A 144179-nucleotide genomic window follows, 5' to 3' on the forward strand; every position below is an offset into this window, starting at 1 on the left:
TTGCAGAAGGCCAGAAACCTAATTGTGGCTTTATTATGTGGAGCTTATTATTTGTTTCCCTGTCCCACAAGCTTTGCCAGTAGTTTCGCAGTTTCCTGCGCAAGAAGGGCCTCAGATCTGTGACAGGGACTGCAGCGGTAGGATTTACAGAATACGATGCAATTGATGCGGCCATCTGGTCCGCCAGAACATTGCCTTCGATGCCCCTATGACCCGGCACCCAGCATATGATGATATGCTGGTTACATATATACGCTTTACATAAGACGGAATATAGTTCATTGATTACTGGATTTTTGTGCTTACAAAATGACATCAAAGCCTTCACAGCACTTAGGGAGTCCGTATATATAACAGATTTTTTGATTTTTGTTTTCCTTATATGCTTTACAGCCGACAGTAGTGCGTAGGCCTCAGCCGTGAAAATGCTTGTTTCCGGATGCAGTGCATCGGATTCCGAGAAGGATGGGCCGACGGCTGCATAGGACACCCCCTCGCGTGACTTCGATGCGTCTGTGTAGAACTCCGTGCAGGAGTACTTGTACTTGAGTTCCAGGAAATGCATTCGAATTTCGATATCTGGGGCTTCCTTTGTAACTTGCAGGAAAGATATATCACACTGTACTAGCTGCCACTCCCAAGGAGGTAGCAGCTTGGCTGGATGCATTAGGCGAAACTCGAGGAGTGGAACATGCATTTCATCACTAAGCTCCCTCACACGCAGCGAGAAAGGCTGTTTTACAGAGGGTCGATTGCGAAAGAGTGTAGCATATGTCATGTCATTAATGATATTAAAACAGGGATGTTGTGGATTTGAGTGGACTTTCAGAAAATATGTTTGGCTGATGTATGTTCTTTGAAGATGAAGTGACCACTCATTTGATTCTACATATAAACTTTGTATGGGACTCGTTCTGAAAGCGCCAATGGCCAGTCTAATTCCTAAATGGTGAACCGGATCCAGCATCTTTAGCGCGCTCGGGGATGCAGAATGATAAATCACGGCACCGCAGTCCAATCGTGATCGAATGAGGCTTTTGTGAAGATTCATCAAACATTTTCTGTCGCTGCCCCATGCTGTATGGGATAAAATTTTCAGTAAGTTCATTGTTTTTAAGCATTTCACCTGGAGATATTTTATGTGTGGAATAAATGTTAGTTTAGAGTCAAGGAAAATACCTAAGAACTTGTGCTCTTTGTTCACAGGGATTTGCTGGCCATACATTTGGATATTGGGATCTGCAAAGAGGCCTCTCTTTCTTGTGAAAAGCACACAGGAACTTTTGTTCGGGTTCACTTTAAATCCGTTTTCGTCTGCCCATTTAGATACTTTGTTCAAGCCCTGTTGTACTTGCCTCTCACACACTGCAAGGTTGCAGGATTTGAAGCCTATTTGTACATCATCTACGTAAACAGAATAAAAAATGGCTGGCGGTAAAGAAGCACGAAGGCTGTTCATTTTCACGATAAAGAGTGTGCAGCTAAGCACACCTCCTTGAGGTACACCATTTTCTTGTATGAAAGGTCGCGACAGTACATTGCCAAGTTTCACGTGGAAGATACGTTTGGACAGATAGCTTTCTATTATGTTTAGCATATTTCCACGGATGCCCATCCCCGACAAGTCTCGCAAGATCCCGTATCGCCACGTCGTGTCGCACGTCTTCTCCATATCGAGGAATATCGATAAGAAGAACTGTTTATGTACAAATGCATCGCGGATATTTCCTTCAATGCGTACAAGATGATCTGTTGTGGACCGCCCTTCTCTAAAGCCGCACTGATAGGGATCAAGCATATTGTTCAGTTCAAGGAAGTGTATTAGTCTACGATTAATCATTTTTTCGAATAGCTTACAAAGACAACTTGTTAGAGCTATCGGGCGATAACTTGCTGCCAAGGAAGGATCTTTACCCAGCTTCAAGACGGGAATAACAACAGCTTCCTTCCATGAGGATGGGAGGTATCCGGCAGCCCAGATAGAGTTGAAAAGTGCCAGAAGTGTCATTTGTGTGTCTTCGTGCAAGTTCTTAATCATGTCGTATATGATTCTGTCAGCTCCCGGTGCAGAGCTTCTACATGTGCTCAATGCAGCTTTAACGGCAATATTAAAAGGACGGTTATATGGTTCATCTGGACGGCATTTGCGATCAAGTGTCTTAAGTTCAGCTAATTGTTTATATTTGAGGAATGATTTTGTGTAATGTATGGAGCTTGATACTTGTTCGAAGTGTTCGCCCAGAGCGTTCGCCTGGTCCTCCAAGGTAGTCCCTTGGTCGTCCACTAACGGCAGAGGGTGGATTTGTTGCCCCTTTATCTTCCGTACACCATTCCATACTTTGGACTCTTGGGTGTAGGAAGTGATGCCCGAGAGAAACCTCTCCCAGCTAGCCCTCCTTGCCTGTCTCCGTATGCGCCTTCCTTGTGACTTTGCGACCTTAAATTCTATGAGGTTTTCTGCTGTCGGGGAGCGACGCAGCAAACCCCACGCTTTGTTTTGTTTCTTTCGTGCCAGTCTGCACTGTTCATTCCACCAGGGTACCCGTCTTTTACAAGAGAGACCTTGTGTTTGGGGAATGAACTTTTCAGCTGCGTCGAATATAAAAGAAGTAAAATATGCTACAGCATTGTCTATGTTAAAATCAGTGATAAAATCTCGTGATAGGTAAGTTGCTTCCTTAAAATCATTCCATTTGGCGGAGGCTAGTTTCCATCGGGGTGTATGTAGGGGACGTTCATATTGAGGCATTGATTTTAACATTACAGGGAAGTGGTCACTTCCATATGGATTTTTTATTACATGCCATTGCAAGTCCGGGTATATTGAAGCCGAGCCAATAGACAGGTCTATTGATGAATATGAATTATTGTAGATATTATAATAAGTTGGCTCCTTCTTGTTGAAGAGGCATGAACCGGAGTTCACCAGAAAGTTTTCAATGAAACGACCTCTCGCGTCACATCGCGAGTCCCCCCACATGGTGTGGTGTGCATTAAAATCACCTGCGAGTATGTAAGGGTGCGGAAGCTGGTCAATTAGTTTATAAAAATCACTTTTTTCCAGATGAAAGTTAGGGGGTATGTATATGCAACATACAGTGATCAATTTATTAAAAAGAATTGCCCGAATTGACACTGGCTCAAGGGGCGTCTGAAGGGCGACCTGGTGACAAGCTACGGACTTGTCTACAACTATTGCTACACCGCCAGACGAGGTATTCGCCTCGTTGCGGTCTTTACGGTAGATGGCGTATTGACAAAGAAAGTTTGTTTGTGTGCATTTAAGATGTGTCTCCTGAACACACAGCACCTTTGGGTTATGTTCGTGTAAGAGTTATTTAATGTCATCGAGGTTGTGGATAAGACCTCTAACGTTCCAGTGTATTATTTGTGTAGCCATATTGTTCGTGTTTTTATGCTGTGTGTCAAGAGGAGTCAAGTTAGAGAAATGTCTTACGGAGCCTTTTCAGGCCCCGTGATTATGGTACGGGTTTTGTCTTTTTTGGATCGGTCGCGAGACTCGCGCCGCTCCCGAGGCGCTGGATGCGCCTTCTGGCTCGGGGTAGTGTCCATCGACTCTTGGGAGCCGCTAGACTTCCGCTCACACAAGCGGGGTGTTTTCACGTTAGGCCTTGCCTCGAAAAGCATGGCCTTGGAGGTCACCAACCCAGAGGTCGATGGACCCTCCTTCAGAGATGGCGCAGCAGAGCCGGCTGCTGTCGCCTGGGGGGCTGGTGGTTCTGCCGCGGCCACATTCTTTGAGGTCCGGGCCGAAGCCGGAGTCAGTTGCGGCGTTGCCCCCTTACGCGCCGCAGCAGCATACCCTGCGGTATGAAGAAAGGAAATGCGCTTTCGCGCTTCCTGGAAGGAAATGTTCTCTTTTACTTTTAGGGTAATTATTTCTTTTTCTTTCTGCCATGTAGGGCACGCTCTAGAGAAAGCTGCATGTCCACCGCCACAGTTGGGACAGTGGAGTGCGTCATTACAATTATCTGAAGGGTGATCCTGGACACCGCACTTTGCGCAGGTTTGTCGGCCCCGGCAACTTTGTGAGCCGTGGCCATATCTCTGACACTTGAAACATCTCCGAGGGTTCGGGATGTATGGTCGGACTCGAACTTTAGTATAGCCTGTTTCTAATGTTTCTGGCAGCACACTGGAAGCAAAGGTAACGATCAGATGTTTAGTTGGAATTTCTTTGTTTTCCCGTTTGATTATAATTCTCTTTACCATGGTGACGTTCTGTTCCTTCCAACCTTCTAGAAGTTCTTCCTCGCTCAGATACAGCAGGTCGTCGTCGGAAATTACTCCTTTGCTTGTATTCATGGATCGATGTGGAGTCACTGTTACCTTTACATTACCGAAGGAGACCAGATTTGGGAGCTTGTCATGCAGTTGTTTATCACGGACCTCAAGCAGGAGGTCACCGCTAGCCATTTTTGTGACTTTGTAGCCTGGGCCAACTGAGTCAGTGAGACATTTCGCAACCGTGAACGGCGAAATCATTCTAACTGTCTTTTCAGGATTTTCACTGTGAATAACGTGAAACCGTGCGAACGTTTGCTTAGGTTGACAAGAAAACAGCAACTTTTCTTCGGTGCGTCCTCTTTTGTTAAGAGGCCGATCAGACAGACGGGGGAAGGATGATAAATCCATACATCTTTATTTTATTTCGGCAGCCATGCCAGCCACCCACCATCGAGCCCAACATGGGGACGCTACAAGACCCGAAGGAAACGCAGACGCCAGCTGTACACAGCCGCTATAACCTAATATAATAGACCCAAGGTTGGATAAACTACACCAGGTTAACCCTCGCCACCTGGAAGTCTGGAAGTAAGAAGAAGCGAAGAGAAGACAGGAAAGATTGAAAGTGAGAGAGAAAGACGAAGATTGGAGAGAAGGACAGGAAAAGGTGACTGCCGATTTCCTCCAGGTGGGTCAGCCTGGAGGTGCCGTCTATGTGAAGCTGAGGCCAAAGAGGTGAGTTGCCTCCGCCGGGGGGCCTTAAAGGTCCAAACACCCAGCATCGGCTCAACCGCCAGGATCCCCTTTTCCCCAGACACGGCTAAGCCGCGCACGGCTACACGCGGGAGGGTCCAACCCTCGTGTGCTCGGGTACGTGGTGTCGCAACACACCAAACGTCTGCTGACGCAGACGCCCCTGCGGGGATTGATTGTGCACCTTTTTTTTTAGTCATAATGGTAAGCTTCCAGTCAGGATCTGGCAATGTCTGCCGAATGCGCCCCAACCCAACGTTATTCTTCTGTAAATTTATTTCTCATGATGAGGTTCCTCTGTGAGTAATTGACCTATGTAAACGTACTCGTTAACAGACTGTAGAGACTTACTGGCAATCCTGAACTCTTGTTCTCTTGCCCGGATGTTGATCATTATCTTTGTCGTCTGCATATTAATCTTCAACCCCGTTCCTTTACTACTCTCTCTAATAAGGTCCTCAATAATTTGTTGTAACTCGTCCCCAGTGCTGATAATCCATCTTCTCCTGCCGCTTTATCCCTTTTCATGTCTTGTAAGGCCCTTCTAACTTTATCGTTATGTATAGAATTGATTATAACCTGTTCATTACTACTTCGAATGGAGGTATCGTGGCTGCTTTGGGTGCTGTACAGGTCAGTATAGAATTAATCCGCTGCCTCAACTATACCTCCGAGATTGCTGATGTTATTACCCCGGTTATCTTTCAGTGCATACATCTTGGTTTGTCCGATGCCAAGTTTCCTTCTCACTTATTTCAGGCTGCGTTCATTTTTTAGTGCTTCCACAGACTTTCTTACGTTATAATTTGAAGTACTCCTTATTTTCTCCTTCTTGATTAGTTTTGAGAGTTCTGCAAAATTCTATCTTATCTTTTGAATTGAACAATCTTATTCTTTGTCATTTCTTTATTAGGCCATTTCTTACTTCAGAGAGCTTACGTATTATTTGCCTTGATGCCTCCCTTCACCTCCCAATTCAATTGCTACTTCGGAAGCCAGCCTAGTTAAGGTTTCATTCATTACCTCTATGTCATCTTCATCTCGCTGTTCTACGGCTGAATATTTGTTTGCAAGTACCAACCTGAGTTGGTCTGCTTTCACCTTTACTGGGTCTAGCTTGGCCTCTACCGGGTCCACAAATGTTTGGTCATTTCAAAGCACCGTCAATCCATCAGGCTTCTTGCGAACCGTGATGTCACTCATCTGTTCTTTTACAGGGTAAACATTAGTTTTCATCTGATTAGACAGGTTCTGTGGAGCAGTTGTCGCTACTACTGCCGTCAGGAACATACGTACATGCTCTAGTCTGGCCCGGATGTTGTCGGCGTCTTCATTGAAGGCGGGCACCAGGCGCCGCCACAGCGCCCAGGGGCGGCACGGCGCAGGCCGCACGTGCCTGAGCCAGCTGGTCGCAAAGCTCATCAGCGCGGCCGCACTGCCTCGCCGCCACGACACGCATATCTGAGCGCTCCGGCATCATCTCTATCAGAAGGCCGAGAATCTGCGAGTGGTGACTGTTCGTAACCTTGCGACTGGAGCCTTAAAGGACATTAGTGACCTATTTTTTTAACATGAACCGCTCGGCGAGAAAACGCCATCAGCCCGCCGCGCAAGTCACCACGCTCAGAGTAAGTTACCTTCCCAACATCGGCAACCCTCATCCGAGTTCCGTGGCCACCTACAGCAACCTGCGTCTCCCTCCCACGAGGATCACGTTCAACATCTGCCAATATTCGGTCGTCATCTCCGGAAAACAGTGAACCATCCGAGCTCGGTGATCGCCCCGATGACAATGTAAAGTTCCCGGACGGAAACCCAACAAGAGGCATCTTTGCATCAACTGTGCCTCTTCATTAACCGGTTAATGTTAAGGCACACAAATACCGAGAAAAAAGATGTTTATTGTCTTTCTATATACTCAAGGCACATCAATAAGCATAGTCAATAAAAAGAAATAAATATTTTGCCGAAAAATTTTCAGCAATAGAGAGAGAGCCCCACGTTGGGAAATGGAAGTGGGCTTCACACCATGACACTTAAGGCTTCGTTTTTAATTTGTGTAGACGGCTCTAATTTTAGTTGAACCATAGGCGTACATTTCATTTCCTCTACATCACATGTGCGACACCACTGCACTTGGATATGTTGCATCGGCATGTATCCTCTGACCTTGCTTTCACAAGAGAGTGTCGCTTGCCAAACTTGTTCCCTCTCCTCTTAACCAACAAATCACGCTTAATGCCGGCCATTGAGTTTTGGGCGAAGAGACTTAGCCAGAAACTTTGTACTCAATACTAAATCTCGACAAGAAACAAATTCTTGTTTTTTGGCATGTTGCTTGTAGGTAACACTCATCAACAAAGCGTTAAAGGGTTAATACCAAGCTGATCGGCTGCCAGCCACAAAGACAAAGAATATTGACACAACGGACGTCTAAATGATCTTAATTCTTGACCGAATGGTATCAGTAGACATTTAAGAAAGACAACTGACCAAAATTTGCCATCCAAATTTGCGTGCCAGGATAGGAAAACCTCACCTTCTGCCGAAAGAGAAGCAGGAGCGAAGCGGCCGCCGATCAAAGCAGTTGGGCGAGTGCTCGCGTGACACCAGGGGTACAGCCTTCTTATATTACTGCTTCTAAAAGCGCTACGCGGCCTTGTACCGTAATGCGTTTTATGAAGGCGGAAAATTTTTATACGCAACGTAAGTGGCGCATTTTTCATTCCTCGTTGATGGAGGTAGCATATTTCGCCTAAGAAAGCGTTTTACAAGGCCAACTCACTCAGAGTTCACATTACAAATATTAACCTGATATAGGAAAGACCCCAGGTATCACTGAGAAACGTGGCTTCCATGTAGATGCTCGGCCTAAATACTACTCTAGCGCCGCGATACCCAGATATTTTCTAGGTTGCCCTTGCGGCCATCTGCCAAACTTCACCGCATCGCACCAGCACTGCACAATGGGCAACATTCTAAAAATGGTATTTCAGGATTCCGACCGAAATTTCAGCAATTTCAGCCAGCAACATCGAAAAGGTACGCTATTCTAATGACATGCGTACTTACAGTAAACATCTTTAAATTTCCCCTGATTTATCAGCAGGAGGAAATAATAATAATGAGCAATAATAATTATAATAATGAGCAATATTCTCCTACAACGGCGTGAAGGCGTTGTGACTTTGTGACGTAAACACGCATGTTGTTGAAAGGTCGTGCTCTTTCGACCTTGCTAACTCAGGGACGATGAAATTCGTACGGCACCCGGAAAAATAATTTTCTGGAATTGCTGCCGATGAAGTTACACTAGTGCACTTCGGTGAATTTCGACAGCTAGAGTCGTTCCAGCAATGACATTCCTTTGCAGTCACTCTAGCGTGCTCATGCAGTTGTCATTCAATCATGATTATGCCGCCATTGTCAGGCCACTATCGTGAACGCGACGTCGTCAGAAAGTCGTGATGCATCTTTGCTCATACCGTCATGGTCGCCGTTCCCATGAAACACTCATGAGGTATTCACCGTAACACAGTCGCCGTGTTGCCGCTCTTATCGTTCTACCGCCGTCACTTCGCGGCCTTGGCAAGCCAGTACCATTCTGAAGTGGTCGGATACTGGAGACACAGTATGTAGCATATAGCGCAAATGACGGAAGTCTCTGAATGGGCTCTACAGATTTTAAATAAACGTGATTTCAGTAATACGGTATTTCACTACATTGCTTGGATGCTAAGCGCCTTAGCATGATCCGTCATGGGGAGGTGAGATTTGCTGTAATTTTTTCTGTGCTTTCACCACTTAGCGCACTAGACATCTTGGTATGGTAGGGAGCATGTTTACTGAAGCACGTTTCTTTCAAAGCGAGCAAAATTTTGTAAATTAGGGCGTGGAAATAAGACAATAATTTAGGAATGCCTGGAAACGACTTTCAAATATTAGGATAAAGATATGTATTTCTGGAACTTGGTTGCCGAAATGAAGCATATTATAGAAATAACTAAAATTTGTGTAAGCTGGGCTGCACAATAAACATGTTCGTGGCGCAGAACTTGTAGATATCTACACCGTCTGTTAATTTTCGAAGCATGTTCGATCAGCAAAAAAAATGGTTGTACAGAAACGCAGCTTGCCTGCAGCTAGGTGTGGCTTGCAAACACTTATACCGAATACATGTAGAACAAATATCTTTGGCCGTAAGCAGGTGTATAAAGAACAAAGCTGCTGCCTAATGTGTCATACACAAATTTATTCTTAAGTACGACATAAGAACGTGCGCGGTAGAAAGCGCGTAATAAAATATTGAGTGATTTTTGGGAAGGCACAAGGCAGAACGTGTCCCACGTATTTATGGAATAAAGCAACAGGAAGCACGAGCGATCCCCAGGATCAATCACTAAGTGGCTACGTCGGAGTGGAGAAACTGACACACCTGGGGATCGTGGGTCAATTGTAGTTTGCCAGGATGGTGTCGGTTTTGGGGAAAGCCGGATAGATTCTGTCAAGCGAGAGGCTCTTCGCGTTCGTTGAGTAGGTTGGCGAAGTGTTCGGGCAGCGCTTGTTTACCTTAGCGGGTCCCTCATAAGGCGGTTCTAGAGCTGACGGGATCGCGTCATTTTCCACGAAGAAGTGCGTGTAGTCATGAAGAGCACAATTTCTAAAGGGCTATAGTATTGCTAGGGGAGCTCAGCTGGAAAGATGGCGCACATATATTACGAGTTTCACCGAAAACAAGGCATCCGGCTGCAAAACTCTCCCGACCAGCTTCTGCAATGCTGATGCCGCACTAATATCAGAAGCGTCGACCGTGAGTGACATAAGGGCGTCGCATTGAGGATTAGCAAGCAGGGTTGCGTTGGCGAGAGCATCATTGATGGAAGTTAAGACTGTGTCGGCGTCGTCTGCAGCGCTTGATGTCAATGGACCGGACAGCAGGGCATGCAGCGGGTGCAACATAGTAGCGCAGTGGGCAACAAAGAGGCCGCAGGTGGCGAGGCCGATAAATGCCCGCAGTTTCGTCGCCGTCCAGGGGACGTGGAAACTGCACGATGACTTCAGCAAGAGACGCAGGGAGGGAGATCTCACGGCAATCTACGGGGTGACCAAGAAATTCCGATGCGTCAATGCCAAACTTGCCGCCCCCCTTCTTGGGTCCGTACACCACAAACCGTATTTCTAGTGCCACCCGAAAACTTGACCTAGATTAACGTCGCGGACCTGTGCTGAGCTGCTAATCTTGAAGCTATCGTTGATTTAAGTGAAAGAATCAGTCAAACATGGATGGACGTGGTCGACGTAACACTGAAACATTTGAGTGGTTCTAGCTGTCTTCGTTCTCTGAGGTATTTATTTTTGTCGCTAGTGAGCATAGACAGTTCAGGTAATCGCAGGCATTCATACATGCCAGGTGTTATAATGGCGATCGTCGGTTGGTCGGAGTGTTCTACTGGTAAGCGCTTGTGGTGTCGCCTTCTCGTCTCGTGTCTCGCCTACGTTTCGCGCTCTTAACACCAGGATGGAAAACCAACAAGCCTAAGCTGCTGTTCAAGCTAGTTCTACAGGTATTTGGTGATAAATTTTCCCTGAATCAATTTTGCTTTGGATGGTAAGGAATACGATAGCGGTCTGGTAGCATTACCTTGTTAAGAACGCTTGAAACATCGCACGACCTTTAGCCACCTGTGGGTTTGAATCCGTGTGAAGCGGTGATGACCGGAGTCAAGATGAGGGGTGGACCTATCTAAGCTCAAGAACGTGCTCGAGTTCTCCCCACGCGACCTTGCAGCGGGCAGGAGCGAGACGGATGCTATGACCATCACGTTATGATGCTGTGACATTGTGACGCACAGGCGCTTCAACAAAACAGGCTAGAAAGAGGTCAAAGAATTTTTCGAGACATTTCAATTACGGTAGCAAGACTTTTCCTTCAGTTTGTCGAAGAGGTAATGGCGTTAAGTGCGATGTTACACCTTGAACCCATGGTCGTATCTGGAAGTCCAGGAGACGGCTACGTATGAGATGAAATGTAAGCTTGAAGTGCCAAAGGAAGTCAGCATGGATGACTAGCACGTGCACGGTGGGAACTAGGAAGATCCAGTGGAATGTCTTCCGCAAGTCACTGTCAAGCACGACATACTTCTGACAATTCGCCTGTGTGGGCACACCATTCACTACAGTGAAAATGGCGTGATGGGGCGGCGTCGGCACTTCTCCTGCGTAGGAGCGAAAAGAAACGCATGAGCACCTGTGTTGATATGACATCGCACATTGGTGATGCAGAGGGTGACGTGGAACAATTAAAACGGCCGTTGCATAGAAGGCGGCGTGAGATGCTGATGAGTCGGATAGGGTCGGTCATTGAAGTTGCAAGTGTTGCGCAATTCCTGACGAAATTCGGCGACTTGAGATGCCAGCACTTTGACTGTTTCGCAAAGGGAATCTGCTTCAGAAAGTGTAGAGTTACAGACAGCATTTATGACTGCCGGAGCGACGTCCATCAAATCGCCGGCCAGTTCGGCGAGTTCCGACAAGGGCTTATGTTTAGCTGTGACCAGAGCCATGCGTGCGTTGCCTGGGAGACGTTGGAGAAACAACTCATGTTAAATGGTGGCGTACAAGACATCAGGTTGGTCACTAATGAGGTGTTGCACCTGATGTGGAAACTGAGTTGGACGTCGGTCACAGAGCTCTTTGTTGTCCAGGAGCTGCTGAATACGCCGGTGCGCAGTCGGGACCAGACGGCGAGGAAGACCTTCTTTGATTGTCGTACTTCGCGTTTCCGGATCTGGCTGGATGAGGATCTCGCGTATCTCGGCCATAGCATGTAGCGGCAAAGGTTCAGGCAGTACTTCATATTTGCGAAACTTCGACGTGACGCGATAAATGCGAAACTAGTTCTTAGCTTGTATGAACGATGCCGTCGGATCGGCGAGCCATAGCTGGAGTAGTGTAATGGTCGCTGTAGCCACTAATAATTATAAAAGGTACCTGGCCGCTCGCAGAGGTAGTATCTGCGGAATAGAGGGCGTCTGGAGTCGGTTTTATCCATTGAAGGTCGCGTTCGTAGTCCGAGTCACCAGAAACTGTGGGACCACCACGCACAGTTGAGAGCACAGATGTTTTATTTGTACGTCCCTTCACTTCGTTTCGTTTCGTTTCCCAAACACTGGCGCACACCCACTCAAGAAGCATGCGGTTTTCGGTATGGTTAGAATTTAAGCAAAAGTAGATTTTAACAGTGGCGGGTAGGACTAAAAACTGTAATTTAGAAGTGCAATAAAAATATTGTTAAGAACTTAGACAAAATAGGGTAATATAAAGAAATGAAATAATATAAATAATTGATGATTTTAGAAATTGAGCAAGGCAATCTGATCGTCTCTCTAATAAAATTTTAAACTGCAAGAAAAACATCCCTGTGGCTGGATCCCAGTGAAGTCGGTCAAAAAGATAGAATGGTTGGTGAGGTGAGCGATAGCCCAAGTTTGATAAATGAGCTTTCTAAGAGTTTTCGTTGTCTTAGAAAGCGGCGGCACGAGAGAAAGTAACGTTTCAAAGATTCAGGTGCCCTGCAAAAAGAACATAGAGGGGACATAGAGAGACCAGACCTATGTAACTAAAAATTTAAAGACGGGATACGGTATGTCAACTTTCTATAAGAAACTTCCAATTGCATTTATGGACACCAGTTATTATTCCATGGCAAGCCAAGGTGGTGGATTTCAGAAGACAGTGTTTGCTTGGATATTGCAGAGTTTTGCGATATAGAGAAATTTCTGTACCTAGCCGCGGTGACATAAGCTGATGTTGGCAAAACAGATACAATAGGGCCATTGAGGGATGCTCGTGCGAGCCAATCAGCCATTTCATTCAAGTGTAGCCTACAATGTCCCGGTACCCAAATCCTACATACGTTCCGTAAGTACGGAGGTACTATCGAACGAACTGTTCATTGAATTTAAATGAACAGCCTCAAATGTTCATTGAATTTAAAGCTACGGTAAATGCTTTTCATACAGATAGCGAGTCGGTCACAATAAGAGCTAATGGGTCATTTTAGGGGAGTTTTCGTAGTGCTAATATATTTGATAATAATTCTGCATGAAATATGGGTGTGAAGTCGGGAAGGCGAAGGGAGTAAAATCATTGAAGAGATTCAGAGGAGATCCTTACTCCTGTCTTCTCATTGCACACAGTAGCGTCAGTAGCTTTTACATTGTCAGTGGCTAGCTGGTGTAGATGGCCGTGTAAGGTATTAATTAAATGTCTGCTTAGGAATAGTTAAGCACGTTTTGGAAATATTTCCTCGAACTCATTTTAGGTCTGGTAAGGAATCATTTGACTGGCAAACTTGGCATATGGACCCATCCAATTTTCGTAACTGTGCTTGCACCAATATTATCTGATGACTCTAATCTCAACCACGGTACTTGAAAAAGCTCAGACGGTTCAGTGATAAATGCGTATTGTTTACGTTTTCCTAATTTTTTAAAAAGTCATAAATCTTTAGAAATGTCTGAATCATAAGCATGTGGAATCTGCAATCTAGGGGGGGGGGTGTATATGAGGTTCCCGATATAAAACAGTGTTGGAAACAAATCTAGGTAGCCCGAGGCCTACTTGTAGAGCGTCCCGTTCTAAGAGTATGAGAGGTTTAATTTTGTAGGCGGGAGCACCGGTAAGTGTTACACAGCCCAAATCTACTATAGGCCGAACGTACATCTTATATATCATCAGTAAGGTATCCCTGCGTAGTCCAGAGTGACGGCGGCTGAGCTCTTTACTTAAACTACATAGTTTTTTCACCTCTTCCTCATCTCTTAAGCCGCACCTTACTACTCGCCAATCTCTCAAACCAGAGACGCACCAGAATAAGAAAAGTTCGCCGCAAGGCAATTTTTCTTCGTCATTCTGTCGTTTTATGCTGTAATTCAATGGTCACTGTACCGCTGCTGTTACGACATAGTCTTCATCCGAATGTCAACACACGGTCGCGGTCAAACGTCTGGTGGCATACCTTCGTCGTCATGTCATTGTGGTCGTACCATTGTCGTGACTCAAGCTTCGTCACCTGACTCTCGCCATTCTGTCGGCATCATACAGACTTCGTGATTGCAGTCATCGTCGCGTCATTGCTGCCATACACTCGTCGTCATCCCATTATGCTCACACCGTTATCATGTCTCTGTTTTCATTGCATTGTCGTCATGCATTCGTTGTCGTACCGTCGACGTGATGCAACCGCATTCGTTCCATCGTCGTAATTCTGACTTCGAGATCCAACTGTCGTCATGCCGTCGTTTCACGAGCGCTTCATTTAGATGACGTCGTCCTATTGTCGTCGTGCCGTCGTTGCCATACCGAATTAGTCAATACATCAATGTCATTTGTTCTTCCCCATTGTATTGTGATCAGGCTATTTTCATTTAATGGCGATTACGCCACCGTTGTTGTCGTCGTTGCGTCGTTATGAAACAGTCTGTATCATGCATCTGTTTTTATACCGTCGTCATCATGCCACCATGGTTGCATCATTGTTGTCTTACACTCGTCGTCATCCCATTGTTCTCATGTCTTCATCGTCTATATTAAAACATCGCAATATCTTCAGACTAGGCATGTCATTATCGTCGTGCCACTGTCACCATACTGCATTTTTCGTATGGTTCGTTTTCATCATTCTATTAGTGTCAGTGCGTCGGCCTCATACCGTCGCTGTCGTGCCGCCTTGCCCATGAACGACCTCGACAAGCGAGTGTCAAACCAAAGTGAGCCGATCCCAGAGTACGTGGCATAAAGAGGAAAGGGAAGTCCAAGAATGACCACTAGAATTTTTATTAGGCGCAACTTAACATATACGGTGTGTCTACACTGCTGAAATACTAATCATATTTTCATTGACGGCCATCATGAGATGCGTTCTACCATAGTTTGTTTAGTTGATTTAGCCACTTTGCATGCGCCACTTGGTGTCTTCGCGTTCTTGGGCAATCGTACAGAATGGGCTTGTGAACTCGCACGTAAAGGTGGCGCGTATAATGTCAGCTTACAGATACCTCTAAAGCACACCTTTATGTTTATTGAATGGCGAATCACGAAGTTCTTTATTTACTTTACTTTCTTTGATTTGCCCATTCGGTATGTGCTGATGGGGTGTGCCTATTCTTGGTTAATCAGAATGGGTATGCATCACTGGCGGGGAAGAGGTAGAACATCCCTACATGTTGCTTAATAGGTGTCTTATATTTCTGCCCATACAAATGCCATCACCATTTTCCCTCAACATGCATCACACATCGCGTTTGTTGTGACTCCGCTTAATATGCCTGTCATCTTGGGGCTTCATTTGATTTTGATATTGCATTTCGATACAGAATGTGAACGATACCGTGTCTAAAAAAGAATTGCATAACGGTAATGTGTTCACCTTCGTTATGAATAAGCAAAAACAATTCATGAATATGAATTGTTTTTGAATTCATGAATTCATTTCTAGCGTTTGAGAACACTGGCAGTCCTCACTATGACATGCTCATGTTGGAGGGTCTATGCTGGTGTGTCTATCATACAGTCAAGAGATCCAGACTGGAGAAGAGCAATAGATTGGGCGAGTTGGTAGGTTTCCTTAATGGTAAAGCAGCGCTAGCGACACAGGACACAGAAAAATAGAATGGGACACCCACCTGACTTACAAATACGTTTGTTGAAAAAACGCGATTGATGTTTGGAGCCTTACATCAAGCGTGCGAGCTTGGTCTATGACAATAAAAGCACTTGTCAGTCCCAAAACTTTGCCTTGTGGTCGCGCGTGAGATGAACACACTTGTTCACCCCGGTCCAACAACCAATTTCCTTCGAAGATAAGATTACTGGAAGCTTACTAACACAGCCACTACCTTTTCTCATTACGTGAACCGCTTCCGCCCGTTCTCTTGTACTGCTATCGATGTGGACAAACAGGATTTTTGTGTCGTCAAAGAACGGTTTAAAGTTGAATTCCAAACATTGCTTTGCAAGGTTTGTAGATTGCTTCTCTAAAAAATTCTGGCGCTCCGATAGCCTCACATTAATGCACTGGCCTGTCTGTGCAATATACGTAAGGCCGCAGAACAAAGTGATTTCGCAGACAGCAGCAATCTTGCATGGGACAGGCTTTTTCCGTGGCTTATTTAACAGCCTGTGTTCTTTCCTATTTCTTCTTTCTTTCTTTGCACAGCTGCTCCCACCTTACGAACTTTATTAGGAGCTGAGAACAAAACTTTTGCACTATACCTGGCATGTACATTTTTAAATCTGTATGAGAGAAAATGACCACCTGTGCTGGCAATACCCGCCTAGGAACGAGAATCCCCTATTGAACTGCAGATCACGCCACTCAAAACTTGTAAAAAATGGCATAGTTGCAGGGTGCATGAGTACGACAGCTAAGAAATCCTCTTGTCTTAAGATAAGCACTAGTCCCGAGGCACAGGTAAATCATTACAGGGCGGCTGGCTTGTGGCATGACCTGCAGTGAACTACTAAACTGATGTGTCAGTAAAAGAAACGAGAAATTGAGGAGCTCCTATGGTGCAGCGTTGTGTGACGGTGTCTACAGCGGCCGAATAAGTAGGCTGAGCGAGCTGCGTACGCAACAATAGGTCGAACATTGGTTATTTCGCGATTGCAACCGTTGGCCGAAGTCAGTTATCGTCGATGCACGTAGAAATTACGCACTATCGTGGAAGGCGAGCGCCCGTAGAGAGTTGTTGTGGCCATGTACCGTGAAATTCCAGTACAATAGTAACTGGAAGACCACACGTAAAATAAAGAAAGAAGTAGAGGATGAAGGACGGGTGGACTGACGCACGAAAGTGGTTTTGAGCGTAGGGAGCGGGCGTAATAATGAATGAATTTTATGCGCGTCATTTTTGAATGGGGTGGTGACAGGCGCAACCAAGGTCGTTTCCCTTAGCCTTCGGCCACATGTTCTTTCGAACCATAATGTCCGTGGTTCGTGGACAACAAGCAATGGAGTCTCAAAATATTTTGCGCACTTATGTTAACACACTAGTATAACAAATTAAGAAAGAGTAAACATGTCTCTTGCAATTTGTGCGAAGAAAACCTTGCATAAATTGCTTCAGTTAGATGCTATGCAAAGAGAGCCATAATTCAGGGAAAGCTATTTCATTTGCACTTCGTGTAAATTTTTTACACACCCTGCCTAACTGCAAACACAAATTTGCATGACCTCTTGCAACGTAAATGTTTGAATGGTCTGTGTACCAGTGGCACGTTTCGAGAATCGTGAAAGAAGCATTTTAAGCAGAGGAGCGTGACACACATACCGAGCGACGCACGTTTTACGCTCAGCACCTCCGGCTAACAAGATAACAGACCACCTACCGCGCGACCTACGCGACTGTCGAATACTCCCACTGAGATTATCCGGCGAGAACAATTTTGTAAATGTGATTTGTCCTGTATTACGCTTTTGTGTATTCCCTCTTCATGTTGCAGCTGTGTGGGTGCCCCCCCCCCCCCCCCCGCACCGCATTACGCATACTTGGCGAGACATCAATACTAAATCCAGATGACAAGGTGAGGTCCACATGATATACCTAGACTTAAATGCGATGGCATTATCAGGAGTGAATTGCTCTGCAGGAACTCCCCGCGTTAAAAGCCACATTATTACCTATGTGCACGACACATTCCGCGCACTAATGTAGCGAACGCCGATCAAGTCTTTACGTTTGTTTACACAACCTAGGAGATTGATCCTGTTGTAATGGGGTGTACTGAACAGTTCAGATGGTAGCGTCTGTTCGTAACCGAGAAGGCAGGTGACGCAGAGCTGGCTGACCTTGTTCTTGTGCTCTTCTTCTTCATTACAATTAGTCCCGGTGCAAAAGCGGAGCCATCCTGGCGACTTACGACGTGGAGACGAGCGGGTCATAGAATTGTTTCAGGTGGCAAACGCGAACAACATCCCGTCCATGGCGGCGCTTCTCGGATGTCGGTGTAAGCGGCTTTATGACATAGTTCACCGGAGAGGTGCGTTCGACGATGCGGTATGGTCCATCATACTCCGAGAGAAGTTTTGTAGAAAGTCCAGGCGTGGTAGAAGGCTCGGACAACAAGACAAGTGTGCCGGAAGCGAAGCTCGGATTCGTAGCGTCACCATCACCATTGGCTTTTTGTCGCTGTTGGTCGGCGGAGGTGAACTTTCGGGCTAATTGACGGCATTCCTCGGGGTATCGGGCGATGGCTGAAACGGGAGCACACTCTGACGCGTCTGGTCTATAAGGCAAACCGTAATGATGATATGGAAAGAATCGCGACCGTAGAGAAGAAAGTATGGAGAAAATCCTGTAGTACTTTGTGTAGCCGTATTATATGCGTACGTGACAATTGGAAGGATGATGTCCCAGTTTGTATGCTCCGATCACACGTACATGGCGAGCATATCACCAAGAGTGCGACTGCGACGCTCCGTAAGCCCGTTAGTTTGAGGATGGTACGCCGCGGTGGTCCTGTGAACTATGCGGCATTGAGAAAAGCAGAGATTCAACCACCTGCGACAGAAGCACACGACCTCTGTCACTCAGCAGCTCCCGAGGTTGGCCATAACGAAGAATGAAACGATGGAGCAGAAACGATGCAACGTCAATGGCGGTCGCGGCAGATAGAGCAGCGGTTTCAGCATAGCGTGTGTGATCAACGGCGACAATAATCTATCGTTTCCCAGCGGAGGTTAGCTATAGCGGCCCATACATGTGAATTCCCACACGGTAAAAGGCACGCGCAGGGCACGGAAGCGGCTGTAATAAACCGTGGGCGGGATGAGGCGGAGATTTGCGGCGTTGGCATTGCGGGCACGAGTGGACAAATTTTTTGACAAAAGTAAGCATTCCTCGCCAGCAGTAACGTTGCCGCAGGTGCTCATACGTCTTTAAAACGCTTGCGTGTGCACATTGTGGGTCAATATGGAAAGACGCGCACATGTCGGAACGCAAATTCCTAGGGATAACCAGGAGCCACTTGCGACCATTGGGCTTGTAGTTGCGTCGATACAAGAGGTTATCCCGGGGTGCTATGCAGGATGCGCCGAGTTTCTCGTTCACCCGAGTTTTACCCGAGTTTGCTCGACGGCAGTCAGTGAACGGAGATAGCGCGGAACGCGCAAAAGCTACAGGCAAAAAATTATGTAGACAAAAAACCGCGTATGACAACATGAGCGCACCATGCGCGGCACGCTGCTTCCACGTTTCAAGCGCAGAAGGCTGCACAACGAAACGCGCCAGCGCCGCGTATTGTTATCAACGGATTATCGCAACTTAGCAATACTGTGACTGTCCCGCTGTCTGTCTGCACACTTGCCGTGAGCCGCTTGCCACGCCTTTCCCGGGCGCGTCAAGGGCGTGCCTCCTCTTTCGGCAACTATCTTCCTATCCTCCATCGAATGCGAACAGGGTACATGCGGCGCATTCTTGCACCTACGCTTTCGCTCAAATGAATACGCTAAAATACAGCAAATAAAATAACGAACATTTTTATTTCTTTAAGTGTCTGTTTTTCGTTTTGAATGCTAGAAATTTGTGATGACAAACGAAGATCGAGCAAATTATTAAATTTTGCACTTCTTGCCGCGAGTGGCGACAGTGAGGAGAAAGCTTAGAAACGGATACATTGAAGCGGGTCGCACGCACGAGGCAGTTCATACGGTGAGAAGTCGCCTAGGGGCGCTACAGTGCTATTCTCAATAATGTCAGTGATCACCACTCTTTCTCTATTAGGGGAATAGAAACGCAGCGCCGTGGTACGGCTGTTCATCGCAGGCGCCTTAAGGCCTGCACTTTACCAACTAAAAACGAGACACTAGTCATAAATACGGGAGCAACGGCTGTCGATGCAAAATGGCGGTCCGTAGTGCCCGTAGTGACGCAGTTTAGCGAAAATGTACCAGTTTATCTTTGTGCGCGAAGCCTCGGCGATGCATTGCGAAGAAGTGCGTGCTTCCCATCGACACACTTCATCGCTTGTCATCGCTTGCCCAGTGAAAGTGCCTCTGAGCGCATGTACGCAGTATTTGAGTGTTTTGTGCGCACCAAGGTGCTTGCGGATTACTTATGCTGGAGCCAGCAGCGATCGCCGAACGATATCGTAACGACACCGCAGCAATCGCATTCTCGCAGGTGAGGGCTCTTGTGTGCGGTTATGAAATGAGACTTTCAACTGAGGAAGGCGTTGGAACTGTTGAGTGCGCAGTGCTTGTGATGAAGAAATGCCATTGCACTGGGTCTAGAAGAGCGAGCGATTCTCGGACGCTGATCGTGTTTACGACGTTGTGGCTCCGATACATCACCGATGACAGAGCAGCCATCTCAAACGACTGCTGCGATACGCACTCCTCAGCATCGTCGTCACCCTCGGCACATCGACGCCTTGCAAGCAGCTACAGTGACGTGCCGATAATTATTTACTGTGCGCTACGTCGCCACAATGCCGTGCAAAACCGTGCTGTGGGGCCCTCTCCAGCCCGAGAAGATATATGCATAAGCCAGCGACAGTCAACGCTTTGTTTTTGATAGTAGTGCGCAGTACATCACCGATGACAGTGCGTTGTGCGTGTTTTATGTCGGTAGTGAATATTGTTGATGCCTCTCAGCTCGGCACCGCGTCGCTGTTGCCGAAAGATGAGTTGGGCGTGGCGCAACCGTGGTGGGTGCGCGCACAAGAGTTACGTGCCTCGCGCGGGGCGTGACCTCTGGCTTTGATTGACAGGCGAACTCGTGCTAAACTCGTACATCGCGAAACCCCCTCCGAGTTCAACTCGTGAACATGGCGGCGGCAGCAGCAGCCTGTGTTATTGTAGCCAGCGGCAACAAGCGTCAGTATGACCGTCTGGACCCGTTCGCGTACATGACCGTCGTGGAGTTTCAGCGTCATTTTGGCCTGTCGAAGACATCAGTGTGCTGGCTGTGTGACGAGCTAGGCGAAGACTCTCGTCTGTGGAGACAGCGTGGCGGGCTTCATTCGCTCACCGTTGAAGAGCAAGTCCTCTGCGCCCTCCGTTTCTACGGGACTGGGAGTTTTCAGGGAAGCGTCGGCGCCGAGCGTTACATTGGACGTCATCAAACTACTGTGAGCCTCTGTGTCAGCGATGTCTGATGCGCTTATTGATGCGGCAGTGTGGAAGCGGTGGCTGGCTTTCCCGAAGACTGCGGCTGAGCGGGCATTTATAAAAGAACCCTTCTTACTTCGCGGAAACATTACGAACGTAGTCGGGTATGTCGACGGAACGTACGTAGGAATTAAGGTGCCTTCAATGTCAGCGTTACTGTGATTAGCATTGAAGCAATGTCTAGACGCACCATATTGACAAATTTGTCACTTCTGTGTAGCCGACTTAAATTTTCTGTTACCGACGTCACACATGCGGCAGCCTATGATACTGACTTTTTCGCTGGTTGCTGACTTTTTACCGATTGTTCTACTTGTCTATCAGGGTGCTTTCCATATGGCTCACTTTTTGGGGAAGGAGGTTAATGAAGTATAAATAGATAAATGGATATCACAAATTGTGTGAAGTACCCTGTGAATGCTAATCTCACAAAGAACTTGGGGTTTTTTATGAGATTACTTAGTACGTAGCACAAGTTACTTAGTATTCATAATGCTGAATTTTGGTCATGCGTCATGTATCGGCCGCACTATGAAACAGCAAGGCATTGCACAATTCGTTGCAGTGCGAGATGCGGATGTCGCGCCAAGCCTGTTGTGCCTATGCATTTATGGCAAAATGAAAATGCATTGAGAATCTTAGTGTGCTGGCTTGCATGAAGAAAATACTTCAGAGTGTTTGCTGTGTTCACTGTTGGTGCATGTGCCAGTGGGTCAGTGTATTTTCTTTTTTTTGGGGGGGGGGGGGGTCAGTGTTATTCCGTATGGACAAATTGTATATTTTCGTCTCATAATGGGGCTCTAATTCTTCAGCAGTAGAACCATGCAGATCCAATGCTCTGCAGAACTCAGTGTGCATGAAGATGTCGTGAACCACCAAAGCAAAATTACATATCGGGAGAAATGTGGTGCAGATGCCAATGAAAAGTGGGTCTTTAACCCACCATGATAAAAATAAAGTTTGCAGAGCGAATAGACCTTTTGTACAGCTTTAGAGCAATGATTACACAAACTGTGACATGCTCAAACGTGTAAAAGCTTGCCGCAATGCCAAAGTAGGATGAGCGACATGCAGCGTATATTGGCATTGAACATGTCTCGTAACCGTTATTTTTATTGTAAGCCTCAAGCCTCGCTATCACGCCTTTCCCTCCGGCACTCCTTTTACTGAAACGCAGCACTGCCTTTCTATTGGTGTCATGATGATGATGGTAACGGCAGCAGTAAGACTGGTTAATGCTTGCCCCTTTGATTCTTGCGAGTTTAGTGGTACAGAATATGGCACGTGCATACACCTGTGCAGCAAAATTTTATGCTTTTTGTGATTTTTTGGAGAGCTAATTCGTGTTGGGGCATTTCAAAGATGTGCGCCATTGTGGCTTAATAACTAGATCATTGGTGAGGTTGAAGACTCGTTGTATCGGTATAGAAGCTTGAAGCTGAATTGCACAACAATTCGACGGGACACAAAGAAGAGAAATACAGACAGCAGAACGCTCTGCTGTGTGTGTTACTCTTCTTTGTGTGCCGTCGAATTGTTGCGCGATCCAACTTCAAATAGAGCATTGGGCCTCTTTGGTGCAGGACCGAGGAAGTGTGAGCTATTCAACACCATGCCAGTGCCTTGCCACACAATTATGGAAGTCTGAAGGTTTGCAAACAAAGCTTTGCTTTCAAATCCACCTGCTCATGTAATACAAGCACTAATTGATAGAACCAACATACAAAAATAATGGTGAAATGAATGGCCTTTGTAAATTTGTATGTTGACACTAATGACATAATAGGTGCTACAGCGAACTCGACAATTGTACTGGACAGAGCACTTTGTTTCCTATGTGAAGCACATGCTTTCATTACATGCTGTGCAGATAACCAAGCTCAGTTTGTTTTAATGAGGTACACAACATTCACTGTAATGTGTTTTTGATTCTAAAGTGCCAAACACCACCTCTTTTTCAAGGATGTCATGGGAATATTTGGCGAGAACTGTTTACAGCCCCTCATAATGGAAGTGTGGCAAGCCAGCTTTACTTGGGTGCCTTTATAGATTTCTGTTCCTGATCATTGTGTGCTATCAAGTTGCTAAAGTCTATGCAACCAGTGCAAGGCATTACGTGATTCTATAGTCGGATACAACTTTAGGAGGCCGCAGAATCTGCACTCCAACGGCAGGTGAACACAAGCCTGCACCAATGGGCACACACTCTACACTGACGTCGTGCTGCTGGACGCACTAATACCCGCTCATTGGAGAGGGACTATTTCTTTAGACGTGGAGGCTATCGGCTGCTGCGCTTTGGTCACCTGGGTGGGGCCTCTCCTGTCTTGTGAAGTTGTATCCGACTAGAGGATGCCACTTTTCATACAAGACAAAAGGACAAAGTGTACAATTATTTGGCCTATGAAATGGATACATCACAAGTGAGCTATGCATGGGCTTAAGCTGTGTGAGAATTATTACATGCAAATATATGACATTGTTAAAGAATATGTGGTATCGAACATGCATGTAATGGCACGTTTAAATCGGGGAGTGTTGCATTCATGTGCAAAGTCTATAGGTGATAGCATTATTAAGGTCATGCCGTTTCCTGTCGTTTCATTGCGAAATACACACACCGTTCATCTTGTGGCTAATCAACACCCACTGTATTCTTGCACATAGAAAGAACAAATAGCACAATGACGTATATGCTGCATTTGTCTTTTTCATTTACACGGTCCAGGTTCTTATGTGTTTGCCCATTTTGAAGAGACATTAAGTGCATGTTACAAGTGTCCCAATATGCACAGCACAATGTTTACTGCAATAATTTTATTCATGTTTTTGAATAATAAACAAAATAATAAACTGAATGCTCCTTTATAAGGTGTGTTCTGGGGGCTTGACTGGAAAGCAGTGAGTCCACTGATCCTACTGTTGCAGAGCAGCCCTCTGGACCTTGCCACACTCTCAAGAGCATGTGCCTGGCGCTCACCTACTGCCACCAGGCGGTTGAGTGCCTCCAGCAGCAGAATGTTTTGCTGCAAAAAAAGTGGATTGTTGGAATGAATCAACCGCATATAAACCATTATTTACAAATAAAATTGCTCATTGCACTATCGGTACTAACTGCCCTTAACTGTGGAGACCTTTAGTGTATGCATAATAAAACAATTTGTCGGGACAACATTGCTTTATTTTTCATAACGGGTTGTTTTTTTCAGAGCCAATTGTAATGTTTATTAGTGTGCCAACAGCTGAGGTGTCCTCGAACCTTCACGAGTCTCTACTGTCAGCACCACAAACCTATTTTTGTTCGCTGCAAAATTAATGGCGCTCCCTACAATCCCGTCTTATGCGAGCTGATTGCATCCTATGCATACAAACATCATATTTTTGTCCCATTACGCAATTTTCTACCATCCTCGGCTGCAGTTGTCTCTCCTTGACATCCATTCTGTCACGCTTATGTAATCACCTGTTATAAATTGGCAACAAGTGATTGAAGACGTGCATGGCCTGCCCACCGATTCCATTTATTTTTCTTAATCTCAACTAGCATATCAGTTGCCACGGTTTACTACGCCACTGTCTTCCTGCCTTAATGCTATCTCCAACAATTTTTCTTACTTCGCTTTCTGCACAGTCCTCGACTTCTCAAGTTTCTTTGTTAACCTCCAGGTTTATGTCCCATATTGCATAACCGGTAGAATGCAACGATTCTAAACATTTTTCAAGGATATCGGTAACATGGCGATCACGATTCGGGAATGCCTCCCATGTGCTGTTCAACCCATGAAATTTTTGTATAAGTTTCCTGCTTTATATCAGTACCTGCTATTGATATTTTACCTGGATAAAGATACTCTTCCACAGATTCTGCGGGCTGAATGTCACTGATGAATTTCTGTTATATCACCAAGTTAGTGAAGGTTACCTTTATCTTTTCCATATTTTCGCGGGCCCACGTGTATGTAAAAGCACAAACACTCATTGGCTCTCAATGCCTTTTTTAAACTGCTGGACATTTAGTTCGTTACTACGAAAGTGACTTAATCCGTGCACTATTATTATGCTAAATATGAAACAGTAGAAATATACTTATCTGCAGTTTGTCGATGCCTCCGTCACTGTGTTGGTTGCGAGATCCATCGTCGGCACCACCTCCTTGTCGCATCGTAGCTATATCGGCTGTCTTCCTTTTGCACACACTATGCAATATTCGTGACGCTCGCAGTCACGCAGAGTGGAGGAACTCAGCGCACTCACAGAAGCAGCACCGGATAAGTTGTTTGTTCAGGATTGTGCCGTGAACAGTAGGTACGCGTTGCGATCTGTAAAATCGCCTAAGCTATTCGCAGTCTTTCGGGGTGCACGGAAAGATTGCTCACGGAGGAACAGAACTATCCAAGAAATAGTGGTCATGTCGAGCCTGATCACTACGTCGCGCACTGCAAGCTCGTTGTACGAGTTTGTTTACACTGGGCCTCTTCGATCTTTAGCCGCCATGCTCGCCCGATGAATGTATGTGATGACGCCACCACAGCGTTCCCTCGTGGTATAATGCGAACCGTACTAAATTACAAATTAGTCGAATACACATTCAGTGTACATCTTGTAAGCTTTAAAATGCTTTTAAACCACGTCAAACTAACTAATAATATTGTATTAAATGCATTTGTTTTATAACTCGCTTGTGCGTGTAATACACTCGGTGGAACGACAAACAAGTGAAAGAAGGCGCGACCATGCACCGACGGTATGATCACGTGAGCCCCAGTTTGTCGACCGCCCAGAAGGCAACGCCCAAGGAATGATAGCCACCCAGAGTGAATCTAGATAAACCAATGAAACTGGAGGCTTGTCGAAAGATAAACTGTATCTCGGTACCATTTGTGCTTTCATCTTGGGGTGTCGCCAGAGCTGGTGAAGATCCCGAGTTTCGCCAAACTCGGCGCATCCTGCATAGCACCCCCGGACAGCAAAATGGACAGCCTGGCGACACAGGGAGCAGGAGATGGGAGATGCAGGCGACCCAGAAATGAGATCCAAAAGAGAGGCCACCCAAGGATCCTTGTGCTGTTCTGATGCGAAGGTGTCGATGTCGACCGAGGTTATTGCCTTAATGGTGGAGAGGGAGGCCATGTCGGCTGGCAGCGGAGAGCGGGACAGAGCGTCAGCGTGAGTGTGCTTGAGACGTGAGCGGTATATGACGTGTTTGTCGTATTCTTGAATGCGCAGAGCCCAGCGGGCAAGGCGTTCAGACGGGTCTTTTAAAGAGGATAACCAACAACGGGCGTGATGGTCAGTAACCACATTGAAAGGCCTGCCGTATAAATAAAGCCGGAACTTCTAGAGCGCCCAAACGATGGCCAGGCATTCGTTTTCTGTGACGCTGTAATTGCGTTCTGCTTTGGTCAGCGCATGACTGGCTTAAGCAACGACGTACTCGGAGTAGTCAGGCTTGCGCTGCGCAAGGACAGCGCCAAGGCCAATACCACTGGCATCGGTATGCACTTCAGTTGGGGCTGTGGGGTCGTAGTGTCGCAGTATAGGCGGAGACGTCAGGAGACGGCGTAAGGTCACGAACGTGGTGTCGCATGCAGGAGACAAGGAGGCTAGGTCGTTGGCGCCTCTTAAGAGTTTTGTCAGAGGTGATATAGTCGAGACAAAATATCGAGCAAAGCGGCTGAAGTAAGAACAGGGGCCGATGAAGGCGCGGAGTTCTTCGAGTGTCTTAGGTTTCGGAAACTCTGATACAGCGCGGGGTTTTGATGGGTCGGGGCAAATGCCGTCTTGTGATACGACGTGACCTAGAATCACGAGCTTGCGCGCGGCGAACTGGCACTTTTTCAGGTTCAGTTGCAGGCCTGCGTTGGTCAAGGACGTCAACACTTCCCTAAGGCGAAGAAGATGCGTGCAGAAATCAGTGGTTAACACAACGATGTTGTCGAGTTAGCACAAACACGTGCTCCATTTTAGGCCGCGCAAGATATTGTCCATCATTCGTTATAACGTAGCAGGCGCATCGCACAGGCGAAATTGCATCACATTAAATTCGTATAAACCATCTGGAGTAATGACTGCAGATTTTGGGCGATCAACCGCTGACATCGGGACCTGCCAGTAGCCCGAGCGTAAATCCAACGAAGAGAAGAATTTAGCGCCCTGTAAGCTGTCCAGAGCGTCATCAATGCGCGGTAGAGGGTAGACGTCTTTTCGCGTTATCTCATTAAGACGGCGATAATTGACGCAGAACCCAATGGAACCATCTTTTTTTGTGTTGAGAACCACCGGTGATGCCCACGGGCTATTGGAAGGTCGAATGACGCCGCGCTGAAGCATGTCGTCCACGTGCTCACTGATCACCTGACGCTCCTTGGCGGATACGCGGTACGAGGGCTGCCGCAATGGCGCGTTGGAGCCAGAGTCGATGCGGTGGCTGACGGTTGACGTGCGACCCAGAGTAGGCTGAGTGACATCAAAAGAAGAACGGAACTGGGCAGGCAGGTGAAGAAGCTGGGATCGCTACTCGGAACTAAGGTCATCGGCAATGAAAGGTGTGAATAAGTCAGGTGATGGCGGAGCAGAAGTAAAAAGTGCACAGAAGTCAGTGAGCTTTGCATACGAAGCATCCGGCACGTCGGTTATAAACATGTCATCAAGAGGCTCAACATGGCCAAGTGCTTCGCCGCAAAGAGCCGTCAGGGCTGTAGGAAGCGGATTGCAGACAACAATGGCGCTGAAATGACAGGCTGAAACGACAAGAGGCTGAAATGACAAGCGTAGTGAAAGGGAGGGGAACGTCTTTGCGGGTTATGAAGAGTTCTGAAGGAGTGAAGAGTACAGCGCCTTTAGAGAGAGCACCACAGAAGACGGGAACAACGGCAGACGAGTGCGGCGGTATGGTGATGTCTTCCCGAAGGACTAGCTTAGCGGGAAGAAAAGCGGCGCCGATGAGGGGCTCGTCACACAGAGGCGATAATTCGACTTCAGCACGTGCACAGTTGTTGACGGCGCTATTTCGCGAAAGAAAGTCCCACCCAAGTATCAGGTTGTGAGAACAGGACTGCAGAACCACAAACTCCACAATATAGAGAAGGCCCTGAATAACATCTCTTGCTGTGCCTGCTGCTGAAGGTTGAATTGGCTGGGCGCTTGCTGTGCGAAGAGAGAACCCAGAAATTGGCGTCCTAACTTTTCGTAAAACGCGAGAGAGGCGTTCGTTTATGACAGACACGGCTGTTCCAGTATCAATTAGCGCAACGGTAGGGACGCCGTCAACAGTAAGGTTGACAAAGTTCGAAGGCGACAATGGAGGCTTTGTATAGATCGATAGCGACGCAGTTCCTCCCTCCTGAACTCTGGCGCTTAGCTTTCCTCTTGCGAGGGTGAAGGACGCCGACGCATAGGGGACAACGAGCGGCGACGCGGGGAAGGTGAACGACGTGTAGGGGACCGGGCGCTCGGTTGGTGGCCTGTTCGACTGCCGACTAAAATAAGTGTCATGGAAAGGCTGAACGTCGGCGTAGGGAGGCGACTGCACAAACCCATCAGAGTGCAGCATGCGGCGGCGGCAAAATCGTGCAACATGGCCGGGAATACCGCAGGCATAACATATGGGCCTGTTGTCTTGCGTGCGCCCAGGATTAGCAAAGGTAGGAGCAGGTCGATGAACGGGATGATGAACGGGTGGTAGCGGCCGAGCATGTAGCTCAACGAGTGGTTGACGAGAAGGCTGCGCGGCGACGGGTGCGTAAGTAAGTGGCGCGGCGGCAGTTTACTGCTGATGCTGCATTGGTAGAGCCTCAGCAACTTGGTCTTCAATAACCCGCCGGAGCGTAGGGGCGAGCTGTGTAGGAGGCTGTTGTGGCAGCGGCTGCTCATGGGGTAGCGGAGCGACGGGTAGTAGAGAAAGCTGGCGTGCAACATCGTCCCGCACGAAAGCTTGGATTTGTGTGACCAAGGGGGAGCGATCAGAGAAGGCTGTCATGGAAGAAAGGGCCTCGTGAGCCACTGAGGGGCGCCTGGTCAACTCACGTTGCCTCCTTAACTCGTCGTAGCTTTGGCACAAGTTTATGAGCTCTGCTACGGTGCGCGGACTCTTGGCTATCAACATTTGCAAAATTTCATCGGCGATGCCCTTCAATATACGCTTAAATTTGTCATTTTCGGGCATAGAAGCATCCCCACGTTTGCAAAGGTCGAGAACTTCTTCGATATAACAGGTGAATGTTTCACCGGGTTGTTGCGCTCGCTCTTTTAACCGCTGCTTGGCGCGTAACTTGTGGACGGCGGGGCGACCAAAAGCTGCAGCGAAACTAGTCTTGAACGCGGACCAGGACTGAAAGTCGGCTTCATGATTTTTAAACAACAGATGAGCCACTCCCACAAGGTAGAAGATGACCTCATTTAACTTGGGGGTATCGTCCCATCAATTGTGCAAGCTCACCCTTTCGTAGGTAGACTACAGGTCATTGACCTCGTGTTCATCTGTACCGTTGGATACCGCTGGATGGCGTTGCGTGACAGCGCCAGAGCAGGCAATGGAGGGTGGCGGCGACGTCGGCTGGGGAGAGTCAGGCATGACGGGAGGCAGTCCGAGACCGGAGTTCCAGGTTGTAGAGTTCTTGAATACGCCGCACCTTCAACCACTTGTAATGTGGTGTACTGAACAGTTCAGATGGTAGCGTCTGTTCGTAACCGAGAAGGCAGGTGACGCAAAGCAGGACTGGTTGCACTGCAGGCATGCAACAGACGATCTGACTGACCTTGTTCTTGTGCTCTTCTTCTTCGTTAGACTGTGTACTATTACACAAGCCTACAAATGGAGCGTGAATGAAGAAAACCTGATGAAGTAGCTTGACCAAGTCCACGGTTCCTGCTGTACTGACAGTTTTTTCGGGGACATCGGGAACGCTGTCGTGCATGCCATTGTATATGTTCTTGAGGGGGCGTGTTCACTCATGTATGTCCATGTGTCAGGCGTTTTACAGTCCACACATACTTGCATTTTCGCGCATTTCATGAGGCTCGGCAAGCTTCAAGCGAAGCTTTTCAATTAGGAATTCCTATAGCAATTGCAATAACTTTATTGAACCACACACGACATCCATGATTCTTAGGAATATCATTTATTCGCAGTGAAGTTGCTAGATTTCTTTGAAATAGGTTGGCTAAGTTGTTTGCGCATATAGGAATACGCTCACTGTACGCAAACTTTGAATAATATAGTCATTTATAAGGCATATTGCGCACATGGTTCTTTTGGATAGTTATGTTGTGTCCTCTGCATTGGTAGAATCGTGCCACAAGGACAAGTTTACGTCTGGTATTTCCGTGCACGCCACCACTTTGGTTTTGCTGTAAATAAAATAAATACAGGTAAGTAACACGAAGCTCGATAATTATTTACCAATTTATGGATTTTATGACTGCGGTTGTAGGAGCACCCCAGCCGAATGCGCTTGTATTCGATATGAAGCAGGCGACTGTCAAAACAGAGTGAAGTTATCTCATGGATATCTTCTAACAAAAATAACATTATTTTTGGCAAGAAAGACCACAATTAGCTTTTTCCTCAGCTGGATGTGTGACTAAGAACAAAGCATGGCAGGTTTGATATTGTTAAGGAAAGCTTTTTGTAGTCGAGAGAATTGGGAAAATTGTGAGTACAATAAAGCGTACCTTTAAATTGAACATGTCCTAATGATTTTATATCATTTATTTATTCTTGCGCCTGCGGTAATGTGTTGTTAATCTCTATCACCGCGTGAATCTAGCATAAACATTTTTGAAGCACTCAACTTCTACGCCAACGAAGTTCGTAGTCATCAAAAGATGCTTGTCAAAGCCGAAGTTACGAAATTGAGTTGGTAGCTCAAAATAGAGATTGAGTAAAGAAATTACAATTTAAAAAAATGTGGATCTCATGTATGCAATAAATTACATGTAATACATAAACAAGATAAGTTTTCAGGTATTCAGTTACGAGTATTGGTTCAAAGGATAGCGAAACGTGGTCGGCGGTGACCCAGGATTCCATTGTGGGGCGAGAACATGAAATTTGGGCGAATCGGACACAATATTGACTGACGTGGGACAATGAATTCGCACAAGGAATACTTAGTCAATGCAGACGTTGTCCCCAAATAGACCTAGACTATCACCTATTTGTTGACTTGTCCTTTCGTTTGCATATACTATGAAGAGGGTGGTCAAAAAGTCACGTTAGCTATATTTTACATTGTGTCCCGGGTGTGCGTCAACAACAAAAAAAGATTTGCGCGCAAGTGGCCACGGACACTAATGACAACATTGTGTGGAAAATAGACATCTTGTGTAACACTACTTCGGCGCGAAGGGGCATCAACATATCTGGGCGAGATAGCCGACGAGCTTCCCGTGAAACTATGCGAAAAAGTGCCAGTGCATACTTGTACGTGCACCTCACGCAAAATCCGGGTTTGTCTTGGGCGACCGCACATCTGACTTTTAATAAACCGTTACACTCTCTTTATTACTTAAATGCACGCATGTCTTCAATTTACAGTGTCATTATTGGGCATAATCTGTTAGCTGAACCTGACGCAAATGAATGGCAAGACTATCGGCGGGCTTTCGTTACTCACTTGCTGTCCGGGCGAAGGAAGACATCACGTTGAATACACGGCAAATCTTTGATGTTCTGGCAGAAGACTGAGGCCAATGCGACATTCCGAATCGACTGTAGTTGTTCTACTCCCGTGGTACACACATAGAAACAGAGAAAAATGCAACACCAAAAGGTTAAGCGCTTTACATGTAGTGAAAATGCCAGCAATTGTAAAGAGCTAATACAGGGTGTCCCAACTAATTTTCTGGTGCCCAGTAGGATGATGCTTCTAAGCGCTTGTTGTTGGTAATCGTGGAACAAATCGTGTGATGTTTCATTCATTTCATTATAATCAACAGCGAAGACTACGTTACTTTCGCAAGTATTACGACGAGCGAAAGAAAAGAAATCCACAACTTACGCGAAGATTGAGACGCTGGACACGAAGGTTCCCTGTCAAACATTTTACGTCTTAGCTATTCCTCCTTTTGTTCTGACTTGTCCAGTATAGTATACCACCTTCGCAGTATAGACTAATAACTAGGTCACACTCTTGTTCAGACATGGTTAGAGTTTTCTCAATGATGCTAACACGCATATATAGTGACCCAGCAAAGTCGTTTAGACATGATCGAAAGCGCCTCTGTAAGGTGCATGTCCCACCTTCAGAATAAATTATTTCTTACAAGATGAAGATTTCTTCCATTGCGAATCAGTATTCGAGCTTCCAACAAACCCTGCTGAACTGTGACCAATGTGAGGTCATACTTGATACTCGATGCGGTTTTTATTAGTAGGAATTTTGTATGTTCCATAGTGGCAACACCTTTTTTCTATAGTGCGCTGGAGTATATTTCCATGAAACAACGCATGCATGAAATGTAAATTCGTGTTAGGTAGCCTAAAGGCGTTTTGAATTAGGATGTAAGTATTTGCCACAGAGCAATTACACTTTTCCTTCCGATTTGCTTTCACAGATAAGCCATTCGTGTGTACTTTGAAGAAAAAGATTTTTGCGGTGGGTGCTTCCGGCACTGCGTAATAATTTTCAAGAGATCTTTTTCTAGGCTTACGCGATCAGGTGAACGGTATGTGTACGTTAAAACAAACGCCTCAATGAAGCTTTTGAAAATATTCCTTTCAGCTTCATCACCGAAGAACCATGCAGAGAACATCACAGGCAGCAATACGCATTAAATTTACATTTTATGTAAATAACCATTTATCGTGCGGTCGCCTTTCAGCAATCCATTCGCACCGTTAGAGACAACACAGATGTCCCCAATCAACTTATATGTGTAGCCGCCAGTGGAATCGCTAAAGATGTGCTGGTTAACGGATCTGTTCTGTCCTGAATTGCACAATGAGAGAACAAACGCTATCAAAATATCCTCAGTGCTCGAAATATGCATCTTGAAACTCATCACTCCTTAATAAGACGGATAGCTCAATAGAAGCGCTTGCATTGACAATAATCTCCTACGTTCTGTGCCCAACTTTCTGTTGTTAATACGCACCCTGACTTCCCAATTGTGTGCCTAGAATTCAGAAAAATTCATCTTTCTCGCATACCCTGCGTTCTATTAACTTGTGACACCTCTATGACATGTAATAAAAGAAGCACATATTCACTACTAAATCAACGAACAAGAGAAAAGAAAATTGTTGCGGCAATGCAATGCAACATGCGTCTTTCAAAGGGCGGAAATGTATTGAAATGAAAGGCTATAATCTTTGCAAAGCACAACATGTAATGAAAGCTTTGGTACTATTTTAAAGAACATCCTTTGGTTGAAGTACCCATTCTTGTGAGCATATCATCTGTCAAAGTAATTTACGAAATTTAAATGCACAAAAATTTCATCCGATAATATTGTCACTAAGACCACGGTCATTATACCAAAACTCATTTCTCGTTTTCTTAGAGATACATAACATTTGCACCTTTGCCTCAAGACTACTGGATGCTTGCCTCGAGACTACTGGATGCTTACCTCATCTCCAGTAGAAAGCCAAGCAACTTAAAGGGAATTGTCCTAGTTACTATAGGCTGCCTTGGTCGTGATAGAATTATAGGAACTGTATCCTTTCGAAGCCGAACAGATTTATGCATATCACTTGTATTGATGAGATTATATTCAGACTGAATTTCTTATTGGTGATCTATCCGGCAGGCATGTGTGAATGACCATCTCTAAATTATAGCCACCCGTATCACGTTTGCCCTACGTGCACACAACACGGTCATATATTTCTTTCCTACCTCCCGGTTTTTTTCATGCGTCCTCCACTTCTTCCTAATAGGATTTTCCCGTTTCAAATTGTCTATCTACGCAGAGTGTATTGCAAAAAGGGTACCAGAGTACTTGCAGTATGGCAAAACTTTTTGATTTTTACTCTAAATTTCTTTGCGGTAAAACTGCATAAAATTCCATGTGCAAAAATTTCTTGACATGTATCTTTTGTATGTCCTAAATCCAACTGCTTTAACTGAGTGTCGCTTACACACACAAGCTGAAAATAGGAGTGCACTGCTTCAATTTGACCCAAAGGCCTCAAACTTACCTTCTGTAAAAGAGCCCGACTGGTTGCCATGCTCGTAGTAAAATCTGTCCCCAAATTTCAGCCCGTGAAATACTCTAGCGATGAACCAGGCGAAAGTTTCGCCAACCTGTGCTCCTTCAATTGGCTTTTCGCAAAGGCCCCCAGAATATAAGTCAATGTCAGCGACATTTCTGTTATTACGGAAATGAAAAAAAAGCAACAACAAAACGGGAATAAACGTCTGAGACAATTCTTTCGAGACGGTGAGCAACATACAAGTACAAGTGTGTAGCGAGGTTTATCACAGTCTCCAAGCGACAGCCAGGAACAGAGCGGCAGCAACGTTATCTCTGCTTGACGGGCGAACTGAGTGCGCGACACGTGATGGTGACGCAACTTTTTAGTGCCGTTCGTCTTCCTTACAGGTGTTTTGTTTTCTTATAATCGGCGAGTACGTTCACTCGAGAATTCTGCGATAGGTTTTGCCCGTTCAGGTGATTTGCGTCTGATGCACGCGCCAAGGAATTATTTTATAGGTAATGCACCTTGCCAGCGGCGGCGGTACATTTGCTGAAAAATGCTTCATAATAATGAAACGTGTTAACGTAAGGTAGAAGAAGAGGAAGTCGGACTGCCGATTACGTTGTCGAACACCAGTATTAAACTTTATTGTCACACGGCTGGTCTGGCCGCCTCCCTTCTGTGCCCAATCTAGGGAGAAGACCATACGATAGATCTTTTTTTGTTATTCTGCCGCGGTTTTTCTTTTTAAGAAAGAAAGAACATCTTAGAATTAAGGTTTAGCCAATTTGGTCTAAATTTTTAATCCTGAATGTTCTTTCTCTAGAATCCTCCCCTCTTGAAAACTAACCCACGGATGTAGCTCAGTCGTGAAGGAATTTATAGTTCTTTCAGGGAGCTTTTCTCAAGTTTTTCTTATCTTAACTTTTCTTCATTCTCTACCGACAATTTAACCAAATTCATTATCAACAGCAATCTTCTAATGCAATCCAATTCTTGGCCAATCTCCTGTAGTGGATTTGCGCCGCCACTGAAGGCGAACCTAACCAAACCAAGCTCTACTGCGAGCATCTCCGGCAATGTCCTATACCTTGAGCTATCATCCTTTCATCCTGTATATAAACGCAAACCATCGACGCAATAAGCATAAGGAACACATTTTCGGAAAAAACCTTGAGTCGTTCCTTTATTTTTGTATGCTCTCTTGAAGAGTTCCAGTCCACTTTTGTGTAACGTTTTAATTTTGTGTTGAATACAACGGAATCATGCAGCGTTTCTTGGGCCTACATCTCAAATTCTAGCGTCTTGTAAATAGAGAGTTTATTCTTGCGGCTATATTTCGTTGCTGCTTGCCTGCAGCATGATGCAGGACAGATGAGCCACACGAGAGACATAAGACGCTTCACTCAATCTCCCTGAATGCCGCACAGCTGACTGCACAACCACCCAGGGAGGCGCGCTGGCCGCGCGCATATATGCGCGTAGTGGGCAGTGCGCATGCGCGTGTACAGAAATGGCATGCTAAGTACGCGAGACATCCATGAGGTGGCATGGGTGCCTAATAAGCCACTAAATTAAACATTGCGACATTCCTTTACCTTGTCGCCCGAGGCAGCAAGCGAGGGCAGGCGAGGAGGTCAGGTTGCACTCTAGCCGTTTCCACATGCGCGAGAAAGAACGCGCGCTGCCAGCGGCGCTATTTTTTTTTGCATTGACTTGCGCCTGTGCCTTGACCGCTGTTCTCGATGGCGGCATGCAGTCCTGCTGTCGCAGCGATCCCCGTGATCATTGTTTTTGCAATCGCAGCGATCACCGCCATCGGACTGAGCAAACTCCACCGTCGAGCGGCGAAGTGGGCACATGTGGCCAGAAAGAGATTGCTGCAGACTATCGCTTTCCTTTTCCTTTTACCGCGCGCGCCGCTAGAGCCACCGGAAAATAGGGAGGGTCAATTAATTCCTTTTCACTCGATTAACGATTAAGCATTCATCGTTTAACCTTTATTCGATTAATCCCTTTGGATGGAAGGTTTTTCATCAATTAAGTCATTAATTGAAATTCTTGTCGTGTGCCTTAAAAAGCTTGCAACATAGTTATCTACATTTCTAGAAACCTATTTTAACGTTTGAGGGGTAGAGCCAAGTTAGAAATACAAGTGTTTGAAGTTTCATAAAGAATACTCTTCCATTTGTTAAAGACTAAATGGTGTTGGCCCTCGTCGCCTTTGAAAATATAAACAATATATATTATATAATGGCAATTTAGGAAGAATTAACCAACATACATTGCACCGCTCAATCCCGGTAATGTACAGTTAAATAATAAAAATGGCAAGAGTGAAAGGTGAAGTCCAACTGAAGTATGCAAGAAATTGCAATATGCACAGGGTGAAGAAAAACTGGTTTAGAATTTCAAGCCACATGCTCTTTCCTTCAGTACGAAGTAATGCCAATTGTCTGGGTTGTTTGGGCGAAACACACACCTTCATTGAATAGCCACACCATCAGCAAATGAGAACGGACGCTCGGAAGCCATATATTTCCTGCAATCGCCATGAACTCCATCGCTATGTGGAATACATGCTCCAAACCAGCTCGAATTCTGTGTCATGTCTTTAGTGTACTAGGAGTGAAACGCCGACCAACGCCTACCAACGACTGGGTTGCTATAGTATGCCTTAAATTGCGAGTACTCGAAGCCTCTGGTTTCGGGCTGCGGAGTGGCGTGCGGAGGAAGAGAGGGGAAGCACTCAGCATCACTCGGGACTCGCGAAAACAGCCGATAGTCACTCTACAGCCACACAATCGGTGCTCGTGCTCCGCCATTTTCATGACACTCCTGTCAAGCTCTAGAAAACGATTAATCGAACATGTATGATCGACTAAATCGAATATAAATGAAAGGTGGACATCGATAAAGAATGTTCGTTTTGCGGGATAGTTTTAATCTATTCATCGATTAATCATGCGTCGATATTACCAACCCCATGGCGCTCTTTGGCCAAACCTGGCCCTTGCGCCATAAAACACCACACATCATCATATTACCAACCCCAGTGGAAAAATGTTCAGAGTACCTCAAAGATACGCGGTATGCTGGCAACGTTGGGCGGTGGCAGCCAATTCCTCGCAGATTGCCTGCGCGCTGCAGGGGTGCACTGGGTAACAGATTGAGTTTTGCGCGCCTTGATGTCGTGTTCCGTCCAGCCATAGTGAACAAGAAGATATTGTAGTGGTACGGACGGTTTTCTCATGGATGCCACGAGATGGCGCCACTGCAGCTATTAGTACTGCGTTGGCGCGGCGGCCCACGGTTTCTGGCGTTTTTCCGCACGCAAATATTGGAGATTTCGAAATGATGGCTGCGGTTATCTAAACACACTGATCTTACACGTGTGATTGCTTATTATTTGCTGATTTTTCATAAATTCAGATCTCTTTACGAACTGATCATATTATACTATCTGGATAATAAAGGGGCCCTAAAATTGAAAATAATTTGTGATGCGTTTGTGGTAATATATTCACAATATATAAGAAAGGCACTCGTAGTACGTGAAGACGCTTGGGAAGCCACGCAAAGCGAAGAACGGAAGCACAGGTGGCGCCACCGCTTACCAGTTTTTGGAAAAGGTAGCCATGACGTCGCAAATTTTTATGGCGTCTGCTCGCGCTTAGTCAATATTTTATCGATATGGATGACGACAACATCTGGTAAAACAGCGAAAAATTTAGCAAGTTTCAAGAACCTTTAGGCGACGTTCGCACTTGGCCTCGAAGGATGAAGAAGTGACGAAAGCTGGCACAAATATGCTACCCGCAGGGCCTGAGCGAGCGGGCGGGAAACCAGGCGCCGACGCATATCGGTTTTGAGCCGATTTTTTCGCCGGGGTGAAAGCACACTTCCCTTCACCCAAAGCGAGACTAGAACGTAAGCACCCAGCCGTAAATTAAAGATGCATGTCAAAGTGTCAGCAGCGATGTTTATCGGCGCAGTCAAAAATTATCGCGTGCCATGCATTGAAACTATCAGCCTCAACAAGGACACGTTCTGCAAGAGCGACACATCGATGAATGTTAGCGAGGATATGTATATTAGAAGGAGATTGTGCAGCACGGGCTGGCGTGTCTTAACTTCTCAAGCTTTGTTTGCAGAGCGGGGCGGACTCACCATCAACGCTTCCTGGGCGTCCGTTTCTTCAGTTGCCCTTGTGACCGTCGAGAAAACCACACTGGCTAAAAAGTATTAAAACTGTACTTCTTCCTCTTCCACGATTAGATTTGAAGAGGGGAGCAGACGGCGAAGAGCCGCAAAATCGCTGCCTTTGATGGCAAATAGATGAATGAATTAATATACTGCTGTGCGCATAGTGCATAGATCTGGCGAAATCGGCAGTGGCGTTAGCAAAACATATGTGAGCACCTCAGACGAACGCAAAGGAGAATTTCCGCTCACATTGGTCTTCTCTTTTTTCCCGTCGCGAGTTTGAACGATGCCTATGAGAGAAACGACCTAAATGCAAAACAAACTTCCTGCTCTGTAACGTCACATTTACGGAGCCCGCTCTCGTTTGAGTAGCGAATTGTTGTTGTAGCCTGTGACACCTGTGGTTCCTACCCGCGATGGGGGATTGGCCAAGAAATGGGTGGTTTATTCCAAATTATTATGGAGCATAAATTTCCTAATATCTATGGGAATAGCACTGAATAGTGTAGAATTACCTGTTAAAATAAAATCAGGAAAGTCACATAGAATGAGTAGGGTTTCAGAAATGAAACTTTGATCTTTATTTTGCTTTCTTCCAATAATAAACTTAATATTGCAACATAAGCTATTGCAAAGCTTGGAAAAGAGAATGTTTCGGTGCGAATTTATTTTGTTTTTCGTTGGTGTCCGCTTAACGTAAGACTTCGAGTAACCGGCCACGTCCGAATGATTGTTCGCCAATAGATCATTTTTCTATTTTGTACCCAAATATCGTGACTACCAAAAAGCAAACTGTCTGATTATTTCTCTCGGCAGAGATCAACATATCTGTATTGTGTGCTAATGCTTTCATGCTAGTTGTTCAGTTAATTTATATGTTCATGCTCTTTGCGACTTAGGGTGCAGAAATTCATCGAAATCAACGGGTGTCTGAAGTTTGCATTTATTGCTGGAGCAGTTCTTTTATGAGTGAGACCATTCCAAAACGTAGCTGCATAATTTTTAATTCTGATGGTGACCCTTCGTACGACGACATTTCTGGGCAGCGAGCAAATCAGGCTATATGACAAGTGCCCCTGGCAAGAAAGTTGTGAAGCTCTCTATGGTCCCGTGGTAGTGACCATAGAGAACACAGTAGCAATGCTGTGAAAGAGGAAACTAAATTTTATTGGGCGAACCTGTGCCCACAAAAACAGGCTACGCTCAAAGAACGGCGACAGCGGCGAACACAGTCGGCGATCGTCTACACATGATCAGCGGGTGAAGCGCATCGGCTTTTATACAACAGTCGTCGAATGTTCCAGAGTAATCGCTGCGACCCGCGTGTCTTCCACAAAGTTCTATACTATTTGCGTCGCGCATACGTGCAATCAAATTACATAAACTTCGGTGACAGACGGCGGATGGAACCATCGATAACGCTCCAGAAACTTCCGGTACATGCAGACGCGTCCTGCGCTGTGCGATCGATAACATTTGTAAGGCGGTGACAAGCGGTCAACCGGAAAAGTTAAACAAGTTCACCTGTCGATACTCCCATCTTAAAAAGCATCGACCCGATGCTGCAAATAAACGAAAGTAATCAACAAAAAACACCCGTAGCAAATAGAAAAAAAATAACGAAGTTCGCCAGCGTGCGTAAAAGGGCTTAAGAAGCACCACACCGACCACTTCAGATCGTGCGCGCCGCCACTGTTAATGCGCAATGCTGTCTGGCGTGACCTCATAGTCCAGTTCGCCAATACGTCGGATCATATTCTAGGGTCCGTAATAGCGTCGCAATAGTTTCTCACTGAGTCCTCGTCGGCGTATCAGCGTCCAAACCTATACACGGTCGCCGGGCTAGTACTCGACGTAGCGTCGTCGGAGGTTGTAGTGGCGGCTGTCAGTACGCTGCTGGTTCTTGATTTGTGTTGCTCCTTGCACCGCCGTGTTGTAAGCAAAGGTTACGTACGGCAGGACCGCGTCCCACGTCTTATGCTCGACGTCTACGTACATTGCTAGCGTGTCGGCGAGGGTCTTGTTCAGGCGCTCCGTGAGACCATTCGTCTGCGGGTGGTAGGCAGTTGTCCTCCTGTGGCTTGTCTGGCTGTATTGCAGAATGGCTTGGGTGAGTTCTGCTGTAAAAGCCGTTGCTCTGTCGGTGATGATGACTTCTGGGGCACCATGTCGCAGTATGATGTTCTCGGTGAAAAATTTCGACAATTCTGCTACGATGCCTTTCGGTAGAAATTTAGTTTCAGCGCAGCGGGTGAGGTAATCCGTCGCCACAACGCTCCACTTATTTCCGGATGTAGAAGTCGGAAACAGTCCAAACAAATCCATCCCGATCTGCTGAAATGGTCGGCAAGGAGCTTCGATCGGCTGTAGTAATCCTGCTGGCCTTGTCGGGGGCGTCTTGCGTCGCTGACAGTCTCGGCATGTCTTGACGTAACGGGCGACGTCGGTGGTCAGACGCGGCCAGTAATACCCTTCCTGAATCCTCGACAGCGTCCGGGAGAATCCAACGTGTCCAGCGGTTGGATCATCATGTAGGGTGTTCAGTACTTCTGGACGCAGCGCTAACGGATCAACAAGAAGGTAGTTGGTCACGCGGTGATGAGAACGTCTTCACGAGCAGGTTGCTTCGTAGCGTGAATGAAGACAATCCGCGCATAAATGCCCTAGGGACAACGTCGGTGTTCCCTTCCAAATACATGACGAGGCCTTTTAGCTCCGCGTGTGCACGTTGTTGTTTAGCGAAGTCTTCCACGCTCATTATTCCTGGGAAGGCGTCGTCGTCCTCGTCGTCTTGGTGCAGCGGATCGATGGGCGCACGTGATAAGCAGTCGGCGTCAAAGTGTTTTCGTCCGGACTTGTAGATTACCGTGACGTCATGTCCTCTCAGTCTGAGGCTCCACCGCGCCAGCCGTCCTGAAGGGGCCCTTAAGTTAGCTAGCCCATCGAACGCGCGAGGGTCGCTGACTATTTTGGATGGCTTGCCATATAGGTAAAGGTGTAATTTTTTTGTGGCTCAAATGATGTCTAGGCATTTCTTTTCAGTCATAGAATATTTGCCTTCCGCTTTTGACAGCACCCGGCTAGTGTAAGCTATCACCCGTTCAAGTCCGTCTTTCCTCTGGACTAGGGCGGCATCAAGGCCAAGGCTACTGACGTCAGTGTGAATTTCGGTATCGGCGCCCTCGTCGAAGTGTGCAAGTACCAGTGTCAACTGCATCTATGGTTCGAGTTGTAGAAATGCGTCGACCTGCGGCGTTTTCCGCTTTAACTCGACATCACATTTGGTTAAATGTGTTAGCCGCTCCGCGATGCGGGAAAAGTTCTTGACAAAGCGGCTACTGTAGGCACACATGCCAAGGAATCTTGTCGATGGGGTGCGGGAGCGCTGCGATGGCAGCTGTTTTCTGTGGGTCGTGGCGGACTCCAGATTTGCTGGTGACGTGGCCTAAGAACAGAAGCTCATCGTAAGCGAAGCGGCACTTTTCCAGCTTCAGAGCAAGCCCTGATGACTTGATGGCTTTAGCACTGTTGTGAGCCAGCTAAGGTGATCATCGATATTTCCGGCGAAGACGACGATGTCGTCCAAGTAAACAATACAGGTATGCCACTTCAGTCCTGCTAAAACCGTGTCCATCACGTGCTGGAATGTTGTACGCGCCAAGCCCAGTTCAAATGGCACAAGCTTGAACTCATAGAGGCCGTCTGGCGTGATGAAGGCAGTCTTTTGGCGATCCCTTTCCTCAACTTCTATTTGCCAGTGGCCGGACTTGAGGTCAATCGACGAGAAGTATTTAGCGTTGCAGAGCCGATCCAATGCGTCGTCTATCCATGGCAGGGGTATACGTCCTTCTTCGTGATCTTGTTCAGTCGACGATAACCGACACAGAAATGTAGAGTTCCGTCCTTTTTCTTCACTAAGACAACAGGAGACGCCCACAGGCTTTTCGACAGCTGGAGGATATCGTCGCGCAGCATTTCGTCGACTTGTTGTCTTATAGCTTCACGTTGTCGCGTAGATACTCGATAAGGGCTCTGCCGCAGAACTCCAGCATACTGTTCGGTTATTATGCGGTGCTTTGCGACTGGTGTTTGTCGAATCCTCAATGACGCCGAAAAGCACTCTTTTTATCGTCGAAGCAGACTTCTGAGCTGTTGCTCCTTAATCACGGGGAGACTTGGATTTAGGTCGAAGTCTGGCTCGGGAACTACGGCCGCCGGGGTAGATGCGACAGAATCCGAGATGGCAAACGCATTGCTGGTTTCCAGAATTATCGCGATGTATGGAATCATCGTGCCCTAGTTGATGTGCTTGAACTCCTGGCTGTAGTTTGTCAGCAACAATTTCGTGTTTCCTCCGTGCAGTCGAGCGACGCCTCTTGCGACGCAAATTTCATGGTCGAGTAGTATTAGTTGGTCGCGTTCGATGACGCCTTCTACGTCAGCAGGTGTTTCGGTGCCGACCGAAATACCAATGCCGCAGCGAGGCGGAATGCTCACTTGAACTTCGAGCACACTCAAGCTGTGGTGACCTCGAGGGCTCTTTGGCGGTATCGCTTGATCTTCCGACAGCGTTACTGTCTTCGACTACAGGTCGATGATTGCGCCGTGTTGGTTCACGAATTCCATGTCGAGAATGACGGCTGATGAAAACTGTTGGAGGGCAGCGAAGGTGGCAGGGTAAGCCCGGTCATGAATGGTAATTCTTGCCGTGCAGACTCCAGTCGGCGTTATGAGGTGTCCTCCTGCGGTCCGAATTTGTGCAGTCTTGTGCGGTCCCATGCAGTCTTAACTTTAACTGGGCGGTGATGGGCCCACTCATGACGAAGTAATCGGCTCCCTTGTCTACTAAGGCGGTGACTGCGTGGCCGTCGAGAAGCATGTCGAGATCGGTGGTTCTTTGTCTTGAGTTATAGTTTCGCCTTGGCGTCGGATCATGGCTGCGTTGCGTGGACCTGCGGCTGGTACGTGGCGTCGTCAGGTTGTCTTTCGTCGGCGTATTCTTTGCTTCCAGACTTCGTCGGGACGGCGGCGTGTCGTTGTTATGTCGTCGAGGTAGCCTTTTCGTTGTCTTCGTAGGCGGCGGAGGATCTTCGTCAGTTCGACGAACCGTAACCGCACCTCCATCGGTTGCTGCTCTTAGTTTTCTGGATAAGGGCTCACGGACCGGACCCGGGCAGGGCCAGTGTATGGACGGTGCTGTGGCCACAGGTAGTGGCCTGGTGACGGCAAACGGGACGGTCATTGACGGCTCCACAGAGCAGCGGCGAGGTAGTCGGCGATGTCACGAGGGCGTTCACCTTCCTGAGGGCGCTGCTAGGGAACTCCAAGCGATCGCTGGACCGCTTCTTTGACGTTTTCGGCGATTGAGGCCAATTGAGGCTGCGATGAAGGGCAGAGCTTTTGAAGCTCCTCTAGTACGACCGCCCTGATGGTGTCGCGCAGGTCGTCGGTGGCCAGTGATTGAACACCGGCGTAGTTTGTTGAGTTGGTGCGGCGGTCAAATTGCCGGTTCCGCATTTCCAGTGTCTTCTCGATGCTCGTGGCCTCGCGAAGAAACTCGTCGACGGTCTTCGGTGGGCTTCTTACCACTCCGGCGAAAAGTTCCTCTTTCACGCCACGCATGAGCAGACGGTCTGTCTCCTCTTCAGACATTTCCAGGTCGACGTGGCGCAATAGATGGGTCATCTCCTCCGTGAAGATCGCGATCGTCTCAATGGACAACTGCGCTCAGGTTTCTAGTAGAGCTTGGGCTTGCTCTTTTAGCACGACGCTTGTAGATGTCGGCAGGAAGCCGCTGCGGAACAGCTCCCACGTCGGTAAGGTGACTTTTCGATTCTCGAACTACGTCCTGGCGGCGTTTTCCAATCCGAAAAAGACGTGGCGTTGCTTGTCGTGGCTGTTCCAGTTGCTAAACGTGGCGACCCTCTCGAACGTCTCAAGCCAGCTTTGCGGGTCTTCGAATGTTGAATTGCGAAAAGTCGGAGGCTTCCTGGGCTGCTGTAGCACGATGGGGGACACCGGAGCTGCTATTGAGGATGACTTGGCGACGATATTACTGGTGGTCTCATGCGAAAGTCCGTGCTGGGGGTGCAGTCCTTGCAGCCTGCTGCTACCTCGCTGGTTCTTGGCGATGTTGGTGTTGTCTTCCGCGTTCAGGCTTCGAGCACGGCTTTGTGGGGGAGTCCAGTACATGAACGAAAAACAGCTGCACCAGATGTCACGTGGTAGTGACCGTTAAGAACACAGTATCCATACTGTGAAAGACGACACTAACTTTTATGGGGCGAACTTGTGCCCACAAAAGCAGGCTACGCCTAAAGAACGGCGACAGCGGCGATCGTCTAAATCTGATGAGCGGGTGAAGCACGTCGGCTTTTATACAAAAGTCGTCGAATGTTCCAGAGTAATCACTGGGACGCACGTGTCTTCCACAAAGTGCTACACTATTCGCGTCGCGCATACATGTATTCAATTTACACAAGGTTCGGTGTCAGACAGCGGATGGAACCATCGATAACACTCCAGAAACTTCCGGTACATGCATACGCGTCCTGCGCTGTGCGATCGATAACATTTGTTAGGCGGTGAGAAGTGGTCGCCCGATAAAGAAGTACACGTGTAAATATTGATTGTTGAATTATGGGGTTTTACGTGCTAAAACCACTTTCTGATTATGAGGCACACCGTAGTGGAGGACTCCGGAAATTTTGACCACCTGGGGTTCCATAACGTGCATCTAAATCTAAGTACACCGGTGTTTTCGCCCCAATCGAAACGCGGCCGCCGTGGCCGGGATTCGATCCCGCGACCTCGTGCTCAGCAGCCCAACACCATAGCCACTGAGCAACCACGGCGGGTATTGATTGTTGTTCACGCTGGAAAATCCATAGCACAATATTTACAATATTTCCCGCCTTCGTCTCTGAGAGACTTACACGTCCACGTTTTTGACGTAATACAGGCTTCGAAGGTCAGCTATAAGGAAAGTTTATTTTGACTAAACAGGTAATAAATGAGCAGCAGTATATAGTAGTGAGGCAATCTTGATAAAGCTACAGGGCTATTATTTGCCTAATTTTCCTATCATAAACGTTTAAATAGCACCTAGGCCGACCAGCCGCGTACCTTGTGGTGAGTTGCTACGAAGAATGTACGAATGCCCTAGTACGACGCCTCAGAGATTTTTGAGCGTACCGCGGGTAACCTCGGGTTGTGCCCAATCTCGGAGGTCCAACCGAGGAATCAGGCGTTTTGAGTAGTGCGTCACTTCTGTCAGTGGGTAATGACGGCGTTTCTTTATTCAGCTTTGGTATCAAGAACGCCTACTTTTCCTACACTTTTGTGATGTATCAACCAGCATATAAAAGTAAAATATTGCGTGTAATTTCTTTTTATCTATGCTATATGAAACTGCGCTTTTTACGTGGTTCTAAATTTTGTTATAGTGGGCCTTTACCTGTGTGGTGGGCGGCTGTCACTTGTTGCTGGCCTTGTAAACCTTTCCTTATACAAGAAATTAGCTCTTATATGACTTTCTAAGGTAACAAGACGGTCGATAAAAATATTGGTATTATATTGCAGAGAGCTACGACACGACATCTGAATTATCTCGCAAAACGTTTCACGTGGTTTCCTCATTAGGGGCTCAGCAGAGCGACAACTGACGCTGTGAGAAAACCCTAGGCAACGTTATCGTACGCTGTGTACGTACCCATAGAGATGTTTGAAAATCTCTGTGACGTTCGATTCAGCCATCAAACCTGTTAAGTCTTCGAAAGTCGTCACGGTAATGTTCCGGCAGTGTTGCAAGTAGTCAACGTAGGGACGGATGCCATGGTCCCGGCCCCTCTGAATGTCGATGGCGAAAAGGTCGGAACCGTACGGCATGTGCGGCTGGCGGAATACGTTTCGTGTGACACTGTGGTCACCATACCTGCGAAGAGGAAAGTGCAGTTAGGTAAACAAACATATACAACTTCAAGTGATTACTTCACCGTAGAGTACGAAAGGAATACGTTTACCGTGACGGGCCTCTAAATTCAACTGAGCGTAAAAAAATATTCTGGCACTAATGACCTTTGAAATATGCGTGAATTATATATAAAAGGAAACTTTTTAACGCAACCCCGAACCGTGCATCCCGATCCACGCACGCCCTCCGCGTGGCGCACAGCCTTTGCTGAACTATTTGAACTTCTCAAAATAAAATTCGTAATCAATTCGTAAAGTACGACTTAGAACCTACAGACATAATAGAGTCGGATTGTTTTTTTAGTACACGAGAGAACATATTTCATTAAGCGAGAACTCAAACACACACCCTCTTTTTCAGCTGACGTTTGAGGTCTATCCCAGGAGCGGTGCGCCACACTCGGTTCCTTGCAATACCATCCAGATGGCGCTCGCCTCCGCGCATTCAAGGATCCCCGAAGAAGTCCAGGGTCTTTGAATGCTATCGCGTTCCACTCCTAAAGGGCAAGCTTAAGCGTCCTCCAAATTTTCAAGAGAAGAAAGAAGCGTAAGAAGGTCGAAAGGGGGGATAGCGGGGTACTGCTTATAGTGTAACAAATGTTTATCTTTCTTTATGCATCCACAGATGGCGCAGGTTAGCTCCTCGTAATCACGCCTCGATATGCCGTGCATTTAGTGGAACAATAAATATATAACGAACGATGGCGAACAAATCCTTAGCTCTCGTAAGAGGAACAGACTGGTTGCGAACGATGGAGCACTGCTCCTGGAGTGAACAAGAAAATGGAAAATAACAGATTTTCGGTGAAGTAAATAGGCTTCCATCAGCTTCGGACCTTCAGACAGCAAATTTCCAGACACCAGACCTAAAACATTAGGACTCAGTACCCTAACGGTGCAAAAGTGTGAATAAATCTAGAAGGAACAACGACGCTCTGCAAAGACGGAAGGCAGGCGTAAAGAGAACTTTCTCCTTGTTCGTTTTAGTGCTCAAATAGCACATTTTCTCAGAAGTAAATAGGGTTGAAGCAGCAGTCAGCTTGCGACCTTCCCGCAGTAAATTTTTGAACACCACACATAAACCATTAGGACTCCGTACCAGAACTGCACAAAAGTACGATTAAACCTGCAAGGAGAAACGGCGGTCTGCAAAGAAGAATGCAGGCGTAAAGAAAACATTCCTCTTGTTCGTCTTACGGTTGAAGTAACAGAATTTTGGTGAACTAAATAGGGTTGTAGCAGCCTTCACCTTGCGACGTTAAAGCAGCAAATTTCGAAACACCCGAGCTAAACCATTAAGACTTCGTACACCAACGGTACAAAAGTATGAATAAACCTGAAATGAACAACGACGGTCTGGAAAGAAACGCCGGCGCAAATGAACCTTCATCTTGTTCATGTGGAAGTTGGCCATTGTGCAAGATCGTTAGAGTGGCCTAAGCAAACAGAAATGTCAAAGAGAAAATCGTTCGACCACTTTAACTTTATTAGGCTGCTCTTGTTACGCAACCATGTTGACGCGTTCGCTGCCGATCGCAGGCGATTGCAGCAGGATAAGCCACGCAAACCAACAAGGCCGTTTGCACGCTAAGCTGTGGCAACGTCTAGCATTGCGTTAAACCTCGGCAGATGACGATGAACAGCACGCGGGGTCTGACACAGAAACAGCTGCTTTAAGATGCGAGCTCAACAGTGGCGCGATTAGGAACGCCGCCTGCGTCATTGCAGCACTCGTATCTCGAAGGTGCTCGAAATGAGACCGAACAGAAACCGTTCAGTTCTCACAGTTGGAAGTTTATGGCGCCATCCACTCGGGTCACTGCCTTCACCGCAACGTGGCGCGCATGTCTGTCTGCTCAGCAGGAACACCTAAATCCCTTGATAATTTGAAAGTAGCGACACCCTTTGAACTCTGCCGCCGCCGCGTGACCTCCTCGCCTCCTCCTCGCCCCTTGCGCGTTCCCCCGCGGCAACCAGTTTTGCCCCTGTTTTCCTGTACGACGATTGGTCTCCCAGCCATTCCCTTTGGAAACGCACGGATCTTGATTTTTGCTTGTGTTTTCTTTTTCATTCGCGCCATTTTCCTCCTGAGCACGGCTGGCTCGGCGCTTTAGCTCGGCGTAGCGAACGTTGTACGGTGTGTTTTCTGCTCTATGTGCTAGCGCCATGCCAGGCTGTTGCGCGTACAACTGCAGTAAGAAGCTTGAAGATGGTTATGCCGTTTTTATGATACCACAAGGAAAGGGTGACGTCTTGCGCAGGAAGCAGTGGCTGCCTGACATTGGCCGAAAGAACTTTGTTCCGACAAAGAACAACGTTGTTTGCGAGCTGAGGCGTCTTTCTTATAGCTCGTAGCAAAGCATCCCGTAATGCTGCACTTCTTTTCATTCTTACGGCCTGCTCACCAGCGTTTTTGTTGCGGTTGCCCTCAGTATGCTTAATATTCCGGAGCGGCTCCATCACCTCGCACGTCGCTAACTTGTTTTACAGTCGGACGTGCAGCAATATAGATTCTGCTTTGCGCCCTGCAAAAATTATTGGCAAGTATACCCGTGGTATTGCAGGTGATGAGCGTTAGCTAGTCAAGATTGAGTTTTGTTAAGTTTTAAGGCGAAAGCGTTTAGGTCTCTATGTTTCAAGGTCGCGTTGTAAACTGGAAATATCACGTGACCCAAGGACGGCCAAGGTGACCCAAAGCATGTCCACTCCTGCATAAGAGAATGATTACCCAAGTTAATGAATCATTAGTGATCGTCATAAGGTGGATTAGGTAGGATTAAGGTCGATTAGAGTGTATTAAAGAAGATTCAGTGGGTTAGAGTGCATTAAGAACGATTAAGATGTATGAATAAAGATTAATGTGGGTGGAGGAGGATTAAGGCTGATTATGGTGGATTAAGGTGAAGGGTTGATGAAAGGGTATTAAGACCAATTAGGGTGGATTGGGGTGCATGAACAAGGACTAGGGTGGATTAAGGTGGATAAAGGGAGATTAATGTGGATTAAGGTGAATTAGCGTTGATAAAGGAGGATTAAGACCGATTATGATGGATTAGGGTCTATAAAAATGGATTAGGAACCACGGAGCTGGATTAGGTTTGATAGGTGTGTATTAGGGTGTATTGAGGTACATTGGGACTATTAAGCGGGATTAAGTTGAATTAACGTGCACGAATAAGGATTAAGGTGCATGAAGGAGAATTTAGGCGGATTATGATAGATTATGGTTGATAAAGGAGTTAGCCCACATAGGGTAGGCTAAGGTGCATTAAGGGCGATGTAGGTTGATTAGGTTGTATTAAGCTGGATTAAGGTGGATGAAGGAGCATTAAGGTGGATTAGGGTGGACTAAGGTGAAATGGGTTTATTGAGCAGTAGGACCGATTAGTCTACTATAATCCTCCTAATGCACATTAATCCACCGAACCCACATTCATCGACCTTAATCCTCCTTCATTCACTTTCATCCACCATAATTCACGAAAGTCTTCCTTAATGCACCCTAATCCACCTTAATCTACTTTAACCCTCCTTAATGCACCTTAATCCTCCTTAATCAACTCTAATGCTACCTCATTCACTTTATTCCAACCTAATCCACCATAATCGCCCTTAATTCACCTACAAAGATCACATTTCTCACATCAAAAAGAAAATAGCATACGGTATTCGCGTTCTAATTAAAACTCGTCCCTTCTTCACACATAACACATTAATCTCGCTATACAACTCATTCATTCACTCTCATATTAACTACGGCATACTATGCTGGGGTAACACTTATAACACCCATTTGGCATCTCTCCAGGTAATCCAGAATCAATCCATAAGAATAATCACAAGGAGTTCACGCTTTGCTATTGGAAAATCCCTTTTACATGAAAACAACATCCTAACCATTTCAGAACTCACCAAATATAATCTAGGAATTTTATTCTACAAATATATGACTAAGGAACTACCATCAATCTGCTTCTCACCTTGTGACCTAATAGGTCATAGTCACACTAGATTTGCACTCAATAATAATTTTCTTCTACCTAAAGTGCGAACTAACTATGGTAAACAGACTGCGGAATTTTCCGAAATATCGCTTTGGAATACTCTACCACCTATCATCAAAAATGCAAAAAATTTATACCAATTTAAAAGAGAACTAAAATCATTCATAATAAATACTTACTGGAACTCTCCTTGTTTTTTTTTCGTTTTGTTTTTTTAGTTTTTATTATTATTTTTTAATTTTATTCCGTTTTTTTTATACCGTCTTGCTGTTAACAAGTGTTCTTATTACTCATATGCTATAAACATGTTTTGATATTACTCTTCGCTCTCATCTGTACTACTGTTGCTTTAAACATTGTATAACATCATAAGTGTCTTTAGAAGGAGGTCCCGATACAGTCTTTGACTATGGGACCTCCTTATGTATACTACGCACATGCAATTATCTGTATTTTTACTAATAAATAAATAAATTATGAAATTATGAAATTAAATTAAATCCACCCGAATCCACATTCCTTTACCTTAGTCCACCCTAATCCACCCTAAACCCCCTTCATTCACTTTAATTCACCCTAGCCCACCCCATAATCCTCCTTAATGCAGCTTAATCCTTCTTAACCCAACTTTGTCCTTCTTCATGCAGTTTAATCTACCCTAATCCCCTGTAATCGTCGTTAATGCACCTCAATGCACCTTCATCCACCCTAATCCACCTTCATCGACCTTAATCCTACCTAGTTCTCCTTTATGCGCCTTAATCCACCTTCATTGACCCTAATGCACCTTCAACGACCTTAATCCACCTTAATCCTCCTTAATACACCCGAATAATTCTTAATCAAATCACTAATCAATCATTACTTTGCTAATCATGAATCGCCTCTTATACGCGGCTGCACATGCTTCAGTTCGCTTCCCGCCTTCCTTCGGTCACGTGATACTTTCTGTACCTCACAACGGGACCTTGCAACAGAGGTCTAAGGCTTTCGCTTAATAAGCCACACACAAAGGGATGTGTCACAAGCAATACCAGATGAGACGCACGAAGTAAAGCACCTGATCATGTGGCAGAAAAATTGTCTGGAGTATAGAACTCGCTTCAAAGCTCCCTTTACATCGGTATACCCCGTTAATACGGCTTTAAGAAAAAACCACCCTCCTCATAAACGTTGCCTCCAGCATTACCGATGCTGTTATTAGCATTTCTCAAAATTTTCAACCCCACTGGGGTGCGCAAGTGGCCCAAAATAACACGCCTCCATAGAATCCTGCGGCCCGCCCGCGGGAGCCCAGGAGGAAATGCGCGCCGTGCGGAGCCGGTGGGCAAGGAGAATCGAGGAGGAAAGCGCCGTGAGGAGGAGAGTGTCCCTACTTTCAAATTATTGAGGGGTTTTAGGAACACCAATGTTTGCGCGGTCAACGCTCGCGCCAGCATTTGGAGGAGGCGGAACGCTGCACCGGATTCGCTGCGACGTCGGTGGGGGAGGAGCGTGCCGGGTTGCCGCTCTTGTAGCGGAACGAGTTGCGCATCTCGTGTCTCTGCAGGCCTCCAGGAAACGTGCACGCGCGGCGGTTGCTCAAGCATTTCGACAACGGCGCCTCCGGCTCAATTATTCGAAAATTCTTTATCCGAATAAAAAAGATACGCGCTGCATTATAAGTGTGTCGGCAGAAGTTCTTAGTTGACCAGGCGTTATCGATACCGTAGTGGTACATAGAGGACGCCGTTCGCGCTCTCTGGACAAGCTTTCTGACTGTACATCTAATGAATACTCCGTCCACTTTTCTATAACTGTTCCCAATGGAAGAAGTAGTTACCTGTCAAACTGCGGCATCGGTTGCTTCAGGGATCCTCGAAGTACTTCGTCGTGAATGCCTGCACTATTGTTGTGTGGTACGAAATAGGCAGTTGAGAGATTAGCAGGTTCAAGCCACTCATCTTCTTTTCCTACCCTGCAAGAGCATAAGGTTTTGCGTTGTTTCCATGGCTTCATTGTCAGAAAACATACAAGTAGAGAATGTAGACGCCAAAGTAATAATATAATTAGATTATCAATATCTAATGCATATCCATATCACACAAGTCGTAACACTTTAGTGCGTGAGCTGTATATTTTGTTGAAAAAGTTAACTATATTTTTCTTTAGGTCAGATATGCCTGAACAAATGTGACCCTTAGAAACGCTTGGTTGCAATTTTATGAGCGAATGTTGTCCCGTATCATATATGATACAACACGCCGTTACCGGTATATGTTATGGCCATGTAGGAAGGTACTTAAATTACACTAATTGTGAAAAATAATACGAGTCATTTAGAATACTTGAGAAATTGGTTTAAAACATAGAGTGCATATATCGCAGTTATAGGTACTAAAGTTTATTTAAAATTTAAAAACGCTTCAATATCTACATGAAATACTTCAGAGACCTCAGCATTAGGTGAAATTTGGATCTTCATAATTTTTATGAGCTCGATGGAAGCCGATTGTAAACAATAGTCATTTTCTTACAATAATTATTTATTGGAGCTAACATTATTATATCTTAAACGTGACCGGTATCGCGCTAACTTCATTGTATTCAGTGCTAGAATTTCTTTAGTTTGTGAGCTCCTCCTAACCAATAATTGTTCTAAGAAAGAGAATAGAATATAGAAACAATGTATTTTGCCATCAATTATGTCCTTTCGCTATTCAACAAACACCCGCTGGCCTTGAACAAACAACCCGGAGCTACATGCTGTATAATATATAATACAGAAGTAAATGCTTGCTTCATAGAGCCATTATAATGCCCTGACTGCTCAAAACAACAGAGTACCATTCTAAGTAGATATCAAACACCTTGGTATTTCTTTTGCGCCAATCTTAAGAGCAACAATCGTGAGAATAACGTGTTTGTTTGCGAACTTCTTGCACTTGTCTCTCGAGTTGTAACCATGCATTTAAAAAAAAATACTAGAATGTCCTTGGAAAACCTTCCAGATTTTTAGTCCAAAAGCATGATACGAATATGAGGCGTGCCTTAATGGGGCAACTCCGAATTAATTTTGCCCTCGGTTCTTTACCGTGCGCCCAATGCCCCCGGGCGTTTTGCATTTCGCCGACATGGAAATGTGGCCGCCGCGGCTTGGATTCCATGCAGTGCCCTCAGGCGTAGCGGCTCAACCAATGGCAAAGCCGCTACACCACGACAGCGGGTCAGAAGTTGTGTGTTCTTCGGGCTACTGCCGCTATGTATTTCATTGTCAAAGATAGGGTACGGTCTGTGCAAATACGTACGATATTCTTTATTCTTATTTTGTTGTCCTAGAACAATCGGGCATATCATCTCGTGCACCACGTGGTAAATGTTTATTACCACAAGATCCGTCTATTCATTTCTTACCTGATCTTTGTTTTTGAAATTATTAACCCTCTCCTGCGGCGCTATTGGTGGTCGTTCCCCCGGTTGGTGTGTTTGTGTGTGCGTGTTTGTGTAAGAATGCGTTCGCCTTCGATTTTGTGCAGGCAGCTGAATATACATCATAAGCGAGCACGACAACTCTCAAATACATCTTTTTATCTGGCGGAAAATGACAGGTGGTGCATGCAGAGTCGACTGTTTTGCATGAACGGCCTCTCATTCGGAAATCGTCCGGCTCTGTCGCCAATGCGTACGCGCAGCACAGTATGTAATAGTGTACACCGCTTCCGGGGCAATGCCGTTCCCGCAGCGCCATCCAGAAGGCACAAAGTGTTCATTTCTGAAATTAATTATTTTTACTGGATAATAATGCTATACCACAACGTCGTGTCGGTGAAGAGTACAAAAGCTGTCAAAGGGGAGACCAAGCTCTTTATTGGGCGAACGTCAGCCCAGAAAAAAACAATTAGTGGTCACAGGACAAGAATAGCGGCGAGCACGATAGTCGAAATCTTATCTGAGGGACAGGTGTGTCGGCTATTTGTACATGACTCATCGTGCAGTCCACCCTTACCACTGGTCCTCGTGCACGTTGTAGAATGTATACACCACTATTTGCGTCGCGCACGTACACTGATTATAGTTAACACTGATTCGCCTTAGGACCGACGACTACGTTCGAGATATGTCGGATACATTGAAGGCGCATCCTGCGGCTAGCGATAACATTGCAAAAGTGTTTAGCAAGTGAAACACGGTCAGTGGAAAATGAACATAAACAGTTGGCGCGTGGGAGTATATACAAAAACACCCATTCATGTCGTTACGTTTTACTCAGCGCAGCCCCGGCAATTGTGGTTAGCATCTTCGACAACGACGACGCACTTCGCTTTCTTTTTTTTGCAAACATCATAGGAAAACGAAACGTTATTGGTAGGCTTCTTTCTGTCCTGCTAGAATAAGCTTCATTGCAGATGTGTTTGTCGCACTCACACCCCCCTCTGGGTCCCGCGAATCCTTACCTTCGCTAGAATTTCCAGAACGACATCGCCTCAAACTTGATGTAGGTGGCCGGATGCCAGCATTTTAAATATAAAGCTTATGTAGAAATTTTTTTTCCCAAGTCCATCAAACGCTGTGGTCGTTCAGTGTGTGGGAAGTATGCGCTGAGGCGCCAAAGGACTGTCGCCAAACTGAATGTTTTTGGCATTGTCATTACAAAAGCATTTTGCACCTATTTAATCCTTCTTAGTATAAACTTTAGGCCTCTGGGTGGGCTAAAATAAGGATAGACTTAGGGAGGTCCCGACAATTTCTTTGTTTTAGGCAAATAGTTTTTGTCAGGTGCGCAAATGTACCGGAAGAAAGTAATGAACGTTTGTTTTCTGAGACGCAGGGCGGATATTGGAAAAAAATAATTATTCGTTATATGTGGAGAAGAGAATTTGTGCGACTAGCATATATGTCATGTTTTAAGACCGATCACTGCAAAAATGAAAGCATTATACACTGCCAAATATTTTTAGGACAACATTAGGCTATTGTAACTGTGGGAACAAGGAAACGTAGATTATGCCTCCCACAGTTACGCTTTTATTTTTTTAAAATGCCAGGCTTTGCTTTCTGAGCAAGCGGCTCCCTCTAACCCCAAGATCAATAGTTTGTCAGGCCGTTATCTCTTGAACGACGAAGCTGAAACGTCTCCTGGCAGGTCTTTGTAGATATTCTCGCACAGTAACCTAGTAAACGCGCAGCTGCGTTACTAGCTATTTCGCAATAAGAATTCGAAAGCAAGACCATTGCCAAGTAGCTGCAGTTGGTGAATCTTGAGGGCGCGTAAAACATAATGTCAGCCAATTTTTAAAAAAGAATGTTGCACAATGACCTGGCAGAACTGATACATGTTTTCCTTTCAAAACATGTTGCACTATTTTATATTATGGGGCCAAATCTAGCCCATTTTTGGAACCGTCAATTGTCATGTCTATAATCTGTGCAGTTCTTGTTAATAAAATCTAAATTACATTCATACTGTTTTTCTGAGCTAGCTGGTTTTCAGGTTGTAAAGGAAAGTTTATCGGATTGTGTCTTTCTTGCCTACTCTGAGCCACGAAATGAGTTGAAGTTAGGTTCTCAGGCTTCTTGTATCGATATTTTTGCTACGGCAGGTCAAGGTAGCAAGCATGCGAGAGCGCACACAGGGATCAGCTTAAGGCTGGTGCGGGTAACCTACTTCTTGCCCTACTTTGCAACTACACTGGTTATCTGACTTGCTGCCCTTTTATATGATTGACGCACTAGCATCGTAGGAATCCGCGATGACGTCAATGCATAGAGGAGTAACTCAATTTTTATAATTGGTAGAAAAAGTCTACCCCACAATGAAAGCAGGACCATTTTTCTCACTTACGCTTTTGATTCATATAGAAGAAATAAAACTAACACAAAGTGCATAATTCGCGCTATTGAGTCGCAAAATCTTAGTCTAAACATGTGCCCGGTACACAGAACACAATCTCCTACACCCTAAAAGTTGTATCGGAAATGTCTATCAGCCTATTTTATTGTGTTAAAATACAAAAAAAGGTCTTAGTTATCCTAGCTTTCTAGATTCCTCAGAAACTGCTACTTGGTGGCGCATAGTACTCAAGGCGGCGTAGAGGTCACGCAATGAATGTCTCTCTCCCTAGAAGACTATGCGGCTGCACGAAATAACATTTTTCTGTTACCATTTAAGAGACTGATAGGAAAAGAGAGAGAGTTTACTTTACCTCCAGAAGTTCTCGTCTACTTGGGAGTGGCCGAATCGAAACGCGGCTGCCATGAACTCGTTCGTAATACCGGGGTCGACACTGTCGTTGTAGTCGGTGTAGTTGTTTTCTTTCGGGTTGAGTTGAAACTCACTCATCTTGCTCGTGCCCAGCATCAATGGAAGCCATTCCTTGAACACGATGTGTTGATAAATTCCTTCGCAGATCCTCCTGTATTGAGCGATCAATAAAACCGTGTAATTATTCCTGTTTTCTAGGAACCATCGGCGCGAGTTTACAGCCACACTAGAATAACATGAACCGTACAACGTGTATGCAGCATTAAGGTGCACTTGAAGCAGCGTTTGTGTAGCGTTTGTTCATTGTTAGATGAAGATTTGTTACATATATGCGGCTTGGTTATCAAGACAAAATTATAGTGACATTTCACGCAGCGGCCGCGGTTTACGTGCAAGCTTATGGGTGGTGTTCCCGAGTTTCTGAGCTATGCTGTCGTGCGCGACGCACCCGAACTGTCGCAAGCCGCCTAGGCCGTTCTTCAAGAGTCTCCTGGGCAAATCTAGCTCGTGTCTCTTTGCCCGCCTCGTCCATGTCGGGACCGGCCCTTCCCGACGATTTCGGGGTCGGTCGAGTCGAGCTCTGGCTGCCACCGCTTGCGTTGCTGCTCCGTTATTCTTGCCCGGTTCTCGGCCTCTCGATCCCCAGAGCAATCCAGCACATCTATAGCACCCACAGAGCCCGTATCAACTACCTGAGGAAGTGAGCCCTGGTGGCGGTGGCAACAATCTTATTTCATCAGCGGAAAGGATTTGGTTGACTTTAGTGGGCTTCCAGGGTGCGTGAGGTGGCCGTCCTATCAGTTCCTCTAGTGCCACCTGTTATGGTCGCGAGGCCCTGTCTGTCGGCGACTTCCAAAGCCCAGCTGACGGCCTGCAGTTGACCCGCCGGGTCCGAGCTGGGCACCGCATCTTCTCACTCTTCCTCGTTACAGAGTTGCCATCCTCTTTATGGTTCTGCATTGTTGCATTCGAACAAAATGTGCTTTAAATCTGCCTTTGTCACCACGTAGAGCTTATATTCGGGGGTGTAGACTCCTCGGTATACCTTGTAGTATATATAGTGATTGGGGAAGGTGTTTGTAGCTTCTGCCATGCCACTTGTTGAGGCTTATCAAGGATTTTGTCCGGCGCCTGAAGCGTCCTTCAGTGGTTTCTATAATATAATAATTTCGTGATAGCGGGTCAAGATCTCTCTGGTCGACCTCAGGACCGACTCGCCCTCTGGTTGTTTGACAAATCTTCGGGCTAAGGTGTGGGCCGCCTCATTCCCAGCATGCGACTGGTGGGCCGGAACCACGGTGCCGGAACCCATATGGTTCTAATGGGTCTGGCGCTGAAATTTTGTGGTTGTAGGATTTGTTTGGCGGGTGTGTGGACCCTCCCTTTTGCAAAGTTTCGAACGGATGTCTTAGAATCGCTAAAAATCGTATTGGCTTCAATTCTAATAAGGGCTACGGCAATGACGTCTTCCTCCACCGCGTATGCCTTTTTGTTGTGTACAGAGGCGGCGGGGATTGCTTTTAGGTCCGTGCCCACGCGACGCCTATCGAGAGTTGTCGTGATCACGGAAGTCTACAACGTGTGTATCGACTGTGTCCTTATGGTTTTAATATTTCCGTCGAAGGCTTTGGCTCTCGTCTTCCTCCTTTCTGAATGGTGTTCGGGGTGCATGTTTTTCGGTATTGGATCTATTCTCAGACGCTAATGTATGTCTGTAGGCATATTGCACGGCAACGGCCGTATGCATTCTTGCCTAAGATCCTACTAAAGTTTCTCTCTTCCCGCTCCTGTAGCACACAGTGCACCAAGCTGGCGTAAACCGGTTGCTTGGTAGAGAAACTTCTATTTAGCTGCAGCCGTGATCGCTTCTCTTCCATCAGAAATAGGACGCCATAGACGTTTGCACTTGGAGATTAGATTTATGTAATGAAGACATACATCGACAGCTATTTAAAGTGGGTCTGACGTATGAACTCGACATAGCCGATAGTGCATAACAGCGCTCGTACGTCAGGATCTTTAGGTTACAGAGGGGTGGGCGCCTTAACTCGGCAGAACCGAAAGTGCACATCCTCTTTCCTGCGTCCGGAAACACCGACAGATGTCGGGAGCAAGATTTTAATCCTTCGGTTGCTCCTCCCGAATCCCCTAACGGCAAATCAGGACACCCGAGTGACCTGATTGGGTACATTGGGCTGTCATTCACTGGTCGCTATTTCCCTCACTTTCTCCCTGTGTTCCTCGGAACATGCAGAGAGATAGAGGGAGAGAAAGGAAACGTCAAACAAGAAATAATCAAATAACGCCAAAACCGTCTTGCTCTGCGGCATGCATGGGAAAACCTCCCGTCGTTTTCACGAACACTTGCGGTAAAAGGAACATCTGTATTGCCTCGTCCTCGCGACTTCGTTAAATATCGCGAACTGCATGCCGCAAAGGGCATCCCTGTCGAAGCGCACCCACCGATGCGCAATGCCGTCTTGTGCGTGGTTCGTTTGCGGCGGGCCTATAAAACTGTCAGTACAGAGAAGGATTGCGTATCCGGTGCCAGCCCATCTTTCAAGAGACTGCGCATCGGGTTACAAGAACCCCCTGGCTTTGAAATTGCCTCTTTGTCCCCGAGGCCTGCACGTTGACGCCCTAATGACGCTTTGCCCGTGGTCCGTCCCAGACAGGGCGCGAGAGGGCAGCCGTTCACGCCTCCGTCCGCGCTTCTGGGCCAAGGAGCTCCCAGCGTCACCCACTTTCCTTCGTCTCCAGACCGCACGTGCGACATTTTACGATGTGCCGGGGTGGCGACGAGGATTCTGTGGCGCCGAAGAGCGCCTCCTCTCCCACTAACAAAGCCCTCCGCTGGTATCCCTCTGCGATGCCCGAAAACGGCGATCATCCACAATTCTGGCGCGAATTTACTTTTCAGCACTCAGGCCGTTCGTCAACATCCTTTACAATCCTCCGCCTACCCTTCTCCTCCGCGGCGCTCCGCCTCCTTCCTGCTCCAAGTCGCGGGCCCCTTCCTACCTTCCCTAGCATGTGCTCCTCCTCTCCGTCTCCAGGAGCCGTACTCCTCCAGCGCCCTCTTCCGTCTCCCAGCTCGGCGGCGTCTTACCTAGCCTGTCAAATTCGCAGACGCGGAATGTACGCTTGCTCATTAAAACAGCATAATAATACCTCACAAGTACTACAAAAGGGCGTTATAGGTAGTGCAACAAAGCACGGGTTTCTGTTTAATATCTGTCGCATGTTTATTATTATTGCTTCGCTATAGCTCCTCCAATTTTCCCTTGGGAGAACTCCCACTGTTCACTTGGGCAGGTAAAATTTCAGTTTAATAAATTGACATGCACTTAAAAATTTAGGGAGTAGCCTCGATGGTATGTAGGGGCCCGAAGGAGTATTATTTCACGTACCCGGCCTGGATTTTATATTTTTCAACAAGAGAACAGAAAACTGGGACGTAACTTTTTTGAAAAAGAAGGAACTTAGATTATTGTGTTTTAGGAGTGGAAATCACGATGTCACAATGAGGCACGTTGTAGCGGGTATGAGTTTTCTGCGTTGATGAGAACTCGGCAATTTCTTGTGCTCAAGAATCGGTGCATGGTTTCATAGATCACATTTGAACGGAGGATGAGGCCAAGTGCACAGTTAGCTGACCTTGGGGAGGAAGGTTTTTTCTTATGTGCGCTCATTCGCAGACATCACCCGCCATAGTTGCTGGGTGGATTGCAGGTTATGGTGCTTTTAGAATGGCGTCGCTTGTTTCATACACGACCACGGTGCTTGACTTCTGGTGAGCCGGAATGAAAGAGCGATACTTTTGTCCGTGTTGTGAAATTGCAGCGAAAATAGATTGCAAGTTCGCCGCTACAGTGTTCGTCATAGCCAATATGTTGCGGTTGGATTTTAAACTTATAACTCACTCACTCACTGACTCGCTCGCTCAGTCAGTCGGTCGGTCGGTCAATACATTGACTGATCGGTGAATCGATGGATCGTAACGTCCATGAATAAATACATAACGACGCTGATCCAAAGAAGGCAGGCAGGTGCGTTTTGGTGGCGGCGCACTTGTTACATACTTCGACGTATCCATTTTGAGTTGAGCTTGTAGATTATATACAATATAGCGTTAGGTTTGTAACTTTCACACACTGGTGGTACTTCGATATAAGGGACATCTTGCTGTCATCTACTGTGTTATAACAAGGTTTTGTTGGAGACAAGTCTCATACACTCTCTGCTTTGTCGCTTGTCATGTAACTGCATGCGTGTGAATACAATAAATAAAAAGCTACCAAGAGTATTTCATAATATGCCACGTCAAGGTGGTGAATTTAACAAAATTTTGTTTTCGACCGCAGTTTAATGGCAAAATTAAACAGAAGGGGACGAGGAATCCATGCGGCGCTGCACAACTGGAAAGAAATAACAAATAAATTACGTAGTTTACCTTGCGGTTTGGAAGATCGTCTCATCGTCCCAGTGAGGATTAATTTTAGAAAGGTTCCTCGCGATTCTGTTGTGCTGCCTCAGCCACAGTATTTGCATCGATAGTAAGCCGATGTGCTGGCCTGCTCGTAGGTCACCTGAAAAGAACACTCATGGCCACTTCAATAACCACCTAATGCCGTATAGAAGAAATGCTCTCAAATAGATTGTGCTTTGCAGCAGTAAGAGCAAAAGTGTGTAGGAGGAAGCAAAATGAATACGGAACTCACTGAGCTGTGCTACTTTCATGAGTGGGCCTCTATAGAACCTGTTTTCTGAAAACTGCTTGCAGACAACGTTACAGCCATGGTCTAAACTAGGCTATAAAAAGGTGAGGTTATCGGGCACGTCATCCCTCCTCACCGAATGACTGAAGCTAGGCATCACAGAGTTTTCTCTGGGATTTGGAGGGAGACAATACGGGAAAGCTACGACCGGTTGAACTATGGACTCCGAGAAAGAGGTGCAAAAATAAGGCTACGCTTTGTTTGGTACGAACTGCGAAATGCGCAACACGCCCTCCATGTCCGACATGCTTGTAATCTTACTGAATGACTCCAACGAACCGCTGCAAAAGCCATTTAGTAACATCATTCTGTTTTGCAGTTTCTGCTGTCAGTTGTTTTGGGGCATTGTAGTTTCTCAACGAAACTCCGTTCTTCATGCTCAATTGCTTAAATAAAACGAAAATCTAACACTCTTGGTGCTGCTTAGAAATACGTTCTGTGAAATTATTGACGAAAAAAAAGTTTTTGCCTTACGTTATAAAGTAAGACAGATTTGTTGTTGTAAATTTGCCTACATAAGTAAGATATGTTTAAGGCTCAAAACAAGAATATTAAGTAGCAGTAGGGGTTTGCTCCTACTAAGTTGTAGGACTTCATTACCCTCTCATATGCTCTAGCATACAAAGGAATGGGGAAAGGTTTCAGTTAATATTATTTTCTATTATTATGTGCCAAAGGCAACCTAAGGCGTAGGTGCATAAATTATTTGCAATTTCTTAATATCCATAGCTTCCACAGCTGCAGTGGTCAGAAAGAGCTTCTTAGAAGTTTACCTATGTCATTGCGAACCTGTTAAGGGTTATCTTTCCTCAGGATCGCGTCCACGTGTTAACACATACTATCATCATCGCGATTGCCTCCAGTATCGTCGTCTTGTTCCACAGTTGGCTCGTTGGCGCCCTTCGGCGTTACCACGCGATCGCGCTCGTGCCAGTGCTCCCGCGGTCGTCGTCATTGAATAATTAAGAAGCACAAAGACGTAACCAATTTTACAGCGAATATGTTAAGGGCTTGTTCCCCCAGGATCGTGACCGTGTGTAGACACAAAACTCCCCATACGTGGGCCGATCTCGAGCATAGTGCAATGCCGGACCGATCCGACCCGGAAGTTAAGCAGGCGTTAAGCACTCCCCATACATGGGCCGATCTCGAAAATAGTGCAATACCCGGCTGAGCCGCCGTGGAAGTGAAGAAGGCGTTAGATACTCCCCATACGTGGGCCAATTTCGAAAATAGTGCAATGCCCGGCTGATCCGCGGCGGAGGTTAAGCAGGCGTTAGACACTTCCCATACGTGGGCCGATCTCGAACATAGTACAATACCCGGCTGATCCGCGGCGGAGTGAAGCAGGCGTTAGGCAGTCCCCATACGTGGGCCGATCTCGAACATAGTGCAATACCCGTCTGATCCGCGGCGGAGTGAAGCAGGCGTTAGGCAGTCCCCATACGTGGGCCGATCTCGAACATAGTGCAATACCCGGCTGATCCGCGGCGGAGGTGAAGCAGCCGTTAGGCACTCCCCATACGTGGGCCAATCTCGGAAATAGTGCAATACCCGGCTGACCCGCGGTGGAAGTGGAGCAGGCGTTAGGCACTCCCCATACGTGGGCCAATCTCGAACATAATGCAATACCCTGCTGACCCGCGGCGGAGGTGAAGCAGGCGTTAGACACTCCCCATACGTGGGCCGATCTCGAAAATAGTGCAGTACCCGGCTGATCGGCGGCGGAGGTGAAGCAGGCGTTAGACACTCCCCATGCGTGGGCCGATCTCGAAAATAGTGCAGTACCCGGCTGATCGGCGGCGGAGGTGAAGCAGGCGTTAGACACTCCCCGTACGTGGGCCGATCTCGAAAATAGTGCAGTACCCGGCTGATCGGCGGCGGAGGTGAAGCAGGCGTTAGACACTCCCCATGCGTGGGCCGATCTGGAACATAGTGCAATACCCGGCTGATCCGTGGCTGAGGTGAACCAGGCGTTAAGCACTCCCCATACGGGGGCCGACCCGCCGCGGAGCCGCAGTTCGCTATTAAGGGGCCCACATACACAACTTCACTGGTCATCCTTTTTCACAGAGTGGAAGGGCACTGAGTTCCATTTTTAACGAAGTGTCTAAATACGTAATAATAGAGGCCGTCGATTCCCACAAAAGGCAGTGTTACTTTTTTCACATTAACTTCAGCCTTCATCCCCTGATTTATAATCCAAATATTTGCGATCATGGTTAGCACTGCTTTGCAGTTAAGCTTCAAGCGCTGAAGCAAGCTTGTAAATTTCGTTGACATTCGCAAGCTCGCGTAGAACCACATTCCTATCTTAACACCTTGAGAATTACAAGCTCAGTATAATTCATTATGTTGACATTGCTTTTAAAGGGACCCTAAACGACCTCTGACATTTGTTCAAGACATTTAAAAAAGGTGAGTCACATTATCATACGCTGATGATGATAAAGGCAAAAGCCTGCGTTCTCACGATACATTTATTAGATTACTTGACATTTTCATTCCAACGCGTTGTTACTTCATATTACTTGTTGGTAATAGGAAGTAGCAACATAGGGTCCATCGGGGCTGTGCGTCGCAGGAGCACGGAGCACGACAGTTATCCCCCGAACGTCATGAGTTCAAGTCGCTAAATAACTGTACCTTAATTAAATGTACCTTGATTATCTACTTCCTAAATAAAACAGAAGGCCTCTTGTTCGACTCTCACCAAGGGTATTGGGTTCCGGTGCCTTAACTAATTATATCCTAATAAATAGTCCCTTAATTAGCTTCGCCTTAGCACCAAACGTTTTGGGTTCGGGTGCCTTAAAGAACTCTATCCAAATTAACACTTCCTTAAATTACCTTTGCCTTAATTAGCAACAAAGGCGGTTGGTTTGACTTTCGAACGTTTTGATGTCCAGTGGAGACCAACTAGGAGATATGGCCTGTTTGCCGACACCTCCAAGTGTCAGTTCGACTCCAGCCAATGGTCGTGGGTAGGATTGCCCTAAGTAACTCTAATTTATTGAACTGTATCTTAATTAACTTTGCCCTAATTACAGCCAATGGTCGTGGGTAGGATTGCCCTAAGTAACTCTAATTTATTGAACTATATCTTAATTAACTTTGCCCTAATTACTACCACCGGTCGTGGGTTTGACCCCTACCAAAGTTAGTCGGTTCAACTACTTTTATTAACTCTGTCTAAATTAACTGTCACTCATTTGTGTTGGCCTTAACACCAATAGTCGTGTGTTCGCCTCTGACCAGAGGTAGAGAGATCGAACTTTGATTTTGATGCCATAACGCCGGACGGTGAAATTTTTGTACCATGAGCCAAGGCTTTCCGTCTTAACTCGCGCCTCGCATAAAGAGTGCCGGAACGATGATCTTTGTGTCGCTGGGAGGCCACAACTACAAGAACAATCCCGCGCTCCTATCCTGGCCTTCCCTGTGTCCGTCTGTGCATGGCGACGTCAACAGGGCGTTCTAGGTGAAGTCAATGGCGCTAACACTGTCGATTGGATAACCTATGAGAACGTACAGCTTTCTGTCTGTTTGCGCGCCTCAATGCAGTTGATGCCAGTCGCACGCCTGCTCTCCCTAGTGGTGACGCTTGCTTGTTCGTGCCCATGCTGCGTGCTTCGGTTTACGGTTCGCCGTTACCAATTGCGTGTGCTTCGGGTACACATTTGCAAAAGTCAAGAATATTAAAGATATACTGCAAGTCATGCCCCGCACCGGCTTGATGCTTCAGCTTTCGTTTATGTCTTCTTTTTTCTTCTCGGAGGCGCTGGTGATGCACCACCAGCAAACGGCAACAGCACGTATTTGTAGAACATAAGTGTACGGTATAATGTTGCGAGTCCGGCAAATCTCTGGAGGGTCACACGGCTTTCGTTTGCTTGCCTTCCCTATTTTATATTTGCGCGGTCAGTTGTCGCCCTTCTAAACGGGCTGTGACCAAATATCTTTCACAACATAGGGTCCATCGCGGTTATGTGTCGCAGGAGCACGGAGCACAGCAGCCGGTAGCCGAAATACGCGCCGCCGTGACAACCGGGTGTTGACGGTGTTTTAAAACAAAAAAAGAAACGCGAGGGTGACATTGGTAATGACGTTGATTACACGTGCTATTTAGTGGAGTATAGAGGAGTACATGGTGTGGTGAAGAGACCACTCAAAGGGAGAGACGCGAAGGATAAGGAAAAATAAACCGAGGTCACAATTTCGATCATCGAATGCCTGTAACTCTGCTTATAAGACATAATTTTCAAACATTCTTGCAGCTACATATTCGCAGTAGACATGTAAGCAAGTTCGCCTATAAATTAAATTGTTATCCTTGGTGTTGGGATATTTAAAAAACAAAGAAACGCGTTTTTTCTGTTAACACATATATGGCTCCTCAGTTCATCCCATCCAGTTTTCGTGGCGGCTATTGCAAATGTTATGCACTGTCTCTCCTTCCTACTTTTTATCCTTACGTTCCTACTTCACCTTCCCCAGCTGAAGTGGGGACAATCGTGCGCCAACATTGTTAATATCCCCGCATTCTCTATGTCTATCTGCCTGTCTTTCTTTTGCAGGTCGCTTCCCGTTTCTCCTCCTGCTGTTTTCCTGTCAGAAGTTAGTCACTCGAAAGAAGCGAGTCACCGTTGCGCTGCCTACATGCCACTGGCCCTAATTGCTGTCATCGTGCTTCTGCCGTCGCTGTCGTAGATGTCACCGATATTGTCATGGCGTCCACGTGGCAGGCTTTCTTCACATTATCCTATCGGTGAAGCCATCGGTGCTTTGGGTGGCACTTTGCACTTTACTTTTATTGACGGTTAAACAATATAGATTTTATCCTATTGCATGCAAAAATTATTGCAGAACTGCAACACTGAAGAAATCTGTATTCAAAGAGCTTCCAACAGTATGCAGAGATATGTTATGGCAATTAATACGTTACGAGTGCCCTGACGTCAGTTGTCTATTTTGCTGTGAAGATGTTGGCGGGCAGGTTGGTTGGTAATCATATTGCAAAGGCAGCGCACATGTGCACACGTGTACAAACACCCAAAGAGAGATACACGAGTGGCGTAACACGATTTTGGAAGAGTCACCTCCCGCCAACGGAGCCCCGATACTTGACCTGGGGTCTTCGATGACTTACCGGTCCAGGCGCACATCCTATTCTGCTCCAATATACTGCAGTTGTCGACATAAGGAAACGGACTGTCCGGTGGAAATTCGGCGCCATCCACTACTTGGCTTATAAGTTGACCTGTGGTAAATATGCGAATAACCACGCTCGACCATTACAACATTTCTTCTTACGCAGCCAAATGAAAAACGTTTGTGTTCTTGTGTTATGCCCGAAGTCTTGCACTTACCTTCATTGAAAGTTCGAACTGTCGCATGTATATCATATTTAATGCCGTAGACATGGGACAGGTCTAGATAGGAAGTGCGCGAGTTCACTTGGTCTCGGTAACCTGCCAGGAGACAATTGAGATGGAAAGTGGCTTAGCGGATTTCAAGCCCTATTTTCACTTAAAACCACGCTTCGTCGCAAATTGCTCTCCCGCTTAAACATAACCTGCCTACAGGGATAAGTAATTGTGTGATGCCCCCCCCCCCCAAACAAGAGAAGAACTGTACGAAAAGAAAAGAATCCGAGGACACCTAAGCACTGCTTACGAGTTGTGAATGCAAAATTATTAATGTCCAATTGAACGCCGCTAAATGGTACTTCGGTTTATAATCTCCTCGAGGGCAAGCGAGCGCCTTGAGACGCTTGCGCAGGCTTAGCCGAATGAGTAATACACTCTGCTATTGAGCATCGGGTCGTAGGTTCGATCCTCTCTACCGCCAACATTGCCCCTTTTTCTAAAATGCCGATTAAGAACTTTACAAATCCCTAAATAGAACTTCTTTTCAAACACCGATTTTGTTATTTTTAAATCGTTTGCTAGAGAACATGACCCTCATTAACTGTGCTGTTTCACTTTGAGTCAGAAATTGAACGCGAGCTGTCGAAAGATGTCTACGCGTGTTCGTGCTCCAATCGCAAAGGCTGGGACAAGGAAGAAGCTGTATTCTAAGACCTCAGGGTCGACAGCGCTGCTTGCAGGAACGAATTGTAACACACCCTATGCAGATCGTGCAGACCCTGCTGGATACTGCCATTGTTTTCTTACCCGTAGCAGTCGTGGTAGGGCGCGTAGACTAGGGCCTGCTGATGCGGCGTTTGTGCGGCGAAGCACTGTGGCACCTGTATCACGATAACAGAGCCTCTGCTGGCGCTATCGGAAAGCACTAATCACACTGAAGTACCCCAAGAAACACAGAACCACGTCACAAAGGCTTTAAACGGCTACAAACGGCTATAGACGTCTTGGTCTTGATAGAACTGAAAATAGAATTTCTTCTAAATATAACCGAAGAGCTTTAGATATAGTAGTATATAAACTATAGGCGGTAACAACTCGCTACTGGTGTCAGGCGGCTTCGTTATGGTAGATGCATTCAGAACTTCAAACCCAAGAACTCTTTCAGTTGCCTTTCTAAAACATGCCGGGGACCGTCGGAATTATCGAACAAAAAGCGCTATGAAAAAAAGGACCTGATAAAAAGTAACATAATAAACTTGCTTCAATGCCGAATAATTTCGCTCCATAAATTTAGCAATGAAGAAAGAGTTATCGTTTTACACTCAGGGTGCGCAGACGATTCCTCGGAGCCGTTCTTCCATGCTCGCGCAAGAGGGGCTGACAGCCTGATTGAAACGCCAGTGTCACAGTTATCGTAGGGTGGTGAATCACTATGTCATCGTATAGGTGTCACGAAGAGTGTGACAGGGCTAGCCATCGCGCGGCCATCACTTCGCCGTTAGTCAGGTAGACAGGTTCCACATTTGTCCGGCATCTTGCTCCGTAGAGGAAAGAGTGAGATGCAGGAAGCTTGCAAAAAAAAACAAAAAAAACTGGTGGCTGGTGCATGTTATGTCGTAGGCGTGGAGTCACTTACGTGCGTAAATCATGATAGTTGTGTTCCGTTCTCAGCTGTGTTCTACATTTATAGCATAACAAATGGTGTCATTCATCGGCGCTGACGCTATTTGTAGTGTGTTTTGCATTTCTTTGTGAGATCGGCTGCATTGCGCATTTTCGCCGACGGCTTACTACCAGAATGGAGGGATCTGCTATCGCCGCCTTCGTTGTTCGGAATTCGTCTTGGTACGTCGCGCGTTCGGATAACATCATAAAACAACCGATGGGAGTTCGCTCAAACAGGAGGCACTGGCCGTAATCATGAACGAGACTGAACTTGCTCTATTCTGTGTCCTTTCGTTCTTGCACGGGTTAGAGCTTTCCTTGGGTGCGAGTGTCTGTGTGTGTGGGACTGTACCGCTTGTAGAGTGCCCGATTCAGGGCGAGACAAAGGGGTTATTGCAAAGCGTACTTGTTTCATACAATGCCAAATGTAATCGACTACTGGTGTAAGATGATGACGGTGATGATGCTGGATATTTTTTCCAAATAAGCTGCAAGACTTGTAGCCAAGTAGGGGCTTCAGCTGGGAGTGCAGTCACGACTGCTTGCAGTTTATTGTTGAACGCTTGTGGTTCAGATCATCGCCAACCGTAATGCTGGCTTTCAGCTGACTTGATGCTCTCTTCTTGTTCATCCTTCTTGTTTCGTAGTGCTAGCCGGATGACAGGACCTCATCATCATATTCAGTGTAAGCCAATGTACTGTACTCACTCTTGTACTCAATGCGCTTCGTATGTGGATTAAAACAAAGAATCCTTTCGCGGTAAAATAGCGAGTTGGTCTCTTACAAACATGCGTTTTTTGTGGGATGATCCTTAGTAAGCTGCCACTATATTCGCCGTATCTCAGAACCAGTACACACAGTTTACTTCTACTGCTATTTAGTTTCCCTAAGCCTTACAAAACTTAATAACTGCAGGTATTCAGTACTGTGTAAAAACTCAGAATTTACCTCTGCTGTGTTATCATTTACCAGTATTCCACTCATAAGTAAAATTTACCACAACAGTGTATGCCGCATCTTGCTTCTGCACACATATGTTCAAGCCAGTATGCAAAGTGTTCGGAATTCTAAAGTTTTCCTTGAGTGATTTAGTTTCTTTACAGCACTTTACTGTGCATCAACAGGAAAGAGTCTAATCTCAGTTTGTGTGTGTGTGTGTGTTGCAGAAGGTACGGATTGTGCCTGCAATTGATAAAACATGGGCCAAAACTTCCATGCAAGAACGAACTTCAATTTGGCTCCAGCACCATTGGCACTTGGCCGGCACCTGGCGAATGATCCACCTCAGGGAGCGTGTTTCTTTAACCTTTTTCGGAGGGGATCGTGCACTGATATGTGGATGCACATGCGTCTGAGATAGAGATCGTGTTGTCACACGCACGTCTAGGACAGGCATGATACTGCAGGTTTGACCAGCATGGAGAGGTCATTTGTAATATTTTGTCATTGCTCCAATATTACCTGTGCGGTTTCTTAGTCATCTATTTCAGTAATATCAGCCAGTGCTGTTATCACAATTGAGCAACTTATTTGCCTTGGCCCTCGATTAGCCCGCCAAGTTTGACCTTTGGCTATGTGTGCAAACCTTCAGATTGCACCATTATTTGAAGACAGTTTTTTGCGTGAAGTGGCGTCCCAATTGCAAAATCAATGTAGATACTCAGAATTACCCGAGCATATAGATGCACTGATGAATTTGGAACCTCTGCAAATCCCTTTGCTCTTTCTGGCACGACCAGCATGTTAACACTTTCATGAGAGGGTGCAATGTTCTTGTTTGATCACATGAGATACTTTCAATTTTGTATAACGTATCATTCAATGTGAAACGTTACTCGTCTGAGGTATTGCACTACGCCATTTAGGGTCAACTGAACATCATCAGCAAACGTGATTGACGCAGCCCGAGAAGCGTTGCTTTTTGGTACTTTATTACTAGTTCTTTGTATGTTACCTGCTTACGCTGTACTGCATGTCATGTTTAGGTCAGAAAAAATTGGAACAGCTAGATACTGCAAGTTGTCGAACTTTCTTTTGTTTAACAAGAAAAAAGACGATCTAACTTTTTAATTGAGATAGCACATTATTTATCTGCAGAACGGCTAACTGTCTTGAACTGATTAAATTTGTAGCGAGATCCTCAAACACTGGTTTGACAAGGTAATTAGTGACTATTTAGCCGCTGAACACCATAGATTATTTTGGACGCCGATTTCTGTCCGACTCTGCTCTGCATTTTATTAACTATATGCGCGTAAAAATGCTAATCATTTTAAACATGTAGCATACATTTTAAACATGTAAACATACATGCGTATCTTAATACCCCAGTACGTGAAGAAAAAGGACGGCTTAAATATCTTTTTAAGGTGAGTCAGAGTACTTGCCTGGCAGATATTGCTACTTGAAATTGCAAATCACGCATTCTCCTTTCACCTTTAAAACTGATGGCAGCGCTAAAAGGGACGAACACACGGAGAAAAGACAACATGACGACGAGGGAACGCCTCGTCGTCGTGTTGTCTTTTCTCCGTAAGCTCGTCCCTTTTAGCGCTGCCATCAATTTTAAAGAATGCATCACCAACTAGCCCAGCACAATGTTTTATTGAATCCTTTCCTCTGTTGCTTTTTTATAAACTTCCGTGGTGGTTTTGCTTGCCTGTCTTTAGAAGAACCACGCTTCACCGTGTCGACGAGCTTCGCCCAGCGCATGCGCACCTAGCAAGCTTCGGGAGCTGTTATAAGGGGGCATTTTGCTCCTTGGCGATCATTTGGCAGCGGTGGCAGCTCGTGGGAACACGTACTAATCGAGAAATCCTGCTTGTTACAGCTTCCATGCATTGCTGATGCAAGCCATCGTCCGTGCCTTTTGACCTGGTTCTGTACCCTGCGGGAAGCGCTGCAAAGAGCGCCCCGCCGGAAGCCCCGATGCGCTGACCATCTCGCTTCACCATGTCGACGAGCTTCGCCCTGCGCATGCGCACCTAGCAAGCTTCGGGAGCTGTTATAAGGGGGCGTTTTGCTCCTTGGCGATCATTTGGTAGCGGTGGCAGCTCGTGGGAACACGTACTAATCGAGGAATCCTGCTTGTTACAGGTTGGTGTTCAAATCATTTCTTACTATTGCGTTAAGAGTCAATTTACAACGTTGCTGCTGCCGCTGCCATAGTGTTGCCATAGTGTTGCCCTGTAGTCCTGTTGGCTGTTCGTTGGCAAGGTTTGCCTTGTTTCGTGCTCGCTTCATTGTTTGTGTTTGCATTACCTGATAGTGCTGAATAGAGCTTAGTGCAATTATGCCGCAGAAGTGTTCGACATGTTCGAGAAATCTCGAAAATGACGAACATTTAACTTGCAATCGATGCAGCAAGAAGTATCACATCGGTAAATGCTCTGGTGTCTACAAAAAGAATTTGAAAAAAATGGATAAGGATGAAGTCAAGGCTTGGGAATGCGACACGTGCAAAAGAGAACAAAAATGATGACACTGATTCTGATAGCAGTGGCACGGAAACGCCCCCGCTAAAGAAATTAACTGAGTCGGGAGGGCAGGGCTCTTTGTCTATGCTGATCGACGGCCTAAATAAGAAGCTAGTGGAAGTCTTGTGTACGCTTGAAAACCTTGAAAAAAAGGTAGACAAGCAATGCGCCACAACTGCGACTATTGAAAAGTCAACGGAATTTTTGGCAGCCAAGTTTGAAGAGCTCGTGAAAAAGGTCGAGAATCAGCAGAGACTAATTGTTCAATTGCAGAAAACCACAGAAGAACTGGAGAAAAATTTAAAAAACAAAGAAAATGACATCTCAAAGCTTAGATAATGTCTTGAAAGTGCTGAGCAGTACTCAAGAAGGAAAAATGTCGAAATACACGGCGTTCCACACGCAGAACGTCAGGATCTGTACTAGGTCTTGGTGGATCTTAGCGGCAAGCTTGATGTCCCCTTGCCTGAAAAGCGCTCTTTGGAAGGGGTACACAGATTGAAGGCACAGGACAAAATCGCTCCTATAATCGTCAAGTTTACAGAACAAGCAACCCGAGACTTGTGGCTGTCAAAGAAAAACGTCCTCCGAAAAAACAAAGTTTTCATCCATGAAAACTTAACGAAAACCCAGAAAGAACTTTTTTGGAAATGCAGAAAACTTGCCAAAGAGCTCGACTATAAGTTTGTGTGGCCACAAAACGGCAAGATTCTAGTTCGAAAGGCGGAAGGCGCGAGTGTGATAAGCATTACCACTGGGAATGATCTTGCAAAAATGTCCTAGATGGCCTCGTTCAGTTCTTTTCATGATTGGGACCTTCACGTTACAAATACCCTAGCTGACAACAAAATAAAACGAGAACTTCGCTTAGTACACATAAATGTGCGCAGCATAAAGAAAAATTGGGATCAATTATGCGCATACTTACACACGAGACTCTTTAACATCTATGTAATTGTGATTACCGAGATTAACCTGAATGCAAGTGAACAAGGTAGACACACGCTCAGGGGTTACTCACAGATTGCTTTATGCCGAGAAAATCGAAGAGGAGGAGGAGTTCTTGTATTTGTGAAAGATAAGTGGGTTTTTAATAGGCTCGAAGTAGCTTTTCATTATGCAGAAGTTGTTATTGTCACCCTAAGTAAAGCAGATGTGACCTACACCGTATGTGCGATATACAGGCCTCCCAACATGAACACAGATTTATTTCTAGAGGAGCTAAACTCTCTGTTGAAGAAATATATGAATGAGAAGCAGCTTATACTGGCAGGAGATTTGAATATCGACATAATGCAAGTGTCTAGGAAAGCGGTGACAGATTATCTTGATTTACTAGCAGAATATGGACTGGTCAATGTAATTAATGAATACACTAGAGAGGAATATTTGGGTTCAAGAGTAACGAAAACCTGCATTGATCATATTGTCGTTCGGCTCGGACACCAGCGCTACGCAAGCGGCGTAATTAAAGTCAAACTAGCAGATCATTACTTCATATCACTTGTAGTCATGTCTGACAATGACGCAGAGCATTGCGAAGTAAGAACAAAAAAACTAATTATAGACAACGCAAAAGTTGACATGTACATAAAGGGCACAGATTGGATTTCGCTTTTACATTTAGACCAAGCCAGTTTATACGCTAAATTTGTTGAAACTTTCAGGATAATATACGTAAAGTCTTCTAAAATCATACCAATCAAGCAAAGAAATCCTAATAGAAAATGGATTACGAGTGATATTATTCAGTTATGCTTTCAAAAAGACAAAGCATGGCAAAGGTGCAGAAAAGAACCAGGCAGCGAACAACACAGAGTGGAATTTCGAACTTTACGAAACGCGGTGACAGCTAAGTTACGCCTGGAAAAAAGAAAATATTTGATGCGCCGATTTTCGGAATGCAAAAAGGACGTGAAAAAGACTAGGACTGCGGCAAACGATTTAATGGGCAGATCCAAACGAGCTAGCGTCGATGATATGGTAAAAACAAATTTCCCAAATGAAAACATACAGATGCTAAGCAATAGATTTAATGAAACCTTTATTTCTGCAGCAGAGAAGCTGAAAAAAAACGGAGAGTGACCAACTTTAGAATACGAGCCGAAACGCACATGCGCGCATTCAGCTTATCTTCCAGCGATGACCGAAGTTGATCTTTGGACGATAATTCAAGGCATGGCAAAGTTCAAACCACCGGGGTTTGATAAAATCCGCCCTCGAGATTTGTACTTCAACTTTCACAGACTAAAGCAAGTACTTTTAAAGATTCTAAACGGAATTTTCGGAACTGGCATGATACCCAAAGAACTAAAAATTTCAATCGTAAGACCTGTTTACAAAAACGGAAAGAGAAGTGATTGCGCAAATTACAGACCGATAGCAATATTGTTCACAATAGAGCATATAATGGAAAAATATGTGGTCTCTGTAATGCAGTCATTCTGTGAAAAGTATTCTCTGAATAACATGGCACAGTTTGGTTTCACAAAGAATAAAAACACAATCTGCTTGAAGAATTCTCTGACTATATTAGTACATCAATAGAAAATAATAATGTAGTGTTAGCCCTATTTTTAGACCTATCAAAGGCTTTTGACACAGTAGTACATAAGATATTACTCAACAAGCTAAATAATCTAGGATTCAGAGGTCACTTCTATAATTTCTTTCTAAATTATTTTACTGATCGACTACAATGCGTTAAACTAGATGATAGCTACAGCAATTTCAAATTAATAACGTGTGGTGTGCCCCAAGGAAGCACGCTAGGGCCAATACTCTTTAATATATGTCTCAGATCTCGGCCTCCTACCACTGAAATCAAAACTTTTTCAGTACGCTGATGACACTGCGGTAGCGCTACAAATGAGTGACTATAACTCGGAATGTCAAATCTTCCAAAGAGACACATCAGTATTCGTAGAATGGCTGGCACATAATTCAATTTTTATAAATCATCAAAAAACTAAACTAATCTGCTTCAGAAATCCACATAAGGGGCTTTCATTTAACATGAATGTATATTTGCACGCTCCACATTGCAACGCATGTATTTGTCAACCATTACAGTTTGAGCGTGTGGTCAAGTATTTAGGAATTTTTTTTTGATCAGCATCTAACCTGGAATAACCAGGTCATACACGTTTGTTGAAAGCTAAGAGCTGTCGCGGCCATAATGTATAGTCTGCGCGGGAAAACGCCTATTAACCTAAGAGTTACTATATACAAGGCATTAGCAGAATCACTAATTACATATGGTATAACGTTATATAGTACATGTTCTGACTATAAAAAGCAAGCGATTGATCGCGTAGTCAGGCGAATTGTCAACAGCATAACTTATGGAACCGGACAAGAACAATCAAAGAGAAAAGAAAAGTATAACATTCTAGGAATACTTCCAGTACAGGAGCTATTTAAGTATGTGGTTGTAACACGCTATTATTCAAATTCTTTTAAAGCATTGGTAAAAAAAGTTGTTGCGTTAAGAAAAACAGAAAGGTATTTTAAGCCAAGGGTGTTAACAAACTATGGAAAGAAAACAAGAAAGTATTATGTCCCTGATACTTTTAATGAACTTGATGCAACACTGTATGATATCAATTCAAAAGGTAAAATGATGAAAAATGTGAGGAAGTGGTATTCAACTGTTTATTGTAATATGTGATTTTTTATTGGGATTCTTACGTGGCTGGAAAACGTAGTATTTATTCTTTGTGTGTTAGAATATTTTATTTTGAAGTTGTATAATTTTGAACGGTAATTGTATGTTTAATATCTCTATTGAAAGCTGTACCACCTGCTGCTTGGTCTTCTAACAAGCACGATGTGCTTAGATTGACCAGCAAACAAAATCTGTCAAAAAATCTATTTGAAATAAAGTCTGATTCTGATTCTGACTTGCGACCGCAAGCTTTTGTGGGCAGTCAGTGCTCTCTTACGAAAGATGACCTGCTCTGTTTGACTACGCCAACGGTAGATGTCTTGCAGCATTTTAGCCGATAATCGTGCTTCATGCACTGCGCTGTACTGCGTAAAGAACTCATCTGTACAATGCATTTAAAAACATAACAACATATTAGATTCAGGTTTCACAACCAGTAACTTGAAATATGCAAAGAATGCACTCATGGGTGGTATGGCCCAGAAAAATAATCATAATTTCTGCGTAATGCTATGCAAGCATATGACGATACTAAGGTAAGTTACAATTTACTTTGAAATCAAGCATGGGCATCAGACAAACATTTTCATATTGGCAGATAGAGTGGTGCGAAGAGTATTAACAATCCTTTATTTTTAAGAATTCATTGTAGCACAGCATTTTGTAGTGTACATCGGTGTCACGCTAACCTACCGCCTGTACCTGAAATCACGATGTCTTATGTGCCCGAACCGCAGCATCACTGACAAAATGTTTTCCATGCTAGAAACTTTTTCAGTTCGCAGGAGAACCAGCAGCGTAACATTTTGACAACAATGATGTGTTTCATACAGAGGTGTCATCTTGTTCAGTTAATGGAGGCACATTGGCATAACGTCGGTATAAAATGAACACTTCTTTTGGACAATAATTGTGATAGGCAGCAATAAATTTACAGGTACAAGCAAACAGCACTAGTCGACCGACCAGGCTATGCTACACTATTGCCATGGTTCGCCACTGGAAAACTACCGGTGCATAACTCTATCCATCAATATTATTTTTCTTTGAATGTCTGTGCATGGCTCAAAATAAATTGAAACTGTGGACACACCTCGCGTTACTGTAACCGTTGCCACAGAAATTTGAAAGTATGTCTAATAAAAATCTTCCCTCGTTCTTTTCCAGATGTCCATTAGCCAATTTTTCGTGTAACGTTAGAAGGGATGTAATCCTACAGTTCTCGGCTACAAAGTGTATTTATCCAGTCTGTCACTAGATTTCTGAATTATCAATTCAAGAGATCGATTAGGCGTAAAACAGCTACTTCCGTGTTTCCTGAAAAGGCGGGCCCGCATCCGCGCCAAGTCCACTTCGTTGGTCCGGATGCAGAAACAAGGTGCTACTGCGCGCGCGGCCCCCACTGCAGCTTAACGGCGCAGGCAGCCGAAAGATGCGGTCGAGGCTCAGCGACCGCGTTGACAAAAGTTGGCAGTTTCGCCCCAAGCGCGAATACCTGACCGTGACAGCAAGGATTTAGGGCTGCGCTTGATCTCATCGCATTGCGTTATAACTATGCGTGGGCCTGAACGAGGCGAGCACAATATACGCGGGTGCGAAAATATTTCTGGCGCCCTTAAATGCTTTACCACGCCGTGTAGGGTTCGTAATGGCATCGCACAGGCACCACTACGCTGCCCGTGGAGAGCCGGGCCAGTAAAATTACATCACTTTCAGGTTTGAGCACTGATATCGTTTCGTACTTGTAATTTTTATTCGCCTGAGGAGAATAAAGATAAAGGCAACTGACTAAGAATGTTATCTTTCAATACTTTTGTGTGCGGGCTACTATTGCGAAAATTCTGAGGGATAACTTACTCAAGAACGTAAGACCTGGCCAGGATAAGCGGCGCCGTACACGGTCGTAAGTAAGCGAAATGCCGAGGTGGCCTGCAGTAGGGGCGTTATGTAAGTGCTCAAGAAGTGCTGCCGAGAGATTGCAGAATGAGTGACAATTCTGGTCCTTTAGAGCATAACCTGCTACGGTAGAGAGCGTCGCCGTGGATCACGAACTTGTGCTGCGTGGGCTCTGAATGTCCAGAATTGAGACGATCGATAAGAACAGGTAAGCAGTCATCATGCTGTTGTGCAGTACGGATGTTACGCAGATCAGAAATGACCAGGACTCAGTAGTCGGTTTCATGCGCCTAATATTCAGGGCGGGCAACAGGATGACTGGACAGGTAGCCAGCGTCATTGCGCAAATGGCTTAACTTGTATAAAACAGCAAATGAATAATAATGGAGCCGTAGCGCCGATCTACGCAATCTTCCAGTGGGGTCCTTAAATGAGGAGAGCCACCAGAAGGTGTGATAGGTAACGAAGAAAAATGTGCGCCCGTACAAGTAGGGACAGGATATGGCAACTGCCCAAACTAACGCCAGGCACTTCCGTTCGTTCAATGAAAAATTCCTCTGTGCGGGTAACAGGAGGCGTCTGGCGTATGCAATTACGCGCTCTATATTAGGCTGCCATTGAACAAGTACAGCCTCAATTCCACGACCCCTGTCATCCGTGTGAAGTAAAATGGTGGCAGATGGATCATAGTGGGCCAGCAATGGTGGAGCCGTGAGCGAGCATACGAGGGCGGAGAAGGCTTTTGTTTGGCTTTTGTGGAAGAAACATCCTTCTTAAGTAAGTCGTTGATCGGGTGAGCGATTTCGACGAAATTCACGATAAAACGGGGAACATACGTGCATAGCCCAAGGAAGTTTGTTATGTCTGCGGCAGAAGACGGAACAGGAAAGTTCTGGACAGCGCGAACCTTATCAGGGTCGTGTTGAACGCCAGCGGCACTGAAGAAATGGCCAAGAACGGTAATTTGGCGACGTCCAAAGTGACACTTGCGTGAATTCAATTTCATGCTGGCGCGTCGGAAAACATCAAGACTAGCCGCCGATAGATGCGTTATGCGTCTCGCGAAAGTTGGTGAAATGACTATGACGTCGTCTAGATAACACAGACATGTCGCCTATTTTTATCCGCGAAGTACGGACTCCATCATTCTTTCGAAGGTATCTGGGGCATTAAAAAGGCCGAATGGCGCAACCTTGAATTGGTAGAGACCGTCAGGTTTTATGAGGGCAGTTTCCTCACGGTGCATGTCTTCTGCTGAGATTTGCCAATAGCCTGATCGGGGCTGTATGGTTGAATAGTACTCGGCTCCGTGCAAGCAGTCCAAGGCGTCATCAATACGCGGCAAGGGGTAGACATTCTTGCGTATGATTTTCTTGAGGTGTCCGTATTCCAATTAAAAGCGCCAAATGCCGTCCTTCTTCTTGACAAGGACAACAGTGCACACCCAGGGGCTGCAAGATGGGTCGATAACGCCTTCAGTCAACAGCTTATCAACTTCTCGTTGTATCACTTGTCGTTCAAATGTGAAACACGGTACGGCCGGCGGCATATTGGATTGGCGTCTCCAGTGTGAATACGATGAGCGACCACCGATGTGGGGGCTAAAGGGCGGCCGTCAAGGTAAAAAAAAATGTCGCGGTAAGTTCCCAAGACGCGGCGGAGGTCGGCAGCTTGTGCCGGAAGCAGGTGCGATCGTCTTGCTAAGTTCGCCTGTGATAGTCGGTGAATCGGAGGTTCTTGTAGAGGGTGACAGATTATGGGCGTCAAAAGCCGATATCTCGCACTCACTTACAGGGACGATATCGCCCATACAGATGCCTCTGGGTAGAATCTGAGTAGAACAGTTCAAATTAAGGAGAGGGACCGAATTCTGATTGCCTGTAACAGTGAGCACGGTATGGGGAACGGCAAAATTTCTTTCAAGCAGTGTGCCAGCGCTGGGACATAATACATAAGCGCCGTCATGAACAGATACGAACGAAAGTAGAGTGACGTACGTAGTGGCTTGAGGCTATAGGCGGATGTATTCGGGAGAGCATAACTATGGTTGTGTGACTGGTGAACTATAGCAGCCGCGGGGCAGTTCAAGCTGACTGACACTAGCCGTGCAACCAAAGAGGGCTGAATGGGACGATAAGAACGTAAGGGCGTTGTTCCAAAACGGCAAAAAACAGTCTTTAGGCGCTCCCCGACGCCAATGCAGGCGGTGCACATGCCGAGCATGGTAGGCGTCACTCGGTCGGTGACGCGGAGGGTGTGTAATGCAGCGTGTGTGAGAACTTTGTTCAGGCGTCGGAGCAATCGGGCGCTAATCACGGATACTTGCTCGCCAGTGTCAATGAATGGTGTGACACTGACGCCATCGACTGAAACGTCTATCAAGTTCTGTTTGGTCAGCAAAGTTATCAGGACTAGCGATTGAGTCGTCAATGCAGCGTCAACTCCAACAGCTGCATCGTTTGGTATTCCGGAGATGGGCGTCGTGATTGCATTGAGGACGGTGGGCGACGAGCTTCCGGCTATAGGGACGATGATCAACGAGCGGGTCGCGAACAGGATTGGTGGCGTCCGAATGACGACGTGGGACTGGTCGGAAAAGAAGGAGCGTCATTGTTTCGCTGTTTCAGTGCCAATGGAGGCTGGGAAGGACGCTCGCTCGGTTCCAGGTGATAATAGCTGGTGAATAGTGGTCGCAGAGGGGAGGAGACGGTTGTTGCGAAATGCCGGCAGGCAAAACAGATTGGCCAATCGTCTGCTCTGCGCCACTCGGCTGGATTTCAGTAGCGTGCGGGATATCGCGGACCACTCGGTGGACCTGGAGAATGAGGCAGCAGTGACGAGGGAACGGCACGTAAAGAAGGAACTCCAAGATTAGCCAGTTCATCACGGAATATTGCCTGCACAAATGGGGCTGTAGGCAAGTTTGGCTCACCGGGGCGGGAAAAAAGGCTGCAGGTACCATGACTTCAAGTTTTCGCCGCACTATCTGCGTCAGGTCATCTGATGATGGTGGCCGCGGCACTCCTAGCCTGTCGTCGTAAGACGATGCCGCAGCTGTGTTCGGCAGACGGGCGAACGGCACTGCATTGCAGCGGCTCTTGGCCTGCTCAAAGTGTTTGCACTCTTTTAGGATGTGCTGTAGTCTTTCACAATTTGTACACATAAGTGGGTTGAAAGCATCATCAGCGATACGCTTCAGTGCATGTGCAACCTTGTCTGACTCAGCCAAATCGTTTTCGGCCTTACGGCACAGAGCCAGCACGTCCTGGATGTAAGAGACGTATGAGTCTGTGGACTTATGGGCGCGAGTCACTAGTACTTTCTTAGCGGTGCTCCTTCGCCCGGTTGGACGGCCGGACAAGTATCTCAGCTTCTGTTTATATGAGTAAGTCGCTAAGCTGTTCCCTGTGGTTGTCATACCACTCATTCGCCGTGCCTTGTAGGTCCAGGTTAGCCAGTTTAATCGTCGGATCACATTTCTTGTGGGCGCTCACACGCTCATACAATCCAGTCTTCGTTGTCGAGGTGGTCGGTGCCGCAAAGCGTTCCTGGATCCCGCGGCTGAGTCAACACAACCGTCGGTTCGGTAGGTGTTGATGTGGGCCGCGCCCTGTCAGGTCCTGTTTCGTGCGCCATGTTGCCAAGTCCTAGGTGACAACCACTGCGGAGCTCCGTTGTTGTTTCTCGTGGGTACGCCGCGCCTCTCGCCAATTTGTCACATTGCAGAAGTCACGTATAAAGATGCATTTAGGATGTTTACAGAAGAGGCACTTATGCATAAAAAGATGACTGCCGAGAGCGATTCCACCTCTACACGCCAAATCGGCTTCTTATAACTGGCGCCCGACTTATTTGCGCCATATATATATATATATATATATATATATATATATATATATATATATATATATATATATATATATATATATATATATATATGATGTCACAGTCGGTAATGTGGAAAGAAGACGACGCTGATGGTGGTCTTGGAGACGCTGCTTCGATTTCTCGCCGAACGATACGGACGACGTTCTCGGAGGAGGTGGGCTCACGCGGTGGACAAATGTCTTCGCACGTCGACGAAGCTGCGGTATTAGGTAGGCGCGTAAACTGTTGAACTATGCGGCGACTCTTCGCGTCTTCAAAGCGGCGACATTCGTTAATGATCTCAGTGACCGTTGTGATGTTCTTATAAACAAGCAGGTTAAACGCGTCGTCCGCGATGCCCTTTAAGACGTGGCTGACCTTGTCTGCCTCTGCCATATTGTTATCTACTTTGCGGCAAAGAGCGAGGACGTCCTGGATATAGGCCACGTACGATTCAGTGGACGTCTGTACACGGGTCCCAAGGTCCTTCTTTGCAGCACGTTGGCGGCCGACGGGTTTGCCGAACAAATCCCTAAGCTTCTGTTTGCACTGGTCCCAACTCGTAATCTCTTCTTCATGTGTTTCGAACCAGACCCGTGCTGTTTTCTTGAGGTAGAATATTACATTAGCCAGCATAAGCGTGTTATCCCACCTGTTGTATGCGCTGACCCGTTCATAATTCTGTAACCAGTCATCGACGTCAATGTTGTCAATCCCGGAAAACATGCCAGGGTCGCGAGGCTGGGCCAGGATGACTGTCGGGGGCGACGACGGGGCCGCGGTTGAACTTTCTCCTTCGGAAGACATGGCGGCCAGGTTACGTCCGCTGCGGAGCTCCGTCTTGCTCGATTACCCCGCACGTCCACCAATGATGTTACGGGAAGGAAGAAGCGTTCGTCTATTTACAGGTAGCTTTTAATGGCTGAGCCAACAAGCGTAGAGCATCGATCTTGCTAAAAACACTTCTTCGTCGTCTCCAAGACCACCATCAGCGTCGTCTTCTTTCCAGAAGACGACGCTGATGGTGGTCTTGGAGACGACGAAGAAGTGTTTTTAGCAAGATCGATGCTCTACGCTTGTTGGCTCAGCCATTAAAAGCTACCTGTAAATAGACGAACGCTTCTTCCTTCCCGTAACAATATATATATATATATATATATGTACCGCGCAAATAAGTCGGGCGCCAGTTATAAGAAGCCGATTCTCTCTCCCTCTCTCTCTCTCTCTCTCTCTCTCTCTCTCTATATATATATATATATATATATATATATATATATATATATACAATCCTCTCTCTATATATAATTATATATAGATATGATATATATAGGTATATGATTATATATATATATATATATATATATAATCCTCTGTCTCTCTCTCTCTCTCTCTCTCTATATATATATATATATATATATATATATAGAGAGAGAGAGAGAGAGAGAGGGAGATAAACAGAATGTCACTTTGTACGAGCCTGTCGTTGCTTACTTTATCGCGATTTACATTTATATGAATCGGTTGTGTCGATTTCAATGCGGAACACATAGATTGGCTTGTCCCCTACATTGTGCAAGCTTCTCAGAAAGCCTGTTACCTCGCCTTGCCTAGCCATGGAGGTCATTGCCCTTTGCTCGACCTACTTTGGCGCCACCACAACCACTCGCCAAACCTACTATTAGTTTTCAATAAAGCCAGTCGACTTTCCGTTCTCAAGCTGTCAAATCTGTATTCCTCGCCTACGCTAAACCGAGCTCACAACAAGTGGTGACCCAGGAAGTTCACATTTTTTTCGAAGACTAGCCCTATATGGCGCTGCTCCTACTCTTGTTGACAGAGATGACGTCATGATTGTGTTTTCTGTCATCGCCGCAGAGCTTCAGCTTCCCAGTTTTTGGCCCAAGAATTCCTGCGTTTGATTTATGCAAGTACAGGCTGGTTTTCGACTCCGGCGCATCACTTAACAGAAAGCAAATAACCTGCACGTCGTCGCTGTGTTACCATCCAGGATCACCGATCCCATTGACGACTTCCTGGTGGGTACGCCTTCGGCCAGTGTATACGAATACCTGAAACACACGGTCCTGCAGCGCCTCGAGCCATCGCAACTGAGGAGGTTCCAACTGCTCCTCCCTGCGGAACTCGGCGACTAATGACCGTGAGTCACAACTGGTGCACCCGTTGCGTCAGTTACCGGGTGAGCACTCTGGAAACGAGAGCCAGCTTCCAATTTTGCGCGCGCTGTTCTTGCAAAGCCGCCTACAGTCATCGCGCATGGTACTGGCCGGTTCTGACGAGATGAGTCTCGGTCGGCTAGCTGCATTCGCTGACTGCATATGTGGCTGCTGATCTTAATATGTACAATGAGTATGTACAAATGAGCATGTGGTGGTCTTAAATAAACCTGTTTCACGCCGACATTGGTTACCATATATGCGGGACTGCCGAGGCACTGCAGTTCTGTGGAACTCTTCGACGACGACTTGGAGCGCTGGGCATGAGCCACTGGGTATGGGCTGGCCTTCAATGAATCTATTTGATGCCTACTAGGATCACTGGGTATGATCCACTAGCTAGCTATGTGCCTCTATTCAATGAACTTCTCGAAAACTTGGGTGATCGAGTATGTGCTACTGGGTGTGTGGCAAGAGAAGAAACAACTCTCAGCGTTCGCATGCCCCGGCGCGCCATGCTTGTCGGCTCGGAGGCTACGCGCCGACTACTCGGCAGCGCCGCTAGATTGCGCAGCGTGTTGAGAAAGAAGCGCGAGATAGAAACGCGGTTGCCGTATGGGGCGTTTCTCAGCGTTTGCAAGCACCGGCGCGCCATGCATTTCAGAGGTCACGCTTCACGGCGGCATCGCTAGGTGGCAGCGAGTGTTCGTAGGAAAATTCTGGTGCAGTACACACTGGTACATAAGTCGTTTCGAGGGTGGAAATACATTGTCAATTTTTTGATACGTTGCTCACTATTTACTAATTCCAGGTGACTAAAATAAAAAAGAGAAATTGTACTGTAATATTACCTTACAAAAATAAAAATAATAACAGAAAAAGTAAATGATAGGATTATTAATAAAAATAGTAACTGTAGAAAGAAATTGCCTCGCTTGCAGCACGATCTTTTTTCGATGTTTTTTCTTTTACCAAGAAAAGTAGTGGCACTTGATTGGTTGATGAAGATTACGTGTCGAGATGGGATTGCGTGAGTTATACAAACTTTACACAAGATTACATACTACAGAAAGTTCGTAAAGATGCTGTCCCTAAAAGTTAACAAAAAAGCAACACGACGAATGCCTTTAAAACCACCGGTATATTCTTATGAGAGGATAATGTGTATGTTCCAAAGTACGTGATTACATTATGCCATGCACTAGGCTGCAATACTTTGTAATATTGTTTAGAGGCTGCATTTTAAATTGCAGCAACGGGATACGCATACAAAGGCGTAATGGCCAAAATACTAGGAACCAACAATATACAGTGCGATGTGTTCTTCGAAAGGTTCGTGCTTGACTTACCATTTTCACACTTATGGCAAAATAAGGAACGGAGGATCGCCAGTTTTGTAACGTTGTGGGCGTTGTAAAAGGTGTCGTTCTCAGGAATATCAATAGGAAAACACTCCGGATCATTTTCCGTGGTACAGAGGTCAAATGGTACTGTGCCTTCGAGTGCACCGAACAAGAGGAGGTAGAGGAGAAAAGAAGATAGCGTTATAAAATTAATTAGTTGAGGCGAAAAGGGCTTATATGCAATATTCAAAGTACGGTATGTTAGGAAGACATTTCTATTTTGTGCGAAACTTTCGTTAGGGCGAGTAGGTTGGCAATACAACGGTTGAGAACGCAGCGCTAAAAAACACTGGGACCGGGACAAATAGTAGAGATGACGGGCTCCCGTCATGTTTGCTATGTATCTCTGTCCCTGTGTGTTTAGCGTTGCTTTCCCAACGTTTGTATTTTAGATGATGTCAAGATTTTATTGTTTTAGAGCATTTTTACATGACACCTTCGCAGCAATTCTGCATAGTTTTTTCCTTCATTGAATAACTTTCAATCATGTGGCGATTGAATCCTAAATAGAATGCATCGCTGTCCCTCTCACACGCTACATTTGTCTTCATACATACATACATACATGCATACATACATACATACATACATACATACATACATACATACATACATACATACACACACATACATACGTACGTGCATACATACTCACGTACGTACATACATACATACGGACGTACATACATAAATACATACATACATACGTACGTACATACATACATACACACACACCTACATACATACCCACTTACATACATACATACATACATACATACAAACGGACGTACATGCATACATACATAGAAAATCTCGCACTTTTTTAAATGACCGCTTCGATGTTGAACTCCAAAAGTGAAGCTCGATGTTGGCAAGTTATATTCGCGGCCACGTTTTGGTGTGCTCTCATGTAAAGCTATCCCAATCGGTTTCTATTCGGTTTTAGCCGCTAGTCCTTCGAAACTGGTGAAAATTTTGGAGGGCATGCCCACTTCTCTCGTCTGTCACGCATCCTCACGAAAGCGCGATACTCCCTCGATCTATAATGACGGGTACGCACTGATTATGCACGTAAGAAAAGGTATGAACTTTTATATGCTATTGCCGCCATTAGCCCTCCATTATTGGTCAAAATTATTCCCGCCGTGCCCACTTCGCCTGTCTGTAACGCGATGTCAGGAAAACACGAAAACCGATTACGTCAAAGTGTCGTACACGCACTGAAGATACAGTGATTTGCGGATCAATACGGAATCTTTTCTTCGCAACCGCCAGAGATTGCCCCGTTCGAAAGGAATAGAAGGTGGTGTCAGATATGGACCGTTAACTAGCATCGGTCGAGTTCTCTGAAGAAAACCACTCACGGTCTCATTCCTGTTGTGGTGCGCATGCGCGCGTCGACTATGCCTCCGTACCCGCCAGACAAGTTGGCTATCCCGCCCTCGTGTGCCACGCGTGGAGCGTTTCTCTCCCCTTTGTGTTGCACTTCCCGAAAGTGCAAGTGGAGGCCGGCGGGGTTCATGTAGTTGGCCCTAGTCCCGAGAAAAGCTGCTTTGCAGTACTGGAAGTTCGTCCAAGGATGACTGATCCCCTCCTGCTTAGCGCCTACCACGAGATGGGGCAACGCTGGACGGAGGCAGCCACCGGGGAATAAAGCCCTTGGATGGCTTTATTCCCCATAGGGGGAACATGACGCCACTTGCACGGGCCCTACGATTAGATGAAAATGACTGCGCGTGTACGGGCTTGCGGATTCAATGCAACTGAAAACACCTGCACTGGCTGGACGATTTCGTGAAAATGACGTGAGCCCGATCTACTGTAGGGGTTATAAGCCTGAGGACCATCGGAAACACAGAGGCGTTCTCCTTTCCACGGGTCGCAGCGTACGATTCGCTGGTAGTCGTCGATGACTTTTAACTGTTATTTTTGCTTTGGATTTATTCCTGTACATATTGTAAAGAAACCTCAATTTCTCCAAGTTCTCCTCAACGACGGCCAACTTCCGCGTCAAGCGGCAAGATCAAACATTCGTTCTGGCGCTGGCTGTTCAGAACTGCCGCCAAGAATGATTTTTTTTGCATTATACAATTTCTTGCTTGGTATCATAACGTTGTCGTGCCCTTTTAGCACGTATACAACGTTGCTGTGCCAACTATACTACAATGAGGATCTGTTTAGGCGGCACTGAACTAGCCGCTGCATGCCACCGCGATTTTCGACTGTTTTTGAGCAAGAGGAACCGGACCTGTCCTAGACGCCAGCACCGCTCTTCTCTCCCGGTTGTCTACATTCGACGTACTGGCGCGAACCGACCGAAAGCCTCAGCAGTAATTTGTCCTCCTCGCCTCTTGAAAGTCAACTCGATGAGAAAATAATATCAAAGTAGGTAATGCTGCTCGCTTTGGAAACAAACAAAAGTGACTTCCCGTAATCGAACGGAGCGTCTGATTGGGCTTTTCAAAGAACGCAGCGGGTCACTGCCCGATGCTTGCATTGGCGGTAACGTAGATTAGAGGTCAGGGGATTGGAACAAAAGTAGAACGGAATAGTTTCACATTATAGGCCCTTGATCTGTGCGGAATGCAAAAACGCTCAACTACGTAATGTAAGCGCGCATTGAAGAACCACAGGCGAGTGTATTTCATGTCAAATTCTCTGTTCCTTTTATGTACAACTTTATTGCTATTATTTGAAGAAAATGTCACACGAACTAGTGCATGGAACCATCTATCCTAATCCCTAAGTGGTCATAATTTTTCCGGAGCTCTCCTCTATCATCTTGGGCGTCAAATCTCATCCACCAATCACAAAATTTTTACGCAGTGCAAATAAAGACGACTGAGACTTAATGCTTCTCGCTTACCTCTTGAACTTGCTCGAATTGTCATATCGAAAAATGCAACCGCTGCTGATGGATTGTGAATAGTTTTAATTCGGTCGTCTACATCACTTCTGCTTTACTATCGTCGTTGGATGAGTTTACCCCATCGGCCCACTTTAAAAGGTGGATGCATTCTATGTTGTCCATACCACAGGATATGTCAGTGACATCCGACATTTCGATATTCTTCACGAACAAGTCTGAACAGAGGGCATGGCAAGCTCTCTCAAATTGAATGCGCTGACTTGCTGAAGCGACGTCCTTTACAATCGTCCGGCAAAGGATCACCTCGTGGCAACCCGTGGTCGTGCAATTGAAACATTGCAGAAATTGTGCATCAGTAAGCCTATTAAGGGAGAAATCTAGCGGCCGAAGCATATCACCCCGCCGGGAAATACCAAGAAATGTGTCGTATCTAGTTAGCACAAAAACGCGTTGTACCCTTCTCACATGGAAAATCTAAACATATGCGTCCTGACTTACTCTTGCGAAACTTGAAGGACTAATAATGCAATCGCTACTCTCGAATTTAGTTTTGAGAGCGTCGCTAGAAGCATCGAGTAAACGCGCTTAAAAGATACGTGAAACTGAGGCACCGTGCAAGCCACGTGGCTGTTCACTAAGACGAGAAAAGAAATACTGTCGAATCCAAACTAAATCGTTCCCCAACCCACATTGGCTAGCCATAATTACCAACGGGCAATGGAACCCAATATGTCAAAATTGCACAAATCAAACATTGGCTACCCAAAATCACATTCTTTGGGGGTGCGAGGGCTTACCCCCTCCCAGGTCGCTCCTGCCAGCTCCCTCACAACAGACGTGGGAAGAGCTGCTCAGAACGCCGGAAGAAAAAGTACAAAAAGCCCTCGTTGCCTGGGCCGAAAGGGTCGCTCCTCGTGAGGGGCCATTCTAGGACTCGGGCCTGCCAGGTCATAACTGAGCAGAGTGTCAATAAAGTTGTTACCACCGCCACCTGAGCGGCGGGTTTGTCTGCCTGAATATGCATATCCGAGAGTTAGCTGCGTGGCCCAATCGCCGGAGTTGTACTTTGACTTTCGCCAAGGTGTTCAGAGCTGCGCCGCTTGTTACATGCAACTTGTTGATCAAATACATCTTAAAAGCACTTCCTGTTCGGCTAGTTGGTAGCTGTTCCGTTGTAAAATGTAAAGATGCCAAATAAACGGGCACACACAAGAGAAGAGAACGGGACAGGGCGCCACTCGCAACTGTTCTATTCACAGAACGCAGGCACATATATACCGTCGGTCAACATATGCGCACAGAGCAAGCTTTCATTCCCGCATCTAATCAAACATTCATGACACACACCGCTCAAGAAACCTCTTGTCGTCCTAATATAATGATATCGAAGTTTCGCTAACGCACAAGCTGTCTTTCTTGCCTATGTGATAGGCTCCAACCAGTTCCCTTGCTCTAGTATCAGTACTTCGGGCAAGAATCCGCACATCTCGAAAACGTGGTTCACAAGAGCGTGAGGGACAGGCCCCACTGTGCTTAGGCGAATTTCGGCCCTCTTTCATTTGCTCAAAATTTCTTTCGTGCTCCCTGACGCGTTCATTAACACAGCGCCCGGTCTGACCTATATAGGTCAGGCCCTAGTGTGTGTCCGTTTATTTGGCGTCTCTATATTTTTAATGGCCAAATACGTAGCTGAATCACAGCGAGAGTTATTAGGTAAAAATAAATAATGGCAATATTGCAAAACTACCAAAAAACGTAGCTTACTGCAAGTAATTCATCACACGCAATTAGTTACTTACAACTACTAGATTGGAAGCAAATTTGTAGCATTTAGCTAACACTGAAACCAACCTCTTGCTAGGTTATAAATTAACTGAGTATTCCTTAAATAAGACAAGGGTCATTGCAAACGTTACTGGTCGACTCCTATGTTCTACTAACGATTCATTCTAAACGTTTGTGATGTAAAATTCTAGGCTGACAGGTGGTTTATTCGGTACGGTCGTTCTAAAATTGACCGTTTTTCTTGCAATTAACCAAATGAACCACCTAAATGTCGGGAAGAGTACCTATTCTGAAACGGTGCTTACATGCTTACATGAATAATGTGAACAAAGCTAAACATGCGGACTTCCGCATTTGTATCTATCTATCTATCTATCTATCTATCTATCTATCTATCTATCTATCTATCTATCTATCTATCTATCTATCTATCTATCTATCTATCTATATCTATCTATCTATCTATCTATCTATCTATCTATCTATCTATCTATCTATCTATCTATCTATCTATCTATCTATCTATCTATCTATCTATCTATCTATCTATCTATCTATCTATCTATCTATCTATCTATCTATCTATCTATCTATCTATCTATCTATCTATCTATCTATCTATATCTATCTATCTATCTATCTATCTATCTATCTATCTATCTATCTATCTATCTATCTATCTATCTATCTATCTATCTATCTATCTATCTATCTATCTATCTATCTATCTATCTATCTATCTATCTATCTATCTATCTATCTATCTATCTATCTATCTATCTATCTATCTATCTATCTATCTATCTATCTATCTATCTATCTATCTATCTATCTATCTATCTATCTATCTATCTATCTATCTATCTATCTATCTATCTATCTATCTATCTATCTATCTATCTATCTATCTATCTATCTATCTATCTATCTATCTATCTATCTATCATCAGCCTGGTTACGCCCACTGCAGGGCAAAGGCCTCTCCCATACTTCTCCAACGACCCCGGTCATGTACTAATTGTGGCCATGCCATGCCTGCAAACTTCTTAATTTCATCCGCCCACCTAACTTTCTGCCGCCCCCTGCTACGCTTCCCTTCCCTTGGGATCCAGTCCGTAAGCCTTAATGACCATCGGTTATCTTCCCTCCACATTACATGTCCTGCCCATGCCCATTTCTTTTTCTTGATTTCAAATAAGATGTCATTAACTCGCGTTCGTTCCCTCACCCAATCTGCTCTCTTCTTATCCCTTAACGTTACACCTATCATTCTTCTTTCCATATCTCGTTGCGTCGTCCTCAATTTGAGTAGAACCCTTTTCGTAAGCCTCCAGGTTTCTGCCCCGTAGGTGAGTGCTGGTAAGACACAGCTATTATATACTTTTCTCTTGAGGGATAATGGCAACCTGCTGTTCATGATCTGAGAATGCCTACCAAACGCACCCCAGCCCATTCTTATTCTTCTGATTATTTCCGTCTCATGATCCGGATCCGCCGTCACTACCTGCCCTAAGTAGATGTATTCCCTTACGACTTCCAGTGCCTCGCTGGCCATTGTAAATTGCTGTTCTCTTCCGAGACTGTTAAGCATTACTTTAGTTTTCTGCAGATTAATTTTTAGACCCACTCTTCTGCTTTGCCTCTCCAATTCAGTGAGCATGGATTGCAATTGGTCCCCTGAGTTACTAAGCAAGGCAATATCATCAGCGAATCGCAAGTTACTAAGGTATTCTCCATTAACTTTTAACCCCAATTCTTCCCAATCCAGGTCTCTGAATACCTCCTGTAAACACGCTGTGAATAGGATTGGAGATATCGTATCTCCCTGCCTGATGCCTTTCTTTATTGGGATTTTGTTGCTTGCTTTATGGAGGACTACGGTGGCTGTGGAGCCGCTATAGATATCTTTCAGTATTTTTACATACGGCTCGTCTACACCCTGATTCCGTAATGCCTCTATGACTGCTGGGGTTTCGACAGGATCAAACGCTTTTTCGTAATCAATGAAAGCTATATATAAGGGTTGGTTATATTCCGCACATTTCTCCATCACCTGATTGATAGTGTGAATATGATCTATTGTTGAGTAGCCTTTACGGAATCCTGCCTGGTCCTTTGCTTGACAGAAGTCTAAGGTGTTCCTGATTCTATTTGCGATTACCTTAGTAAATAGTTTGTAAGCAACGGACAGTAAGCTTATCTATCTATCTATCTATCTATCTATCTATCTATCTATCTATCTATCTATCTATCTATCTATCTATCTATCTATCTATCTATCTATCTATCTATCTGTCTGTCTGTCTGTCTGTCTGTCTGTCTGTCTGTCTGTCTGTCTGTCTGTCTCTGTCTGTCTGTCTGTCTGTCTGTCTGTCTGTCTGTCTGTCTGTCTGTCTGTCTGTCTGTCTGTCTATAACGTAAATGTGGCTACACCTTTATTATGAAAGCGCAACGGAGGATTGACTCTTACCGAGTCACCCACCATGGTGGTGTAGTGGCTTTAGCATTGCGCTGCTATGCGCGAGGCACCCGCATTTTGATAAGGGCGAGATGCAAAAACGTCCGTGTACCATGCACTTAGTCGCGTACAACTTAAGGCCGCGTTCTTACAAGCAAAGCGCGGCAGCCGATTGCCTCCGCGACTACAGAAATGGTCTGCTGACGCGACTTGTCGAAATTCGAAGGGCGGGCTACCATGCTCTCGAGTCGGCTGGGTCGCCGGTCGTCCGGCTCATGATGTTAGTCTACAGTGTGCCCCATTGGCGGAGGCTCGTGTGAATCCGCCATTGAGGCGCATATGGCGCATGCATTGTGAAGTTGCACCGAATTATAGGTGGTTACAATTAGTCCTACTATGACGTTCCTGATAATCATACAGTGGTGTTTTACGCACAAAATAAAAATAAAAGTTTTTAAACTCTTACCGAGCTCGAACTCGATGTACGAGAATGGTCCGAACAGCACTAAGGTAATGTCATGGGTCAGGAACTGTCCAAAAATCATTGCCAGGTGGGTCAAATTCTCGTGCGTCACATTCTTCTGTTCATGAAGACTTATCGAGATTAGCCGGGCACTCGGAAGTTCAGAGCCGTTGCAGGAAAGCCTGGGCTTCGATATTCCTGCGCGTGATTGCAAATATGCATGGAATGCAGCGCCGATCTCTACTATGGATTTGTGCCTGTGCGCATCTGTGAGCGTTTACTCCAGCGATACGAGGCCAAAAAATTAAATGTTTACTGCGACCACAATTCTGCACTCCTTTCGTTTCTGTTATTTCCTCTCTTCAATAAAGTTTTCCACACACGGCACTTTGCCAGCTACACATCACTGCCTTCGCAGTATAGCGAAAACTCAAATAAAATTTTTATCTATAGGGCAAAGACCAAGTGTCGGGGAGAATACGGGAAGGTCATCTCTAGCGATTCCTATTCGTTGTTTGATAACACGGCCTTTCTGTATCGTTGCTCGCACTGTCTCTCAGCCAATGCCGAAAAAAGTCGTAGTTTAATATACTGAACATGGCTTAGGTGAATTGAGAGGAAAGAAAAGGGAGTGTCACACAAAGCTCTAGTGAAGCGATGGTTGTTAACATTGTTATGCGTTTACGACATCGCATGTAAGGTCACATACAAAGAAATAGCCTATCGTACAAGCTAACTGGAGCAGACATTTTAGTCATAATGGCATGGTGTTATTCACAGACTCAGTTGACCTGTCCCGTTTCAAGAGGTGTAACAGGACTACGACTGTTGGCACGCTACCACGTTTTCGTACTCACCGTCCGCGTAGGCAGGGCTCAGCACACGCCGCAGGCAGGAGTCGGTTTTTCCCCAGTCAGGGTGTATCAGGTTGTTACAGCTACCATCGATTTCCCGGTACGGCTTGGAAGCATTGCAAGCGGGCGCTGGCTCACACGTCAAAGAAGCATTCAGCGTTTCCAGAATTTTGTTTCTCACTTCGGTCACATTACTGCTGTTCTGGCAGCTGAAACGACAAAATAAATGCTGTTTTTCTTTAACTATTGCACAAGATATAGAATTCAGCTACAGTTTGCTTCAACGAACAATGCGCCTTCAGTGTTTCTTTTGGCGAAAGAGATACAAATAGGTCACAATATTCTGTACATTGTTCACAAAGGGCCTTTCCTTCGATTTTGCTGTCTGCTAGAAAGTGGCAACTCATTGATGTATACTGGAGGACCTTGGTGTGCTCAATAAATGTTACTTGTCACGCACGTGTAACTCCACTTTCTTGTAGTTACTGAATATGTATGGTGCTTCAAAACTCGGAGAACGCATAGAATTCTACAACGAAATTAGCTATATAGCATAATGAACTGAAGAAAAGCCATTTTGTGCAAAATCACGCCGTTTTCAGGTGCTGATGACTGCAATATGATACCGACGCTATTTCTAATAATTCTAACAATTCTAAGCATGTTCTAATAATGACATATTATGTGTGTTTATGTGTGCACCAGTGTTTGTTTATATCATTCCGCCTTGCGTTCCATATCGCACAAGTAGAGTGCCGATTTCTCCCCAGTGAGATATATTAGGGCAGTATTATTCAACCCTAAAAGCTGTACAATCTCTTCCGTTGCTTAATTCATTAAAGCAATGATATCGCTTTCAGACGCAATATTGTCATTTTCAAACAATCGTGTGTCCGAACAAAAATAGCTGCTGCTTTTTCACGTTCTTAGAATTCAGGCATGCCGAGAATAAATGCTTCATCTTTAGAGAAACATCACCTTTCTATCCACTGTTTGATGTCTTGGAAAGTTTCATTAATCGCTCGATTTCGACTCGCGCTTTCTTCCTCCAGCTGCTTCGCGACATTTTTGAAAAAGGGGCACCCGTCTGTTGGCAGGCCAAGGTAAGCACTCGCCTCTGAAAGAGCAAACGTTAGTGAACGGCACTGTTCAGCACAGAAAAGTGAACTTATTTACGCACTCCTAGAGAAATTTCTTACTGTTACGGGGTGGAGAAACCTGTTGCGCTGCCAGACATGCAAGCAGTATAGCGGAGCCCTAGCAGTCGCATGGGCGATACCACCATGAAAATCCCTTCCCGAGCATACTACGTGCGGTAGTTTTCAGCTCGGTGCCATTGACGTAGTTGTCTGGGTATCGTAACTCACGACGTGCAGTGGACAACAAAACGTCCAAGAAAGTGTATTACAAATATAATAACGTATGAGAGACACCTAGTTGCAGAAGACTTTGAAGGAACCCAGTTGAATATGACAACAGAGGTTGTGTTCAGTACTACAGAAATTTCTGTTGTACAACAGGATTTTTCTGTAGTAACTACAGGTTCCTGATGGAGCGACAGACTTTTCTGATGTGCAACAGACATTTCTTGTTGTGACTACAGAAGTACACTCTGTCGTATGTCTGTTGTTACAAGAGAAAGCTGGAGCTCTACAACAGATTTTTGTAGTGCTACAGAAAAATTTGTCATCACTACAGGCACCCTGTTGTCCCAACAGAAATGTTCGTGAAGTAACCCGACAAACTTCTGTAGTGCTACAGAGAGCTGTTGAAATACTACAGAAGCCTATTGTGGCAACAGGCCCCCAATTGTCACAACAGAAGTGTTCCTGAAGTAATGCGACCAACTTCAGTTGTACTACAGAAAAATGTTGTTGTACGACAGAAACCTATCATTGCAACAGACCCCCAATTGTCATAACAGAAGTGTTCCTGAAGTAATGCGACAAACATCTGTGGTACTACAGAGAACTGTTGTTCTACAACGGAAACCTATCGTCGCAACGTGTACCCAATGATGACAACAGAAGTGCACTGAAATTGTGCGATGCGACAAGCTTCTGTAGTGCCCAGTTGAAAAAGACAACAGGAATTCCTGCCGCAACTACAGAAATTCCGTTGTACGACAGAAGTTCCTGACGTTTCTTAATTGAGAGATATTTGTGACGTTACGACAGAAATTCTGATGTCGCAACAGAAGCATTCTGTCGCGAAGGCCAAGAGTTATGAAGTCGCAACATAAACGTTCTGTCACGACAACAAGAGTTCTGAAGTCGGAACAAAAGCTTTATATCGTGACAGCGACTCCGACGTTACGACACCAATTCTGACGTCGCAATAGAAACATTCGGTCGCGACGGCCAAGAGTTCTGAAGTCGCAACAGAAGCGCTTTCCGTCGCGGCCATTTAAAATTGTATGTCAGGTTCACATCGGTGATGTACACCGTACTTTTCTCTTGCGCGCTATTCAATCGCGCTTCTCTGAAGCCGGCAATGCTGATAGCACCGACACCGGTATTAAAGTCGACGTGGCCAATAGTTATAATTGTGCCGTGACGACGTGGCACCAGCAACGCCCTACCGGCCTCCTCAAAATCGGCCGCTGATCAAAATCATACCATCTGCGGGAATGGCTGCGTCTACGTTTTGTTTTATTTGGTAAAATGTGGCACACAGGCCTGTGGACTTACATGTGCTGTTACACTGACACATTAGTTAATTTCCCAGGAATATTTCACAAGCTTATGCGAAGCGGAAAAGAAGTTTTGGGTTGTTCCACAAAGTTGCGTGAAAAGCTGTCTCGCTCGGGTCACATTAATCTGGTACAGCTCTGCCGTGAGAAGCCAGTATGCTGTCAGGAAGAACACTCATCCACGAATGTTTATGTAGCTATTTTGCATTGGACACACGAATTATATGCGCGCTCGAAAGTGTAAAGAATGAGAGACAACTGTCGAAATTAGCAGTAACAACCCTAACAGTCACCGTTGTCTATTTCTGAATTTCTTATGTAATATGGATATCGTACATCAAAATGGATGTTCTAGCACTCCACGATGTACCTGTCGATGGTAAGAACACTCTTGCTCATCTAGAGATGCGGCACTTGACACGGTGGAGTGATAGCGGATCTTGGCCCTTAAAATGCAAATGTAAACATCAGCGCATCAGCACATCGTACTATTGACACGGCCAAAATGTGCACTCGTAAAGCATGTCAGGTCAAGATGTTCTTTGCCGTGTCCATAGAATGTGCATTGCGCTAGCAGCGAAAACGTTTTTCCTTAAGCTGAACACCTCCACACTGCCAGTTAAAACGTGGCTTCAGGAAAAAGGACTGTATGTACCCTGGAATACAAATTGTAGGCTTTGCAATCAACCCTAGACAATAGAACATTGCTTTATACTTTGTCGCGACGCATTTCTTTTTTGGGACATTTTACAAAGAACTATCAAAAAAGACTTTCCTCTCACATGTTATGGTATCCGGTTCCTTCCTTTCAAAAAGACAGCCAGTAATACACCATATGATTTGTTTATGTTATTAGGACTTTATTCATTATGGAGAAGTCAAATGATCGACAGACATGCCGAGCCACCTCGCTCGACAAAGTCTATCTTCCGAGAAGAGACTGCTCAAGTCCGTAGTGTGGTGGCTACATATGATCCCGTCCCTGAATGGATTTCGCGTCTGGACGCTTGTGTTTGTTTGTCAGAATTTTGAACTGTCATTGGACTGTATACTATCTGTGAATTTGTTTCTCTTGTATGTTCATATGTAATGTAACTGCATTGGTTTGAGAGTACCCATAATTCCATGCAATAAAGAAAAAAAATATCAGCGGTCGCGCAGTGGTAGGATGCCGGGCTCGGAATCGTGCGGTCGCAAGTTCGAATCCTTGCCAAGGACGTTTTTTTATTTTTTTTACCTTTATATTTTTCTTTTTTGTACTAACAAATTTACATAGCCTTAAGGAGGTCTCTGTCAATCTTTAATTAAATATTGATCAAGAACTACGGAACTTTCTACTACAGGACGTCACACTACAGACAACAGAACTACAGGCAACAGAACTACAGAAACAGCGTCCCAAAATACGACAGACTGTGAAAATTTCCTGTTGTGTTTTTCAAGTGGGAAGAACTTCAGCTTACAATGTTAAAACGAAATCTCTAAACAAAATCCCTTCGGACGAGCGAAGGACATGGGACCAATGGTCTCCTAGTTGCATGAAAACATTTTGCGAATATCCGTCATCATCATCACCACACATACATTTCGAACAGACTTAAACGACAATACTCCTCTCAGAGATTAGAGAAAGCAAATTGAGTTGACTAATGTTAACATTTACGCATATCGTTATCTTAAAGTGAAACATACAAATCCTTCACCGTATAGTGTTACCTTGATCACCGTTGTCATCTCTTGGCATAACGTACTTCATTTTCTCAACTAGCTGCATCCTCTCCTCCGCATGTAGCTCGGCATATCTCCGAGATGAGTGCATTGCAGACGTCACCGAAACTGCCAGCCAAAGCAGGCAGAGAGGAGCTGGCCTTGAGATTGATGTCCATGCAAGAAAAAAACATGCGCAATGGCAGAGCTTTATTGATTGCGAATTGGGTGATTGTAGTTTGCGTAAAATTTGGCGGAGAGACTTCAGACTACATAAGTGTAGAAATGCCAAAGCATTAGAATCCCTTTGGTAAAATATTTTCCATTGATGCTTTGTGCATGTATTAAGGTATTTTAGCTGATTAGGTGTGTGTGTTTGCGCATGCATTGACCACAGACCGGCTCATTTTATACACTCATGACGTGGCGTCGAAAGTCTATCGCATTAGACATAGAACCGATTAAATTGAAAGATCAACAGACGCACGGGGGCATTGCGTTCGTTTTGTACACTCAAAACGTGGCGCCACTTCTTCCCTACTGGCTGCGCCATAACGTGCCCGGTGGAGCACGCGCTAGGTCGCACCTTTGGTCAGGGAGATAGCTCCAACGTGACGTGTCCCATGACGCATGTACTACGCCACACTTTTATCAAGCCAGGCGGCTGCGACGTGACACGTCCCATTACGCATGCACTAAACCACACCTATATTCAGTGCGATGAATGGGACCTGACGTGTCCAAGGACGCATGCACTACGCCACAGCTCTAGAGAGCCCGATGGCTGCGCCGTGACGTGTACAATAGGGCCTGAACTACGCCACACCTTTAGTCAGCCCGATGGCTGCCAGGTGACGTGCCCAATGGTGCACGTACTACGACACACCCGTAGTAAGCCCGATGGCTGCGATGTGGCGTGTCCAATGATGCACGCACTACGCCACAGCTTCAGAGAGCCCGACGGTTGCGACGTGACAAATCCCTGCACCACACCTCTAGTCAGCCTGATGGCTGTGACGTGACGTCCGAAATTACGCATACACTACGCCACACATCTGGAGAACCAGATGGCAGCGACTTTATGTATCTAATTACGCCTGCACTACGCCACACCTGTAGTCAGCCAGATGGCTGAGACCTAACGTTACCAATGACGCATGCACTACGCCACATATTTAGCCCACGCCAGAACAATGGAGTTGCCGTGGTGTCGGGAACCCAGGTATTCCGGATGCCTGGGTCCAGTTGCGACCTTGACCGAAATGTCCCATTTTTTATTCAAAGACATTCATTAAAGAACAAGAACCTCAATGAGAAATTTGTCCTCAAGCCCAGCATTATTAGCGTGTGTTTAAACCCTCTTTGCGCTGTAGGCGATTTTTGGTACCATCGATCGGTGCGCGCCGACTACGCCGACGCATTTTCGTCTCATGGGGCATGTAATGCTCTCGCTATAACGAAAGAATGAGCGCCGAAAAATGGGCCCTTTTTTCCCTATCTACTTAGCAACGCACTTTTCCCTATTTACTTGTTCAAGGACTTTTCTCCAAAGTACAACGTTTCTTCTGAAGTTATGCTCTGAACGCTATTGCCAGTAAGTCTTGTATTCCTGTAAGAAAGCGCAATCGCTATTTGAACTACGGCGAAAGCAAAACGTACTGATTAACTGAAATCAACTTCTGTAAGCAACAGAAAGTAAAAATTTCCGCCAGCAGTGCTTCAATTCATTATAGTATTCTGTTAGCAAGAGATGGGGCGGCCCGGGACTTCTCACTATGAAATCTGCAAACTTTAACGAATTTTCCGGCTCTGAATTCATTTACTCCGACAGCAGGAGGCCGTCACGGACGACGCCACCACGTCTCAAAGACTTCGCAATCCACACAAGGTCGCCTTTATCCGCTACGGTGTTACCTGGTGCGAAATCCAAGACGTGTTTGCTGATGCCACTACTCATCGAGTCTGCGCGCCACAGAAACCAAGATTGCCGGTGAGCACTTGCAAAGCGTTTATTGTAGAGTAAGGAAGCGTGCGAGTTACTTTGCCTAATTTATAATTTTTCCGTTGTTACTTATGTTTCGTTAATGTTCTTAATCGGTTTGTTTATCAGTGATTTTGCACTTCTAACACATAAATACTTCGAATTTGAGTAGAGTTACTACCTACAGATACATGGTACAAGCATAAGTACGCCTTTTCCACCAACCTACGCCAACATATTTATGGGGATTCCAGAAACAGATTTCCTATCGCGCTGCACTGACAAGCCCCACACATACCTACGATACATAGACGACATACTCATAATATGAGGACATGGTCAAGAGAGTCTAGATAAATATGTAGCATTTCTAAACTCTTCTCACCCAAAAATAAAATTTACATCAAAATTCTCAACTGAGCGCATAAAGTTTCTGGACAAAACAATATACATTGACAATCGAGGGCTAAAGACAACGCTGTATAGGAAACCTTTCGACGAACAACAGTACGTAGAATATACGAGCCACCATCCCAGATATTGCAAATAAGGCATCCTTAAAGGCCAAGCCACACGACTACTTCACATTTGTGTTGATAACCAAGACTGCATAGATAGAGTCGATCACCTTGAAGAAAGCCTATCAAACAGGAACCACCCAAACAGTGACCTTCAAACAGCCTACACCACTGCAACCAACTTTGATCGAGCCGAGGTCCTGAAGCCCTGCCCGAGCATCACAAGAAAACAACGCCTCTTCTTACTACTAAATTCTCAAACGCACTCCAAAACGTGAATAAAATCCTCAGTAAATACTACCCAATTGTAACCAGCAACCAGAAACTTAAGATTTTTCCCGACCCGCCCAGAGTATCCTGCAGAGGCAACACTAATTTTAAATATATTCTTAGGCATGTCAAACTAAGGATAAAGAGGAAGTTGGGAACCAGTACCTGTGGCCGCCCCAAGTGCTCTACATGCAAACATATTCAATCTACTATTACAGCAAAAAGTACAGCATCGAATTACGCACACAAGGTAACTTCGGCTTTCACCTGCACATCAAGCAACGTAGTCTAATGTCTAGAATGTGCCGCTTGTAGCAAACAATACATAGGTGTGACTGGACAACAAATTCATGCATGATTCAACGGTCACCACGTGGACACAAAACACAATTTACCTAAAGCAGTAGCCGGCCACTTTAATGAACATGGTCACATATTTGACAAAGCAAGGCTCTATATACTACAAACGAATTTCTGTTCACCTCGCGACAGGAAATATACGGAATCATACCTCATATACAAGTTTAAATGCCTACACCCGACGGGAATTAATTTGGCAAGTGGCAACTTAGAATCTTTAAAAGCGCTAACATAAATCTGAAATTCTCATATCATCAACCAATACACAAAACACATTATGTCACCAGCTAACATTAATTCTTAAGCTCACCTACTCTTCCATTTCGAAAATTTTTTCCTGCCTACTACTCAATTTAATATACTTTCAGGGTTTTATGTTTATATTAACTGTACGACCCCCTTCTCCCATGTACACTTGCCCCGCCCGCTTCTGCGCACGTCACCCTCCTATTTGTCATTCCTGTTTCGGGTTTCGGTCCCGCCCTCTCTTTGCCTTTTTAAGTATATTTTTTTGAAACACCCTCACCAACACATTCCGAAGTCAATCAGCCTTTTTCGGTGCCTGAACCCAGGATATCGCCATTTTTGGATGCCGCCGTAACGACACCTACGTTGAGCGACATGGGTTAATGCCCCTTGAAAGACCATGCCGCTGCGTTTCAGTCACCCCATACATTGCACCGCAGACTCCTTGTCGCCATCTTAACTATTTCAAAATTATTCGACGTATTGCTGCTATGCTACTCAAGTCACTCTTTCAACTCATGTTTTTTATGTGTTTTGCGTTACTCGCGCACTGACCGCCTGACCGGCTCTTCTAATGCCACAAAAACATGCCGCCAACGACACCCCTGAATGCTCCCTAACCTCTCGCTTCCCCAACGCCCTCCCATCTCCCCGACTTTATTTTTTTCTTTCTTGTTCTTTCCCTCTTCGTTTTTTTTTTCGTCTTGGTGTCGCACCGGTCTTTTCTGTTTTTCTTTCTTTTCTTTGCTGCCCGCGTTCCCACTCTCCAGCTCTTGTCTCTTCGTTTTGGGAACGAAGCTCACAGACATCTGACGACAGTGCTCATTACCTCTGAAGTCTCTCCCTTTATAACGATCCGCCAGCGACAACACCCGAACGTGGCGTCACTGCACTAACCCTTTAAAACTAACACGCTGAGGATGACGTGGCCGCCTTTGACGAAGATAGGTCCTCCTATCGAAAAGTTGGCCAGCCTTTCTGAGGCGCCTTATCCCTGTTTACAAACTTTATACCACACTGTGCTAGTCCATCTGTCAGCCCATTTCTTGATTTTGGACTTGCACTTGCAAGGCGCTCATTGCGAACGAAGGGAGCATTGCATGTAAGTTACAAAGCTATATCATGTTTTACTTGTTATTTGTCTTTTGCCCTAGTTTTGAATGAGCATGTCCGAGCTCACCGAATGTTATGCTAAGTTACGCTTTACAGGTTTTATGAAAAAATGCAACTAACTGAAGTGTCTGTTTTGTTGCTGAGATACAGAGTCATAAACTGAATGTGCGAATTTTAGAAAAATAGCGGTAGTTTCAATTATTATTAAAATGCAGGAACGTTACTGAACATGCTTTCAAGCGGGTAAGAGTATATTAGGTGCATTACAGAGACCGAATGTACCCTGTGTTCGTATGCATGTGACCATGATGTCGTTGTTCAGTATCACGGCTATGTCTGAAAACCGAAGACACAACACACGGTAAATCGAGCAGTGCTGGCTAATTGCACGTGTATAGAGCAACATTTTATAGTAGTAGTTGATTGTATGGAGAACACCGCTTACCTTCGTAGCATGTCAATAGGGATCACAGTTTCGATTTAACAGGCTTAGTGATCTGAAAAATTAGGTACACATGTCTCTACTTATTGCGCCCTCATAGCATGATAGGTAGTTTAGACGTGATCGTTTTCTGATACATACGATGTCCAGTCAGTCTTGATATAAAGGAAAGACTTGTGTTCCGAGCCTTATATTTAGTAGCCACGTCAAAGGCTCAAGAACTACAATGCGTTGGCTGAGGCTACAGCTCATCAGGATTAAGTGCCAGCGCTGACCTTTCATTGTCCGAGTAAAAAAATGTTCTGCAGAAACATTTCGTGTAAGATTGACGGCGAAAACATGGTTATACAAGTGAACAAAAGAAATGTCGCTTAGGCAAACAGCTGAATCGGGCAAAAGCAAAATGCGTGGCACTCTCTTGACAACACAAATGAGCATTTGTGGTTGTAGCGAATTGTAAAAATTGTCCACGCGCTAACGTAACAGCTAGAAATCAAATTTTCAACGAAAACCTTCTGTGGAGTAAGCCTCCCGCCCATAAAGTCAAGCGCCAAATTCTTTAGTGCAAAGCTGCTGTGATGAGTATTGGTTCACATTTCGTGATGATCACAGGAGACTGTTAACAGGACAGAGATGATTCTTCATGAAAACCTATCGGTATCCTTTTCTTTCCTGCTCTATGTAAATTAGGTTGCTCGTGCTAGTCAAACTATTATATAAATAATTTATGTCATTAAAACAACCTTATTTATTGCTGGCACTTCAAAGTAAGCACGTTGGGCATCGAGACAATACAACAGCGGTTGAAATAAATGACTGGCCACCAAGAAATTACTTATTACTTGTCCTTGCCAACCCTAAAGTTGTTTTGCCATCCGGGATACAATTACTTCATATTAAAGGTGATTATAATGAAGAAACGAAAAAGTACTAAGGTTATATAAAACTTTAAGCGTATATTTTAAAGAACGTGATCTCTCGTTAGAATGGTTGTATTATTTAACAAGCTAAATAGAAGTACTGGACTCGTGCGCCATCAGTGTCCGTATCTTGCCGGGCCGGGTCTTTATTACAGTGCAAATCCATTCTTCAATGCATTCAGCAATTGTTGCATGGTCAAGTGCAACAAAAACACAGCTCAACTGAAAGTGCTTGAGAAGAATTTGTGTTTGGCCTAATTAGCCCATGTCGTTGTTTTGTGTTCCCCTCCCGTGTCCGTGTCTTTTTCAGCGTCAATATGATATCTATGAAAGTGTTTGAAGTGGGAAATTTAAGTATTGCTAGCACAGCTATATACTATTCTTTTACTGCTGACTCCATTCCAAGATAAATATTCTGTTACAATGAAGTATATACTTTGAATAAACTCTGCCAAATATACGGTCAAAACTGTTAAAGCGAAAACGAATTGAACAGTTCAGCAGACTACCAGTGCACGCTACGCAACACCGGGAACAATAACATGAAAATTAATTCCATAGAAGTTACGAATAACTGTGTTTTCATTTACACAGGAGTAGGACCCTTGACACAAGGCTGTAAGGGGACCGCCTGTTCCAGAATACTAAATGAAATTGGTAAAGTATGCGGTCTTTCGCATTAGCTTCCACACGACTTTCCTGCGTGATCTGGAGCTTCAAGGATCCTGAGCGTGAAATCTGGGACAGGGAAATTATCCCGTAGTTTCAAGACGGAAGTAGCCCTCTCTTGCTCCGCAGTACATCTGCAAAGAGCTCACCGGTAGATTCATCCATGGTCGCTCTACAATGTCCCTGCTTATTACAGTACATAATTTGTGACAGCCTGTCTGAAAGCCGGTGATATGTGCAACTATCCGGAACGAGACGCTGCACATCCTGCCTGAGGCCGTCCTCGACGATAACAAATGTCTGCTGAACGTAACACTAGGTATGTTGCACTTCATCAATTAATCGGTTTGGACAAAGCTGGATTGTGACCGCTCGATAAACATAGGTCGGCAGCATCCATGACTGCACGTAGTGTATCTGCGATCTTATCTGAGCAGAGTGAGTAATTCTGATGCTCAATAATTTGGCCACAAATTATTTTTAGAGGGGGAAAAGACTGCAGAGGTTTTCTAGAAACGCAACTACGGATTCCTTCTTTTGTCGACTCTGTACACTGACACCAAACTGCGGTTTCATTTGCCTAAGCACACTTGCACAGCGGTGACTTCTGATGAGCTTGAACAAAAGTATTTCACTGGAAATGTAATATAAGGAATTTATCTCCTCATTATTATCATGGCGCCTCATGTGCAACTGATGGTACAGTTCCATTGTCATGTGTCATATGCCATGAAATCGTCTTCCCACTTAGCTTGCTTGCCTCTGAGAAAGCTAGAATTGGTATAAAGACAAAAAAGTTACGTTGGCATAAACGAGGCAGAAGACCACAGCAGTTCCACGACATTATTATTCACATTTTTGAACAACCAAAAGGGCCAGGTAGGCTAGCGATTGTCATACGCAACGTCATCGTCATCATCACCACCACCACCATTATCATCATCAGCCCGGTTACGCCCACTGCAGGGCAAAGGCCTCTTCCATACTTCTCCCCCTACCCCGGTCATGTACTAATTGCGGCCATGTACTAATTGCGGCCATGTTGTCCATGCAAACTTCTTAATCTTATCCGCCCACCTAACTTTCTACTGCCCCCTGCTATGCTTCACTTCCCTGGGAACCCAGTCCGAAACTCTTAATGACCATCCCTTATCTTCCCTCCTCATTACATGTCCTGCCTATGCCCCATTTATTTTTCTTGATTTCAACTAAGATGTCATTAACTCGCGTTTGTCCCTCACCAAATCTGCTCTTTCCTTATCCCTTAACGTTACACACATAGCTCGTTGCGTCGTCCTCAATTTAAGTACAACCCTTTTGTAAGCCTCCAGGTTTCTGTCCCGTACGTGAGTACTGGTAAGACACAGCTGGTTATACAGTCTTCTCTTGAGGGATAATGACAACCTGCTGTTGATGATCTGAGAATGCCTGCCAGAGGTACGCCAGTCCATTCTTATTCTTCTGATTATTTCAGTGTCATGATCCGGATCCGCGGTAACTACCTGGCCTAAGTAGATGCCCTTACCACTTTCAGTGCCTCGCTGGTTATATAAGGGTTGGTTATATTCCGTACATTTCTCCATCACCTGATTGATAATGTGAATATGATCTATTGTTGAGTAGCCTTTACGGAGTCCTGCCTGGTCTTTTGCTTGACAGAAGTCTAGGGTGTTCCTGATTCTATTTGCGATTACCTTAGTAAATAGTTTGTAGGCAACGGACAGTAAGCTGATCGGTCTATAATTTTTCAAGTCTTTGGCGTTCCCTTTCTTATGGATTAGGATTATGTTAGCGTTCTTCCAAGATTCCGGTACGCTCGAGGTCATGAGGCATTGCGTATACAGGGTGGCCAGTTTCTCTAGAACAATCTGTCCAACATACTTCAACAAATCTGCTGTTATTTGATCCTCCCCAGCTGCCTTCCCCCTTTGCATATCTCCCAAGGCTTTCTTTACTTCTTCCGGCGTTACCTTTGGGATTTCGAATTCCTTTAGACTATTTTCTCTTCCATTATCGTTGTGGGTGCCACTGGTACTGTATAAATCTCCATAGAACTCCTCAGCCACTCGAACTATCTCATCCATATTCCGTTTGATGCTCATGAAATCAGATTGTATACTATCTCCTCCCATTAACGTTAACCAAAGAATAGCATGTGTAAACGATTGCACGTGATCTACGAATCGGGAGTAATATATGAAGCGTTACGCCATCGTAAACTTCACACCTGTGTTAGAAATACTTTCATTATAAATAATATGGCCTCTGCCTTATAAATATGCATCAATTTAGCCTGCTGTCTTTATATATTATTATGTAAATTTCTTTGTTTCTCGAATCAAGGGCTATTGTTCTAGTCGGATTTTGATGAGGGCTAGTTGGTTGATATTTAGAGCTGAGGTTGAACAGTGCGAATAAAACCAGGACGAGAGGAAACAAACGCCCCAGACAAGCGCTTGTGTGTGGCATGTCTACTCGTGTCCTTGTTTTATTCGCGCTGTTTAACCTCAGCTCTTGTTCAAATATGCCATTTTTTACCCGTAATATCTGAAACTGCGTAAAACTGTAAATGCTGTAAGTTGCCTTTTCACACTACCTATGCTGTGTTTAACCTGTTTTTTACGAATATATGTAATTTATTGTCTTTTTCGTGAAACCGCGCAGCAGCTCCGCGGCGCCATGCCTTGTAAGTGCAGGGAGCGGAATGTTAAGTTGCCGTTCGCAGCTTTTCTTCCCTGTCCTCATTCTGCCTGTTGAATATGTAGGAAACTTCAAACTTCGAACACCGCAGCGGTAGTGAAATGGTAAAGCGTCCACCTCGTATGCGGGTGGTACTGGCTTCAAATTCTGCTGCCGTCGGAAACCCATCGGATTTTTCTAATGTGTAGGTATACCACGACCTGGCACTTGGTTTTCATATGGGTTCTTATTTTGAAAAGGGGGGCCCTATAGATATTCGCTAGAGCCTCTGTATGCCATTTGTCCCAACAACAGTCTTGGCAACGCACTCGAGCATCCGTCGCTGCTGTAGTAGGCAGTCGAGTGCCGCCACCGGGTACGTACCAATAAAAATAGGTACAAGCGCACTCCCGGCATGGTGCTCGGCGACAGCAGGAATTTCAGACGCCTGGAAGAACACAAACCCATTGTCAATTTGCAGTAAGGGCGCCAGGAGACTACCCTAAATTTTTAATATATGTTTTGGACTCTTAGAAAAGGCGTCGAGCGTTGGCTGGGTGGACGAGTGTTGGCTGGTGTACTTAGAGACGACCTTAGGACGAGAGACGACCTTGGTTCCCGACGCCCACGCCATTCAGTGCCCGCTCACCAGGCAGCAGCAGACACAAGGCAGTATGAAGGCAGTCGAACGTTTGTTGTAGTGAACGGTTATACGCTAGAAGATGTCGTGACTGCACGGTCGTACACTCGAAGATGTCGTTCACATTGCCGTGCATGATGGAGGTGGCGTTGCTGGAGACTCCAGTGTCGGGGTGAACCTGCTTGAGCACCTCGTGGATGTAGATGAACAAGCTCTTCTTCCTGCGGTGCTTCTTCTCCTTCTCGGTAGCGGGCACGTTCTTCGGCGCTTTGCCGAATTTCGTGACGGTATTTCCACTTGGCTGTGGAGGCATGACCATGCGGTTAAACAGACCGACGGGGCATACGAATGATCTCCCCGATCACATAGAAGGGCGTACAAATCGCAAAAGGAATTCCGCGATAGGTTATCTATTCACTTCGACTAAATTCGTACGCCTCACTCCTCGCTAATACACTGCCCACATCTTCAGATCATGTTGTGATGTGATCACTTGAGATCATGTGATGTGCATTTGATATTTCTAATGTTCGCCTGCAACAGATGTTTTACCCTCTCTATTTATCTTGAATGCAGAGTTACTTTTGTGGAAAACTGTTTTTCTTCTCTCTTAGTTTCTTGCCCTAACGTTTCCAATCGCATATGTTTCTCAAATTATCTGTTCTGCGATTCTCTGTTGCTTACATGTCGATAAGCTCATCCCGCGGCCCCTATGTAATTCCTTTAGGGCCCTTAAGGAGGAAATAAATAAAGAGAAAAAACTGCAGAGTTTTGAGACCCTGCAGAGTCACAAGCCAGCTGATTCGTTCTAACAGTTGCAATATCAATTGTGCTTTTTGAAATTATATCACAAATTTTAAAATACTTATTCTATATGACCATTCTGGTTGAAACCTTTCAGATAAACCATTCAGGCTATTTAGTCACACGGATTATTCTTTGAGACATTATTGGCCATATTCTCCCCCCTTCCGATTTTTCACTAGATGTAACGTTGTTGTAGGTTACAGTTTGGCCCCGGACGCATGTTAGAGTAAGTGGTATTGCTAAAATACTTGTAACGCTCCGCATATGCTCCATACGTAAGTTACTGGTAAGGCCTGTAATTTCGGAATACACTAAAGCTTTATGTACACACAATCTATAACCTGTCTTACATTTACACAAATGTAAACAATGTGCGTCTTGTAGTTAATCGAGCACATCGTATAACCATAATCAATAAAGGGTTTAATGGCAAAAAGGCTAAAGAAATCAGAGTTAAGTAATAATTGACAACTTTAATCTGAGCTGGATAGTTAAAACTTCGTCACACATTCCACTGAGCATCGCCCCCGTTTCCAATGAACATGAACTTAGCCCAAAGTAGGATTATCTGGCGCTATTGGAAAGCATAGCTGATAACGGCATCATGAAAGTTTCAAACATTTGCAAAATTTTTTTGCAAATGCAGCATTTATTTTACAAGCATTTAGCTGCGGAAATATATTTGCCGTTGCATTGCCCCTATTTTCGCTAAACTTCATCTTCGTGGCTTTTCTTGTTCTTCCAGAAAAATGAACGAAATTGTGGGCACCCACAAAACACTCATAACCCCTTGGAGCGCCTGGATACGTATGTGTTGTTGAAGGCACAGTAAACCCAGCCACTTGGAACTTTGCCTGTATATTACCCAATACCTGGGCCTTACTTTGACCTACCAGAAACGAGGTATCTCCTTTAGTTCACAGGGAAGAGCGGGAGAACGTCGCATGACGCAGAGAAACAGTGTAAGGTGCGAATTGGTAAAATATTGGTACTGCTCTTAACATAGCCAGTAACGGTAAAGCATTCAGGCACATATCACATCAGGTGACCATCGTTTCTGCTAAATTTGATACTGTGTAGCACAAAGTTCTTTTCGGGCATTTGGAAAGAGCTAAAAACGGTGGCGTGACATTTGGAAACATTTTCTTTGATATGTTTTTGCTAAAAATATTAGGCATACACACCCATTTACCTACGGACACGGATTGTTCATTACGATCGTCTGTTGCTGCCGTGTTTGATCTCGGTAGCATATATAGGTATTTCATGGAAGCTGGCTAAATTTTGTGCCGCTCTTAACAGATTGTAATAGATTTTTGGGGCACTTGCATGCAGAATTTATAAATCCGCAAATAATCCACACATTGAAACTTTGCGCATACATTAGCCAAAATATGTCCTTTATTTTACCGATATTTAAGAACGCACCTTGTTTAGTAGACCGAGGACACTTAAGAAACCAATTTCAAACATGGTATGATGCATAAAAAAGAAGGAAAAAACCTTTTGACGTGTTTGAAAAATTTTAGCATGCATCAAATATTTATATATCATGAGTTTCATGCTGCAAAATGCAAATTTACTATGTTAAAGAATTAGTTTATATTTCTTCTGTTGATCACAAGTTGCTGTTATATGAGAGGCGAAAGAACAGTGCAATTATTTATTTGGCACATTAAATGAAAATTGTTTTGCTTTGAGAATAAGAGCATAAAGTATTTTAAGCGCACCAAATCTTCTTGCACGCACTCTGTTGCCCCACCAACCTAGTAATTTGTCCAGGCAAAATGCTACATATGAGCTGCGTAGCTTTCTATTTCTAACTAAATGTTATCTCAGCTTGATGGCCAGAGAGAGCGAGAGAAGAAACTTGATACAAAAGAGCACACGAGCGTAGAATGCTCATCGCCTCTGCCATAGGTGGTCTTAGCTGCTCTTTTCACTAAGTTGACCAGGTCGAGCTGGTCCGTCGAGCCGGTCCGTCGAGCCGGAGCTGGACAGTGCTGCCTCCCATTGCCGTGCGGCAATGCAACCTGGAAGTCTTGTGGAAGTCACAACTAGTTCGCCGCCGGTTGGGCCCTCTGATGCTTACCGGAGACACAGCACAGCCTGAAGAAGACAATTCTACGCATCACTGCAAGCTCTTCATGACTTCAATAAAAATTTGTTTCCATGTAACAAGTTTACCCCGTTACCAGTTTTATGTCATTAAGTAATAGTAACAAAACGAAGTCTGTTTTACTTTGCGAGAAAAGTAACCAGAAAGTGCAGGTACGTCCGGTGGCATAGGTGAAGACGCTGCACAGAAAATTAAATGGCTTACTTTTGTGTTTTGCGTATTGTGTGTTTTTTACTTGAGCGAATACAAGCAACACATAAGGAGTTCTTTGAGCCCAAGTAGAGTATTTCAGCTGTGTGAATTGCAGAAAGAAGTAAAGGTTGTGCCAACGAACCAAAAAAGCTCTCCTAGTACCCGCTTCTGATGACCCTCTAGTAATTGGTGAAAGCCAAAATACAGCTTGTATCTCTACAACTCTTGACTTGTGCTATGATTCTATCGATACACAAACCATAAATGCAAAAGTATATATATTTGAGCATGCTTTATGAGAAGGCAGAATAGTAGTACGATATACTAACTGGATGTGAGATAAATGGCTAGAATGTTCTAGCTCAAAACAATAGCTTGAGTTTATCAACACTGAGTGACAATAACTGAGAAAGTTGGTGCATTTTTATGTTAACCTTTTGAGTCCGAGAGAAGGGACAGAAGGGACAGGACAGGACTACAGGACACAAAAGCTATCAATTAACATTTAGTTTGCTGGAAGGATTAAAGAAAATATTTAGACTGCATGTGCACTTGTACTGCACAGTTCTTTCAGAAAGAGAGCACAACTTTGAATACAAAAGTACAAAAGCATAACAGTACTTGCACAAGAAAATTGAATAAATGAGCATTGAGTGATTGATATTTCATGTCATCTCGAGAGTATTCCTCTTTGTCGTACAATTACAATGTGGTATTCCTCACTGATATTACTGGTCAATCGGTTACCGCGGGTGAACAAACCAGATGAATAATCTCGCGATGAATAATCTTAATCTCGCGTGCAACATCAGTTGTGCGTTTGCATGATCAAGTGGTGCAAGTATACTTGTTCCTTGAGTGATTATAGCTGCTCTCCTGGGTGCATGTTGAGGCACCAGACCAGTCCGCCCCACGTACATTTGACCTAATACACATATAACAAAAGGAATAGACTCCCCTACCTCTGACGTGCACCAGACAAATTTGTCGGTATCTTTAACTAAGCGAGCCTCCCTCTTCAGGATGCCTGTCTCAATTTACTTGTGGACAGTTATGCACACATATTTCCCGCAAAATATATTATAGGCACTATATACACGAGTCCACTAGTGAATAGAAAAAGGCGAGCAGGCAAAGCGGTTTGCTTGTTTACAGATAGCAGCAAATTTGTCTAGTGTTAGGAAAGGTAGTGTACTGTATTCCTTTCAGATGCGGCCAAAGTAGACAGGGCAGACTGGCCGGTAACTAAATATGTGCCAAAGAAATCATTGTAAATTATTGAAAACACCAGTGTGCCCAATTGACTTGGTCTTGCACAGCTTCAGGAATAAGGCTTCAGGACGGATGAAAAGTTTTCATGCTTCCTGAATTTTTCACCCCTTGAGCTACGTTCCAGTCGCCGCCTGCGCCCGGCTACCCCTGCAACGATGGACACTGCCAACCCCGGCCCTTCCGGCGCCTCTAACCATACTACACAGACGACCCCGCCTGTGGCGCCCTCTTGGACTGTGACGAGCCCTCAGCGCGATCCCCCTGCCTTTGCGGAACACCGAGGTGATGATGTCGACGATTGGATCGATCAATAAGACCGCGTGTGTTCTTGCAATAAGTAAAACGACACCCTGGAATTGAGGCACGTCGCATTACACTTGACCAATGTTGCAAAGACGTGGTATTTCAATCACAAATCCGACCTCGCGGATTGGTCTACGTTTACTTCCAAGCCGCGACAAATCTTCGCTTCCTCGTCTGGCTGTGCAGAAGCCGACAAACAGAAGCTAGGCACGTGCCTCCAACTTCCACAACAGTCTCACACCTCATACATAGAGGATGTCTTGGTACTGTGCCGCCGTGCGAACCCTAGCATGACGGAAGGCGAACGCGTTCGCCACATATTAAAAGGCATTGGGTCTGTCGTGCTCAACGCCTTAATCGTGCAAAATCCGGATTTTGTCCAAGACATCATTTCCACATCTCAAAGCTTAGACGAGCTGCAGCCTATTCGTCATCAACATCGCAGCTGCGATCCTCAGGTTCTCCATTCTGGAGATCTACGTGCTCTTATCCGCACCATCATCCGCAAAGAGCTTCAAATACAAGACCTATGGTGTCGACCTGCTACCTGCTCACCAACACCCACCTTCGACTTGCGCGAGGTCGTCAAGCAAGAGGTGACAGCGATGACTACACCAACAACGCATCTTGCTCTGGTAGCGCGCCCACAACCAACCTACGCGGATGTTGCTTCACTACCCACCCCTACCGTGACCTGCACGCCTACTGACGTTTTGTATGACCATTTGGCTTCGATGAAAACCAGAGCACTTGCAGCGCCATCGTACCCTCAGTGGCGTCCATCTCGTCCGGTTTGTTTTTACTGTGGTATACGCGGCCATATATCTCGCTTCTGCTGCCCTCGCCAGCAGGATGAAAGAGAGGCTATGCTGAGCACGAGAGAGACCGTACTAGCCCACCAGACGCCCACTATCCCGAATCGAACTCGTTCCCGCAACAGCGTTCTCCGTCTCCTCCAGCTGCTCTCAATCTGCCTCATAGTTCCTGTTCGGCCAAACGTCTTTCTCCATCGCCTTACCGGTGCTCTATATCACCGCTTTGCGTCACTTCTCATCTTGTCGACCAGCACTAGAAAATAAACTGTTGAAGTTTTTGTAGAACTGCTTCCCATCGGTCTCAAAAATTCCTATTTTTCACCCGGCCAACATGCTTTCTGTAACTGTCGAAGGTGTTCCCGCTCAGCTCTCATCGATACCGGTGCCGCTGTTTCGGTTCTTCGTAGTGATCTGTGTTCCCGGCTCCGGAAAGTAAAAATGCCTTATCTTGGACCTATTTCGCGCGGTGCTAATAATGCATTCATTCACCCCGACGGACAGTGCACTGCTCGTGTTCTCATCAACGCCATACGCCACCACATTGAGTTTATCATCCTTTCAACGTGTATCTATGAACTTATACTGGGTTGGGACTTCCTACATTCTGCTTCAGTCGTCATTTCATGTAGAGAGGAAGTTGTCCATATCACGGACGCAGCGCTTGCACCTGTTACGGGCTCTTCAATTTCATGCGTGAACTTGGCCATCGCTGCAGACTGCTTACTGCGTCCTGGTTACGAAGACGTTGTAGCCGTAACATCCAGTCAGATCGCTGACGGAGATGCCCTAGTCGCCCCTTCTTCACGCTGTACTTCTCTCGGAATTCTCATTTCCCCCTGTCGCGTCCGGTTTTCACGTTGCCGCGCCCTTCTGTCTGCTTGCAACACGACCCTAGATCCCGTGATGCTGCCCAAAGGGACGACTATGGCAACCCTCGCCGACACTCAACCTATCTCTATTGTCACGCTTTGCCCTTCTTCACCGCCAGCCCCAACCTCAGGTTTGCAGGATTCTTGTCCTCCTCTAGCGGTTCTTTGTTCTGACCTAACAGCCGCGCAGTCCGTAGCCTTACTGGTGGTCTTGGCAAAGCACAAAGCCTGTTTCGATAGCTGTTCCACTGTGTTGAGTGAAACTTCTGCGGCTACACACCGCATCCAAACCGATGGTTCCGCTATAATACGACGATGCACCTATCGTGTATCGCAATCCGAACGAAAGGTCATTGAACAGGCTGCTGGCATGTTTGCGCGGAATATAATACGACCTTCATCTAGCCCATGGGCTTGTCCCGTGGTTCTGATAAAGAAAAAAAGATGGCTCCGTTCGCTTTTGTGTCGATTATTGAGCGCTCAATAAGATCACACGCAAGGACGTATATCCAATACCTCGAATTGACGACGCTTTGGACACACTACAAGGGGCGGAGTATTTCTCCCGCCTTGATCTTCGATCAGGAAATTGGCAAATTACGATGAACGAGACTGACAAAGAAAATACCGCATTCGCTACACCAGACGGACTTTAAGGATTTAACGTGATGCCTTTTGGCCTTTGTAATGCTCCTGCCACATTTGAGCGCATGATAGACAGCGTATTTCGTGGTCTAAAATGGAAGACCTGCCTCTGTTATCTGCGTGATATTGTCACCTTTTTGTCTGACTCCAGGCAACATCCACATCGATTAGGTTAACTTCTCAAGTGCCTTGCAAATGCTGGTCTCGAGTTCAATACAAAAAATACAAATTTGCAAACAAGATAATAAATGTATTGGGCCATGTCATCTCAAAAGATGCCATCCAGCCAGACCCCGAAAAGATTAGTGCTGTTCTCCAGTTTCCTCGTCCCGATAAACAGAAAGATCTACGTAGTTTCCTCAGCTTGGCGTCATATTTTCGTCAATTTTAAGCAACTTCTCTGCACTAGCAGCTCCTCTACACAAGCTACTGGTTGCCGGTGCCTCTTTCACATGGACTAGCGACTGAGAGTCTGCTTTTCAAGCTATTAAGCGACATCTTACTTCCAGGCCAGTGCTTCGCCCCTTCGATGATTGAGCTCCCACTATACTCCATGCTGACGCAAGCGCATAAGGTATTGGTGCTGTACTTCAGCAACGTAATGCATCCTCTAAAGTGCGAGTCATAGCATATGCCTGCCGAACACTTTCTCTAGCTGAGCGGAACTACACCATTACAGAGCAAGAGTGCCTGGCTATCGTTTGGTCGATTGAGAAATTTCGCCCATACCTTTACGGCCGCCACTTCACCATCGTCACCGACCATCATGCTCTGTGTTGGCTGTCATCACTGAAAAACATCTCAGGACACTTAGGACGCTGGATACTCTGGTCGCAGGAATATGGCTTTACAATAACGTACAAGTCTGGGAAAAGTCATCATGATGCAGACGCATTGTCTCGCTGCCCACTCTCTCCCGGTAACACGCCCTCGTCTTCTCCAACACGTCGTTCCGATGCTACGCCTGCCTCACACCAGCTCTCGATAACGCCCCTGGACCAAGTTACGCTTTCATCACGCTCTGGTTTCGTCTTGCTTCAGCGGGCTGACTCCTACTGTCGAGCTTTCATGGATCGCCTTAGTGGGTTCGCCGAACCACCCAACAGCCACTTGCGACGCCAACTTCGAGAATTCCGCCTTCAAGATGGCGTGCTACACCGCTACGTTTACCGCCCAACAGGTCACCGGTGGGTCCCAGTAATACCTAGCAGCCTTCGCCTGCGAGAATTAGAGGCACTTCACGACGATGTATCGGCTGGCCACTTAGGCTTCCACAAGACTTACGAACGCATCGAGGCCCGCTGCTTCTGGCCTGGCCTATCCACAACGGTGGCCAAATACATTGCCTCTTCTGAGTCATGCCAGCACTGCAAATGCTCTACATCCACTCCTGCCGGTTTACTACCTCTCCCTTGCCTGCACGTAACTTTTGAATTTCTTGGTATTGATTTATATGGTCCCTTGCCGTTGACGCCCTCCGGTCACCGTTGGATTGTCACTTTGGTCGACCATTTAACAAAATATGCCGAGACTGCCCCTCTGCGATCCGGTACCGCTTCTGAGGTCGCTGACTTTTTCTTGCGCTCCATCATCTTGCGCCACGGGGCTTCTCGCGTTCTTCTCAGTGACCGTGGCAAGACGTTCATTTCCTAAGTTCTCGAGAAAGTTCTTCGGGCCGCCAATACCGTCCACAAATCTACTTCTACCTATCATGCGCAAACCAATGGCCTTACTGAGCGCTTCCACCGTACACTGTGTGACATGAGCTCCATGTACATCCGTCCTGATCACACTGACTCGGATAAAATTCTTTTTTTTGTGACATTCGCATATAATACTGCTATTCAATGGACTACCGGATACAGCCCTTTCTTCCTTGAGTATGGACGATCTCGTTCCGCCATGTTCGGCAGAGAATTCTTTTTAGCACCTTCTACGCCTAGCGCATCGCTTACAGAAGTCTTTGCCGCCCGAGTGGCACATTGCCATCAAATCGCCCGGCAGAGCACAAAAGTTACCCAATCTGAGGGCAAAAATCACTGCGACAACAAAAACCTTGGCCTACGTTTTTGCCCTGGAGACCAAGTCCTGCTTTGGACTCCAGTCCGCACTCCAGGCTTCTGTGAGAAGTTCCTTCCAGGCTACATTGGCCCATACACCGTTGTGCAGCAAACATCAGCAGTGAACTATCTCGTCCGCCCAGTACACATCGTCGCTGACCGGCGCCGCCGGAATGCCGAACCCTTTCACGTCTCATGAATGAAGTCCTTCCCTCCCCGTTTACATAATCTCTAATCTGCAGCCAGGCTGGCCGCTTCCATGACGGGGGGGCGTTAGTGTAAGCACTATTACCGTTCTTCGCCATTTTTATTTCTACATAGCCATCATTATCTTCCCTGTTCTTCTACTTCTTCGCTCATGAGCTGGGGCGTTGCCTTTTTTTGGGAATAAACAGCGCAGGACAACTTGGTTGGTCTCAGTATTATAATATGTTTATCAACATAACTAAAATGATTAGTATAAATATTGCTGCATTTTTGTAAGATCATCAGTTATGAAGTTTTTATGCATTCTTGCACATTTTATGAGGGAATAAAATTGATGCACAACTTTTTAATGTGGTGCTTTTTAGATCAATATTCAACTCAAGTTAAGAAGCATGCACGAATTCTGTGGGGAAAGTGACAACGAGAGTACCTTATGGTAAGACAGCTGTTTTTACAGGTAAATTGGATAATCGATTGCCAACCAGCTGCTTTCAGTAAGTGCCTTATTGTGCATATATTATGTAATCTAAGTTTGAATATTGTTTTTATTATACTTCATTATGTGGGTTCCTTTTTTACATCAGCGCAGCCCTTCCTATATGTTATGTGTACGTTATTTGCTTCGGAGGATAAATCGCAAGTTCTATATAAAGATATGTCTGTGAGAACAGTAAAACAGGTTTAACTTGTCAAGTCTGTCATAAGAGACTTGTGCTGTGGTGAATTGAACTTTCGCATGAGTTCAATTTCGCATGTGGTGTCATGGTTCTGAGTGCCATTGCAGGGTCATGTATATGCAGGTGCAACGTGCATTGTGGATGTTTATTTAAGACTGTCTTGCTTGGTTGGCCATTCATTCCAATTGAATCCACTCTCTTGAATTCACCTTTCTTGAATTCAGTGATTCTGCGCTGACTGACACATTTGACACTCGCAGAAGAGAATAAGAAGGAATGAATAAAAAACCATTTTTGTTGCCATCCTGCAGATGCTTTTTGGCAAGGTTGCTATGGATTCTTTATTGTTCTATGTTTTTTCCAACACTCATTTGGGAAGTCACTTTACATTGTCAGGAAAAGTTTTTGACTCATTTTGAAAAGTGGCTCGACAGTGCCAGCCAAGAGTGGAATGAATTACATGTATTAGTTTACTCTATTTGCAAGAGTGATGCACCACGCCCTAAGGATAACTTGACATATACTGCTGGAGTTATCAGACTCGTCAAGAGTAGTTATCCGAATCCATCAGCAGTTGTCACGTGACTCTTTATCTTGAGTTGTGTGGCACATCTTGTATAGTTAACGCTCTCCCTCAGCAGTAGTCTTGCAACCCTCTTCAGAGAGTCCAGGTGACCCCTAGAACAGAGTGTACATGACTATTGTGTGGGAAGTCAAGTGACCACCTTGTATACAGCACAGAAAGTCGCGAGACTCTGCCAAAACGGAATTCGGGTGTCTCCGTCAAATGTGTGCCGTATACGTGGCGAGTCCAGACTCGTGGAAAAGAGCAAGCGATACTTTTTCTTTTCTTAGTGTGTAACCAACGAGCCTTAATCAATGTTAATCCAGTCACAATCCACAAGCCACAATCGAGACCCTCTCTATGATTGAAGGTGAGAAAGGCAACTCGCCACGCTGTGTTAGCAGCTGTTGTGTTGAACTTTTAAGCACGAGGTCGCGGGATCAAATCCTGGCCGCGGCGGCCACTCTCTTAGCGGCTATTGTTGTTAATCATGAACCTTTAAAGCCAACAGACAGAGAAGCCACGGAATGTATCACCGAAATTAGCTGTGGTTCTAACTGAAATGTGCAAAGTAATCAAGAAAGGTAAATGGAAGCTGACTAAGAGATAACTTGCGCAAGTGGGAGTCACACCCGCACCTTACGCATTACGCCTGCGTTCCACTACTAATTGTGCTACAACGACGGCCATCGATCCGTCTGCTGACTTGAGTATGTATGTGTATTTGATCGGGAGCTTGGAGTATTTTAGTCAGAGCCACTGAGACCTATGGCAGGCGAATACAGAACGTGCTTTTTTAGCCCGGTTGTGTCACGTGAATATTTTTAGTGCATCGCAAGCATAATGACGCCTGTTGCGGAGTCTGTCCGCTTTCCTTTACCATTTTCTTCATAACTTTCTAAATTTGAATTTCCAGCACAGGTAACTTCAGCCACAGTAAGGACCTATATGCTTTCCTAGGCTGCATTGCCTGATGGATTTACCTGATTTTGATTAACAAAAATCGAGCCCCTGTGTTTTTGTTATCATCTTTCATGTATATATAGAGACGATATTCTAAGCTCCCCTCCCCTCTTTACCTATACCACATGACCAGATTCCCGCTTCTTCCACTCTAACATTTTCTATGCCAACACATGAAGAGGTGCTAAGCTGAACACCACTGCATTTTTTGTCGTTCGAATTTATAAGAACGGCTGCCAGCCTCCGAATGCGTAATGCCGACCAATTCCTTGAGCATTATTCGCTTTCCATTCGGCGATAGCAACGAATGCAGTGAAGTTTTAGAAAGTAAGTTAGCACATTGTAATATAGGTGGTCACGTGGTGTCTATAAAACCCATTTGTCGTTGTTTTCGCACTGTTTGCACCCCGCTATTGATATGCAGTGCCTGAGTAACACACCATTACTTTTAGCGCACTGCCTTCAGAACCCGGCTCCGCCAGTTGAAGGTGATGTTTACTAGCGCGATTGTGCTAATGACTGGATACGTTACAAATAGCGGAAAAAACTGTGGCCAAAGCTTCTCGTCATCATTGCACGCATGGCAAGATTGAGTGAGGCCAACACCTCCTAAATAGCACATGCCCGGTGCACTTCGATCCATGACGTCATTCTATCGATCTCCACTGCCTTAGAATCTAGTAGGGATGCTCCCGAGCAAGCCGCGGTGGTTTTGACGTCACCGCTCTCGTATCGCCGGGCATGGCAATGGGAATTTGTGTCCAAGTAGAATGAAGTCATAAAGGAGTGTGCGCAGGCTTGCTATCTAGGAGGCGCTGGCTAAGTGGTGGTGGGAATGGCTGTTTTGTTCCTATTGTAATTTCCACAACAAACACGTCTCTAGATTGGACCTTTAGATCGGGCATTCTGGACATTTGTATGCTTTGAAATCTACTCGCGCGTTCATGAACCCACGCCAAGTTGTTATATTTATTTACAGAAAAATTGCATGCATTAAACTTCCAAGCGGATATTTTTTGGAATGCTAGCATTTTCAGGCGATATATATACTTCGACCGTGCTGTTGACCCGACCTTTAAATTGTTTTTATCATCCCCGAAAAGTTCAAAATAGCTGAACTTTCATCCTTACTTGTCGCAGATGTCCATTGTAAGTATTGTTATTTGTTGGTTGAGAAAAGCACACATGGAGGCATTTTGCAGGAGACGACTTTTGAGTGCGTGAGCGTGGGCGGCGGCATTTCGATGGGGGCGAAATGCCGCCGATTTGGGTGCACGTTAAAGAATCCCAGGTGGATAAAATTTCCGCAGTCACCACCTACGGCGTGCCTCATCATCAGGAAGTGGTTGTGGCACGTAAAACCGCATAATTTGAATACGAACACGTACAAGTTTGGTAAAACGCGCAGAAAATATTTCAATAAGCGGTAACGGGTTCGAGCGATTCCAAAGAGCAAGTCAACGGCTGAAATATTCGATTTTGTCGGAGTCCTCGTGTTGGTTGCAACTATTTGATATTTGATCGGTAGAGCTATGTGCTACATTTGCTCCCACTTCGTCAAGAAAATGTCGTGAATGACGCGTGAGTTCTTTTGCGCACTCTTCTACGTGTGTCAGTTCACAATTCGTAAAGGACAAAAGATTGCCCTATAACAAAACACAAAGGTCGAGTTCAGCTGTGGTGCTTTGACGTTCATTACTAAGAAATCGAAGCTGATATTTTTCTGTTCCAAAGCCCATCTTGTCATATCTTTCTTTGAGAGACCGCAATAAATAGCGAGATTGTTCAAAGCATGATTCCCGCCTAAAATTTTTAACAATTATTGCCCGAGCTGCATTGCCTTGCATTGCATTGCCCGAGCAATGCCCGAGCATCGCTGATGCGAGTGACTGATTGCAATTGCGGTAAAACTAATGCGAGGCGATCATTTTAAAGTTTTATAGATTATTTAGAAATCGCCTGGTGTAGAAAGGATAACTCTTGTCCGTAAGCTGTATTGTTTCACCAAAAGAAGAAATTGCACAAGCACAAGAAATCAAAACGCATGTTCAACTCATTAGCTAAGGTTCCCTAATTAAGGTCCTAATTCATTGCGTTATTTCAAACATTAAAATTTAGAAAATGTAGCCTGTGAGTTTCCAAGGCTTATCGGGTGAAGATGAAGTTCGAAAGTTGCACCGAGGTAATATTTCCCAAAGTGTGAGACGAAATGCATAGGCGTGCCAGTTACTCTTCTGCTTTAAAGAGCATTTTGTTAAAAAATAATTAGAACCACAGCGTATATTTAGGGCTAGTTTCATCGCTCATAATCTACGAAAGCGGTGTCATTCTGGACAGTCATTCCAAGTGGTAGCGCCTTACAAACTCACCGGACAATAGCCAGCAAATTTCCATTTCCGTTTAAATGCACATAATGAATTACGAAGTTGATTAGTGAATTTTGGTTTTTTAGTTGAATACGTGTTGCGATATCTATACCAAATAATCTCAGCCTCTCTCAAGAATACCGCTCTGGGCTACAATTGTGTCATCTGCAATGGGCGATATTACCAGCATTTAAATTTTAATTTATTTATTGAGGTAAAATTGCTAACATTAGTAATCTCTGCCACGGACAGAACCGTCTGGCTACAAATTGACACCTGAACTATTCTGTGAATGAAACACAATAACTAGGAATAACAATCGCCGAGTCTGAACCGACATCGCCACACTCCTTCCTTCAAGAGTAAAAGTTTATCCGGGGGGCTAACTCCCATTTAGGGATTCAAATGTGTAATGAAAACAGGAACGCTCTGCTTGCTTAAGATCCTGATGCGATTTTTCTCCCATAGAAGGATACAAAAAGATGGGTGTTTTCATCTGATGTCACATAAAGTACTATAAAGAATAAACATTCATTTTAATCAAGCGTTTACTGTAGAGAGGCTTAATAAAAGTCTGGGTGCTGCTAACGAGAATTTTCTCTTGCCCTCCTGTCAACTAGCCAACGCGTCTAACGCTTGGGTAATTGGTTCAAGATGTCTTGCTGGTTCAATAATACGGACAAATTGAATGAGCACACACCCGAATGCTTTGGAACCGTGCCTTCATTTCTTCTACCTGTCTTCGATTTTCGCGTTAATTTGCCACCAATAGCTATTTTCCTCAAGTTTTTACAGAAACTGCAGAAAACGAGCAAACATACCTATGAAATATCAGCTTACCAGGAACCTCTCCAACTTTGAACTCTTCTATGGCAACAGCAGCTGGCTCTTAATAGCATCTTAAGAACAGCTTCTGCACATTCACATTTACGCGGCAACGTGCAGTTGCGAATTGCAGCCGCTAACCCAATACGTCTTGTAGCGAAGCTTTGGGGCATGACGATTTCTGCGGCGTCTTGTGTGCCATACAGATTCGGATCATATCGGTTTCTGAACATCTTGTAATGGGGAAGCTGTCTAAGCTTTTAGTTTCGCCATGGAGCGATACCAGAAAACTCAGACCAGCTGTGCGCTGCCTCGCGTTGCCTAGCAACCACTTGTGGCAGCGCCTGGCCGCGTGGGAGCACCAACCTGCTCGAACACTAAGCGCATAGGGTGGAGAAGTGACGTCACAGGTGAGTAAAACCGCAGAACAGCGATCCACCTTCTGGCTCCTCTACTCCGTGCGTACGTGATGCTGCCATGGCAAGACCGAAGAAAGACTGGACGCCCGAAGAGGAAGCTGCTTCCCAGGAACAGCGCGGTACTGCCTAAGGAGAACCGATGCGTCGCCACCGAGCTGATCCGGAACATCTGGAAGCGCCAAAGCTGCGGCTGAGAAGAGTCGGCTGAAGAAAACTGCGGCTGAGAAGCTGCGACGCCGAGTCGAGGATCCCGCATTTAAGTCCAGGGAATGCGACAGTCGGCGCCTCAAAACTCGAAGTCACTGAGAAAGCGATTCCAGCCTGCGATAGCTCGAAAACTTCCAGCGTCAAGCCGGCCGAGACAACAACTTAATGAAACTTAGCATAATATCGCAAAACCTAGAAACAACTTAGCCAAGCCTACCAACAACTTAGCAAAACGTTGCATAACCTCGCAAATCGTAGAAACAACTTACGCAACCCACGCAAAAGCTAGGTGGTCACAATATAAGCTGTTGACTCCGGCCTTGCACCACTAGTGAAAGCTGCGCAGGCTTTTTTGGAGGTCACAGCAGGCAGTAGTGTAGTGATATTATAAAGTTCCGCCGACTTCAAAGATTGCTGCACCTGCCAATTAACTTCCTGCTAAAGCAGTGGCCTAGGGAGATAGCGACACCTCCTGAAGTACAACTGGGTTATGATGCATACAATATCCTTTATAGCAGACATTGTGGGCGGTGAAATAAAAAGAAAAGCTGTGTAGCGGGCATTGGAGCACACTACAGAACCCCATGTGATCAAGTAGAATGTGGAGTCGTTCTACGGTATGCCGCCTAATCGTATCCTCGTTCAAGTGCGCAAAACTCTAGTGCACACAATGACTTCTATAAAAGGCGTGTCTGCACCGCAAAACAATCGTTGAAAGATAACTTCAGAGCCGTTGGAAGCCCAAAAATGTTCATACCTCTCTATGTTATGTTAGACAACTGCGCACTATGCGACGAACTTTAAGAATCGCTCAAATTTCGTGCAGTGCATGGGGGGAAATGAAGGCTAAATAAATATATCGTAGCATGGAAAGACGGAGACGAAAAGCTACATGCAAGTGCATTTGCGAGTAGATACGCTCCACTTGGCCAAAAGCAACAGCCCGTGCTAGCTTCAAAATTGTTGTCATGGTCTTCCTACCCCTCCGTTATTGGTCAACACAAATATTGACCGCTAGGATTAGGTTTAGGTGGTATCCCGCCGCAACTAAACGCCGGGCTCGGAACTGCGTAGTAGGCTGTGAGAGTAATGACGTCCACAAGCTCACTGGATGTCGTAGGAGAGGGCAAGGTAGAACATGCCGGAACAATCTCATACGTCACTGGCGTCACCTAGCGCAGCACGTGGCAGGGCCCTGTGTATCACAAACGGACTTTCTCTGTAGGTGAGACACGACGAAAAGGGGACCACATAAGCAAGGGGGGCCCAGGCTAGCGCTGTGCGTCACTGTGGCTGAAGTTGTAGAGACTCTGCTGGTTTGCGAGATCGTGACACGAGTGCGGGAACCTGGCTAGCATCATGAGCCAGGGCCAGGGCGATAACGAGGCGCGCATACTCGCTTGTTGAAATCGTAGCAGGATGTAGTGCACTCTCGAGAAGCGAGGTCGGTTGGAGACCATAAAATATACGAAATGGAGAAGATCCGGCAGTGTCGTGGCCAGAAGCACCTAATGCTGGAAGGGTGGGTATTCCGTACTGACGAAAAATAGCGCAAAAAACGAAGGACGAGAAAGGAACACCATACGAGCGCTGACTAGCAACTGTAGTTTGTTGTCAGAAGCACAGATATACACTGTAGCACAAACATATGTAATGGCTTAAAGGTAAGCGGATAATAATTACAGCATCACAGACGGCCTCGAAACACACACGTCAGCGGATTTGTGAACGAAGAATACTTCAACATTTTCTCGCACAGTCCTGTCTTTGTGCCTTGACACCACCTTACTTTCTTTCAGCAAAGATATTCACTTGCATTTTCTGCAATGTAGGCACAAATTAGACAGTGACAGCCTTTTGAACGATTCCCTTTCGTTAATTGTTTGGTTATTCAGACACCATCCCGTTTGGCCAAAGAACCACTTCCCGCAGGAGAAGGGAATGTGATACACTACACCCACATTCTGCCAACCAGTTACCGTGTTTACCATCACTATCACTTTATTTTTGTGTACGGCCTTCAACCTTTCTTTATGCTGCTGCGCAGATGTGGCCCAGCTTATTTCTTTCCGAAAAGAGGACAGTCACATCAAATTGACTTTGCACTTTCTTCATATGGTGAGACAGGGCGTGCCGATACAGAATACTGGCAACTCGGCTTTCTTTAGCGTTAAGGGCTCTCCCCCTTTCCCTTGCGGGAGAAGAATTGTATGTAAATGTGGCGCAAGGAAGGGCAACGTCCCAGTCATGGTGGTCCTTGGAAACATACATGGACAGCATGTTTGCGAGGGTACGCTGCAAACGGCCCGTCAGCCCATTGTTCTGAAGATGGTAGGAGGTGGTTAGCTTGTGCTGTGTAAATCAAGAACGCAGAATGTCGGTGATCACGTTGGAGAACAAGTTACGACTACGTTCAATAAGCGGCTGTCAGGGGGCGCCATGAAGCGACATAATGTCATACTAGGGAAATGCAGGCATGTAATTAGCGCAACTGGTAGGGAAAACCCTTGTGATGGCGTAGCGGGTGGGCGTAGCGGACGTAGCAATCAGTTCCGACGGCAGCGCGTTCGTTCCAAAAAGATGACACGGGAAAGAGGTCGGGGGGACCTAATCCAACAAGGAAGAACGGTTCCAGGAGAACGTGACCGGCTGGGGATAATAGGAACCTTGCAGCTGAGGGGTTTTTGGCCGCTGGTACGAATCACAAGCAGCAATGAGGGCTTACGAGTGCTTATGCCCTACATGAAAGATGCCTCCAGGTGTCCTGTGGTGGGCACGTGATGGAGCTCAACGAGATCAGTGTGACTCAGGTGTCTGAGCACGGCAAGAAGATCCTGCTCGTCAGGGTGGCAGTTCCGGCATTATAGAATGTCGTTCTGAAGGATGTGTGGCCGAAAGTACGCTTTGGTGGGTGAAGAATGCAGATGCTCGATGATTGATCGCAGCGATAGGTCCCGGTACGGAGCGTCGACGATGTTAGTGGAAGTACATACAGGTGGACTAGTTGAAAACTTGAACTGAGTCCGTCACACCCAAGAATGTGACCGCAACATCACATAGACAGAATGACATCTCTTTGAATTTATGAACAGTCTCGAGGGTTACACAGGCGGTCTTCTCAGGGGGCAGGTCATTCATGCCCGTCTGCCAGTGGCCGGAGCGGAGGCTAGTAGAAGATAAACAGCCACATCAATGGAGGAGGTCGTGGGCGGGATAAATGCGAGGTAGGGAATAAACGCCCTTTTTTGGAAGTCTCTTAATGTGTTTATAATGCACGAAGATTACCGTAACCCATCGTTTCATTTTTTCATCAAGAATAGCAGTGACGCTCATGGTCTACGCGACGATTTCGTAAAGGTCGTGGGGAGCATTTTTCGAACTTGTGCGCTAAAAGGTTGACACTCAATCAACGACACTCTGTACGGGCGGTGATGAATACCAGGCGCATCTGTGATGACCCACCTACGGGCAAAGGTTCGTGTTCTCAATGTTTTAGCGGTTCTCTTAGGCGGAGCCTCCGAGAACCCAATTGAGGACGAAGCCGTTGGTTTGGACACACACACAAAGACTTTTAATCACACACAAAAGAAGCATAAAGCAAATAAAAAGAAACAGAAAACATGCTCGAAATACACACTCAAAAAAAACATTGCGGTAAGGAACGCTCTTATAGGGCTTGCACGAGGTTAACGAGGGTGCGAGTTCGGGCTTGCCACGAGGGCGGGGACGCGTCGCAGTCTCGACACGGCAACGCGGCGACAAGCTGGCAGAAGGGGTGGCGTCGGTCTCACCAAAGGTTGCGGCGTGGGCTGACTGACCGGGCGCCGGGAGCGCGCCAGCTCTGGCGAGGCGAGGTAACGCTGGCGGCTGGGTGGCAGGAGTGGACGGCGGCGGCGTTCTTGCCGGGCAGAGAGCTCGGGCCCGTAGCCCGACTGCTCCCCTCTCGCCCACGGGCACGGAAGCTCGAACGCCGGCCTCGGGCAGCAGGCGGCACGGCAGACGGGGGTGGCGTTCTGGCCGGGCAGCTGGCGTAGAACTCGGGCCCGAAGCCCGACTGTTCCCGTCCTGCCCACTGGCGCAAAAGCTCACCGGCCTTGAGGAGCCGACGGCACGCTCAGGTAGACGGGCGACGCACAGGAACAGGTTGGCAGGAGGCCCCGGGCGGGTGAAGTCCTGGTGGGCTCGGGTACGGAACCCGACGGCCCGTCTTCAACGCCCGCTCCGGTGGTTGACCTCCTCCTGCCGTCGTTTCCTGGGACGATCCTGGCGTCTCCCCGGCGTCTCCCTGCGTGTCCTCTTGCGTGTCGCCCCCGTTCTGCCAGCGCACCACGCTTTTTGTAGTGGTCTGGCCGATTTGGCATTTACTGATTGGCTGCCCGACGCCCCGTGGTTTTTTCTCATTGGTTGCTTTTTCTTTTGTTGTTTTTCCTGCGCCGCGCGTTCACGTGCCGGGCGCTCTTCGGCGTCGTCGTTTTTCCTCCTTCCAGCTCGGCGCGCGTGCCCTCCGCGTCGTCTGCTCTCGACCGTCCCGAGCCCCGCACCACGTCGCGCACCACACATCACATAAGCCCCTTTTTTAACAAGTTTTTCAGAAGAAAAACTGCCGCTCAGTGCGCGACATAGTTCACACATGCTCGGAACACTACAGTCATGGTCCGTTCACAAGAACTCACTCTAGAGTTCACTGAGCACACACAGATCAAAGACATTAAAGGAAATCTAATTCAAAACCACCACAACTCTAAAGAATAAAAAACTAACATCAAAGGCTATCCCAACTCTATAAACCGTCAAGTTGAAGGTTACCAAGTCCGAGGTCAAAATCCGTGAAAAGCCATAAGCGAAGCGTCGGCTCCTTCAGGTGACCCTTTCCCAAATGAGGCGGACCAGACATCTATCTTCTCGTTTTGAGTACACTGGCCCGTCTGTGGCCATAACGCTCCAGACATTGATGTCTCTGCTTGGTGTCGACCAAGTCACTGCCTGCGTACTAAGGTAGGGAACCTTGTAACGCGTGGTTGCCGCAGCAGTGCCAGTGGTCGAACCACACACGAGTGCATGAGAACACAAAGGATGTACTGAATCCTCAAAGATATGTGTTGATTGAGTACAGATGCCTGAGCCCTCCCAAGTGCACATAGGGTCACAAGCAGTTGGCTTTGTTGAATTCAAGGAACACAGTGAGGACAACTCAATACTTTTTATGGACACCAAACCTGGTTCCTCAGCAGCTCTGATATTTTCAGGTTCATCCTGCCCATGGTGCGAATCCTCAGACGTGCTATCTATAGCCTGTGGGAGGTGCTCGGTACCAACTTTTTGAACCAGGCCCATGCACGGCAGCTCTGAACACTGCACGAACCAGTCATCGCCTGCGCTGTGCTCACGCGGCACTAGTTGAGGTATGGAAGCAATATGCTCCTTGTCCTGTGACCATACCTCAGTATCTTTGCCTACAATGGCATCATTACAAGGTGTCTCTCCTTGAGAACTTTTTCTCTCGCCAAGGCCTGACGTCATGTCGGCGGGAACCCTCGGGTCGCCCCTGCATTGCTGTGCTGCGTCCTGAACAATGGAGCTCGTCCCTTCGGAGCAAGCCTCCGCGAGTGCCTCGATGCGAACGCGCACCCTGCGAAGCTCTTGCTCCAGGCGCTCCCTCTCAGCTGCCTGTTCTGCAATTCGCCTGTCACGCTCTCTCTGAGCTTTCCCGCATATCAACAACCATCTCTCTTGCACCCACCTGTGCAAGTCTGCCCCATGCAAACCCAATCGCTGGGCCACGGTGGCTAAGTCAAACAGACTAATTTCTGGCTGTTTCTTGCCCAGATATGCGCCTTCCGCCTCTGCGACTTTTAGCCGCAATTGTAAGTTATTCTCCTCCAATGCAAGTTCCTCCCTCCTAGCCTTGCGCTCCTCTGCCTGCTCTTCTCGCGCACGCGCTTCCTGCTCGTTTATCCATTCCCTCAACTCCGCACCTTCTAGGCCCATGCGTTCGGCTAACGCTAACAAGTCTCTTGTGTTAGCCATAGTTCTTAACCTCTAGAAGGATCCAAACGAACGGCTTTGTCCTCAATTGGGTTCTCGGAGGCTCCGCCTAAGAGAACCGCTAAAACATTGAGTACCCGAACCTTTGCCCCCATAAGTGGGTCATCACAAATTGGCGTCCGCGCGACAGGACAAAGCCGTTCGTTTGGATCCTTCTTCTAGAGGTTAGGAACTATGGCTAACACAAGAGACTTGTTAGCGTTAGCTGAACGCATGGGCCTAGAAGGTGCGGAGTTGAGGGCATGGCTGAATGAGCAGGAAGCGCGTGCGCGAGAAGAACGGGTAGCGGAGCGCGAGGCTAAAAAGCAAGAACTTGCGCTTGAGGAAAAAAATTTACAATTACGGCTTAAAGTCGCAGAGGTAGAAGGCGCACATGTAGGCAAGAAACAGCCGGAAATCAGTCTTTCTGACTTAGCCACCGTAGCCCAGCGATTGGGTTTGCAGGGGGAAGACTGGCACAGGTGGGTGCAAGACAGGTGGCTGTTAATATGCGAGAAAGCTCAGAGGGAGTGCGAAAGCCGAGTGGCAGAACAGGCGGCTGAGAGGGCACGCCTGGAGGAGGAACTTCGCAGGGTGCGCGTTCGCATCAAGGCACTCGCGGATGCTTGCTCCGAGGGGACAGGATCCGCGGTTGAGGATGCAGCACAGCAGTGCAGCGGCGACCCTACGGTTCCCTCCGACATGGCCTCAGGCCTTGGCGAGAGAAAACTGTCTCAAGGAGAGACAGTCTCTCAAGGACAGACGACTTATGACCACGCCATTGTAGGCAAAGATACTGTTAGGTCACAAGACAAGAAGCAGATTGCTTCCGTATATAAACTAGTGCCGCGTGAGCACAGCGCAGGCGATGACTGGTTTGTGCAAGGTTCAAAGCTACCATGCATAAGCATGGTTGAGAATGAAGTTAGAACTGAGAACCTCCCACAGGCTAAATATAGTACGTCGGAGTGTTTGCGCCAGGGTCAAAATGTACCTGAAGATATCAGGGCCCCTGAGGAACCAGGTTTGGTTTCAGTAAAAAGTATTGAGTTGTCCTTACTGCGTCCTTTGAATTCAATAAAGGCAACTGCTTGTGACCCTATATGCACTTGGGAGGGCTCAGGCAAGTGTACCCCACCAGATTATGGCTTTAAGGAGTCAGAACATCCTTTCTGTTCTCATGTACTCGTGTGTGGTTCGACCGCTGGCACTGATGCTGCAACCACACATTACATTGTTGACTACCTTAGAGCGCCGACAGTGACTCGGTCGGCAGCATGCACATACATTAATGCCTGGAGCGATATGGTCACGGACTGGCCAGGGTTCTCTGACCAAGAAGTTAGATGTCTGGTCCGCCTCATGTGGGAAAGGGTCACCTGAAGGAGCCTATGCTTCGCTGATGGCTTTTCACGGATTTTTGACCCCGGACATGGTGACCTTGGACATTATTGGGTTTTTTCTTCAATAGGGTATTATGATAGCCTTTGACGCTACCATTTATTTTTCACTTGTTGTGCATTCTTTGAATTGTGTTTTCCTGTAATGTCTTTTATCTGTGTGCTCAGTGAACTGTGCCACTCTGTGAACAGTGCATTGAAACATTACAGTGCGTTCTTGTCAACGGACAATGACTGTAGTGTTGTGAACTATGTCGCGCACTGAGCGGCAGTTTTTCCTCAGAAAAACTTGTTAAAAAAGGGGCTTATGTGATGTGTGGTGCGCGACATGGTGCGGGGTTCGGGACGGTCGAGAGCAGACGACGCTGAGTGCACGCGCGCCGAGCTGGAAGGAGGAAAGACGACGACGCCGAAGAGCGCCCGGCACGTGAACGCGCGGCGCAGGAAAGACAACAAAAGAAAAAAAAGCAACCAATTAGAAAAGACCACGGGGCGTTGGGCAGCCAATCAGTAAATGCCAAATCGGCCAGACCACGACAAAAAGCGTGGTGCGCTGGCAGAACGGGGGCGACACGCAAGAGGACACGCAGGGAGACGCCGGGGAGACGCCAGGATCGTCCCAGGAAACGACGGCAGGAGGAGGTCAACCACCGGAGCGGGCGTTGAAGACGGGCCGTCGGGTTCCGGACCCGAGCCCACCAGGACTTCACCCGCCCGGGGCCTCCTGCCAACCTGTTCCTGTGCGTCGCCCGTCTACCTGAGCGTGCCGTCGGCTCCTCAAGGCCCGTGAGCTTTTGCGCCAGTGGGCAGGACGGGAACAGTCGGGCTACGGGCCCGAGTTCTACGCCAGCTGCCCGGCCAGAACGCCGCCCCGTCTGCCGTGCCGCCTGCTGCCCGAGGCCGGCGTTCGAGCTTCCGTGCCCGTGGGCGAGAGGGGAGCAGTCGGGCTACGGGCCCGAGCTCTCTGCCCGGCCAGAACGCCGCCGCCGTCCACTCCTGCCACCCAGCCGCCAGCGTTACCTCGCCTCGCCAGAGCTGGCGCGCTCCCGGCGCCCGGTCGGTCAGCCTACGCCACGACCTTGGTGAGACCGGCGCCACCCCTTCTGCCAGCTTGTCGCCGCGTTGCCGTGTCGAGACTGCGACGCGTCCCCGCCCTTGTGGGCACGCCCAGACTCGCGCCCTCGTTAACCTCGTTAAAGCCCTAAGTGTGTTCTTGTTTTCTTGAGTGTGTAATTTAAGCATGTTTCCTGTTTCTTTTTATTTGCTTTATGCTTCTTTTGTTTGATTAAAAGTCTTTGTGTGTGCGTCCAAACCAACGGCTTTGTCCTCAATTGGGTTCTCGGAGGCTCCGCCTAAGAGAACCGCTAAAACATTGAGTACCCGAACCTTTGCCCCCATAAGTGGGTCATCACAGCATCGCAGACCAATGGGTAGTCAGTCAGATAAAATATATCGTGATGTGAAAAAAAAACGTGGTAGACTTTATGACCGTACTCCTGCGATAAGTCAGACGCATTCATTTTCTCGAAGCTGTCAATGGAACAAGTGGCAGACGGCAAACGACCAGTAGGATCGGTTGAACCGTCGTGGACTGTTATAGAGGCTACAGACCAATAATATTATGCGCTAAGCTAGGTCATAAACACCCTGTGGGCAAGCACTTGTGCTTACAAGGCGAAATTGACAACTGGCAGGCATATGCTTTTCGCCATTACAGATAAGGCAACGTGCAGTACTTTTATACTGTGTATATGAAGAACATTAGTCGTGGGAGTCATGTGGTTACCATTGGTCCTGGTGGGCATGGCACAATGTCGACGCATGTGAGGGTAGAAGGTGGCAAGCGAAAGATGTCAGCGGCACTATGGCGACCGCTGGTCAATTCAGCTGGATTCAGCACCGGCAGGTGAAGACGAAGATTACTGGCTGGACAGTCTATGAGAGAAGAATGGGCGGAAAGGACGTACTGGCCGAGCATAACACACCGAGTTCAGTGGGCGGTGACGGTGAAGGGAATGACAGTCGAGCAATCAGCGATGCAGCCTCGAGCGGCACAAGTACCTATCACGGAAGCTGTTCCGCCGTCGATGCCATTGACATGTTACAACAGTATGAAGCGCAGATCTTTCGTGCTCGTTCCTAGGTTGAGCGTAGGCGTCGCTCAGCCTAACCGTCTGAACGTGCTAGAGCCATTGTTGTTGTTCTTGTTCCAAAGTGAATTAATGCACCCCTTTCTCGGAGAATGGCCGCTAATTCGGCGGTAAGAAACTGTTCCTAATACTTTTTAATTTAGTTAGGGCGAAATGAAATGTTTCATACAAATGGCATTAAAATATCTACGGTTACAAATATGAATAAAAATTGGTCAATTACTATACAAAAATAATTTTGTGCGCGTAATAAATATTACGAAGAATACTAGGATGCCATTCTTTTGTCTCACGCAGAATGATGCAGAGGGCTTCACAAACGCTCCTGTCGCTGTAACCTAGTGCGGTAAACCCTAAAGAATGGAATTAGAGGAAGAGCCAAATTCAAGTCAATCTTTTGGACGGGTTCTTTTAAAAATGTTTTACGTCAAATAATCAAGGGGCGGAATTGAAAAAGAAGTGTTGCAGAGATTTGCTCTTATTGCATAAAAGGCACGAAGGCGATATAGTCCGACCAGACATGTGGAGGTAAAAGTTCAGTGGGCGGAGTCGGCACCGTGTTTTTGTAATCGCCACTTCAATTTTTTTGAGTGCAGCGCCATTTGTCGTTCCAAAGAAAAGTGGGATGCGGGAAATAGGACGGGGACAACGATGAGTGCGCGAAGTGTTTTGCAGTAGCATATCTTCTGAGTCGTGCCGCTGGGATGAAGGCTGGCGTAGGTGAAACAGCGATTATAGGAAGGTGTTTGGATGCTACTGCGAGCGCATCTGCTGATTTGTGTAGGGCTAGACCTTTGTGGCCTGGCAAACGCACTAAACAAACGATGCATAAATGTCTTGGATTAAAAGAATAAAAATTTTATGATGAATCTATTTGGATGTGGTTAATGAACGACAGACAAACAGGCAGTGAGTTAAGATTTAGGTAGATGTGAGAGATTATGGTAATGTGGGTAAAGTTAAGACAATTGCCAGTAATTCCGATTGAAGGATTGGTGTGAAGTCATGTAGCCGAAAGAAAAAAAAATGTGGATATAGAATGCCCATACCTGCCTTTGTTTCACAGACGGAAGCATCACTTGCCATAACGGTCTTTGCACCCAGGAGTCTAAGGTGATCTTCCAAAAGACAATTCAGATACTGGAAATGAATATGTTTAGCATGGTTTAGAAAAAAAATCATTAAATTCAATTTTAGCGATTTGAACAGAGCAAATGACTGAGAATCTCCTAGCATAGGTGTACTTTAAATGGGTCCAATATTTCTTGTAGAAAAACAACTTGAATACAGCGTGAACTTAACAAGTGAAAGCTAAAAAATGGGGCTCATTCATTAATGAAAACAAATTTTGATCTCATCTGTGTGATGCATATATATTTAGAAAGGATTGTACTACTAGGGAATACATTCCATGAGAGGAGAATGCAGGCGTGCTTCTATATATACGGTATCATTAGCGACAAACTTAGGAAGCCCAATACGTAAACGTAATGCCTCTCGTTCTGATAGAACCAGATACCTAATTTTGTATGCAGGCCCCCCCAGAAAAGAAATACAGCCGAATTCTATTATCGGGCAAACATGCATACGATATATCATAATGAGGGAATGCCGACGCAACCCTAATCAATTGCTTTTAAGTATTCGGGGCATTCCTACTGCGCATGCTCCATTTGAGGTGATATGGTCTATGTGCAGACTTCAATTATGCTTTTCGGTGTGCATTACATTTAAATATTTAGTTGTGTTCACCTGTAGGATGCTTTCTCCTCGATAATGAATCGACATTTTCACACGAACGCTTTGGCGCACAATTAGGGTGCTGCTTTTTTGAATGACAGAGGTGAAGAGGTGAATGACATGAAGCCACAAATCTAGACGGCTTACATAGGATTGTAGAGTTGAGTACAAAGCATGTAACTCCACCGATGCAGCCAAAAATTTTATTTTGCATGTGTTTACGTACATATGCATATCCTGTGACGAAGGCACAGTACTCAGTAAAAAAAAAATTACACAGCAATGGCGATAGGAGTGATCCTTATAGTAGGCCTCTTGGCTGCCGGCACGTCAATGAAGACAATCCACCTAAAAAGTAGTAAAATACCCTTCTGTTTAAAAATTTGTAAAACAACGCGCCAATATAATTAAAAAGACCTACGTTCTGAAGCGCCTTCGTTAGTCTTACTTGTTCCACACTGTCATACGCCTTAGTGATATTCAAGGCTAAGAACGCTCCATATTTTTTCGCTGATTGAGTTAGTTGAGTGTGACTTTCTAGGTCGAAGCGGGTACACCAAATCGATCACCCACATCTGCAGCCATTTTGTCAAAGGCTGAAAATCATCTTCTCTATCAGTCAATTATCTATGCGGTCGTGGAAGATTCTTTCGATGAGTTTGACTAGGTTAGATGTAAGAGATATTGGTCTAATGATAGCTGATCGTAACCTACACCTTGGTTTTTATTAATAGTGGGGTTGCTTTTGGTAGTGTGGATTCTGGAGCAATTGATGAATTTCTAATAGAATAGTTTACCATTGGAAGTAACTCACACGATGATATCCTAAATAAAGTTTTTATTATTGGAGTAGCAATTCCATCGCGCCCACGCGCTAAACAAGGCAGCTGGTATTGCACATTTCTCAGCTCTGAAACGTTAACTTCTTCGAAGTCATCACCCTGACTAGATGGCTTAGCGTAATAGTGCAAAATCGACTTAAACTGACATTCTTCTTTTCTATTCGACATTCTAAAGCTTTAGCAATATCTTCCACTAATTTCGTTCATTCGTAGGGCACGTATTGCTAACACAGAGTCGACGTTTATTCGTGCAATAAGGACCTTTTATATTTCTCCCATATTGAAAGAATGCTTGTCTGTCGGTGCCCTTTGAAATAAAGTCGAAGTGCTTACATTGAAAGTGCTCTTTCGCATATGCAACTGATCTTCTAAATGTTGCTGCCGCGAATCTATAGTCTTTGCAATGGCTGGGACCAGGCACGTACCCAGGGGGGCCCGGGACCACCCTCCCCCCGAAATTAAGCGGCACACCCCCACCCCCCTCTCCGCCTACGCCACCACTCCTCACGCACATTGCTAAAGCGCCGCCACATCAATCTTGAGACTTCACAGCTCTTTGGCGGTCAACATTTTGCTGCCTTGTTCACTCCCTTTGAATGGCGGTAGTTATCGGCATCTCCTGGGGTGTGAACGCCAGTTTTCTCATAGATTCGGTGCCCGCGGGAATAACTCGAGATGCGTTCAGTTGTCACCACCTATCATACGGTTTTGCACATTGCTATTGCTTCGTTAGTTCAACCTTCTTTGTTTAGGCTGATTGAGGGACTAGGAAAGGGATTCGGTTCGTAGTCAGCTGGTCTGTATGCACGAGAAACGAGTTGCGGCCGGACAAAACGCCAGTTGTATTTTTCTCCTTTTGCTTCATTATTTTCTCGAGTGACGGCTCGCCGCGGTGGTGGCAGATCCTGGGAACCATATGCCCGCGATATGGATTAGATAAGGTGGAAAAAAGAAATAATGCGATATAGCGTCAATCATCAAACTCTGCAATAACCCTTAAGAGGAAGCTTTAGCTCGGGCCCAACTCCGACGCTGCATATTCCAATACATGTAAAACGCAAAACCGCTTCTTTGAGACAATCCCTGGACCGATGTTAATGAAACTTGTTGCATTTGAGAGAGAAAGTTAAATTCTAGTGACTGTTGCAATCGAAATTTCGATTTATGGCCTGAATTTTGTGAAAGAGATTTTCGAAAATTCGAAAGTTCGTAAAAAAGAATAGACGCAGGAAGTTTATAAATGAATAGCTCTACGTGAAAAACAGACACCGCGGTTCTATAAACGGCATCCATTAGATCATTGAAAGCAGACAAATTCGATACGTCAATTTATATATTACGTCAACTTGTGGCGTTGTGTACAAGGGTTCAGCAAAAGCTGTATTTCCATATTACTAAATTTTTTGAGATTCATCTGTAACATAAATGTTATCCCCTTTAGATGTAACTTGATATGCGAGTCACAGAATTGTTATATTTTTTTCCCTTGGTGAGTTAGAGTGTTTAACCTGATACTTTAGTTTGCTGAAAACTCTAGATTCTTTGCCAATTCTTTCATAAAACATGGACAATATAGATAAAAAATTGAAAACCAACAGTCACTAGATTTTAAGTTTCTCTTTTAAATGCAACAGCCCTCGTCAAATTTGGTGCAGTGGTTGCCGCGAAAAATGAACTCACCTTTTGCATGTATTTAGATGTAGGAGCACCCGAGCTAAAGCTTCCTAAATCTGTCACCCGTTACCTCGTCTGGTTTTTCGCTAACTGTACAGCACTTTTCGTGCAAAACTGGCAACTGGAAACAAGAGTCTCAAGGAGTTCAGAAATTAAGCGATCTACTGAGGAAGAGAGCCAAGGCAACAGCCAAACAGGAAGAAAAAGCGAATAATAAGAAATTTTATCATTGTTTATGAAAATATTTGTGGATCAACATCTTTTTATTTCAAAAGAAAGTAGAGAAAACGCCGCCGGAAGTAGAGAAGAATTCCGTGTGTTTTGAATGACGCTTCTGCAATTATCAGTCGAGCCGCCTGACGTAGCCACTTGTCTGCTGTGCTGTATAGGTGTTTTTCTAACCTTCTGCGGTGGGCGCAGTATGCCTATAACCGCAGCGTCCTGCGCTCTAGACGGTTATACGGAACTGACGGTGATGCAACGTTACGCAACTTCCCAAATAACAATACGAATCAGTTGTGGCACCTAACTTGGTAGAGCAGTAAACGAGGGATCCAAATGAACTGTTATTGTACCACAAATTTATATTACTCTATAATTCTTCCAGACCTAATTAAAAAAAAACGCTGCTATAGTCGGATACAACTCAAGTCTACATTGAAGCTCCGCACACGCCCTCATAATGGCCAGCCACTGTCCCTCCGCGGGGCTGCAAATAATTCGTGCTTCAAACTTTTCCTATTACCCAAATCAGGTGGTAACCGCATAAATAAAATTATTAGCATGTAAATTGATACGGTTTCCATCGCCTATTATAACGGAATGGCGAATGCCTAATCCTCCATTGAACTGAAATGAAATGCTTGCTTCGCTGCAAATATTTATTGTCAAGTTGCACTTCAGTTGGCAGTGAATTTTCATGTGTAAAACGGGCTTAGCAGTCAAATGAACTGAACCCCAGACTTCTGAAGATTTAATTAATTAAGGTATTTTACATGCCGGAACCATGACGCATGCCGTAGTGGGGGACTCCGGAAATTTGTACCACCTAGGGTTCTTTAACGTGTGCCTAAATCTGAGTACATGGGTGTTTTCGCATTTCGACCCAATCGAAAATGCTGCCGCCGTGGCCGGGATTCAATCCCGCGATCTCGTGCTTCGCAGCCCAACATCATAGTCACTAAGCAACGATGGCAGGTAGGCTTTTGAAGAGTGAAATGCTCAGACTCCATACACTTTGTCCTTGTTTGTTGCACACTTCATTGCTTCGGTCGATGAAAAGACTTCAAGAACAGCGGACGCTCCGGAGGTATCAAGTGCGACGCCATTTTGAAAAGACCGCATGACGATGATTTTGTTTGCTGCTGTGATTGGCTGGCGGAGTAACACAACCCCGCGTGGGTCGTGCGCCTTGGTTGTTAACTGCTGCCCTGTTCTTAATTTGTATACTACCACAGAAATCTTTATTTTACACTTCTGCTTTTTAATTGTTTTTGGCAGTGCTCTTCGTACGTTTCATTCCGGCGCGAGTCAATTTGATATGGTTCCTTTTTTGTCTAGTAAAGGAGAGGTGTATCTCATAGGCGTACCTGTGAGATACACCTTATTTCATTGCTCTTTTCCGGGTTTATGCGTTTTTATTGCGAATGGTGGGTGTTATTCACATTTCTATTAGGAAAGGTACCCCCCGCCGCCATTTGCATAGAAAAGTTACCTTGGGCTGCGCCCCCCCCCCGAAAGAAAGCCTGGGTACGTGCCTGGCTAGGACACTGATTAAGAATTCATGTTGGCAAATCTGCTATTCTGATCCTGTCACCGTTTCAGCACTCTACGTTCCAGTCAGGGTTAGGAGACCCACCTTTAGTGGAGTGCGTATCGAATTGAGATTTGTTTACGGAATCTTTTAAAACAGAAAAGAACTGATGGCGTTTTCGAGTATATTGCCACGACCTTGACACAACTGACAGCCACTCGGTGCAATTCGGTGCAACATGCTAGGCATGTTGGGTGGCTCCCAAAGAAGACAATGACGAAGGTGCCAGGACAGTTTTATAAAATGATCTATAGCGTTGACCGAATTCTTTTGTGGTTTTGTCTGTGACAAACAGGTGGAGCTGCTGGGTAGGCGACTATGTACTCTGACCCCCCGGAACTGGAAGCGGACAACCTATGAAAAAGCCGATGGCTTCAAAGACTGCCTCCGGAATGCGGCCTGCAAGATCTGTCGAGGATGTCGACCACAACCGCAAGCCAGACACAGGAGACATACGGTACGGGGCAGCCTCCCGCGTGGCTGGTTCTCCACACGCCACGCTGGCCGCGGGCGTCTTATGGTGAGCCTTTTGAGGACGTGCAGGACTGGCTCGATGACTTCGATCGTGTGGCCGACGTCAATTATTGGGATGAACAGAAAGTCAAGGAACGTGTACTTCGCCCTAGAGGCAACAACAATGGAGCGAGGCCTTCAGCAACGCTCCTCGTTCTTCGATAGCCAAATCAGCCTGGGATCGGCATCTTCTCACTCGTTGCCCTGTGACAGCCATATGTATACTATGTACAAGCCGAGAGCTTGTACATAGTGTCGTGCGTGAGGAGCTCGATCGGCTACAGGGAGTGCGATTTGAGCCGACCGTAACATCCCTCACAGATATCATCCGCGAAGTCTGCTAGGTGGCACAGCCACTTGTGCAAACAGACCTGAAGCCGCCCCCGTACTTATGCGCAAGCAGTGAGGCTACCTGCACAGCCCGTGAGGCACCGTAACCAGCCTTCTTCTGAAGAACCGCTGTGCCACTTCCAGGGCCAAGCTTCACATACAGATATGTACGAGTCCACTATAATTCGCTAATACGCGGAAGTCCGACGTGCGGCGCATGCCTGACTTTCAGCCACTTTGCGTCCACTGTGGCGAAGCGGGTCACTTGTACCGTACCTGCTACTACCGAAGAATAGGACTCGAGGACTATCACCCCGGCGGTCGTCGCCTAGGCGAGAGAGAGTGCCCGAGAGAAATCCAGCAATATCTGGCCAGTCAACAGTCGTCTCCATACGCGCAGTTCCCACTGTTTGAACAGTCCCGCCACTGACCCGATCTCCGTCCTCGCAGAGGCGCCAGTCACGATCACCACCTCCTCATTGGTCGGCACCACCTTGCCGCTACACTATGTTCTCCGCTTCCGTGGGCAACCGGCCCATGAACCCAATTCGGGGAAACAGAACAGCGACCTCCGGGGGTGGGGCCACTGTGCAACGCACTTCGATAGAACCTCCGCTGCGACGCCCCGATGACGACGACAATGACGACTGCGTACCTTCGGCACCTTCCTTCAAAAACCGTGAACCTGTTTCAGCCGACATACCCGTTTCTGTAGATAACCACCCGGTAACTGCTCTTGCCGATATTGGTGCCGATTATTCTGTTATGAGCGGACAACTGGCTACTACATTTCGCAAGGTGACGACACCGTGGCCAGAACCTAAGCTCCGTACAAAGGGCAGTCATGTTCTCACCCAATCGGCAAATGCACTGCGAGGGTACAAATTCGTGAGGCCATATTTGTCGGTTCATTTATGATATTGGCAGAGCGCTTTAGGAAGGTGACACTTCGGCATGGACTTTCTTCGGCAGTAAGGTGCAATCAGAAAACCTTCGAAAGTTGCTTGTCACTTTTTCCAGCGAACACGCAACTCATTCGAACAAATATAACCCACAGTCTACGGTGTTACGCGTTTCGGGTGACTGTGCTACCTTACCACAACGGAGTACTACGTTGACCACTTTAGAAACAGACGATGATCCGCCCCATCTCGGAATCGCTGAAGGCAATTTGTCAGTCCTGTTGGCTCGACAGGTGTGCGTAGCCCGCGGCATCTTGCAGCTGTCGTCATGGACTGTTCAGATTATAGGGACCAATTTCATTCGTGAATTCCAGTCCTTCGCCCCACGAACTGTCGTCGCCCATTTGGAGCAAGTCAGTAACTTTCCTGCTTGTTTAACTGTAGGACACAATGATAGGGATTCTAACTGTGACGTACCAGCCAACAGCAAAATTGATATGAATTCTGAATTATCATGTGGAAAACAAACTAGCTTTCGAAGCCTTTTACAGTCTTTTGCGGATTGTTTCGTTTCAACATCGAAGGTCAACGAAACGCCTGTTACGAAGCACAGAATTATTAAAAATCCCAATGAAAGACCAATGCGCCAGCGTGCCTACCATTTTTCGCGTAAAGAGCAAGACGCCATCCAAAGTCAAGTCCAACAAATGCTTACCGATGACATCATACAGCCCTCCACCAGTCCGTGGGCGTCACCTGTATTTATGGTGGAAAACAAAGACAGTACAATGCGTTTTTGCGTTGACTATCGCAAGCTTAGCAACGTTACAAAGAAGGACGTTTATCCCCTTCCCCGCATCAACGATTTTTTGGACCGCCTTCGAGCTTGCACCTTCACAGCGGTTACTGGCAAATCGAGGTAGATGACCGTAACCGTGAGAAAACGGCATTAATTACGCCTGACGGACTCTGCGAATTCAAGGTCCTTGCTTTCTGATTGTGCTCTGCGCCTGCTACTTTTCAGCGCATGATGGACACATTTTTATTAGGTCTCAAGTGGCAGTCATGCCTTGTCTATTTAGACGATATCTTTGTGTTTGCAGAAACTTTTGAGCAGCACCTCCAGCGCTTACAAGCAGTTCTTGACGCAATTTGTACTGCTGGCCTGTCTTTAAGTCCTGAAAAATGTCACTACAGATATGACGAACTCAGATGTTTAGGCCATGTTGTCAGCTATGAAGGCACTCGACGAGACCCCGACAAAATCATTGCTATTGCGTCGTTTCCCGCACCTTCGAACAAACACGAACTTCACCGCGCTCTAGGTAGTTGCGCGTATTATAGACGCTTCGTGACTAACTTTTCGAGGACAGCCGAACCTTTGCAACGGTTAACAAATGATATTGTTCCGTTTACCTGGGAACAGGACCAACAAAAGGCCTTCTGTCCACTCCATAAACGTCTGCCCCCCCTTCAATTCAAAGACACTTTGACGAAGACAGTGACACCTAGTTGCACATGGATGCCAGCAACCTTGGCCTTGGTGCCGTCCTTGTACAGTGGCAAGATAGAGCCGAGCGCGTCATTGGGTACGCAAGCCACTCGTTGTCGTCAGCTCAAAGGAAGTATTCCACTACGGAGAAGGAATGCTTGGCTGAGGTGTGCGCAATCGCTAAGTTCCGACCATATTTGTACGCCCAATCGTTTCGAGTTGTGACAGATGACCATTCATTGTGCTGGCTGGTGTATCTGATCGATTAATCTGGACGTCTTGGACGCTGGAGTCTTCGCTTACAAGAATACGATATGACGATAGTTTTCAAGTCCGGGTGTAAACACAACGACGCCGACTGCCTGTCGCGTGCTCCACTTCAACCGTCGCCATTCGACGTTGATGAAGAGGACGCATTTCCTTCCATTGCCACAGTATCAGACATCAGCAAGCAACAGCGCGATGATTTAGCACTCTGGCCTCTCATCGAATACCTTGAGAACCATCTACCAGAGCCGCCTCGTATGTTCGCCCGCAAGTATCATTATTTTTCCCAGCGATGGCGTCCTCTACCATTTGGGTTTTCACTCGACCGCAACCGCCTGCCTCCTTGTAGTGCCGTCCACACTACCTGACGACATCCTGCGGGCCTAGCACAACGAGCCATATTCGGGCCACTTGCGATTCGCACGGACGTTTGACGCATACTTCACAAGTATTTCTAGCCTAACCTTTGCCGTATCGTAAAACAATAGGTGAAGACATGCCGCGGCTTCCAGACACGCAAGACAGCACCAGTTCGTCCCGCTAGACTTCTCCATCCCGTTGATCCTCGGCGGATCCCTTTTCAGCAGGTTAGCATATATTTGTTTGAGCCATTCCCGCGTCAAAGGCTGGTAACCGTTGGATTGCTGTCGACACATACTGCCTTACACGTTACATTGATACCCGAGCTCTCCCACTTTGTGTATGGCGTCGTGCTCCGCCGCGGTGCTCCAACAGTGGCTATAACCGACCGGGGCACAGCATTTACAGAGCAGCATTTACAGCGCAGCTCACAGAAGTTATCATACATCTCAGTAGTACAGTTTATAGCAGGCCATGTGCAGATAATTTAAGTATAGCAAAAGTGCGATATTTCGCGGAAAGTGACTGACTAGTAATGAATTTCGCTAGAATAGCAGCTTGGGCTTGTTGGTTTTCCATCCTGCTAGTAGCAGCGCAAAATGTAGACAAGGGACGAGACAAGAAGACACCACAAGCGCTGACTTTACAGAATTTGACAGAATAAACGTTGTTGAAAGCCAGCGCTTGTGGTGTCTTCTTGTCTCGTCCCTTGTCTACATTTTGCGCTGTTACTAGCAGGGTAGTAATGAATGTGGGTGTTCTTGCGTTTATGCATGATAGTTCACATATATATTGTTTATGCATGATAGTCTATATTGATAGCATGATAGTGATAACTAGCGTTACTGACCTGAAGTGCTCGCTATCCCTCCCGACACTAGAGCTGCGAAGGAACGTCGCTGTGCTTTGTCTTTTCCGCAAAATAATTCATAGTCAGCATGCTCTTACCCTTGCCCTTACTGAACCACATCGTACATCCCGTCGTCTTTGTAATAGCAACAGCTTCAGGCGCATATTTGGCCGAACCACGGATTTTAATTCATCAGCCCTTCCGCGTGCCATAAGCTACGGGAATGATCTTCCTGATCGCATCGTTGCCATTCATGACTCTGCAGTCTTCAAAGACCAAGTACTGCTGTGCTTTTCTTAGCTGTTTTATTCACTGCTTTGTACTTTGTTAGTCACCCCTTTAGCCGCCATTTCAATGTTCCTTCAGAGATTGCATATACTATGCAATACTTTTCTGGCCTTATATTTCTAGCTTTATACTTGTCATTACTTCTCTGCCTCCTGTGAAACTGTTACCCATTGTATAATGATGCATGAGCTGCTTTTTTGCGTCCTTCGTTTTCTGTACATGCCCCCCCCCCCCACACAATACTCCTATTTGAAGCTTCTGAGTATTTTAAATAAATTATTGTTATCAGCGCAATCTCACAAACGTATACCGCTCAAAAGGGTCTCAACCACCACGTAGTATGATGGAATTTAATGCCTCGGGAAAGATGATGGCTTTGCTGCAGCACGTAAGTACAGTATGTAGAACACCAGTATTCAGAATTCCAGGCAGTGGGCTGCGGCCAGGAACAAAAATGTTTAGAGCTAGGATTTCACTTGTTGAAGTCATCATCCATCATCATTTATTTTCCCTTAAAGACCCC

At 45.9% G+C, this 144179-nt stretch overlaps 2 protein-coding genes across 2 annotated transcripts; both read right to left on the minus strand.

The window, feature by feature from the left end:
- Positions 1 to 30301: 30301 nt before the first annotated feature.
- Positions 30302 to 102869, minus strand: LOC142588664 (chorion peroxidase-like). The gene is made up of 12 exons (XM_075700487.1): positions 102796 to 102869; positions 97872 to 98023; positions 94442 to 94580; positions 93467 to 93672; positions 92613 to 92807; positions 61192 to 61327; positions 56680 to 56889; positions 52320 to 52454; positions 46234 to 46455; positions 34317 to 34486; positions 31789 to 31894; positions 30302 to 30520 (listed from the first exon to the last, which is right to left on the minus strand). Exons 1-12 carry the CDS (start codon positions 102804 to 102806, stop codon positions 30433 to 30435), a joined length of 1770 nt encoding a protein of 589 aa, XP_075556602.1. The 5' UTR covers positions 102807 to 102869; the 3' UTR covers positions 30302 to 30432.
- Positions 102870 to 107653: 4784 nt separating this feature from the next.
- On the minus strand, positions 107654 to 108019 carry LOC142588665 (histone H2B-like). The gene has a single exon (XM_075700488.1). It carries the CDS (start codon positions 108017 to 108019, stop codon positions 107654 to 107656), a length of 366 nt encoding a protein of 121 aa, XP_075556603.1.
- Positions 108020 to 144179: the final 36160 nt, after the last annotated feature.

The sequence above is a fragment of the Dermacentor variabilis genome, chromosome 7 (assembly GCF_050947875.1).
Source record: "Dermacentor variabilis isolate Ectoservices chromosome 7, ASM5094787v1, whole genome shotgun sequence".
In the NCBI taxonomy this organism is placed as follows: Eukaryota; Metazoa; Arthropoda; class Arachnida; order Ixodida; family Ixodidae; genus Dermacentor; species Dermacentor variabilis.

What these genes read in the sequence shown, in the direction of transcription:
- LOC142588664 (XM_075700487.1), bottom strand. An exon ending in GTACATCGAGTTCGAGCTCG is followed by an intron (nt 61,328 to 92,612) that starts GTAAGAGTTTAA and finishes TGTTCTTTTCAG; the next exon opens with GTGACCTACGAGCAGGCCAG. An exon ending in GTAGACGAGAACTTCTGGAG is followed by an intron (nt 52,455 to 56,679) that starts GTAAAGTAAACT and finishes ATGCTCTTGCAG; the next exon opens with GGTAGGAAAAGAAGATGAGT.
- LOC142588665 (XM_075700488.1), bottom strand. Translation starts at nt 108,019, where the DNA reads ATGGTCATGCCTCCACAGCCAAGTGGAAATACCGTCACGAAATTCGGC.